Source organism: Mastigoproctus giganteus, chromosome 2 (genome assembly GCF_048544385.1).
Source record: "Mastigoproctus giganteus isolate SK-2022 chromosome 2, ASM4854438v1, whole genome shotgun sequence".
Classification (NCBI taxonomy): domain Eukaryota; kingdom Metazoa; phylum Arthropoda; class Arachnida; order Uropygi; family Thelyphonidae; genus Mastigoproctus; species Mastigoproctus giganteus.
The window spans coordinates 242,852,793-242,996,971 of record NC_143576.1 but is presented as its reverse complement, the minus strand read 5'-3'; the positions used below and the strand labels follow the sequence as shown (position 1 = coordinate 242,996,971).

The window sequence follows — 144,179 nt, the reverse complement described above, 5'->3', positions numbered from 1 at the left end:
GGAAGATTAGTAGACTTGCCAGGTCTAAACAGAATTCTTAAGGTGGCAGATCTCCACGAATTTGGGAAAACACAATTGTAGACATTTATTACACAAATTTAGAAGAACATTTCGACAGCAGGGGTGAAGTTTTAACAAGAACTTCCCATCGGTAAGATCGCCAGGACACTGATTACGTTTAATTCTGGCGGTGGCAGAAGATATTTCAGCAGGGGTAAAAGGAACGGCAACCGAGGAAGTAAAGTAATTAAGATTAAATGATCGAATATCTTTATGGCAGGGCAAATCTAAAAGGGGATCATCAGGTAAGAAGAGAGCATCCAGGGTTCAATTTACAGTATCTGTCCAAGAAAGAGATTCAGTGTTGCATGTATCTCCGCCAGAGATACATGCAACAAATATTACACTGCTGTCATCTCCGCGGAGATGACAGCAGTGTAATATTTGTGCTCCGTCTATTTGTCTATTTTTACTTAACAATTAGTCATTTACTAGATATGATTAATACCGATAGAAAGCATATGACTCCCTCCATCTGAATATTCCAACAGAAGAAGAAATTAATGCTCAGGTAAAGTTTTATTAATGATTTTCTGCATGTTTATCATTTGCTATTTCATCCTCGTTCACCTGCAAGTGTCCCTCAAGGTCACACACCCTGCTGCGCTAAAGAATTAGGCACTACCGCCTAGAGCTAAAGTCAGAAAGAGCTTTCCTACAACAGCCAACCCTTCCTGGAGGATTAAAGAATTCAGTTCGCTATTACAATTTACCCTTCAGCATGGAAAAACAACCAACGGATTCAACGGAACTGACGTGCAGCGTTTGTAAGACAGCAAATAAATACACGATCAAATGTTCACGGTGCAGCATCATAATTGGAAGTTGCTGTTCTCAAGTGGATATAGTGCGTTTAAATCAGAAACGACGCAAGAAGTTTCTTTGCACAAGTTGTAAGTCCACAAATGAAAATGATAGAACGGAACAACTGAAGCGCCACAAGGTATCATAGACACTAGTGACTCAGAAAATGAAGACCCCTCCTCACAGTCCGCTAGCAACCACACGGTAACGGAGCGGAACAGGAAACTAAATCACTCCTTAGCTCAAATCTTAGGCTGTGACACATGCCCAGAAGAATGTGAACACAAGAAAACAAGTAACGACCCCCCAGGATATTTGTAACATTTTAGACCACACTATAGAAGCGAGCTGTATTGCATTTCAGACAGAAGATAAAAACGAAGCGAAGCACAACCAATTAGCCAACGACATACGGAGGCAGGGAGACTTACTAGAAGAACTCCTTCTCCCCATTTTCAAAACTCTTCAGGACATCCAAAAGGAAAATCACGAACTAAGAGAACAAAACATTAAACTAATTGCCAGTCAGAAAGTAATGGATAAGAAACTAGACACCGTCCTAACATAGCTACAACATATTAACAGACGACATAATCAGACAGCTGAAAACTTACGAGCTGGCCCTGTTACCCATCCTAAAGAATCAAATAAAGAGCATGATACTCGTCTCAGGACTACCCTCCCAGCCGAAATAAAAACAGTATTGCACGAAGCTGTTCCCCGCAGAGAACAGATACGCCCTGAAATTGTAGAAAGTACTGAAAACTACTTCCCGAACAGAAGAAATCCAGACTGCAGAACGGAAAACAGAGCAGTGACAACAGTCGCTAGCACTGCGTTACCCGCAAGCCAACCCTGCATAGATAAGAATCGCTGTTCCAACTTAGAGCCATATGCACTGAAACAACCTATCTACGCACAGATGGTTACTCTCCCATCAAAATCGGCTGACCAAAGTTCTACTAAAAGAGAAAGCCACCTGCTACCTACCAATCAGCAACATGATGCAACGCGACCAAACGGAGATCCTATGCATAAAATCCCTGTTCCCTCGCCGAGGTTACCCACAGGATGTCGTCCTTGTCTTGCCGAAAGGTACAACATCACTTCGGTTCAAACGAGAGGGAAAATATTTGTGTCACGAATCAACCCCAATATCACTCCTGATGTCATCAGAGAAATGTGTGTTGAGGGAATTGGTATCGATGTTGAGGTACGCCAAGTACGAACCAGACACCCTGCCTACTCCTCCTTCACTATCTCTTGCCCCATTAATTGTGAAGCCCAACTACTGAACAGAAACATATGGCCCAGTGGCACCCTGGTTAAAAGATACAGAGAGCAATCGACAAGGCCCACAACTAGTGCAGTGAACACCCTGGCAAAACAATAGCAATTAACGAACACCTCGCCAGTCTTCAAAGAAGATACAAAAGTCTCCATTTTCCTACAAAATGTTCGCAGCATATCCAATAAACTCCATACCTTGCAGAGCCTTCTAATCAATTCAGAACACTCATTTATCTGTCTGACAGAAACGTGGCTCCATAATAATGAGCAGCTGAACGCTCTGGCAGACAATTTAGGCTACAAGTGCATCGGTAGAGGGAGAGAGATCAAAAGGGGCGGAGTACTGATGCTATATAAAACCGACTTCCAGATTGGGAAAGAACAAAGCTCTAATTCAGATAACTTTGAAGCTGTTATCGCCACATTCTCTGGTGAGAACAGCAAGGTACAGTTTTGTCTTATCTACATGCCACCAGAACATACGAGAGAGATCAGAAATGAGTTCTTTACGTGGCTGGTATCAAACTTAGACGTAAATATTGAGACAATCATCTTAGGAGATCTGAATATGCCGTTACCGAGGAATAAAGATGCAAAAGCAGAGCTAGACGCCACAGTAGAAGCACTCGGAATGAAACAACTAACAACACCTGCGACAAGAGGATTACAGTGCTTGGATTTAATTTATTACTACGCGCAAGATGTTAACTTAATAGACAACTCCTTACAGTTTTCCTCCGACCACTCTGCGCTTTCAATGGAGGTTGCTCTTCGAAGACAGATTGCCGATCAGAACTGCGACACACATCAGAGTAATGAATTAAATTTGATATTTTCCACAAAATATATCAAATGTGAGGTCATATTGCAATGCTTAGCGCAATATAACTTTCAAAGTCTACATAAGATGTCCACTGAAGAAGCCATAGATGAGATTTCGAGGTTACTCTTGCAGATCGCCCGTCTAGGAGCAGCAAAAGTATTAAAGATCTCCGACAGAGCGAACTCTTGGTTCACTCCACAAGTAAAAGTTATGTTTAAAAAGAAGCAAAAGCTCTACCGAAAGTGGAAAAGAACTGGGCACCCGACTGATCGGACTATGTACAAACGCGAAAGGGCACAGTTCATTCGACTGAAAAGACAAGCATACTTTGAGGTTATGAAGGAAAAATTAAAAAGGGAAAGAGAATAGTTAGCGAGAAAAACAACAAAAAAGAAATGACGGAACAGCTGTTTAGAGAGTGGACAGAAGTCACATTCGGAAAGCCTTTGAATGAAAAGCAGAAAAATTGTGAGGAAAACATCCGCGAGATGCAGAAAATGATTGAAAGACTGACGGATCCCACTGGCACTAACCAAACTAGAGCTAGAAACATATTACGTGAAATTAATATCAGCAGGGAAAACTTAAAGGAAGCTATTAACTCGCTCCCCAGTAAAGCAACGATCGCGCCGGACCAGTTCCCGCTATTCATGATAAAAATATGTAGCGCTTACATATTCGAACCGCTCCACCACCTCTTCCAGCGAATACTAAGTGAGGGGGGTTATCCCGGAAAAATGGAAGAGATATTACGTAAAACCATTTCCAAAAATAAGCGATCCTAAAACCAGTAAAGATTTCAGGCCCATCGCAATCGGATGCTCTCTGCAAAAAATATTTGAAAAAGCAATCCTGAGCACCATCAATCAGCACTGCTTTGGGGACAGGCCAGAATACTTACATTCTGTGCTTCCTCGAAGGTCGACTATTACTAATTTAATGGAGACTCTACTCCGAATACACTTAGCTTTAAATAATAAACAACAGTTGGACATCGTTTTTCTGGATGTTGCAGCAGCCTTCGACAACGTCTCAATCCCAGCTATAACAGTAATCCTCAAGGAGTATTTCCTCATTTCAGGAAGCACTTTAAGCATTCTCACTAACACCCTTCAAGAAAGACAAATTATCGCAATAAACGGGAAACAAACAGCATCTTACTGTATCTCCAGGGGAGTACCTCAAGGGGGCGTATTGTCCGCCACCTTCTTTGAAATAGCACTAGCCCCATTTTTAGCTCAAAACTGTGAACAATTTATTACATATGCTGACGATTTGAAATTTTTTGTAACATCTAAAGAACAAGAAACTGCACCCCATCTATCAGAGGAAGCAAACAAGGCAATCAAGAAGCTAGAAGAATATCTGCACTACATTGGCCTGAAACTTATTGAAAAGAAAACTGCCCAAATGACCTTCACCAACAAAAAGAAGAAAAATGAAATTACGATTTTTGCGAACAATACCAGAATCCAAAATTCCCCCGCACATGTTGACCTTGGCCTTAAGTGGGATGAAGGATTAAACTTCATACCTCACTTCGAACACCTTAGGAAAAAGACATACGCAGCACTGTGGAGCACTAGACAAGAACTCACCGGTCTCCGAAGCCCTCATCTTATAATTCAATACATCCTTAAATGCGTTACACCGATTCCGTTGTACGCATCGACTATCTGGTCATCAGCCCCTGAGAGCAACATCAAGGCCTTCTTAGGAGTAAAATACTGGCTCCTGAGGTGGCTAAACAAGATTGCCGGGAAACCGTTTACCATCTCAAGAGCGGTCTTGTCTGCCATTTTTGGACATCACACCCTGGAAGTATATAATCACAACCAGAAACATCTTAACTCTGGCAAAGCTACTAACGGAGAGAATAGATTCGCCGAAAGTGGGAAACGTGATCACTCGCCCCCGGATGATACGACCGAGAATAAAGAGGGAAGAACCAAGTCTCAAGTGCCAACTGACTCAATTGGACTCTCTGGGGAGATTTTTCCCAGCAAATACTGTGAATTATTTTAATAATTTAAATATAGATCCAAAGAAACTATGTAAAAACAAAATGTATAGGACAGAAATCTTTGGTAATGTGTATCGGCAAGTATAAATATAATAAGAAGACTAATTTAATAATTTATATAATAATATTTAGCATTTAACAACCATTTGCAATTAATTAAACCAACTTAACAGTTAATTCATTAACCACATAGTCTGTGTTTTTTTCATCTCCAAATTTTGTAAATAAGTTCATGTAAACATGCTTGTAAATACTATAATGTAACCACACCCTATAGCCACGTGCTGTCTATGGGTGTCTCGAAAGAGAAATAAACAGATAATAATAATAATAATAATGTAGCTTGTTTCTTGCAGTTTTGTAAACAATGTTCCAGGGAGTTTGATTACCGACATGTTGAACAAATTTCTTCCAGGTGTAAAATTTGGATATAGCAATGAGTTTTACATATTGATGTTTTTTCCTAAGATAGATTGCGCGGAGTTGGTTAACGTCAGCTGGCAGTTCCATGTAGGAAATTGAATGTTGCTACAAATATGACAATTTTACACAGACTCTCTTCTACATAAAGTTCACAATATACCTGATTTCGTAATGAGTGGCCAGCTTCACAAACCAAATGCAACGCGAATGTACACCCGACAAGTTACCTCACCGCAAACTACAAATAATAAAAGTGCTGAAACACAAGCTGTAGATTCGTAAAGGCTGCAATACGACCAGTCATTGCACTCTCTTTGCAAATATTACATTAAAGTTTGAAATCCAAGAATCTATACTTTCACTAATTTCACGAAACCTTAAGTGAAGTTAACTCCATTGCTCTCATTGTCTGTTGACAATAGCCTCCTCTCGTCTGGTCTTTTCAGCTGTTATTCTCTTCCTTCCAATAACCAAGCCAATGTATTCTCTTCCTAGAAATATAGTAATAATTCAGTTATTATTTTACTACAAAAGAGAGAAGTATACAGTATACTTAGTTACAGGTGTGTGTATGTGCGTGTGTTTACTGGCCGAATTATCTCACGGGAGTTGTAGTAGGGTTTTAGAAGCATCGGCGACTAAGGTCGTATTGCTCCGTGTAAACACTGTAAATTGCCTGTGTTCTGGGGTCGATTTTCTGTTTACTGAACGAAAAACCACGATATCCTCGTCTGAGACCGACTAACTCAGCCACGTTATGAAAAAGGCCCATAAAAATTCTCACGTCATCGACAGGAGTCGACCTCAGGTCTTTTGCACCCGGTGCGGGGAGGACGGCGATTCTACTAACTGTGCAAACCCACGAGGGATGTCTCGCTTGAGAACTTCCCTACAGTTATTTGTACTTTAAACTGGCATACTACAACATTCCAAAAAAAAACCATACTATTATTTTTAGGCCACCCGAATAATTACATTCATCTGCCGTGCTGTGTCATGTCTGTTAATTGCGTGTGTTCTATAGTCGATTTGTCTATTTTGCCGGACAAAAAACCCCAGTTTCTGGAAAAACAAAAAACCTTGGTATCTACGCCTGAGACCGACAAACTGAGCCACGGAGTGAAAAAAGCCCATTAAAGTTCCTTGTGTCATTGATGGAATTCGAACCCTGGCCTTTTTCACCCTGTGTGGGTAGCACATTGGTATCGACGGTGACGATACCAATGTGCTACCCGCGCAGACTTACTACAACATTCAGAGAAAAGGATAAAAGTAAAGTAAAGTAAAGTGCAGCTATTATCAACCCACTGCAGGATGGAAGCCTCCTCAACAATTCATGCTGAGGGAAAATGGACCATAATCTGCCACGCTGGTCCAGTGCGGGTTGGCAGATCGACCGTATTCAGCAGTCAGGGGCTCGAACCCCGGTCTACTCAAAGAGCGTGTGCTATTGCACTCCCGCTCCTGTCCACTCGGCTACGGAGAAAAGGATAGTATAATTTAACTTGAAGCTTCCGAAAATTTGCTTAACATTTTGATTTCATACCACAGAGCGACTCACACATGCCAATTAACCCCATTAACAGGCGATTTTGTTGATTGCAGGTTTCATTGATCACTTTTCTAAGTAAATCTGCATTGCAAATCAGTAACAGTGCGGGGACGAATTTTTTTCTTTTTTTGTTTATCTTATTATTTATGTTTTTTTTTTTTTTTTTGTATTATGTTAGAGAAATTTGATAACGAATTAATTCGCAAGGAAGATACACTCATGAGCAAAACATTATGACGAACTATCTAATGTAGTTTCGGGTCACCTTTCGCCGTGATAACCGCTTGCACCTATCATGGTATCCACTCCCCCAGACCGCGGAAGGTGTCAGGTATCCTGGGCTAGCGGAACAGAACGACGTCCAGGAGTTCGGCAATGGAGTGAGGTACTGGCGAATGCTACATTCCACCCCATCCCACAAATCTTCGGTGGATTTTATGTTGGGAGAAATTTGGTGGAAAGGGGAGCACACGAAATGCTTGGACATGATCCTCGAACCATTCCTGCTCAGTGCGGGCCTTGTGACACGGGGCATTGTCTTGTTGAAAGAGTCCTGTGCCATCTACATATACGGTCAGCATGTATGGCAAAACTTGGTCCGAAAAAATGCCAGGATAGGGTCTGGTAGAGAGGGTGTGTTCAATGGGGATGGGGGACCCAGTGATATCAATTTTTTTTTTATTTATTGTACTATGCAGTCCCAGTCAGCTTTCCCAGTAACCCCGCAACCTGTTTACAATGCTGTACCATTGAACAATGTTGGTGTACAATTATCAGATTCCCTCGTAGAGGATCAATTTATTCTCAATATAATGTCCATATTACAATGCAATACCATGAAGCTATCTGACACTATAAAGTCCGAACATAAGGTTGTAATGATCTCCAAATGATCCAATTAACACTTTTAGGTCCACCATGAAGATCCAAAATGAGCATAAATCCAATCCAGGAAGTAGAAGTCTTAACCAGGAATTGTGATCACAATGAAGTCAACTTTTCCTCAAACCAGTGATGTCCACGAAAAATTCCTCCAACACCATGATATTACCGCCACCGTCCAGTTTTCGAACAACCGTACAGTGTGGTTGTAACTTTTCACCTCGCTATCAAATACACATCCGTCCACATGGTGGAGGTGGAACTTTCATTCATTAGACCAGGCGACTCTCTCCCAGTCGTCTAATGTCCAGGCGCGGTGTTACAGTGCCCACTGCAGGTGGAGGTATCGATGACGGGTAAACGCTTACCTAAATTTCCTAAACTTTATCTGCAGATACATTAGGCTTACTTGTGCCCCTTTCTGGTGAAGCACACTGCCGGTTTCTTGAAACTGTTTTAACCATCGCCTCATTGATTGTTCTGTAGGTGTATGTTTCTGGAATTCCCGCTGAAAACGTCTCTTTACATTCACTGGAGTTTTGGTATCCCACAGCCACAGCGCCAACGGACACATTGCTTTCTCCTGCACTATCGGAATGCTTGCTTGGATCATAGCTATCAACCGCATGAGAAAAAGCTCATTGAGTTGCTTTGATAACTGCAGCAAACCATTTTAAGATATCTATTACAATAAAATTTTAATCTAGCTTCATAACCAGGTAAATAATTTATAGACACTGTATATTCAATGATTATTTGATAATGTATATAATTAAAAGATGGATTTGCATAAATCGATAAATCCTCCAATTACGTGTAACGGTTATGCGGAATAATTTTTGACTGCAGAAAATAACAGCAAAGAAACAATTCATGTGATTGATTTGGAATCTTTGTCAACCATTTAATTATCTTCAATGATTCGGCATGAAAAAATATGGGAAATTACCCATATGGAGACTACTGGTCCAATCAGGTGACCTGGTTAGCGTAAAGACGAACGAGGTAATCAGAGAAATTAAAAGTATGCCTGTGAAGGAAAACAAGAAAGCGCTTATGGGAAAAGATGGAAAGGTTAAGAAGTGATTCATACAACAGATTTATTGCAACAGTGATGCTAATGAATGTTCAATAATTGAGAGACCAAACAACCTACATCGAAAGAGGTCTGGGCCATTGCTAATGACCAGCATCTTGTTCAACGAATAGCAAAGAAAAAAAAGAAAACGAAAGAAAAAAACATAAAAATTCGATTAAATGATAACAAGGACGAGTCGGTGAGACTGAAAAATTGTTTGTGAACTTGGAATGCAGAGAGTAAACAAGGTGGGATAAACACAAAAGCTAATAAGGCTATAACGTTAGACCTTCATTCGATATGAAATGATTAAAAGGCGAAATGAAACCCATCATACACCCCGAATATGTACACATACTATGGGGAAATTAATGTGTTGTTGGTGTTGTGTGTTCTGTTACGCAAAGAAGAAACTTCGGTTTAATTAAAGGAATTATAATAATGTAAAAGTTCTGGTGGGATACATTTAGTACTTTCTGAGCGGGAAACGGTGGCATTTCGATTCCCTGAGCGCTCTGTTCTGATGACTAATAGTCTTTCTCTTTAATCGTAATACAGTACCTACGTTTTCAGTATTTTCCTTGTGGGGAAAAAAACAAACAGAAGGAAAATAACGTATTTAATTTTCCTTGTTTTCTTTTGTTTTGTTTTTTTCTTTCCTAGAACTTCTGTCATTTGACTGAAGTTCAGCGAATTCAAAATATGGGCAAGTGGTTCAGTGCCACCTTATAGGCGGCACTGAACCACAAAGGCACCTGGGGCGGATGGGATCTATCCAATTATATTAAAGGAGGCGGGAAAGGAAGTAAGCAAACCTTAGCCATAATTATGAGAGCATCCTTGGACTCAGGGGAGGTCCCCAGGGACTGCACTTGTGCAAATATATCCCCAATTCACAAAGGGGGATGACACGGGTTAGTTTAACAGACCAGTTTAGTTTAACTTCTATTCCGGGTAAAATAATGGCGTCACTGGTTAAAGATGCATTGCAGGATCATCTAGACAAGACTGCAGCAATAATTCAGACACAGCATGGGTTTGTTAAGGGAAAGTCTTGTCTGATAAATTTGATTGGTTATTATGATGTGGTTACAAAGGAACTCGATGCAAAAAATAATTTTGATATCATATACTTGGATTTCAGAAAGCTTTTGACACTGTTGCGCATGGAAGACTATTGAACAAATTGGAGCAGAATGGTATTAAGGGTAAGCTGCTACAATGGATAAAAGGATGGTTGAGTGGGAAAAGACAAAGAATGGTAATTAATGGGTCTGCTCTTCGTGGATTAATGTTATTAATGGAGTCCCACAGGGTTCCGTGTTGGATACACTGTCGTTTTGTATATTTATCAATGATATTGATGAAGGTGTATCAGGCTTAATGTCGAAGTTTGAAGATGATACAAAGGTTGGCAGGGTTGTTAATGACAGTAATGGCAGTATGCTACTGCAAGATGGTCTAGAAAATTTGGGCAGATGGGCTGAGAAGTGGCAACTGAAGTTTAATCTTGACAAATGCAAAGTACTGCATATGGGTAGAAGTAACTCCAGAGGAACGCGCACCAACTGTGTGGTACTACACTTAAGGTGGTAGAAAATGAAAAAGACCTGGGAGTAATTGTGCAGTCAGATATGAAGTTTTCTGAGCAATGCATACAGGCTGCCAGGGAAGGTCATGGGGTTTTGTCAATGATATATAGCAATTTTGCTAGCAGGGAAAGGAGGTGATTGTCCCTCTGTATAAGGCAATGGTAAGGCCACGCCTTGAGTACTGCGTACATGTCTGGAGGCCTCATTTTAGGAAGGATGTAGATTTACTTGAGCGTGTACAGAGAAGGGCAACAAGATTGATGAGGGGAATGAAGGGATCCTCTTACCAAGAGAGACATAAGTTCTTCAAATTGCAGCAGCTGTAGACTAGACACCTGCGAGGTGATCTGATTGAGGTGTATAAGGCCTTGAATGGGTTGAGCACGCTGAATTCTGATGGGATGCTTCCACTTGTTCTGATTACGAACCTAAGGCGGCATAAATTAAAATAAACGAAAGACTGAAGTAGAAAAGATGTGCGGAAATTTGCCTTTAGCCAGCGGGTGGTTAATTGCTGGAACAAACTTCCATCTGTCGTTGTGGAGGTTGGTAGGTTAAATAAATTTAAGGAGGAACTGGATAAACATTTAATGGGATTTCTTTTGTAAATTTTTTTTTTTTTTTTTTTTGGTTGATGCTGCATAAGCTCATACACTTGCTTTCTTGCATCACATGCCACTACTACTACATCGGAGGTTGTGTAGTTCATAAGAATAATAAAGAGAAGCGCAAGACAAAAGGAGATGAGAAAGTTGAATTGAAAAGAAGATGATTGCATATTTTTATATAAAGGAGTCTCAGAACGAAAACGAATTTCCAAACTAAACAGCTACCACAGCTGCATCAAAATTACTTTCAAGATAGGAACATACATGACACTTCAGTGTAATTACTGTAGGAAGAGCATTTTAAGTAATATACACCGATGAGCCAAAACATTAAGACCACCTATCTAATATGATGTTGGTCCTCTACGTGCAGCCAAAACAGCTCGTACCCGGCGAGGTATGGACATTAACAAGATTTCTAAATGTGTCTTGTGGTATCTGGTACCAACAAGTAACCAGCAGATCCTTTAACTCCTGTAAGGTCCGTGGTTGAGATTCCGCAAGATCGGAGTTGCTGTTCCAACAAAAACCACAGATGCTCGATGGGATTGATTTCTGAGGAATTTCGAGGCCAGGACAATACCTGGAAGTCTTCCTCATGTTCCGTGAACCAGTCTCGAACAATCCGAGCTGTGTGGCATGGCGCATTATCCTGCTGAAAGACGGCACCGCCAGAGGGGAAGACCGTTGCTATGAAAGGGTGTACCTGGTCAGCAATGATGTTCTTGAGTCAGGGTGGCACCGAGGCAAATGCCCATCTCCACCTTGATCACCTGCGACAGCGCAAAACCTCTGGGAAATGGCCTGAAAAAAAGTGTTGATGCATGTGTGTTAGGCGCCTCCGTAGCCAGGTGGGCAGGAGCAGTAGTGCGTAGCACACCCTTCTTGATTAGACTGGGGTTCGAGCCCGTGACCACCAAATACGGAGGATGCGGAAAGGTCAGGGAATGACCACCGCATATCCCCTGAGCAATATGGCCTTAGTTGCTAATGCTCCTAAAAACCAAATAACAAGAACAGCATGTGTGTTAGTATTTGAGTGTGTTGTGTGTCAGGCCTCTTCGTACTAGGGAGCAGCCAACACCTGGGCAGCTGCCACCTGATGCCCGTCCCACGCTCGAGGAGACAGGTCCGAGGTCCATTATTCACTGTCAGTGCTCACCGCACTAAATCCCGCACCCGCCGGATATAGTGCAGTACCGGCAGGTGCCAATGATGTTTAGGTGTGTGTGTGTGTGTGTGTGTGTGTGTGTGTGTGTGTGTGTGTGTGTGTGTGTGTGTGTGTGTGTGTGTGTGTGTGTGGGTTGCCTGAGTGGAGCCCGGAGTTTTCCCCCATTAGCCGCTTCATGTCTTCTTGTTTATAGGACTTCTTTCTTTTTTTTCCCTAACCGGCAACTTTGCGAGTGGGGGGGGGGGCAGAGATACGATGTCTTCCCTCCCTACTTCTGCCACAAGGAGGTGTGCCAGGTTCTACTGTCATCTGGCTGAGTGTCCCTGAAAGATTCAGAGGAATTCAATTTAGGGAGAAGTAAGGAAGAGTGATAGAAAGGGGAAAAATCCAAGAGTAGCACTGCCCTAAGAAGAAGTGATGAGAGTTTTAGTAAGGATAAAATATCTCTCACTCAGGGTGGTGAGAGAGAGATAGAGAGGAAAGTTTGTTGTCTTCAGTCAGGTTCAAGGTTGGTAGTTATTTGTCGAATCCGGTTGTCCTCTGAGTTTAGGTAAGGTGTAAGGTGTATTTAGTGTCAGACGGCACCAGGAGTTTCCCCCATCTCTACATAGTTTTCATTGTGGGTGTACCAGTTTTCTGGAAATGCCAAAGATTTAAAAGTGTCTGAGTTTAGGTAGGTGGTAGATGTGAGAGTGCCAGGCACACAGATAACTGGACCCAGGGTATCGCAGAAGAAAATCGCCCAAAACATGACATCGCTGCCACCGGCTTGTTTTCGTCACATGGTGCATCCAGTCGTCATCACTTCCCTAGGTAAATGTCGCACACGTACCCGGCCGTCCACATGGTGCAACAGGAAACGTGATCCATCGGACCTGACGACCTTCTTCCAATTACTCAAGGTCCGGTTTCGATACTCGCGTGCCCATCCTAGGTGCAGTCGCCGGTGAACCGTGGTTAGAATGGGCACTCAGAGCGTCCTGCGGCTACACAGCCCCATTTTCGCCCTTTTGTTGCCACGTACCATCCGGGAGAGAGCCTTCGTACACCTCGAGCCGTGGTCGTCCAACACCTCATGTGGCAGGAGTCGCATTCTCCTTGAGTGGATCGCATCTGTTGAAATGGGATAAATTCTTCCAAACTGTGTTACGATATTCAGTTCTGTTTCTCTCTATATTTTCCTATTTATTATAATTTCATTTTACATGTTTTAATTTTTGTGTAACTCATAATTTCCCATGTAACTGTTATTTTTACCAATTTAATCACATGTATCATTCCTTAATGTGAAACTTTTCCATAATGTAAAACTTCTGGCCATGTCGCCGTGATGAGAATTATTGTTTCTTAACTTGTACCGTACTTAGCAGCAATAAAATAAGTTTATTAATACGTGTGTATTCATCTAGTTGCAATAACGTGCAATAACATGTAATTGTTACTGGAACAGAAAACAGATCTTTCAGTTCTAAGGTTCCATTTCAAGTGCTTAATTACTGTCCATTACTGTAATAACTCTGTTATCTTTTTTATGATCTACGTTTTTCTAAACATATCTGCACAAATTTTCTCTAAAGGCTGTGCCCTCCGGTTAGCATATTCCATATCTATACTGAGTGAAAAATGCCTGGCCTTGAATCCTATCTCAACGGAAAGAACCTTTATCAGTCTTTTTTTCCCAACGTTCCCTAGTTATTCGGCTTCGGGTGAGTTTTGAATATGTTATCTCCCAGAAATTAGGGTATGTTTTCAGAAAAGCAGGTTAATATAGGCAACTACAGAATGGCAAATTGGGTCGCGGGAACACAGGGAAACTTTTCGGTGGGCTTCTCGGCCCGTGAGTCCGAAGAATCAGGACTATTCAATAATAAAATTTGTATAATCAAATTTTAAACTTTACATATTACATTAGTCTTAAATTTACAAAAAAAAAAAAAAAATACTGGTATACAGCTGCTGTATTATCATTATGTATAACCCGAAATAAATAAAAAGAAAGATAATCAGTTTTCAGTTACATAGCTCTTGGAGCTGATGTCTACCACACTGCACGAAACTCGTCCATCAACAAATTACATCTATCATCTCCCAGCGTGTCTGGCTTCGAATATGGTCCTTTTAGGATTATTGAAAGTTAAATACTTATCATTTACATAACCGGTCATTAATTTTGTTTATATTGTTTAAAACTTGCATTTCTATATTTTACAACTTGCCCGTAACGTTACTCCTCTCTACCGTTCAGGGTTTTGTCGATCTCGAGGGTTTGCCGATCCCTAACTACCGCGATCACTGAGGGGTATTTGAGATCCGATCTCAAGAGTCTAAGAATGTTGAGGGAGGAGGCCCAGTGTGAAGAACCGAAACGCAGTCACGGTTCTTCACGCGCATTGGTAACGCCAACAACCGACCATCTAATTGTCGAATTTTAATGCAATTTAAGATGGATAGCTTGACAAATCTTTTTAAGGGAGCTAAATATAAAATTTACTTAAAATCCGTCCATTGATATGTTACAAGCTGGCAGTCGGACGTATCAAAGACAGTAGACACATTATCCTTATATTTGCGAAATTGCCTAAAAATTTATTTCTTACTTACACACTTACATTCAAATTTTCAGCAATGTATCCAAAAATCACAATCAATTAAAAGAGTTATAATCCGTCAATCACAATAAAATATTTATAGCAGAAGTCCAGTACTTCTGCATACGTATGTAAAGCAAATGACATCATGTTGATGAGTTGCAGAATTCAAATCGTGTGGCTTCAAGAATTCAGATGGAAACAATAAGAAAGTTCACAGAATCAGTGCTATAGCGTATCAATGATTGTGCAGTGAAAATACCACGTTTGCACTTCAGTTTATGGTAGCACGCTGATGGTGGACGGAGAACTTTTGTAGTCTCTTCAGTTGGGGGTATAAGCATCCGATCTCAAGAGGAGTAGGGTTTCCCCACGAGTTATTCCAGGTTTTGAAGCCTGCACGACATGCTAATCGGCCTAGGAATACACACTTCTGCAGATATAATGGGGAAATATAGTTTGTCATTGATGCTTATGGCCTTAGTTGCTTTGGCACAGAAACAAGCAGCAACAATATGCAAGTACCTGTGAACATACGATTTCAATCATCTCAGGGCATTAACTTTCACGAAGAAAGGTTTGTAAGCAGCAGTTTGCCACGAAACTCTCACTGATGTGAATTCAATTCTTTACTTACACTGTTCAGAGTTACTACTCCTGTATTTTCCCATAGTTTCCGTGGTGGGGGAAGTCAGTAAGCGTGTAACCTTCGCGAAACCTCGCTCAAAAGCTCCATAAAAGCCCCTTCCCTGGAGATGGGATTCGAATCAGGCCTGTTCCGCAAGGTGCGAAAGGTATAATATATGTTTATTAGAAAACTTCTGAGCCTAAAGGCAAGAAACGCTCGTAGAGCTAACATTAGTATTAGCATTAGTGGAAGCATATGATGCCATCAAGCAAAGCTTATACAGCATCAGCCAAAAAATAAATAGAAAAATTCCCATTTCACCCATCCAATCGCTCCAAAAGTTTTTCCAGTTCTTCCTTGAATTTTTTATTAAGCTATCAACTTCCACAACAACAGATGAAAGTTTGCTCCAGCAATCAACCACCCGCTGGCTAAAGTGATTCTTGCACTGCGTCTATAAGAATGAGCAGCGCAGCAGCCTGGAAAGCAAAGTACTGGGAATTTCAAGGACTGCTGGGAGTCATCATGGAACAAGTAAATACATGGGTTGTGTTAGGGTAACTAAGAGCAAGAACAGGCGCATGTATGAGTTGATGACATGTACCCAGTAGTTTTTAGGGAGGCATTGAGGTTAATTATGAGGGCATCTTTGTACTCTGGTAATGGTTAGGACTCTGGAGATGTTCCTTTGAATTGAAAGAGTGCCAACGTATTGCCAATATATAGAGACAGTTCAAAGAGTGCAGTAGGTAACTACAGACCAGTTAGTCTGACTTCAATGGTAGAGAAAATCTTAGAGACAATGACCAAGAATGCAATCTAGGGACATTAACCTAGAAATGGCATTCTGAAAGATATACAACATGATTTTCTAAGCGGAAAATGAGGTTAAACTAACCTGGTATGTTTGACACGTTACTCATGAGCTTGATGTAGGGAATTGATTCAGCCCATCATTAGAGGTAACTGCATAAACTGGAACTTGTTGGGATTACTGTAAACATTCTAAGATGGATTGCAGGGTGTCTGCAGGATAGAAGTCACAGGGGGGTTGTGATGAATGGATATTCTTCAGATTGGTGTATCATCAGAAGTAGGGGCTCCGAAGGATCGATTCTTGGGCCACTGCTATTTCTGATTTTCTTAAACGTCCGACAAAGAGATAAAGGGCGAGATGTCAAAATTTTCAGTTGACGTTATGATTAAAAGAGTCGTTAACGATCCGTGCTATGCACCGCTCCATCAGGATGACTTGAACAGGTTTCAAGAACGGTCAGAAAAGTAGCAGCTGTAGCTTAATGCGCCCTCGTGAGTAGCACAGTTGGTAGAAGTAGAACCGCTGTCCACCCCACACCGGAAATGATGAGTTCCAGTCCCCGTCGATGGCGTGAGGAATTTTTATGGGCCTTTTACAGAATGTGCTTGAGTTCGTCGGTGTCAGGGGAGGCTAGCATGGTGTTTTCTCCGGGAAACTGGTTTTTTGTCCAGCAAACAGAAAATCGACCACAGAATTCATCACTAAATTTACAGACGGCATACAGGGAGCAATATGGCGTAGTCGTTGATGCTCCTAAAACTCTACTGCAATAACAATATTGTCTTAATGCAGCAAAATGAAAGGTCTTGCACTTGAGAAATAGCAAGCCCAAAATACGTTGGCTTGAATTCAAAACGGTAGAGAAATGAAGGAAGGGATCTGGGAGTTATGATACTTGCATATGTAAAATTTTCTGAGTGTGTAAAATAGGCGGCCAGGAAAGCTCACGGTGTTCTATCGATAACTTATCGAACAATATCCTGTACAGATAGAGAAGTCATGATTCCACTGTACAAAACAAATGTAAAACCATATTTTGAATACTATGTCCAAGTATAGAGACCTCATCTAAAAAAAAAAACACAATGAGCCTCTTGAAAGGGTCCAAGAAGGCCAATTCGCATGGTGAGATCGGCAAAAGACAACTGTACGAATAAAGACTTCGTTTATGTGTGATAGAGAGTTTTGGAACCAGGCACCTCAGAGGGGACTTGATTGAGGTTTATAAGACTCTGAGAGGGGTTAGTAAAATGAATGAAGGTAGAATTTTCACTGTTATGGAGAATTCCAGAACTAGTGGCATGAATTCAAATTGCAGGGGAAGAGGTTTAGGCTATATTGCTGGAAGTTCTTTACTAGCCAGCGATTTGTTGATTGATGGAACATATTGCCTCCGTGGGTAGTTGAGGTTAACAGTTTGAAAAAATTCAGCGCGGTCAACTGGGTAGTTACCTACATGAGGATGGAATCGCATAATTTGTATTTTCTGATATACTCATTTTTTTCCCTTTTTTTTTTTTTTTTTTTTTGCTACTGCAGCAAAACCTTGGCTTCCGTGCACTGAATGGCCACAACTAACTTTCAGCAGCTACATGAAGCCTTGGAATCTCAGAGAAACTGCATATATATACTGATGGCTCCGAAACAGACGCAGCAGTTTTATCACCTTCGGAGTAGTTTTATTTTTCCTCCCGAATGCAGTATCTACATCACCTCACAATTTTATGCAATGAACCTAGCGCTAGATAACATAAACAATCATAATTTCAAGCAAGCTCTGATATATGCAGACTCCTTAAGTACTGTTGTTGCAATTCAATATTCTTTTCTTCCACTCTCATCCCATTTTCAAACACATCCAATCCTCAAACACCTCCAAACACATCCATTCTGATTATGTCACTATCAAACATTCAAGGAGATGGTCACCTTCTGCTGGATCCCGGGTCGTGTTAGCATCACTTGATTGAGGTTTATAAGACTCTGAGAGGGGTTAGTAAAATGAATGAAGGCAGAATTTTCATTGTTATAGAGAATTCCAGAACTAGGGGTATGAAGTCATATGCAGGATCATGCATATGAATGTACGGATCATGATGCTAAACATCTCGACAGTGGACCTTCCTGTCACCCGAAATTTCCGAAATTAGGAATCGCTGATCTCAACTGTGGAAAAAATCAAATCTATAATAAATTCCTGCAGATAAAAAAAAAGAACCGCAACTGTGGCCTTCTAGATTTAGGGGAAGTAGGCGAGAATTTATTCTGGCAAAACTCCGCATCGGTCATTTCCGTCCAACTCATCTGTAATTGCTTATGGGAGAAACCCTCCTCAGTATTCTTTCTGCCAATCCCAGCTAACAATCACACATATCCTCATTAACTGTCCTCAACAATCAAGTATTTGGAAATCCAACTTTCGCTCTCTGTAAAACTTGCAGGAAACTTAACTTTATCATACATTCTTGGCAATGATGTTAACTTTGAAGAACCCTATTTGAAATGTATAAATTTATATGATCGTTTCTGAGCATCATAATAATGGAAGATTTAGTCATATGTAAATCATGGATAGGGACAATATGACCTAGGAGGCCTAGTGCCAAAAATCCTCATATACAACAACAACAACAACAACAGATATAATCTAATGCTGTATTTCCATCAATATGATGTGTGCTATATTCTATAGCCTGATAGTTCCTTGTGCTGTTGGAGTGTAGACTAGGACAGTGACTAGCGTTTACAGTATTTGAATGATATGCAGAAGATTATCTTGGAAGATCACAGTTCCAGTCAGTAATTTTGGAAGATTGCTAATTGGAACTTGAGCACGATGTCGTGCGATTCGCTTTACCATCATCTTATCGATAAAGGTACTGGATTGCATGGATTAATGTACCACTTATTTTATTTGAGTCGGAAATGATGGATTAAATGGACCATCATGCTGGCAGTTCAGTGAAACTGGAGAGATGTGGAGAAGCGACCAAGTTGACTTGATTGCCAGTATTCCTAGATTTGAATCTTTGAATTAGTCAATGGATAAGGATGCTGAGTGTAGGTGGCGTTTGCTGTGTGCCGGTGTCTTTTGCATGCTCCCGAATTTTTGTGTTTTCTGGATAATTAAAGCTGCAAGTATAATATTTTCTCGTCTCCAGACCATCATAAAGTGGTGTTCTACCTGCCTATGCTCGTGACTTCGATGGATTCATCTGCATAGATAAGTATTTTGTATTTTTAATTTTGATATGAACATCATGGCGGACACAAGCGTATTTGTTCGGAGTTAAAGACGTTTGCTGCCATTGGTCACTAATTGAATAAACTCACGCCTTCTGGAAGTGCTGGACTGAGCGCTGTTTTCTCGGAACCCATTGCCATCGGCTACGGGAGAGCGTAGTTCCCCTGATCTTTATTGTCTCACGGGACTCTGAATAATTACAGTTTGTGTGTAAACAGTTGAGTCACTACCAAACCTTACATTTAACAGTTTTCTTTCTTTTTTTTTTTAACTGCTGTTTTTAAAGAATAACATGATTAGTATTTATTATTATTAATATCATTTTATTTCCACATCAGTGGGCACCCCTGGAACAGCCTGGTTCGGCTAGTTCATGCAAATTCCAGTTGAATACATTCATTGGAATTGAAAGAGATCAAAACAGATTGCAAATACATAACAAGGTAAAAATCAATACATAAAATAATAAACAATAAAATAAATAAATAACAAACAATTAAAAACACAGTGGTGAATTCAGAAAAGCCTTTGCAGGGAATTCTTTTCACATTAGCGCTTATTGTTCGTGTTTATAGAGTTCTTTCACTATGTCCTGTCTATAGCGCTTCGAGCTGCTATAGACAGGACAAATACGTTCGGAATGTATAATTCCCAGGGAGTTATACATTCCGAACGTATTTGCCGAGAACACTGACCGGCAAATACGATGCTGTCCTCCATCAACTCCTCATCAACGGGCAAATATTTATTAAATATGATCACAGATTGGAGATGACCACCACGACCTCTGTCGGTTTTTTGTGAGGTCCGAGGGTTTGCCCAGATATCACGCGAATCCATTTGGCCCCCATAGAAGTGTATAGATTCTCTTTGACTATGGTTTCCCAGGGTTTCATGCCCAGGTTTGTATAGAGCACACTCCTAGAGATGATGAAAGGGTAGCCCATCTCCCTGTTTAGCCATCTCAGGAGCCAATATTCAACCCCCAGAAATCTCTTCAGTTGAGTAGAAGGAGCTCCTGACCAGAGTACCGAAGCTTAGAGCGGTACGGGTATTAAATTTCTTCGGACGTATTACAGGAGGAACTCTCGAGGCCTAAGGCCGACTAACTCTTGCCGGATTGCCCAGTAGGCCGCAAGCGTTTTTAGCCTGGCCATCTTGAGGTGGTCTTTGAAAGTAAGCCCATCATCCCACTTCAACCCCAAATCCGTATGAGAGTGAACCTTTTTAATGGCGGTCCCATTTATTGTGAGCGTAATTTCATTACAAGTCCTCCATTTTGTGAAAGTCATCTGAGCTGCTTTTTGAGGATTCAGTTTAAGTCCCAGACGTCCTAGATAATCCTGGAGCTTGGACAATACTATCTGATTTTCATAGGCGACTGCCTCAGCTTTTGCTGGATCATCAGATGTGACCAGCATCTTAAGATCATCAGCGTATGAAATGAAGTTTGGGTGCTTCGCAAGGAAGGGCTCTAGTGCTGCGGCAAAAACCGTGATGAGAGAACTCCCCCTTGTGGGATGCCGACAGAGGTCGTGGTGATCATCTCCAATCTGTGATCATATTTAATAAATATTTGCCTGTTGATGAGGAGTTGATGGAGGATAGCAAGAAGATTACCTTCGATTCTGAAATAATGCTTCAGAATTTTAACTAGCTCTGTTGTGCTGAGTGTGTTGAAAGCTGCTTGTATGTCTAGGAATAAGATTTCAAGTTGTTTCTTTGAGTTAAGGGTTTTTTGGATATTGCCCAGCTGGTCATTAATAGATTTGAAAGCGTAGACCTCCTAGGAATAACAGTGTGAAGATGCTGTGGACGCCCATTGAAGCAGTGATCGACTAAGGTGGACTGTATCGTTTTTTCAAACACTTTTAGCAATCCACAGGAAATAGATATTGCTTTGTAGTCTTTGGGATCTTTTGGTTTATTATTTTTTGGTACTGGTAAAGCATGGCATACATTCCATGTTGTCGGTGTGGTACCAGTCTCGAGGATGTGGTTGAAGAAGTGATGCAACAGGTCAATCACATAGAAATTGCATATTTTGAGAATAAAGAGGGGAAATCCGTCGGGACCAACAGTAGATTTATTGGAAAGGCTGTTTATTTCTGCTTTCATAATCATTTCCTTTGATACCTTAACATGCGCAAGCTCGATCCTTGCCTTATCTGTGATGGCCGCTACAGAGAGAGGCGGATGTTTTTCCTGGTCAGCGTGGAAGGTTGCCTGTGTCCACAGTTTTATCGTTTCTTCATCCATTTCCACCTGACGACCACGTGTGGAAAGGATAATATTTCTAATTGAGAATTATGAGATCTAACATGGAAGGGAAGACTAATTCATTAAGAAAACCTGTAACTGACTCAAATGGTAGAGTTAGCAGTTCTCCAAAGCGCGATGGGGAAAAATTATCACAGTTAACTCAAGAAAACCCTAATAGTGAAGGTTCCATTTCAACTCAAGAAGTTGGAACTTCTATAAGCTCTGGAGAAATTGATAAGACAGAAAATCTGGATAAATCACAGGATCCTTCTTTCATGCATGACAAGATATCCAATATGAGAAAAGATGTAATGAGCTTCCTCATGGGGGGAGACCAACAAAGTTCCTAAAAAGGCTAAAGATACAATTATGGAAAAATGATCAAATCTTGAGACTGTTATTACAGCTCTCTTAATTGAAAATGAGAGATTAAGAGCTATTCATAAAGAAATCGAAATCCGGGCCAATTTACTAGATAAAATTTTACAAACTTTTTCAATAGGGAATATTAAAACGGATCATATTCAGGAATCAGTTAATCAAACTGGTGAAACAAATACAGCAGTATATGAGGTAACACAATTTCAGGTTGCCTCCTGTGTGCGATCATATGTTGATGCTGCCCGTAGAGCACCTTCGGTGAAGGAAAAATCAGTAAGATCAAGTGAAAATGTCATAATATTACACTCTTCTGAAAATAGTAGTCGGAAAACAAGTGTCAACGTAAAAAAATTAGTATATAATACTTTAAAGTCAGAGTTCAAGAATGTAAAAATAAAATCCTTGAGATTAGCGCGTAACAAAGGCGTAGTGCTAGAAACTGCTTCCAAGTCTGACCTAGTTAGCATATCTATTTCAGATTCCCTGTCCTCTGCGGGCATATCTACAGGGGTTCTCAAGAAAGGCTATCCATCAGTCGTGATATACGACATACCCAAAGGTTTAAGTAAAGAAGACATCGTTGAGGATTTATACAATAAAAATCTTAGTGACAACGGATTCTCACTAGAGGAAGTCAGAAAGGTATTGGTATTTGTATTGGTGTTTAAGGGCACAAGGACAGCATAGGCCAAAATGTGCCAGGTCAGAAAGGAAACTACTTTCAGATTTACGATAAGATGGAGATCTTCATCGAATATTCACTGGGTAATCAGTTTTACCCCTCGACTTTATAAATGTATCTCAACTATGGACAGGATTTTCTTGGCCTGTAGCTCGCATAGACATCAGCCATTTATGATTGCTATCAAGTGTTTTTTATGCTTGGGATACGGACATACGGCTCAGTACTGTACCCACACATCTCCATCTTGTGGGCATTGTGCTGGAGTGGTCATGTCTACGCAGAATGCCCGAATAAAGAGGAATCCCCTTGTTGTATAAATTGTAAAAGGCGCAAAAGAAACTTCCAGCATTCTATTGAAGATCCCAATTGCTACGAAAATAAAAGAGCTTTAGAACTGGCACGACAAAGGATTTCTGATGAGTGAGGCTGAAGCTGCGAATACAGTGAAAACTGAATTTAAGTCGATTAAAGTTAAGTCATTAAGATTAGTTCGTAGCAAGGGAGTTTTATTAGAAACAGCATCAAAAGCCGATTTAATGAATAATTCAACGTCAGATTCTTTAGCTATAGCATGAATTGCCACGGTGGTTCCTAGAAAAGATAATCCGTCCATAATCATTTATGATGTTCCCAAAGACTTGAGCCAGGATGAGATACTAGAAGAAAAAAATAAATTTTGTTTTATACTCCGGCACGACAATCAAGTCAGTAGAGTTTACAATAAATCGTCAATACAAATATTTATCGTATTTAGTAGTCACGGGCTTGAACCCCAGTCCACACAAGGAACGCGTGCTATGCACTCTCATTCCTGACCACTGGGTTATATTGTAAAAATTTAGAAGAGTTTGGTATTACATGGGATGAAGTCAAGAGGGATATAACCTTCAGCTCCTCTACAACTAAGTACAGAAGCGCTATAACAGGGCATCGGACAGTTAGTATCTCTCCACAATTATATAAACTGATCTCTACATTGGATAGAATTTACTTGACTGTTACTTCCAGTGGGTATAGGTCGTTTACGATAGTCTCTAGGTGCTTCTTATTCCTTCTTATGTCGGTATGGACTTATGAAAAAATATTGCTCTCAAACCTCCCCATCTTGTGGCCATATCGCAAGAGACGGGAGGCACTGGCAGAGTGTCCCAATAGCTGGATATCATTATTCTTCTTTTTCTTGGTGATCTCTCTCTCTCTCTCTCTCTCTCTCTCTCTCTCTCTCTCTCTCTCTCTCTCTCTCTCTCTCTCTCTCTCTTAGGGTAACTCAATAGTTTTTTTTTTTTTTTTTTTTGGCTGGTGCAGCATAAGCCTCAGACTTCCTTGCACCATACAGCTAATAATAATAATAATAATAATAATAATAAGGACGAAGAAGAACCGTATTTTGTGAACTGTAAGCGTAGGAAACGTGAACTTCACCACTCGGTCAGGAATTCTCGTTATCCGGAATATTTAGGGGCTATGGAACTAGTACGAATAAGGACAGCCAATGAATAATCGAAATAATCAAAAATCGAATGGAGTTAATAAACTCACAAGAGGATCTACACATGATTCTGTGGTGGATAGAGTTCTTGGTTCTTCAGGAATGGTTTTGGCGCATATAGCCTTAGTTGCTAATGCGCCAATAAAACCCAACCAACCAATCTTCAGGAATTAAAACCATGCAGATAAACGGCCAACGTTCTAGGCTGGTGGCTGATGAAATTAGGAAGTCAATGGAGGAGAACTTGATTGATATAGTATCCGTACAAGAACCGTGTTGGGCCAGGGTTAAATCGGAGCAAGAAGAGTCCAAATCAGGAATCGTGGTAACCAATAATGATTTAAATGTTGTGGTGATACACGGGTTGTGTAATTAATGTGCCACATTCGTGATGATCGCAGCAACAACATTGAAATTTTATTTTATTTCATTATATTGTCCTCCATTAATGGATTTTAATAGCTTTTTTGGATTACCTGGAACATGCACTATTTATGTTAAAGCCTAATCACGTAATAATCACTACTGATACAAATGCTAAATCAAGTGTATGGCATAATTCTACAACAGATGGGAGAGGTCGTCTGCTTGAATAATTTATATTTAATCACAATTTATATGTGATGAATATATCCAATCAGCTGGCCACATTCTCTGGACCAATGGGCCGTCCAACATTGATATAATTATAGTAACTTCTGGCCTACGACACTACATTTATGATTGGCGGGTCATTTCTGACTGGACATCTAGTGACCATAGAGTTATCTCCTTTTATGTAAAAAATGTTACAATCTCAGCTAGTCAATATCGAGTGCCAGGGTTGGTTCAGTTCTCACTGAAAACAATTGATTGGTCTGCGTTCGATGCATAAATTCTTATGGACTTTGTGATAAGGCGACGTCAGTTAATAGAGTATTCGGCTGTACTCTCTTGCTGTATTTATACAGGATTCAATTATAAGAGCAGCGTACAAGGCTGGTAAGAAGAAAGTTGCTAGATTGAAATCCTGTCCTTGGTGGACTTCAGAGTTAACAGTATTAAGGCGAGTAGTAAACAGGGCTAGAAGACAATATCAACGCCACAGACATTGGTCCCCCTCCGAGGTTGCAAGGCTGCACGAGGACTATTTGTCCTTAAAAAACAATTATAGTAGGAAGTAGTTGATCAAAAACAGGCGACGTGGACACTTTTTTTGTGAGAGAATCGGGAAATTCTAACCCGTGGGGTTTACTATATAAACTGTCACGTGACAGGACTGGCAATCCTCAGGAACATACCGAATATCAAGTTGGTATACGTAGAGATAATCGGTTCTATGTAGCTAGAGAACATACTGCGGAGTTTACGATGGATGAACTTACAGTAGTTTTGAAGAAGCATAATCTCACAAAATGTCCTGGAATTGATTTAGTCGAGAATATATTTATAACAAGGTTCTATAAGTCGTTTTACCTAATCCTTTTATTAATATATAACAAATGTCTAACAGAAGGGCTGTTTCCAACGCAGTGGAAGATTGCATTATGAAGTTAGTTAGAAAACCTGGAAAGCCACAATCTGAACCTAAATCATATCGCCCGATCGCTCTTTTGGCAAAACTTGGTAAAATTCTTGAAAGGTTAATTTCATTACGGGTAACCGACCTGCTAGTGCAGCAGGATATGATATCGCCTCAGCAATATGGGTTCACTCCTGGGAAATCCTGCGAAGATTGTCTAGGGGCGTTTCGAACGCATATTGCAAATTCTACATCCAAATATGAATTAGCAATTTACGTTGATTTCGAAGGGGCATTTGATACAGTTTGGTGGGAGGCAGCAATGGCTCAGTTAAGAAATGCTGATTGTTCCAAGGAATTATATATGCTTTTCAACAGTTACTTTTCAAATAGATATGTGCTAGTAAAGTCCAAGCACTTTGAGCTACGAAAACTGGTTGTGAGAGGGCGTCCTCAAGGCGCCGTCTTGGGACCTCCTTATTTGGAAGAATTGGTTTTACAGAATTGGTTGGTTTGCACATTCCCTAATTGTAAGGTGCTGGCATTTGCAGATGAGCTGACGATTATAATTGCAGGATGATCTCGCTTACTCTTAGAACAGAGAGCTACTAGTGTGTTGACAGACTTAAGTTCTTGGGCTCAAAGCTATAAGCTTGCTATTAGTCCTTACAAAACTAAAATGATCTTATTTAAAACAGCTTTGGATATAAATCGACCTCCTCAGATAAAGTTGAATGGTGCACAGTTACACATGGTCCTTGATACCAAATATCTGGGAATTATTGTGGACAGTAAGTTATCATTTCACCAGAACTTATTATATTTAAGCAATAAAATCAGAAAATTTTCTGGTACTATCATTAGAATTTCAAAGTCTGACTGGGGCTTATCACATAAAACGCTGTTTCTGTATTACAAGGCAGTATTCCTTCCTATAACTACGTACGCTGCGGGAGCCTGGTTCCATAGAATTAAAATAACTAGGTTTCTTGGCTAAACTAAATTCTATACAGCACATCATGCTTATTGGTATTCTAAGAGTGTGCAGAATGGTGTCCACTACCGCGCTGCAGGTGTTGGCCGGAGCGCTACCGTTGGATCTACATTTGTTGTATCGTGGTTTTTGCTACCGTATTAAGAGGGAAATTCTTACAGAATTTTTTGGTATAGAGATCAATATTCGCTCTGACTGTAGAGGCAAAAAGAAAAGATGTATGAATGAAATAATCAATTTATGGCAGACAAGATGGGATACATACTTATTGGAAAAGTGACCAACTTGTTTATCCCGAACGTGACTTTTCTCAATGATAAAAAAGTTCGCAATTGGTTTACACCTAGTTTACAGTAGTCATTTTTGTTAACAGGGCACGGGTCAATGAATGAGAAATTATATGCATTAGAACTAACACGGACCTTTTTTTTGCGGGGCCTTGGAAGGCTGGCAGCACATACTATATGATTGTAGAATATATGACAATGCCAGGACAGCGATACGTGAAATTCTTGAGAGTATATCTCCAGGAGAAGAAGCTATATTTTTAAGAGACCGTAGTAAGTTTCAGGTGTTCCCGGTATTTTCTAAAGAAGTGTTTGAACTAAGGAAAAGTATGATTCCAGTGACACAAAGTTGATAAAATCCATCTGGCTGGAGGCATCGATATGTTTTGATGCTGCTGTTCTTAATGGTTGCACAACAGGAAGATCTACTCTTCTTTTCTTTATCTCTCTCTTTTTTTTTTTCTTCCTTTCGGTTTTTATTATTATTATTTTTTTATTTTTTCTTTCTCTTCCTTACTGTTTTTTTTTTTTTTTTTTTTTTTTTTTCCTCTGGAGTGGACCCCAGAGAAGAAATTTTTTATTTTTTTTAATTTTATTTATTTATTTTTTTGTCTCATACTCTGAGACCATAGGTGTCCCATCTACTGGAACTGGCCCACCTTCTCGTGGTGTGGACGAGTACCCAAAATCATCTGTCTAGGTGACTGATGCTTCTGGGTAACCAAGCGGCCAGAACATTACAACAGAACATACACATAATACACACAAACCTACGTCATTCATATATCTGGCCCATTTGTAGTGATACTGTTCTTCACAGAGATACTAGGCGGAGTTGAACTGACGTTCTAGGAGCCGCCCCTTACATAAACACATGTCCACATATATCTTTGAATTAAAGCAAAACTGAACGCACTCAGAATAATAGAAGAGTCCACATGCACCTGTGGAGAACCTGAAACCTGGCAGCATATTATGCACGACTGCAAATGCTACGAAGAACACAGAAGCAGACTTATAACTGAGATCCAATACTTGCCGAAAAATCAAGAGCACCATCTCCTGGATTCAGAAGATGAATACAAAGCCATCAGCCGCTTTGTACTTGACGTGTTCAACAGAAAACGAACAGAAATAGCCATCCACAACGAACAGATAAGCACAATAAATAATAAATTCAAACTGATAACGAACATAAACGCGGAGAAAATGACGGCAAAATACTACGGAAAAACGCACGAAGAGCAGACTCTTACGGAGTAATATGGAGCAGAATAAATGGAGCACCAATACTATTACTGAAACAGCATCGACCTAGGAACCAATGGGAGTGGCACCAGCCAGGACGTGATCGCTCCCAGGATGCACCCACACCAGATAGGACCCACACACCTAGAAGAGGACTAGGCCCTACCAACGAGTCAGTATCGGACTGCACTTGCTGTCTGGCACTGCAAATTGCCGCTATGGTAAACTGGGCGGGGTTGCCTTGCCCGGCCCACTTTCTTTCCCCTATCCCTAGAGGGGTGAGGGGACGGTCTGTCTGTCCCCTCTCCTCCCCTTTCTTTTCCCTCTGGTAGGGCATGGGCATGCTACACTGATGAACGCCTGGGGTCGCCTTCCCTATTGACTCTATATTTCTGTATTTTCTCCCCAGCCTTCCGTCTCTTTCCCCTACTCTACCTATATCGCCAGCGAAAAGCGATTGCCCCACACGACGAAAAATTTAAAATGCCAAACTCGACACTTTTAGATGTGTCGAGTTTCTAAAAGTCCAGAGTACTTTTAGATAAGTACTCTGGACCTGCCAGAGTATTTATCTAAAAATACTGGTGTACCTGGTCTGCCTCCACGGGACCAAGTGGGCAACGTTGGGTCTCAACAGGGGTCCAGCAGCTAAACGGCCAGATGAACAACAGAACATAACACTACACATATCCATTATTCACATTCTTTTAAATCTCTGGGCTTCCCAGCGAACTGGTACACCCACAATGAAAGCAACGTGGAGATGGGGGAACCCCTGGTATCGTTAGACACTAAATACATTTTACCTTTTTGTATCTTTGAACTCAACACACACTTAATTATCAACACGCAACAACTCTCTGCCATTTACAGGAGTACTGTATTCTTCACAGCGTACATATGGCGCAGATGTGGCAAACCACAGGTGGCACCTGACCCTAACACTATGCATGTATCTTTGAACTGAATGTATCCTTAACTCTGATTGTGTCTCCTAAAGGTATTTTTTTTTTAATCTGGCCCTCCGCTTGTCAGGACAGGCTGATTGGGATAACCCATGGCTTGTCGTTGGGCAAAACAGGCAAGGAGGTGGGCTAGATCAGTGTACAAGAAATTGGAAGGATTGTAGACCCTGCCCGACTCCACGTGCCAGGGATGGTAACCAAGTTATTGTAGCTCCTACAGTCACTTGAGATAAGTAGCCAGTCATGCAACACTATGAACATATAACAACAGTAAACTACAGAACATAAACGCCACTGCACTGATCGGTCTTTATTAGTATGTATGTATTTACTTTACATGCAGAGTTTCCATAGTTTGGCTGGGGCCGTGTACATAGAACAGATTAAAATATATATATATATATATATATATATATATCTTTCCTGACAATTCTCGCCTTTTTTGCCAAATTTACATATATTTACAACCCGAGTTAAATCAAATACGTGGTGAGCTACTATGGAGATCCGTGTGTTATTGTCATTTTAGTATTAACTACGTTTTGTACACGAATGTACAAAATTATTTCTGCTTATTTTAACTGTAACTTTTATTTATTATTTGCTAATAATCATTAAACAAAATATCAACCGGAGATATTAAAAGTACCCAGCGTACTTTTAATAGATTTTAATCACGTTGAAAATACTAATAATCAAGATCAGGTTGTTAGCAGACCGTTTTATAAATGAAAGATAAATTTTGGGGCGAATAATCTTCGACGTAGTAAAAATCATTTATTGTATCGAAGATTATCTGCCCGTTACTGAATGCCATCCTTCCTTTCGTGGAGATTTTCTATCGAGAAGAGCTGAGAATGTGTGCGAATTCCTAACATCTCTTTATCTCACAATCTTTGGAAGCCTTACATCCCTTAGATACTTTAGACATCCTGTGAGGGGCCAGTCAACTTCCGGCACTTTCTTCTGTACCGATCTGATAAAAGAAATCGAAGAAAGGAATTGTATGTCCGGGCATGCGCTCAGAATATGAAAGTAATATATTTTCCATTTATAATGTTGTCAATTATGTGATAGAGAATGCGACGTACAATAAAAACAACTTATTATGTACACTTATTCATTAATTGTTATTATTTTTTTTTTCATTTGTTCTAAGCATATATTGTCTTTTTAAATAACTTCAACCACTGGTCTGTGTAAATAGTAAGTATATCATTAAGAACCCTCTTCTTTTCTCAAAATATTTACAATAATTCATGGCCGCCTCAGATTGGTTTTGCTGGCTTTGTGCCTTACATATTCATCCACAGTGGCGCGTTATACCTTCATGGAGGACCAAGGCAAAATGGAATTTGGGAGCCCCATCTAAAGAAAAAGGGACTCCATCAGCATTAAAATCAAAAACTGCCGAATTATTTCACTACACTTCAGGTCTGCCTGGGCATTCACTGAAGACTGGTTGATAGATCGTGGCGACCTTCTACCTGGTACTGTACTTAAGCATAAGGCCCCCAGCGGCGCTAGTTATATACAAGGCGGTCTTTATTTTTTCAATTAACTCAACTATTTAAGGAAGAACTAAGTATAAATTTCATCAAAATCGGTAAAACATTTTTTAAAAAACCTAGTTTTCAAATTAATCTTCAAGTAAAGTTCATTGACCTTGATAGGTAGAAAGTTCAGTTTCTGATAAAAATCACTTAAAAATATTAGTAAAAGACAGCAAGTTTTTGAAACTGATTTTGGAGCCCTCTCTGATCAGGGCTCTAGGCAAGATGTCTTTTTTGTCTATAGGATAACGCGTCACTGTTCATCTACTCATGCTAAATTTGAGTTATCAAAGAGGCCTTTCAGTTGCATACTGGGCGAAAACCTGTCGAAGGTCTCAACAAACTTTATTTGCTACGTCATGAGTATCTATACATATAAGTATCAAAATTGAGTTACAGTTGAGTGAGTTACAGATGAATGTCTTAGGGTGTTTACCTTTTTAATTTTTTTTGCAATGCTTTATGAAAATATTTGTCCTTGCGGTTAGGATTTTAATCTTCTCTCAAAAGGAAGACATTTGTGGATTTTTTTTTTACACTGTAGCGTAGGTAGTTGATCTTAAGCAAGATTGCGTGCTCCGTAACAGTATAGTATGGTTCAGCACTTTTCACTCATTTATCGAAATCTAGCTACAAATTCCGTTGAAGACTTTAGCAGTTCTTCAAGGTCTTTTGAATGGAGGCCGTATAGAGCTGATTTCAGGTGAAGGAAGTATATGTGTGTGTGTGTCGTAGGTTAGGCGACACCAGCCGAGATTGTCCAACTCTGCGGTGTAAATCGCCTTCATACGGGACACTGTGAGTTAGTAGAGATTAAGAAGACAAAAAACTGAAACGCCTCCACACCCATCGCAATGGCGGCAAGGGAGACTCAGTTATCAACCCTGTCAGTTCTTAGATGAAGACAGATAATCCACACCCAGAGGCAGAGGCGGAAACCTAACCCAGGAATGCAGAGATCTCGTACTCAGAAAAAAAAAAAAAAAAATATATATATATATATATATATCCCCGTGAGTATCAGCATATCCTTCCTGCATGCAAAAAAAGCCAACAACAACAAAACATAGAGTGTGGTCTAAATTTAACTCAAACTGTGTTTAACCCAAACAACGTTAAGAAATCTAGGCAAACAATCCTAAGTCATTCAAAAATAATTAGGGGGGAGGGACAAAGAATATCAGATGGAAGCAGTAGGTGTTTGTCCAATAGATAGGCATATTTTAAAAGCAAGAGAAGTAAATTTCTGGAAGGTGGAGTAAATTTCTTTGTTTTCATACGTGATATTCCAATCCAGGGCGAAAGCCCCTAACACAGTTTTTGAAGGGAATTCGTAGTTCTTCATAAATGTCACAGTCAAATAAAACATACTACCAGTCTTTGCTTTGTTCTTGAGAACAAAGGGCAGTGTTATAAAGTCCGAATGTATATCATTTATCGTTTAGTGATCTATGCTCAGGATGAGATATGATGCATGCATGGATATAGAGAAACATTTCTTCTTCCTTTATCCATTAAGTGAGTAACTCAGGGAAAAACTTTCCAGTAACATGTCCGGTCAGCGACGTGTCCCATCGTGTTTGCCATACGTTAACAAGTTCGTTCGAGAAGCTTATATAGTCGCTTTTAATATTATTATTATTCAAGCTAATTTTAATATCTCTGGCAATGTTTATGAACTCTGTCTTGGCAGGTTAAAATTCCACCTGTATTTTAGTCTCTACATCAACTTTCTCGTTCTACTTACTTTCAGTATATTGTCCACCATCAGCAGATATTAATTTCTCACAAAGATATCAAGAACACGTGTTTGCTACTTTAAATCCCACTCAAAATCTTTCTTATGATTCAGCAGTGTCTTGGACAACAGAGGTAGGATTTTCGAGGAATTTTTATTCACCTACAATTTAAATCTGCACAACTTACCCAACCAACCGCACACCGTCTCAAACGTCCACGGAGAATCAAACATTGATTTAACCATTTCAACGTCCGCCATGTTCTCAGGATCTCTGATTGGACCATACATACTGACTACATAAACAGTGCCCACCGAGCAATCACTTTTAAGGTATCTCTCCTTCCAAATACTACAGGTCCCCCTCCTTCTCCTCCAAAAGATCTTAGAAGATTTTCTATCAAAACCATCAAATGGTCTTTATTTATGTCTTCACCAGGATTTTAACGTTGACACTCGCGGTCTTTGAACCAGTTCAATGCCTCAGAATATGCATTCTATGTACAGGCTGCCTTACTTCGTGCTACAGAACGCTCCGCTAAGAAGAAAATTATCAAGCATACTACAGTTCCATTGTGGACAGCTGAACTTTCTACCCTGCGCAAAAAAGTACTCAAAGCACGCAGAGACTTTCAACGGAGAACGGCCTGGCCTGAACCAGAAGTCATCAGACTAAAAAATATCTATAAAGGCCAGCAGAAAGAATACGTAAATACAATTGCAAAACAAAAACTTTCCTCCTGGCAACACTTGGTTCACTCCACAGGAAATTCTGATCCCTGGGGTCTATTATATAAAATTAGCAAAAACAAGTTTCACTCTCATGAAGTGTACAACACTGTAGTGAACAACAATACAGACACTACTAACTGGAATGACTCGGTTAACGCCATCCTGGATCTCTTGCTTCCCCTGGACGATCTCACAACAGAGACTCCAGAACAAATATCTATTAGGAATAGCAACTCAACCTACCACTCCTCATATGAAACCGATCTCCTCACTCTTCCCGAGCTAAAGTTGGCCGTAATAAAAATAAATATCCATAAATGTCCAGGTTTAGATCTTGTGGAAAATGCTGTAATTATCAAATTTGCCGAAATCTTTCCAGAAATACTTCTATGTACAACAAATGTCTTACTGAGAGGATATTTCCTAATCTCTGGAAGGTAGCTTTGATTAAAATTATTCACAAGCCGGACAAAAATAAATCTGATCCTAAAGCATACAGACCCATCTCTCTTTTGGCAAAGCTTGGCAAACTATTTGAAAGATTGTTAGCACCCAGAGTAGCAGATTTAATTGAAGGTCAAAACTTAATGTCTCCATCCCAATTTGGCTTCAAGAAGGGAAATTCCTGTGAAGACGCCTTGGTCTCTTTAGTTAACCACATATCAGCTTCGAGGGCTAAATATGAAATGGCCATATTCGTTGACTTCGAGGGAGCTTTCGATTACCTCTGGTGGGAGAGCACTCTCAATTGTCTTACCAAAGCCAAGTGCTCTCATCAACTATTCCAAGTTATTAGAAGCTACTTCCAAAATAGACTCATCCAAGTAATCTCGAAACAGCAGTCTCTCTCTCTCTCTCTCTCTCTCTCTCTCTCTCTCTCAAGGACCATCTCAAGAGGATGCTCCTAGGGACCAGTTCTGGGACCCCTCTTCTGGAACATAGTTTTGGACAGCTGGCTCATGCAAAAACCTGACAATACCTCTGCCTTTGCCTACGCCGATGATTTGGTTCTTCTAATTCCAGGTCGATCGTGTCTTCAAATAGAACAATCAGGCAATATAACCCTTTCTGAGCTAATCAAGTGGTCAAGTATACATAAACTGTGAATATCTGCCACAAAAACAAAACTGATGGTTTTTAAGGGCAAGTTAGATTACAGAAAACCTCCTAATATAAAGATAGACGGAAAGCAAATTCCTTTTGTTCCTGAATTAAAACATCTTGGCGTAATTTTAGATGATAGGTTAACCTTCTCCTCTCATATTAATCACCACGCCTCAAAGATTAAGAAGTTCACTGCAGCAATTATCCGCATTTTCAAATTGGACTGGAGACTAAATAAGAAGACTCTCTTACTATATTATACAGCAGTATTCGTACCAATAGCAACACATGCTTCGAGAATCTGGTTTCATAGAGCCGTTAATGTTAAACTCCGTTCCAAGCTCATCTCCATTCAACGGATTATGCTGCTTGTCATGCTCAGGGCCTGCAGGACAGTGTCCTCTGCTGCTCTGCAGGTCCTTGCTGGAGTCTTACCACTAGACCTGCATGTTTTTTTTTTATTTTATTTTATGAAAACCCCAAACACGAAAGGTATCAAAACCTATAGTACTTAGTACCGTGCATGGGTTGAAGGAGAAGTATGGGGGGGGGAGATGCCGGAAACTTTGCTCTAGAGACTAAACATGGGTTTCACCACTTCAAGCCTCCAATAAGCAAAGTGGTGGTCATCTTCAAAGGATTATGCTATCGTCTAAAGCACAGAGTTCCCGGCGAGATTTTCAGCATCTCATGCAACTTAACTGCTAACATCAAAGACGAGAAACGGAGAATCTGGAATGAACTTATCAGTGTGTGGCAATCACGATGGGATTCCAGTACTACTGGTCAAGTCACCCGCTCTTTTGTTCCAGCAGTTACCTTCCCTCTTAACAAGAACGTCCACCAATGGTTTTCTCCCAGCCTAGAAACATCGTATATACTTACTGGGCACGGCTCCATCAACTCCAAACTATTCCAATTTGGCTTGTCTGACACCAATCTCTACTTGTGTGGAAACCTGAACGCACATTCTGTATCGCTGCAACCTGTACCACGACGACAGATTTACACTACAAGCTGCTGTCAGCAACTTCTCTGAAGGAAATGAAGTGGCACTGACTGAAAATTCTCAATCGTTCTCAGCTCTACAACAATTCTGCTCTGCTGTTCTCACCAAAAGAAAGCAACTCTTCTCAAGTCTATCAAGATATCAACAACAAGGATCCAACCCAACACCTGCAATGCCTATCGATATCTCTTAAAACTGATATCACCTGCCATCTACTTTTTTTTTTTAGCTGGTACCCCAGTTTGGGCAGCTTTGGGTACGGGATTAGCTAGCACCTACTGGTATAGCACTACGTCCAGTGGGTGAGGTTTTTGTTCTTCCTAGGACAGAAAAAGACTGCTGTCTTGTGGTTCCTGTAATACTTCTGATTAGCTGGGTGATGTGATTTGCAGTGTAAACATGTTACATATGCATTACACTTATGACATTGTAATTAACATGATTCTATGTATATCATTGTATATAATATGTATGTATGTACATGGCGCATTTGCCAGTTTCTGTCTAGGGGTCATTTGTTGTTTTTGTAAATAAATAAAATAAATAAAAAATAATAATTTTAATATCTAAGAATTCAGTTGCAATTCCTTTCTTCAGTCTAGAACACAACCCTCTGTATGCTACATGAAGATGTAGTGGAATAGATCATGCTAGATTCTGAAGAGAAGGTGACGAGACTGTACGGCAGGCACATACTATGGCAAGGAATACGCTTCTTAGTGAATGAAAATTTTCCTTCTGTAACCTGTGAAGCCAGGTGACAGCGCAGAAGGTTATAATAGGATTGAATGCTCCAGAGTAATGGTAGTGGCAAATGATGCAAGAAAGGAAGCTTATATAGCATCAGTCAAAAAAAAAAGCACACGTCACTCATTCTTACCCTCCGCTGGCTGAAGGAAATATTCCACACATCTATGGGTTTCCCGAAACGGGGAACATTGTACAAAAAGGATAGGTGGAACAGGACCAGGGTTGATAACGTTGTAGAGCAGATATCATCTTTTAAAGGCACAAAGGATGATATTGTTGTACACATTGGCACTAATGATATTAAGAATAGGAGACCGGCGGAATTACCTAACAAGTACAGGTTAATGTTTAAAAAAATCCGTGAGTTAGTGCTGACTTTGAAAGTGTCTGCAATTCTCCCCACACGATAGGAGGGAGTATATGATGAGAGCCTTGTCAATCAATTCGGCCTTGGGAGAGATTGTGCAGGGCTCAAGGTGTAGAACATTTCCCATCCTGGTCTGTGCTTGTTAACAGGAAAGATTGCTTCTACAGGGACGGGAGACACTTCAATAGAAAGGGTGCAAGAATATTTGCTGATGCTATCGAGGAAGAGGTAGGTGGGTCGGAAAACTGCTAGTTTGGGGAATTCACAGCCTAGAAGGTTAACAGTGGCCACAGCCAGAGGGGGAAAGTGTTTCTTGCACTGGTTCTATTAGAATGAGCAGCAGCATGGAAAACAGGGCAATGAAGTTTTCCAGGACTGTTGGGAGTCATAGCTGAACAAATAAATACATGGGCTGTGTTAGGGTAACTAAGAGAAGAAACAGGTGCATATATACTTGCATGTACACCAATATATAGTTAATAAATTTGATGAGCTTGAAGTGCTAGTCAAGACATCAAAGGCAGATATTGTTGGGATATCAGAGACATGGTGTCACACAGACATAAGCAGTGCAGAATTGGAATTTGGGGAGTACAATGTGTACAGAAAGGATAGACAGGAAAAAAGGTAGAGGTTGCTGTTAGTTAAGAAAAACATAAAATCTAAGAAAGTGCATCCAATTGATGTTTGTGGACAATGAAATGTTGAGTCTGTTTGGTGTGACATAAGCACTGAGAAAGGAAAAATGAGAGTAGGTGCGTGCTAGAGGCTTAATGAATCTGATGAGTATAATGAGCAATTGTGCAGAGAAATAGAGTGGGCCAGTAAATTAGAGTGTCTTATAATGGGGGATTTTAATTTCCCAGTGATTGACTGGAATTTGTTGGTTGGTCACTCACATACTAGCAAGACTTTTGTGGGTTTATTAGATGATTGTTTTCTACAGCAGCATGTTCGGGAGGCAACTAGAGGGAATAATACTCTTGATCTGATTATTAGTAGTAATTCTTCATGCATTAAGAATCTGCAGATAAAGGAACCACTAGGTGGCAGTGATCACAGTGTGCTGAATTGGAATTTACTCAGAGGTAACTACCATCAGAGGTAAAGGGAAGGGTTTTTGCTTTCGTAAAGGTGACTACGGTGATCTGAGACAGTATTTAAATTCTATACTGTAGAACCAACTGATGTTGTTACCAACAACAAATTCAAAATGGGAAATGTTCAAAGAAATAATCTTGGAAACTACTAGACTTTTCATACCAACTAAAAAATATTGTTCAAGATTTAGGCCTAAATGCATGTCAGATGAACTAATTGGACATGTGGCAGAGAATAAATATGCATGGGATACATATAAATTAACAGGTGACACAGAGGCCTATGATAGATATAAGCTGGTCTGTAACCAAGTCACAAAGGAGGTTAGGCAGGCAAAGGCAGATTACGAGAAATCTTTCGCAAAGGATGTAAAGAAAAATACTAAAGAGTTCTTTGCTTATGTTAACGCTAGAAGGAAGGGGGTGAATCAGATTGGTCCACTTGATATCGATAGTTCAACTGTTGATGATCCTGCTTTGGTAGCTAACAAACTAAAGAATATTTTGCATCTACAATCACGCATGATGAGTTATTCAGGGAGGGGAATGCCAGAGGTGTATTAAACTCTGGCAGTAAACTAGATAATCTTGTAATAACTGAGAGTAAAGTGGAGGAGAAATTGTTGAAGATAAACATAAGAAAGGCACCTGGGGTGGATGGAATCTATTCAGTTATATTAAAGGAAGCAGCAAAGAAAGTAGGCAAACCCTTAGCCATAATTATGAGAGCTTCCTTGGACTCGGGGGAGGTACCCATGGACTAGAAATGTGCAAATGTGATCATAATCCACAAAAAAGGATCAAAGGGAGACACAAGTAATTACAGACCTGTTAGTTTAACTTCTGTTCCAGGGAAGTTAATGGAGGCACTGGTTAAAGAAGCATTGCAGGATCATCTAAACAAGGTTTCAGTTATAGCTCGGACACAGAATGGGTTTGTTAAGGGGCAGTCTTGTCTGACCAATTTGATTGGATACTAAGATGTAGTCCCAGTCCCAAAGGAACTGGATGCAAAGAATAATTTTGATATTAGAAAGGCTTTTGATACTATTGCACATGGAAGACTGCTGCACAAATTGGAGCAGTGTGGCATCGGAGGCCAATTGCTGGTATGGATAAAGGGATGGTTGAGAGGGAGAAGACAGAGAGTGGTAATCAATGGACACTGCTCTTCGTGAAATAATGTTATTAGTGGAGTCTCCCAGGGTTCAGTATTGGGTCCATTTTTGTTTTCTATATTCATTAATGATATTGATGAATTAACGATGGTATATTAGGCTTAATGTCCAAATTTGCAGATGATACGAAGGTCGGCAGGGTTGTTAATGACACTAATGACAGTATGCTGCTGCAACAGGAACTTGAAAAGTTGAGCAGATGGGCTGGGTGACAACTGATATTTAACATTGACAAATGTAAAGTACTGCATATGGGAAGCACTAAACCCAGAGTAACGTATCAACTGTGTGGTACTACACAGACAGTGGTAATGAAAAGGACTTGGGGGTAATTGTGCAGGCAAATATGAAGTTTTCTTAACAGTGCAGACGGTCTGCAAGATTAGCTCATTGTGTCTTGTCGATGATATACAGGAATTTTTCTTACAGGGATAAGGAGGTGATTATCCTCTTGTATAAGGCAGGCCACACCTTGAGTACTGTATACAGGTCTGGAGGCCTCATTTTAAGAAATATGTAGAGCTGTTGGAACGAGTACAGAGAAGGGAAACAAGATTAGTGAATTAACAAAAGATTTCTCTTACGAAGAAAGGCTTAAGTTTTGAAAATTACAGTGTCTGGAGACTAGGCATCTGCGGGGTGACTTGATTGAGTTGTATAGAGTCTTGAATGGGTTGAGCATGCTCAATGTTGATGGGCTCCTTCCTCTTACTCAGAATAATCACCTGAGTGGGCATAAATTCAAATTGAGGAAAGACAGTTGTAGGACAGGTGTGCGGAAGTTTTCCTTTAGCCAGCGGGTGGTTAATTGCTGGAATAAACTTCCATATGTCGTTGTAGAAGTTGATAGCTTAAACAGATTGGAGGCAGAACTAGACAAACATTTGGAGCGAGTGGATGGATGAAATGAGAAGGGGGTGTGTGCGTTTTATTTTATTTATTTATTTTTTTTTTTTGGCTGATGCTATATAAGCTTGCTTTCTTGCATCATGTGCCCTTGTTAATGCTAATGCTAATCTATCCTGCAACCATCCTTCCCTACTTAAATTTATGCCTCCTCGTGAGTTTTGAGTACACTCACGAGGAGGCATAAATGTACAGCTTACAGAATCGATTTAAGGCTTTAAATATTATACGGTAAACAGAAATACAAACACCTCAATCAGGTCAACCCTCAGGTGACTAGTCTCCACTCGCTGCAATTTGCAGTACTGAAGCCTTTCTAAGTAAGAGCACCATTTTGTTCCCTTCACCAATCTGGTTGCCCTTCTACCCGTTCCAGCAGATTTATATCCTTCTTAACGTGAGTCCTCGAGACCTGTGTACAATACTCTAGATGCCTTACACAAAGCCGTAATCACTTCCTTATCCTTGCTAGAAAGGTTTCTGTAGATTATCGGCAAACCTGATGAACTGTTCTGGCAGCATGTCTGCACCGCTCGGAGAATTTCATATCTGATTGCACAATTACCCCGAGGTTTTTTCATTTTCTGCTGTCCTGAATGTAGTTCCACAGTTTATAAGTTACCCTGAGATTACTGCTATCAATATGTAGTACCTTGCATTTGTCAATGATAAACTTTAACTGCCATTTCTCAACCCTTTTTTATGTAGTGAAAAGGCATGCCACATTACTGTCGTTAACCACCCAGCCAACCCTTGTATCATCTGCAAACTTTGACATTAACCCTGGGCGCTCACATCTGGTGAGTATGGGCTTGGCACACCCAGGGTCCTGAGCTGGATATCATCATATGGCTATTAATGATAATAATAATAATATATTAAAGCTTGATATAACTTCATTAATAAATATTGAAAACAACAATGGCCCCAGAAGAACCCTGGGGAATTCCACTGATAACATTAGTCCAAGAGGAGCAGTGCCCATTGATAATCTTCCTCCACTTAGCTATTCCTTTATCCATAGCAGTAACTTGCCCTTTAATGCCACATTTCTCCAGTTAGTACGGCAGTTTTTTATGTGAAACAGTATCAAAAGACTTCCTAAAAGCCAAGCATATGATATGGAAAATAATTTTTTGCATTCAGTTCCTTGGTCACCGCAACAAAGTACCTAACAAATTGGTTAGACAACACCGTCCCTGCTGATTTCAGTATAATTGCATTCCTTCTTGAACCAGCGACTCCATTATTTTAATATAAACATAGTAGACAGAAATAATGGGATACTTGGCTAGTAATGAATAGGCCCAGCTTTCGCTCGGTAAGGGCAGTCACACGGTGAGGCTTTCAGTCCACTAGTTTACGAAAGCATTCCACAGGTATTTCCATCCAGGCTTGCTGCACCGCTGTCCATAATTCCATCACGTTCCTGGGTAGAGGATTCAAAGCTCGAACGGACCTTTTTGACAGCATCCCAAAGATGCTCCACAGGTTTAATGTCTGGTGAACGGAGGCCATTCCATGGTGGTAAAATCTGAGGACTGTTCTTCAAACCATTTTCTAGCTACCATGGCTCTGTGGGGAGGCGCATTGTCCTGCTGAAAGATCCATTGCCCTGTGGGTGCACAGTGACCATGAATGGATGCAGATGGTCTGCAAGGATGGACACATAACCTGGACTGTTCAGAGCTGCATCTAGACATATCAGAGGTCCTAACGTGTGCTAGTCGAACATACTCAACCATTACGACCGTCCACCTGCCTGAACAGTTCTTTGTTGACATGACGGGTACATAGCTTTGTGCAGTTTATGCCAGATACATACCCTCCCATCTGCTCGAAATAACTGGAAATGGGACTGATCGCATCAGGAGAACCATCTCCAATCATCCACAGTCCAGTGCCAATGTTCTTTCACCCAGTTGAAGCGTAGAATCCTGTGTCATGGTGTTAGCAGTGGTACTCTGGTGGGTCAGTGGCTCCATAACCTATAACAATCACATGATGGTCTTGGCGGAGACATTTTGGGCACCTCCCTCATTGAAGTCGGTGGTGATTTGTGCCACTGTCGCTCTCTCGTTGGCTGAAAAAATGCGAGACACATCGACGGCCACATTCATCCACCCACAGCTCTGTCCATGAGATGTTATTCTGGTAATGGCGTAAAATTCCCGATATACTCTTTATACTGTTGAATGGGGATAGTGCAATTTCTGTACCACCTCTGTGACAGTGATTCATGCGTTGAGCACCCGCTATATCTCTTTCAAAATGGGCTGTAACTCACGTTTATCCATACTGACATCAAATTACCATCTACATGAATGTAGTGAACCTATATAGCTGCCAAGCAGTGGGTTAAACAACTGGCATGAGGAGTGACAGCATCGTGTTGCCCACAAACCAGCTATCCCATGAATTGTCCTTTCAGTGTAATTAAATCAGTATTTCTTTTCTGTCCACATGGTCCTGCATTACTTCTTTAACCAGTGACTCCATTATTTTTCCTGGAACAGATGTTAAGCTGAGAGGTCTGTAATTACTCATGTCACCTTTTGATCTTCCTTTCTGAATTGGGGATACGTTTGCACATCTCCAGTTCATGGGGATCTCCCCAAATCCAAGGATGCTCTTATAATTATGGCTAAGGGTTTGCTCACCTTTGCTGCTGCCCTTAATATGATTGAATAGATTCCGATCACCCCAGGCACCTTTCGTGTTCAGTTTCAACAATTTTTCTTCTACTTTCCTTTCATTTATCAGTCTTATAGTTTCCACTTAGAGTTTGATAAACTTCAGCCATTGCCTCCCGTAAAGTATTCATGTGTGAATGTAGATAAACAATATCTAATAAATTTTTCAGAAACCTGAGTAGGGTCAGCAGTTAACCCATTGACATCAAGTGGCCCAATATGATTCAATCCCTTCTTCTAATGTTAATATAAGTATAGAAGTCTTTGCTACTTTTCTCAGCATTCATCAGGATTCTCATAATCTGCCTTAGTTTCCTCACCTTTGTAACTTGATTACAGACTAATTTATATCTATCATCTTCTGTATCACCTATTAATTTATATACATCCCATTCACTGTTCTCTGCGTGTCTGAAGTCATTTAGGTCTAAGCCTTGAACAGTATTCATTTGTTGGTATGAAAAGCATAGTAGCTTATTTGATTAGTTCCCTGAATGCTTGCCATTTAGAATTTGCTGTTCATAACATTACCAATTGATCCGACTACATAGAATTTAAAAACTCTCTTGAGACACTGTAGCCACCCTCACGAAAGCAAAAGCCTTTTGCTTTACCCTTAACAGTAGCTATGTCTTTAATTAAATTGAACATTAGTACACTAATCGCTGCCACCCAGTGGGGCTTTTACTTGTAGATTCTTAATACATATAGAATCACTGCTAATAACCAAATCAAGAGTACAGCTTCTCATGTTTACTCTCTAACATGCTGCTCTAGAAAACATTCATCCAAGAAATCTAAAGTCTTGCATGTTTGGGTGAACAACCAATAAATTCCAGTCAACTGCTGGAAAGTTAAAATCCTCCATTATAAGACATTCTGATTTAACTGGCCCAGTCTGTTTCTCTGTATAGCTGTTTGGTATACTCATCAGGCCTATAACACGCTCCTACTCTATTTTGTATTCACAGTGCTCATATCACACCAGCCTGACTCAACATTGTACTGCCTTAGATTTAATATGCTTCTTAATTAGGAGCATAACACCTTTACTGTCTGTCCTTTCTGTACATTGTGCTCCCCATATTCAAATTCCGCATCCCTTATATCTCAGTGATACCATGTTTCGACAATCCCTGCATCTGCATTTGATGACATAATCAGTACTTCAAATTTATTTACAATGCTTCCAGCATTAGCATACATGCACATCTTCTTACTCTTAATTACCCTTACATAGCCCATATATTCACTGGTTCTGTGATGACTCACAGCGGGTCCTTAAATCCAGACCCCTTGCTTTCCTGGCTGTTGCATTTTCCAATAGTAGTGCAAGAATCACTTTCACCTCTGCCTGCAGTTATAATTAACATATTAGTCTGTGAATCTTCCAAATCTAGCAGTTTTCCAACACACCTATATCACTGCCTTGATAGTATCCACAAATATTCTTGCACCCTTTCTATTTACATGTGTCACATTCCTGTAAAAACAGTCTTTCCTGTTAACAAGCACAGTCCATGCTGTGCTTATAGACTTAATTTTCCCTCGAAAGTCAACAGTCCTGTCAAGTAACACACATAAGAGAGCAGTATAGAAAATGTAGATTCTAGCACAAATGTAGACTTTTACAAATGCAAAATATCTGCCCCTCTTCCCTTAAAATAGTTAATTTCTCTAAAATAATCTACAAAATCAAATTGTTTTTTAACAAAAAACCATTTAAGCAAAAAATGACTGAAGTCTCCCCTTTTAATCGACTTTTTCTTTTTTATATTTTCTGCTTTGAAATCAGTTATATGAGCTGTATTTTTTCCCATTTCTTTCATACCTTTATTAATCGGTTTCATTTTTATTTTATTGTAATCTTCAATATTTTGTGTGTTATTTCATGGTTGAATCTATCTGGTAAAAATAATTTAAATTCATATATGTGAACAATTACTTTATCTCCTTTTTCTCTTTTTATTATTTCAAATTCTTTAATTAGATAGCATACATTATGATCTGACTCTTGTAATTTTTTGAATGGAATAGATTGGAATTGCCCGATGTACTCATTTTATTAAATTTATTTATAGAAATATATATTTTTTCAAATATTTAAAAAATAATTTTTCAATTATTTATAAACGTGCTTTTTATCAATGGAAATAAAATTCTGGAAGAAATGTGAGCAAGAAAAAAATTAAAATTAATTTAACATATCTCTCACTCACATTTTAGGGATTGTAATAAAGCATATCAAAAAGAATATTATAAATTTATAACATCACTCTTTTGAGTGATGTTTTAAATTTATAGAATAACTTTTGTTTTTACAAAAGTTATTTTATGTGAATGTGAAAGAGAAATGGAAAAAAAAAAAAAAATTTGGAGAAACAGAAATTCATATTTATGTGTAAGAAAGTCTTATGCAAATTAAAGGGAAAAAGATATGCAAACTATGTCAAAAAGAAAAACTATTTCACAATTTACAAAATATTCAAGTGGTGAAAGATATCATACAGTACTAAAAAAAATTGCCTTTAGCTAGCGGTTAGTTGATTGCTGGAACAGACTTCCATCTGTTGTTGTGGAAGTTGACAGTTTAAATAAATTTAAGGCTGAACTAGACAAACATTTGGAGTGACCGGATGGGCAAAATGGGAAGGTTTTTCCTATATCAGATGTTTTTAATGCAAGGAATAGAAGATCTCTAAAAATTTCGTATAAGAGTAATTTAATATAAATAACCCTCAAGATAATGTTAATGAAGCTTATGTTGATTAAATGGCATTTAGTACACAAAATGCTGCATTATCTATTTCTAATAGGTCTTATGATGCAATGGGGAAAAGCATAATTAACATATCTGATCCTAAGTCTAATAAAAATGCAGTAAATCTATAATACTGGAAATACATTCTATCCCATTCTATGCATCTACCCATTCTGAATGTATTGTTTTACAAAAAGATTTCCAAGCAATTAACTTTGAAATGCATAGTGGTGTTTTATTAGATAAAGATATGAAGTTAACTGATGACATGGATTTAACAATTTATTTTCAGAGTGGAGAGGAATTCCCTTTCATTATATTTAAACTACTTATTGGAGAACAAAAATTTGAAATTAAATTAATAGAAGTAAGCAAGGAAAAGACTGTTTATAACAGCAAAGAAGAATGACATATTGAAAATTGAAGCTGCATATCTTTTAGTCTATCTTCAAATTACTAGAATTAACTGGAATTAAAACTGCCATTTTTTTAAAATTTTATAGATTTCACAATGTTAGACTTACACACACACACACACACACATATATACAGTGGAACTTCTCTATTACGAACTTCTATTTAACGAATTTCTCTATATTATAAATTTTTTCGCAAAACAGTGCACCTTGAAACGAAATTACATGTAAAATTAACCCCGTATAGTGAAGTGTTAGTCTCTATAACGAATTTTTTAAAAAATTAGTAAAAGCATTTTTGAAGATTTAAGCATTTACTGCTAAACCGCTCAAATGTATTGCTTCCTTCCTTCCGAAATTGCACATTAGCATTGCGCATTCCGAAATTGGGCAGACAAGAAGCTAATGAAGTTGTGTATATACGAAGATGTTGATAAAGCTGTTCTAAAATGGGTGCAAATGATATGTGAAAAGAATATACCAATATCGGGCCTAATAATTAAGCAACAAGCTCTGAAATTTGCAAAGTCCCTTGGAATGAAATTCTAAGGGACTGTGCAAATACAGAATTTAATGCGAGCACTGGGTAGCTAGATAAATTTAAGAAGCGCCACAGAATTGTGGAGAAAGTGTTAATGTAAGCGAAGAAGATTGCAACAGTTGGAGGAACAATACCTTAAAGAAGATTTTGGAAGAATATGAGCATAAGGATGTTTTTAATGCTGACGAAATGGGTTTATTCTTTAAATGTTTACCGAATAGAACACTTGCTTTTAAGGATGATAAAATGTTTTGGCAAAAAACAAAGCAAAGAAAGAATCACTGTGCTAGTTGGAGCAAATATGACAGGAAGTGAAAAATTAAGACTTTTAGTCATCGGAATATCAAAAAACCCAAGATGTTTTAGAGGCACAAAATCTTTGGAAGTTGACTACACCTAATAAAAAAGCATGGATGACAAGTGATATTTTTGAAGAATGGATATTAAAACTAGACAAGCTTATAACAAAAAAATTAAAAAGGAAAATCGTGTTGGTAACTGACAACTGTCCAGCACATCCTGCCAAACTTAAAAGTGCAAAGGTGTTGTTTTTACCACCAAATAATGGACCAAGGCATTATTAAAAATTTTAAATTTCATTATCGAAAGAGAATAATAATGAAGATTATCAATGCATTATCAGAAAATATAAACTTGGAGGTTATAATAACCTTAGAGATTGCATCTCTGAACTGGACAAAGTTTGGACAAACGATGTCACTGAATACACTATTCAAAATTGTTTTTCGAAAGCGGGATTTGCATTGAATACAGAAGTCAAACGACTGGACGAACAAGATGAACTGCCCCTTTCACAATTGAAAAACTTTTGGACATTAGAATCGTCCAGAAACATCGAAAATGAAATAACACTGGATAGTTATGTTTATGTAGATCACAGCAGAACATCCAAATGAAGATGAAATACTGTTGAACAGTGTTAGATGCGACCTTGATCACGAAGAAATTAACAAAGACGCATCAGAACACCCGCAGAAAAGCCAACTCGCGAAGAAGATTAACACTTTTAAAATGGTTCGTATGGGTCTACAGTTTTGTGAAAATGTTCCTGATAATGTTTTTAATGCTCTGAACAAATGAGGTTTTCTTTGAGAATCAGAACTTTTTAATTGTACTGTGCAAACAAAAATTACAGATTTTTTTAAATTTGTGATACTTACCAGCAAAAACTGTGTCAAGATGATTTAAATAAGTATGTTTTTGAAATAAAATACATTAAAAATAAATGTAGATTTGTTTTCATTTCTAATTAGATAATTTCTAATAAAAATTCTCTCCAGGGCCAAACTGATTGACAAGACTCTCATCATATTCTTCTTCCTATCGTGTCTGGGTAGGACTGTATAACGAAATTTCTCTATAACGAATTTTTTCGCTGGATTTATCGAATTCGTTATAGGGAAGTTCGACTGTATATATATAGCTCTCTACCTGTTACTCTGAACTACCAACTGATAAAATGCAGTCTAGTTGGTCTGTTTAATGAAAGGTCAACTCCAAAATAAGTGGGGTTTAACTAAAAACAGTCGAGGAAAGGATTTGGAAGTTACACTATGGTCAGGCATGGATTCTAAAGGATGAGCGCTTCTTGAAAGGGCCCAAAGACAGCAACATACTTAATGAGATCAGCAATTACTCCATTCTATTTTGCAACAACTTATAAGTTTATTAAGAATCCATGCCACTGGTTCTCCAGAAGACGAAGTCAGGATTATCATAAAATATAATATCATAAAGTTTCTTAACCATGACGATAGCAAGAAGGGTCTCTCAAGGCTAGGAAGGGGGGACAAAAAATTTGGAACCGTTGATCTTGATAAAAAAAAAAAAAAAAAATCTGGTATTCATTTATCACAAATTATTTATCAATTTCAACAAAACTAACAACTTATAATAATATAAATCATGTGGTATTAATCTCATTACAAGTGACCAGACAACAGTGAAGGAAATCAGATTTGCCAAGATTATGATATTTAATAGCAGTAGAAGTCAAGAGCAGATGAATGAAAGCTTCTGTTATGTAAATATGTTATTTGTAATTTCTGATGAAGTTATTTTGTTTCTCTGATGAGACAAAATGATATGTACAACAAGTGTGGTAATAATTTTAAAAATAAATATATCAACCTGAAATATAAAGCCTTTAATAACATTTTAAAATAAATTTTACAGTTATTTTATATCAAAATATACACTTTTTATTAACAAAGTACTAGTAAATAACTTGTATGCATTTCATTACATAAAAAAACTCAAAATATTTTGCACTTTATTATATAAAAAACTAGTTCCACAGACCATGGAACTATAAACAAGTTTTTTGCTTAAGTATTCTACCACAATGATTCAAGCACCTTGAATAGTCTTAAGTTTATGGATTAAAAATCTTACTTTTACTATTTTCTCTTACTGTTTTATTTTTTTCCAAATTTATAAGGAACTGGAAAAAGTATTAAGTTACCAATTTTGGGCAATGGCATACCTCAAACACTATATAACTCTTTTTTCTAAAGCATCAAAACTTCATTTTTAAAACATCATAATTCATCAAACAGAACAATATTCTCCAATCAGGTAAACAAAGCAAGCCCTCAAAATAAGGAAAATCTAATAAAATTTATATCATTCACATATATCGAAATTGATAGAGGATTATCCACTTAGAGGACATCCTCTTGTTCAATGTTGTGTACATGGTAACTACAGAATAAGAGTATGCAATCTCTTCAGATATGGCACAAGATATTTTTAAACAGGAGGTAGAAAGCAGCTTCACTGGGACAGTAATAAACGGGTTTTTCCCAAAAAGAATGAATATTTATTTTGGAACCTGACCTTCCATTTCAACCATTTTTCCAATGCCAAGCAACATTAGTACTAAATAGCTTTAATAAATACCTATTAACTTGGAAACACTGTGGAAAGAAAAAAAAAGTTCCCCATATTCAGTATGATTTGAACACTTGGTCTTCTGTACACACATGGAAGGATAGCAATTTACACCACTCTGCTAGATGCAAAAACAATGCCAAAGAAAAAAAATTACCATGTTGTATAGATTTTGACAAACATGCAACGTGAATTACAAATCTTAACCCTTTGTCAAGCCCAGCACAACATCCTAAAATTCACTTCCAGTCAAAATGTCACATTCAGTGTGGCCAGTCAGCATTTATGATTACAGAATTTGTTTTCCAGTTAATACTGGTGTAATTACTGTACTACTATTTGTACTACTATACTGTACTATCTATATACTACTACTAACAGCCTGAAAAGAAAAATCCATGTTTATTGATGTTTATATTCAATTATTAAGCGCATGTGGAGTTGTTTTTTCAGTTCTCTTTAAGGCAGTTGTGGTGCCTAGAATGTTGGTGTTTCCAACTGTGATCTATTAATACTTTATATAAAGAATCTGAAAAACTAATCTATGTTTATATTCATTGTTAAGAGCAGGAAATGGTTTTTTTCCAGTCTTGAAGTCCAAATGTCTCAACTGGCACAACTGTTGGTATTTCAAATTATGAATTTGTTTTTCCAGTGTACTGCCATTTATTTATACTTCATATAAACAATCTGAAAAACTAAATCAATGTTTATATTCAATAGTTAATGGCAATTTTTTTTTTTTTTTTTTTTACCATCCTTTTCAACTCCAATGTGTAAACCAGTGTGACTGTCAGCGTTTCTGATTATAAAATCGGTTTTCCCACTGTATCGCCATCAATTTATACTTCATATATATGATTGGAAAAATTAAGTGGATGTTTACTGATGTATATATTCAACTGTTAATGGCAAGAACCAGTTTTTCTTTTCTTTTTTAAAGTGTAGAAGTCATAAATTAACTTCTAGTTAGAGTGAAATATTTAGACATGCCATTAACATTTAGTAAAGGGCCTTTCTGAGGCAAAATTGAGAAATTGTTAGGCCTTCTTTTTTTTTTTTTTTTTTTTTTTTTTTTTATGTAGACCCCAAACACGAGAGGTATTAGTACTTAGTACCGTGCTTGGGTTGAAGGTTGAGAAGATGAAAGAAGTTATTTTTTGACATTGAACTTGAACTTCTGTAGAATGTAATTTTCAGGAAATAAGTATGAAGGAAAGGTTGTTCCAGAAAACGGCAGTGTAATGAATAAATGAGGTAGATGAAAAGTTGGTTCTATGAGTTTGAAGTTGGATAGTAAATGGATTTGGCTGGTGGCTGCATGTGTTCAGACTGTTTTGAAAGAGAGAGTGGGAATAATAGAAGCCAATTCAGAAGAACAGTGCCCATGGAAGTATCTGTAGAAGAGGCATGCAGCAGAAACAGTACGTCTATGAGACAGCGAGTGGAGAGACTCTGTTAGAGATGAATCATTAATTAACCTAACTGCCCTCTTCTGAATGGAATCAAGAAGCCTGAGAGAGGTTTTGTGGCACCACCCCAGATGTGGGAACAATATTCCATGGTAGGGAGGATTTGTGATTTATACAGAGTGAGCAACTGTTTGGAAGAAAAGTAACGCCGAGAACGAAAGAGAAAACCAAGTTTTTTAGATGCAAAGGAAGCAATATTTGTAATAAACTTGAAATAAACTAAGTTGTCTTTGCCACACTGGAGAATTACCTGAAGATTGGCATTTAAGGAATTTGTAGCAGATTTTCAAGAAGTTGAAGCTGATTGAGCAGGGCAAGGTTTCTCAAAATGGAAAGTGGAATGCAATGTGCTATCATCGGCAAAACTATGGATAGGATTTCCAGTCAATGGAAATCCTATCCCTTCCTTGAGATATTGAGGGGAGAAGGAAACTCTTACAAATAAGACAGTTTCTGACTGTTCCATATGATAGTTAAAAGGGTGTTTATTTTGCACCAAACTACTAAGGACATGCGATGCTTGTATATATAATGGCTGCAAATTGCATATATTATATTATTAGGGCTTTTAAACTATTTTGTCATGCAGTTTTATATATTTTATTATGTAAATATGAAAATAATTTTTGAATATCACATTTCAACTAGTCATTTGTTCAATTGATAGAGCTGGACTGCATGGAGAAGACTGAAAATAATGCTGGACTGCAAAGGGTTAAGTAGCAGTTTTAACATAAGATAAACTGCACTAAGTTAACATGCTTTTGAGAAACTGTTAAAAAAAATTGAGATTTTTTTTTAACAATGTGGGTTGTCCCATCATGGGCTGTCCATTGACATATCCTTGAGTTCAGATAATGTATGGGATCAAACACGAGATAAAGCAGCTAGGGTAGCATGCTTATTTAACGCTTGTTTTATAAAGGGATAAATGTTCAAGAAAAATCAATGATATCAATGCCTGAGACTGACTAACTCAGTCACAGAGTGAAAACAGCCCATAAAAGCTCCTTGCATCATTGATAGGATTCAAACCCAGATCTCTCTACCTGGTGTGGGGAGGATGGTGATTATAACCACTGAGCAACTCATGCAAATACAAATTAGCAACAAAGTAAAATGTGTGAGTAAGTAGAATATAGTTAATTTTATCTACAAAATTTTACCTAATTGACCAATAAACCATGATCTCCAGCCAACTGTGAATGCTTTCTGATAATGGATTTCATTTTCATGATGAATATATTTTGAAAATGTTACCTTTACAATTGACAGATAACAATGTCTCATAAGCAGAGCATTATCCTGAATTGTCCCCATGGTAATGCAAGCTACCATGAGTTGCCTCAGTATTGCACTCACTTTTGACATCTATTGGCACTTTACCATAGGGAAAGAAAATAGTCAGTAAGACTTGATACTCCAATGATGAGATATATCCACAATATGTGAGATGCCCAATGGATCAGCATATTTAAAACTCAAATAAATTTAGGCCAAAGACTTCAAGTACACATGAAAGCCAAAAAACACTAGTATATAGCTAAGGCAATGGTCTAAGTTTTGAATGTAGCAAAGAGTACGCTAATTTTTGCTTATAAATGCAGCAATCTTACATTGCATCGGAAAGTCACTGTGGATTAACTCAGTATTATAGTCACAAGTAGTTTCATGTGCCTGAAGCTAGTGGAGGAAATTAATTTCAAATTTGCTGCTCTGTTGGGCATTTTACATACTGTAGATCACATATCATTGGTTTGACCAGTCTTTCTCTGATTGAGCATACTTGCTCAACAATAAGATGCCACCGAGTGCTCAAAACCGGGCTTATGGGTAATGGAATACATTTTAAATAAATAAAAATATACACACCTCTACCATGGAGCAGTGCTTTTTATTTGAAATGCAAGTACAATAACAAAGCAATTCATGGCTCCTTTCTTTTACAATATGTAATCAATGCATTTTGTAGCAAACTTAGTTTGCTCATGAGTGCATACAAACTGAGACTATTGTCATACTTTTACAATAGTTTTAGCTCTTGAACACCTGAGGCATTTGTCCTAAATTTACTTAAGTTTTAGAATTACTGTTTTATGTAATTATATGCATTCATGTATAAATATTAGCACAAGCTTCACTCAAGTCTTAGTATTACTGTATATACACAACACAGCTACAAAGGAAATTAAAGGAATCTGGATATAACAAAAATTATGAAACATTTTTTTTTTCACATTAGTAGAACTCACTAAGCTGCATAAATGTTCAAAGAGCATTTCTACTCAATACCAGTTATTCACATGTAAAAAAAAAAAAAACTAATAACATGTTTACTCTTTGGAAAATAATGTGATTTGAGGAATCAACTGAAAGTCAATCACATTGTTCTCAACATTTTATGCTTTCAGTGTTACTAGTGATATGTCAAGATGCAGACTTTTCTTTATTAATTTATTATATTGATGATGGTATATCAGGTTTAATGTCCAAATTTGCATAATATTTTAATTCAAATAGCTACAAGCTTTTTTCTGCAGATATAATTTTTAAGGTTCAAAAAATATTGAATTTCAATAAAAGCATAATTGATACACAAGGCACTAAAGGTGTAAAATGAAACATTCCTAACTCTAATTTTGACATACAAAGTTTGATCAAAAAATTTGGTGAATAGTCATGATTTTTGGATGCATAATGTTACCTAAAACTTTCTGAGTGGGACTCACAATAACATCTTTCACACATGCACACACCAAGTTTTAACTTATGTCTCAGTCTACCAGAATGCTGCTTTGAGTGAACACTTGAAGTGGCAACTGAAGTTTAACATTGACAAATGCAAAGTACTGCATATGGGTAGAAGTAACTCCAGAGGAACACGTACCAACTGTGTAGTACTACACTTAGGGTGGAAGAAAATGAAAAAGACATGGGAGTAATTGTGCAGTCAGATATGAAGTTTTATGAGCAATGCAGACAGGCTGCCAGAGCAGGTCATGGGATTTTGTCAGTGATATACAGGAATTTTGCTAGCAGCAAAAAGGAGGTGATTATCCCTTTTGTATAAGGCAATGGAGGCCTTATTTTAGGAAGGATGTAGATTTGCTTGAGCTTGTACAGAGAAGGGCAACAAGATTGGTGAGGGGTCCTTTTACCAAGAGAGGCTTAAGTTCTGCAAATTGCAGTGGCTGAAGACTAGGCACCTGCAAGGTGATCTGATTGAGATTATAAGGCCTTGAATGGGTTGAGCACGCTGAATTCTGATGGGATTCTTCAGCTTGCTCAAATTAACCTAAGGGAGCATAAATTCAAATTCAGGAAAGAGCTGTAGAATAGATGTGAGAAAATTTGCCTCTAGCCAGTGGGCGGTTAATTTCCAGAACAAACTTCCATCTGTCGTTGTGGCAGTTGATAGCTTAAATAAATTCAAGGAGGAACTGGACAAACTTTTAGAGGGAATGGTTGTGTGAATTTTTTTTTTTTTTTTTTTTTTTTTTTGCTGATGCTACATAAGCACATACGCTTACTTTCTTGCATCACATGCCTCTATTACTATTATTTGTCATTCTCATTTGTTGTGTGGACTGAATGACAATTTGTCAGATCCTGCATTTTTAACAAAAATTGTAGGAAGTGGTCGACTTCTTTCATCTTTTAGCTCTCAACATACTTCAATTAAATCCACACCATTATTCAATCTAATTAATGATTGACCATTTGAGAAACTGCTGAGGAGACTTTTCTTTCATTTGGCTTGGTTCAGGGCATTTTGATTGATGATTTGGACATGAGGTGAGCGAGTGCTAAGTTTGTTCCATGCACTGTCACTTGAGATCACAGACAGTTTCATGTCCTCATTTCATCTGAGTTCGAGCAAAGCTGTGTTAGATCCTGCATTTTTAACAAAAATTGTAAGTGATGAATATGACATTAAACTGAAGAATATTAACAATGTAAATGCTGAATAAAATTTATTTTTTTGTAACATTCATCATATTTTTTGATCAAGCTTTGTAAATCTGTAGAACTGCTCAGAATAACAATTGTTAGATGCCAGGGAAGAGGGGGAGAACAAATAACCATGTAATGAACTTATTATAAATTCACTGCAAGTTTTTATCAACATCATGCTAAGTGTTCATATTTGTTAAAAAAATTCTTGTATTAGTCAAATCAAGGTATCAAAATCAAAGCTCATATTAGCTGGAGGGGTGCATTTATTATTAAACACAATACCTGTATAATTATCACATTAAAAAAAAATAAATAAATAATTGATTAAATTTCCTGTTTAGATGTGGCATTACATAGATATAAACATATGGTTTGTATCATAGCAGTAAGGAATCTGTACATGAATCCTTACTGCTATGCTATGATCCTTTCTGAACTGTAATTATCTAAATTTACTACAGACAAGCACCATGTTGTGAATTTACACAAAGCTGAATAAGGAAACTGCTTTTCGCTTCACCGGACAAAGCATGTCACCAGGAAAGCATTTTGTAAAAACTAAGGTTAAGAGTATTGTTAAAAATTTAACCTAACAATACATTTACAGTAATGGTGACAAAATGTCTTTTTCATTACAGTAATAACAGCCTACTTTAATCAATACTACCATGGTTATTTCATGATTATTCAATAATCAGTAAAATGTTTACATTTCTAGGCTTAATTTTGTATTTTCAAAAATATTATCAAAATACTTTGTAAATATTTCCTATAAATGCTACATATATCACTAAAAATATCTGACATATATACAAATCTGAAAATAACTATTTGATTTTTTCATTTAAAACCTAAAAAACTGCTGCCAAAATAACATCATTAAAATAAATACCTACAGAAATATGATACAAAAGTTAAAAAATTTCATGAACAGAAACTTGTGTGGCATCTCAGGTTATTTACATTTTTTCCCCTATCCATATATGTACAGTCATCTTGAAAAGACTAGAGGTTTGTAGATGTTTAATGAGTCCTGTTTGCCCTTGATCTTGCTAACAAACACGTTGATTCTCTGGCAACTAAACTAGCAAAAGCTGAAATACATAAATAAAAGGTATACAATAAAGTCAAATGATTTAATTTACTAGGTAACAAATGTGTGTGTGTGTTAGCTTCAAGTAACTTTTGAAGCTAACACAGACATTTGTTTTTAGTTATAAATGGGTAGATATAGAAATTGAAATATTAGTAATCAAGTTATAATAATGCTACTATGGTAACATTGTGTTCTCAAGAATTAGCATGCACCAAATATCTGTATACTAATTAGTTGTGGTCAATATAACTAATAAGGTTAGTTCTTATTTCCTTTGAAAAGAACATCGGCATTCAGGTAAACACAGTACAGAACTATATAATATATTATCCAAAGAAAATTTATTGTTCACTAGGGTGTGTTAAACACCAAAATAACTAATACTATGAATCATCAGTATATTGTGTCTGTAATTGAAAGCATTCTTAATTCGCTCAACTTGCCTGTTTAATCAATATAATGAAAATTTCACTTTAGTAAGAGGGGAAAGAAAAAAAAAAAAAAAAGAAAAGACACTATTACAGTATATTCATTTGGATTATCAATCTAATTTGATTAATTTGGATCAGACAACCAAAACAACATCATTAAAAAGTGCTAATGTTTTTGTTAATATGTTCAGATTGGTTGGCTGGCTGGCTGGGGAAATTTTAGTGCATTGACTACTTTGGTCATAGTCATGTATTATGCTCATGGATAGATTTGCATGTTATACAAGCTGAAAAAGCTTGTGGGGGGGGGGGGATTAGAACACCACATTACCTCCACCTGAGATTGGCTAATTACCCACTATTTCCATGATCTTAGTTACATTTAAAATACAGAACTTTCTGCAACACCTAACTGATGTTCTCCTGTGCCCATTCAAAAGAACTTTGTTTCCCTTTAATTTAATGCATTGAGAGTGGCAGCCATCGTCTGAAAGACAGTCAGCAGTCTCTTGATTCTTATGAACATTTTGTTTACCAAGCAAACTTTATAAGCAAAAAAAAAAAAGTGCCACAAATTTAAATTACAAATTCAAAACTTGTTCTTCACATATTTTTTAACTTTGACAATTCCATAAGACATCACCTTCTGAAAGTAAAAAATTAATAAGAACAAAAGAATTCACCCACTGACATTGAATGGAAGGGGAGAAAAAAGTCAGTGGTGTTTGATTAAATGGGTGACTGAGGCAGCCATGCATATGCCCATTCTTTTCTGCTACAATTCATTTTTATTTATTCAATTTTTTTTTACAAGGCTATTTCACTGAAAATAAGTAATGTTGAAAAACTGTGGTAGGATGAATTTTAATAAGAGGGGAAGGGGCAAAGCATAACATACAGAAATGCAGCACTGGCAGTATCCCATCTTGTTTGATGAAATGTTTGGCTTACATATAAGGTACCAGTTGTATACGAAAAGTCTTTCAATGTTTTGACATTATTAAATGTAAAAAAAAAAAAATTTAAAGCATGATGGCAATAGAAATGCAGTAGTTATTTTGCAGATCTGAGGATTAAGGAGCAACTCATGAAATTAATGTTAATAAATCCAAAAAGATAAATTTTTTTTACATACAATAACATGTCATTTTCTCTGAATGATTTAACTGTAGATTTAGATTTTATTTAGTGTGGTAAGGTGGTCTCTCAGTTCCATTAGATTAGAGAATTATAGGCTCAATCTATAACAGCAAGGATTGTAAAGATGACAGGGCTGTACAACACATCTCAGACTCCAACTACAGGGATCAGCCCCACCTCCAATATCACCCTCTTTCTCAGTATAAAATACAACCCAATGAAGTTCCTATGGATGGACTGGCACCCTGCAATCCTAGTCCTAACCCCAATGGAACTAGCATAATAGGGATGAAAGCTGTGGCCAACATTAATAGGTATAGCTCATTGCAGCCTTAGATTTCACTTCCAGTCAGCTGATTAGCATTGCCAGAATCAGCCAAGATCCTTCAGCCACACAATGACATGTTCTCAATCCAATCTAATTATCCAATAATATATACTACCACATAGTCAAAACAGTTCAATTCTTTCTTTCTTTGCATAGTAGAAGGACTCTCTGCTTTGTTGCAGACCTATATATACAGCAGCTTGTTCATGACTATACAAGTGTATTCAGCTCAGTTAATTTTGTTGTTTAACCTCCCGAAAAGATTTCTGTCAACTTTACACCTCTAATATTTATAATTATTTAATCTATGTAAACAAATTATATGAAATACTTATGACTTTTTTTTTTAAAATGCCAAATAAAATTGATTATTTTTTGCTCTGATTAAATGAACAAAACATACACAAAAAGATTAAACATGGAAGTAGTCTCAAGATAAGCTCACCCCTGTCACTTAATCCATTTCCAAAATTTTCACATGCTGTCTTAAGGTGCATCAGAACATAAATCCTCAATAAAACTGCAAGCACTCCTTGTGGGAAAAAAAAAATTATATTATAATATTAATAATAATACAAACATACATGTGTTGTAAAAGACACTTTAAAAGTTTCTGCATGATGCAAAGTAGGATACATTTCATAAGTTTAAAAAGGGCCAAATTACTATTAGCTATTTTATATAAGGTGCAGCTATTAAATAATGAGACTGTTGCAATAAAACAAATATAATGAAATATTTCGTACCTTACAAGTTATTCTCTTAAAAATAATTGCATTGGGCTTGCACACACTGTTCAACGTTTCTTCCAAGCATAGAAACATTTCTGAAGGTAATCTTCTGTAAGCCCTTTTAACACTTCAGTTGTTCTTTAGATGAATGTCTTCAATGGACTGAAAATGGGTTCCCTTAAGTACACTTTTCAGTTCAGGGAAGAGAAAAGTCACAGGTTTGGCAAGTAGGGTGCATGTTCACACACAGGGATTTGTTTTCTTGGCCAGAAATTGGTAAACAAAGAGTGCAGTGTGTGTGCTGGAGAATTGTCATGATGGAGTATCTAACCATTGTTCCACATTTCAGGTCTCTTCCTTGGAATTCTGTGTTCAAGTAGGGAGACCTCATCTGAAAAAAGACACAATAAGCTTCTTGAAAGGGTTCAAAGATGGGCAACTCGAATGATGAGATCAGAAGAAGGATAACTGTATGAGTAAAGACTCAGATTATTTAGGCTACAGAGCTTGGCAACAAGGCACCTCAGAAGTGACCTGATTGAGGTTTAAGGCTCTAAGAGGGATTAGCAAAATGAATGAAGGTGGAATTCTCATATAAAGAATTCTAGAACTAAGTTTTCTTTTAGCCAGCTGGAACAAGTTGCCCTTGTAGCTAGTTGACACCAACAGTTTGAATAAATTCAAAGGTCAACTGGACAGTTTATATAATTTGCATTTATTGTAAATTAGCATATGTAATTTGTATTTTCTTATCTACTTGTTTGTTTTTTTTTTTTTATTGGCTATATGGCAAATACTATTACTACTATTACTAAAACAAGAAGCATGGTTTTAATTCTGATTCTGACATTCTTGCCTTTTTTTTTTTGGTATGGGAGATTGTTTTGTCTTGCACTGCATTTGCTATTGTTTAGTTTCTGTGTCATAGTGGAACAGCCAGTACTCAGAAAGTCTGGATCTTCTTCAATTTTTTTCAAACATCTTCACAAACTTGGAGTCTTTTCATTCGTTGGCCTTCATTCAAAATTTTTCTAACTGTGCCTTTGTCCATATGGAATTCTGATACAACCATTCTAATGCTTAAACAATTATCATGTCTAATCAAAGTCCTTACCTGGTCCATATTTTCATCAGTTTTCATAGATACCAAATGACCTGGTCATTTATTGTCTTCTAAAAATCTCTCTTCCTTCTAAAAATCTTTCATGCTTCAAACATGCACACTCTTGCAATAGTATCTTCCCCATAAACTTAATGTAACAACTCAACTTTCAGTTGATGTTTTCTTTGGTTTGGTTGAAAATTGAGGTTGATTTGTTGTTCGATTCTTTGTTCTGTCATTTTTCTAGCAGACTGCAAAAATACAAGGTAATGAAACCTGTCTCACTGCAAAGCAAATGAGTGTGTTGGAACATGGCAGAGATCTAGGGAAAGGCTTAAAGTCAACTGATGTGCCTTTGTTTCAGAGGTGGTGCCTGGTGTGTAGTGGCTGCACTGAAGTTTTTTTTTTTTTTTTTTTAGTTGTTGGCGCATCAGCTTATGTGGCCATAATGCACCTCCCAATGTTTTTGCATTTTATACTCTGATCCAAACCCGCGACCTTTGGGTTACCAGACAGGCACTTTACCCACCCAGCTAGCCCGGTCGGCTACACTGAAGTCTTATTATTTAATAGCCCACACTTTCCTTATAAAGCTAAAATTAATCTTTACCTGATTATTATTAATAGTTACCTGTTGACTAATTCAGGATCTATTATGCATATAATTATAAAATGCTAGATATCAACAAGAAATGTGTAATTAAATTAACAACTATGTAAACGAAGTCACCATAATTTACTAGTTCTGCTATCTCTACAGTCACTACCACAAAACGTCTGAAAATAATTTGTAATTCTTTAAGAAATCAAAGGCAGATTACACTCTGTGCAGGTTGAAGTGCTCATTATTTCACCAATTTACATCACAAAGCATCCCATTTATTCAGCACCAATTTTAAACAAAAAAGATTGAAATTGGTAATAATTGAATCCATGAAATCAAACTAAGTTCACAATTTTTGAGGGTGCTCTAGTTACAGAAGAGAACAGTTGGTGGATTTTTGGCTGCTGTAAAGGGATAAGTATTTTTAATTTTTACTGTATTCTTCGTTAATTAACATACTACATTGTGTTTTACAGAGATATTAAATAGGTTTAGTAGCATTCGTTAGCTTCTTATTTTGAATTTAACTAGTGATTTTTGAAAGTTACTACTCCCGGTGTTGGCACCAATATTGTTGAACTAGTTGCCATATTGTAGTCGATAAGAAATAGCGTAACGTATATATATATATATCGTAAACTGATAACGTAATATATATACAGGCATACCTCGAATAACGAATAGGATGCGTTCTACGAAATTACTTCGTTAAGCGAAACTTCGTTTTCAGAGGTAAAAATACTATGGCCAGAATAGGGATACGTTCCTACGTAAAGAAAATGAAAAGCTTTTTTTCCGAACAAAGAAAAGTTTTATTAAATAAACAGTCAACTTACATACAAAGTGAAATTACATTTTAAAATACGAGTCTAAAGTTGTTGTTTATGCTCTTTTTCTTTCATTTAGCAATTGCCTATACGAAGTTATTGCATTTAACACTGATCGCTTAACAATAACACTTCTTCCTAAATCAGGATCATTTTCACTAAAAAAATTTAAAACGTTTTCAATGTCATTTAAGCACCTTTTTAAATCTTTGGTTGTTAACACTTTTTCGGCAGGAACTTCTTTAACTTCGTCTTCATTAACTTTGTCTTCGTTGCTAACAAGGTTTTCTAAATCTTCCACTAAAAAAACATCATGTTCTGCATTCAATAAATTTCTAACATCCTCTTCATCGACATTTTCGAAACCTATTGATTGAGCCATCTTGATAACTTAATTTCTAATTTCTTGGATGTTATTTTCTTCTTCTAGTACAACTTCTGGGCCAAACTTATTTTGCCATATTTTGCGCCAAACTCCATTTAAGCATTTCTTAGTGACTTCTTTCCAAGAACTATCAATGTTTTCAATTGCGTTTTTAATGGTGTAGTTTTTCCAAAAAACGTTTTAACTGTCATTTCCTCTTTATCCTCTAGTTCAGTTAAACTGCTTAATGTTCGACGCACATAATAAGCTTTAAATGATGCTATTACTCCCTGATCCAATGGTTGAATCAGGGAAGTTGTGTTTGCTGGAAGAAACACAACTTTGACAGGAATGCATGTGTCCAACGTGTTAAGATCAGTAGGATGTCCCGGAGCATTGTCTAACAACAAAAGAGCTTTTTCTTCAAAGTTGTTTTTTTTTGACAATACCGTTTTACTTCAGGACAAAAGTGGTTAACAAACCAATCAGTAAATAACTCCTTGGTAACCCACGCTTTTCTATTTGCTTTCCATATTACAGGTAAATTCATTTTTATGTTACCTTTTAACGCCCTCGGATTTTCTGAATGGTAAACTAATAACAATTTTAATTTATAATCGCCAGAGGCATTTGATCCAAAGAGTAACGTTAAACGGTCTTTGGCTGCTTTGAACCCAGCAGCTGATTTTTCTTCAATAGAAATGAAGGTTTTTGTTGGTAGCCGTTTCCAGAACAAACCGCTTTCGTCAACATTGAACACCAAATATGGAAAATTTTCACGTTCAATTATTTCCTTTAGTTTTCCTGGAAACTTATTTGCAGCTTCTCCTGTTAATTTTACACTATGAATCCTGGCCCGTTTTTTAAATTTCTCGAACCAACCACGAGAAGCCCCAAAGGTTTCCGTAATTTCTTCAGTTTGTTTAGATTTCAGGTGATTAAACTGGAATATTTTTTTTTATGTTAAATGGGGCTTGAAATTGCCGACTTCGTTATATCGAAGCTTCGTTATCAGAGGTAACGTTAACCGAGGTATGCCTGTATATATATATACAGGGTGATTCATTACCAGTGCAACAAACTTGCAGGTGTAGGGGGCACAAAGACGAATCGGAATCACATAGCATTGCAGGGTCCGAAATGCCTTCTTCATGCAGTTGTTGTTGTTATTTGGTTTTTAGGAGCATTAGCAACTAAGGTCATATTGCTCCGGGATATGCGGTGGTCATTCCCTGACCTTTCCACATCCGGTGGTGACGGGCTCGAACCCTGGTGTAATCAAGAAGCGTGTGCTACGCACCGCTGCTCCTTCTCACCTGGCTACGGAGGTGCCTTCGTCATGCGGTAGAGGATGTTGAATGGGAGGTCACGTGAAAATTGATCCCGCTGGTAGTCAGCATTTGCGAACCGGTTCCCGAGGCAGTAGGATGGACGAGCATTCAAACGTTGAACTGGCCGACATGCACCTCGCATATGGAGCTGCGGACTGTAATGGGCGCGCCGCTCTGCGCTTGTACCAGGAACGTTTTCAGCACAGGCATGCTCCTCATCATACGATTTTCGCACGTGTGCACAGAAGGTTACGTGAGACTGGTTGTTTCACGAGAGGTACCATGAATCGAGAGCGAACAACAAGGATGCCAGACAATGAGGAGAATGTCCTATGTCTTGCAGAAGGCAATCCAAGTAGGAGTATTTGAGCGATAGGCCAACGATTGGGTATTTCCCAATCCACTGTATGGAGGATACTGTCAACAAACCAAATGAGTTCATACAATCTGCAACGCGTCCACCCGTGGATTATTCACTCCGGAGGACTTTTGCTACTTGGTTTCTTCAACAGAAACGGTTCACAAATGCTGACTTCCAGCGGGATCGCTGTTCACGTGACTTCCCGTTCAACGTCCTCTACCGCATGACAAAGGCATTTCGGACCCTGCAATGATATGTGATTCCGATTCGTCTTTGTACCCCCTACACCTCCTGCAAGTTTGTCGCACTGGTAGTGAATCACCCTGTATATATATATATATATATAGATATATCGTGGGCTGATAGCATAAGGTATAAAGTAAAACTAAATAGCGTAATACGAAGGAATCTGTTAGCCAATAGTGAAATTATAGTAACCTTAGAATCTGTTAGCTTATTATAGTATTATCAATTAATCAAAAATATTATTAATCTTATTAAATTTCATTGTTAATTAAATTTTATTTAAATGGAAATCATGACCCAGACTAGAGCTGTGAAGTAAAGATCACAGACTAGCGAGAGTGCTGTGACTCGAAAAGTTGATAACGTTGTAGAACAGATATCATCTTTAAAGGGCACAAAAGGTGATATTGTTGTACACATTGGAACTAATGACATTAAGAAAGAGTATGAGATCTGCAGATTTACTCAACAAGTGTCAATGTTGAAATAAAAGTTACGAGTTAGGGCTGAATGTGAAAGTGTCTGCAATTCTGCCCAGACACGATAGGAGGGAGTATATGAGAGCCTTGTCGATCAATTCGGCCATGGAGAGATTGGGCAAGGTTCAAGGGGCAGAATTTTTTTCAGCCTGGTTTGTGCTTGTTGACAGGAGAGACTGCTTCTACAGGAATGGGGTACACTTAAATAGAAAGGGTGCAAGAATATTTGCTGATGCTATCGAGGCAGTGTTAGGTGGGTTGGAAAACTGCTAGCTTGGGGGGATACACAAACTAAAAGGTTAACAGTGGCCACGGGGAGGGGCAAAAGTGATTCTTACACAGCTTCTATTAGAATGAACAGCAGCCTGGAAAGCAAGGTAATGGAGATTTCCAGGACTGCTGGGTGTCACAGTGGAACAAATAAATACACGGGCTGTGTTAGGGTAACTAAGAATAGAAACAGGTGCATGTATACTTGCATGTACACCAATGCCAGGAGTACAGTTAATAAATTTGATGAGATTGAAGTGCTAGCCAAGACATCAAAAGGAAATATTGTTGGGATATCAGAGATGTGGTGTCACTGTTAGTTAAGAAACATAAAATCTAAGGAAGTGATCCAGTTTATGTGGTGGACAATACAATGTTGAGTCTGTTTGGTGTGACATAAGCACTGGGAAAGGAAAAATGAGAGTAGGTGTGTGTTGTAGGCTTAATGAATCCGATGAGTATAATGAGCAATTCTGCAGAGAAATAGAGTGGGCCAGTAAATCAGAATGTCTTATAATGGGGGATCTTAACTTTCCAGATATCGACTGGAACTTGTGGGTTGGTCACTCACACACACTAACAAGACTTTTGTTGATTTATTGCATGACTATTTTCTACAGCAACATGTTCGAGAGGCAACCAGAGGGAGTAATACTCTTGATCTGATTATCAGCAGTGATTATTCATGCATTAAGAATTTGCAGATAAAGGAACCACTGGGTGACAGTGATCATAATGTACTGATGGGGAGTTACTTAAAGATGTAACTACCATCAAGGCTAAAGGGAAGGGCTATTGCTTTCTGATGATGTTACCAATGTTGAATTCTAAATGGGAAGCCTCCAGGGACTTAATTTTGGAGGCTATTGGGCTTTTCATTTCAACTAAGAAATACTGTTCAAAGTTTAGAACTAAATGGATGTCAGATGAACTAATGAGGCTTGTGGCAGAGAAGAAAAATGTATGGGGTGCATATAAAGTATCAGGTGATACAGAAGCCTATGGCAGATATAAACTAGTCTGTAATCAAGTCAAAAAGGAGGGTAGGCAGGCAAACACAGATTACAAGAAATCCTTGGCAAAGAATGCAAAGAAAAACAGCAAAGAGTTTTTTTCTTATGTAAACTCTAGAAGGAAAGGAATGAATCAGATTGGACCACTTAACATAGATGGGTTGACTATTAGCATTAGCATAGGCATATGATGCAAGAAAGCAAGCTTATGCAGCATCAGCCAAAAAAAAAAAAACCTCCCATTTCACCCCTCCGTTCATTTGAAATACCTGTCCAGCTGAGCCTTAAATTTATTTAGGCTATCAACTTCCACAACAAGGGATGGAAGTCTGTTCCACCAACCAACTACCTGCTGGCTAAAGGCAAATTTCCGCACATCTATCCTACATTTGTCTTTCCTCAATTTGAATTTATGTCCTCTCGGGTGATTATTCTGAGCAAGAATAAAAATCCCATCAGCATTGAGCATACTCAAACCATTCAAGGCTTTATACACCTCTATCAGATCACCTTGCCGGTGCCTAGTCTCCAGACACTGTAATTTGCAAAACTTAAGCCTTTCTTTGTAAGAGCAACCCTTTGTTCCATTCACTAATCTCATTGCCCTTCTCTGTACTCGTTCCAGCAGCTCTACATCCTTCTTGAAATGAGGCCTCCAGATCTGTATACAGTACTCAAAGTGTGGCCTGACCATTGCCTTATACAAGGGAATAATCACCTCCTTATCCCTGCTAGAAAAATTCCTGTATATCATTGACAAGACACCATGAGTTACTCTTGCAGCCCATCTGCACTGCTCAGAAAACTTCATATCTGCCTGCACAATTACCCCCAGGTCCCTTTCATTCTCTACCACTGTCAGTGTAGCACCAGAGTTGATAGGTTGCTCTGGGATTACAGTTTCCCATATGTAGTACTTTACATTTGTCAATGTTAAATGATGATCATGCTCAGGTAGCAGATAAATTGAATGAGTATTTTGCATCTACATTCACACATGAGGAGTTATTCAATGAGGGGAGTGCCAGAAGTTTATCAAACTCTAACAGGGAGCTAAGTGATTTTGTAATAACTGAGAGCAAAGTGGAGGAGAAATTGTTGAAGTTAAACATAAAAAAGGCACCTGGGGTGGATGGGATCTATCCAGTTCCAGTTATATTAAAAGAGGCAGCAAAGGAAGTAAGCAAATCCTTAGCCATAATTATGAGAACTTCCTTAGACTCAAGGGTGGTTCCTATGGACTGGAGGTGTGCAAATGTATCACTAATTCACAAAGGGGGTTCAAAATGTGACACAAGTAACTATAGACCTATTAGTTTAACTTGTGTTCCAGGGAAAATAATGGAATCACTGATTAAAGAAGAATTGCAGGATCATCTAGACAAGACTGCAGTAATAGTTAAGACACAGTATGGGTTTTTTAAAGGTAGGTCTTGTCTGACCAATTTGACTGGATACTATGATGTGGTCACTAAGGAATTGAATGCCAAAAATAATTTTGATATCATACACTTGGATTTCAGAAAAGCTTTTGATACTGTTGCACATGCAAGACTGCTGTACAAATTGGAGAGGTATGGCATTAAGGGTAGGTTGCTACAATGGATAAAGGGATGGTTGAGTGGGAGATGACAGAGAGTGGTAATCAATTGACACTGGTCTTCATGGACAAATGTTATTAGTGGAATTCCCCAGGGTTTGGTGTTGGGCTCATTGTTGTTTTATATATTTATTAATGCTATTGATGAAGGTAAATCAAGTTTAATGTCCAAGTTTGCAAATGATACATAGGTTGGCAAGTTTGTTAATGACAGTAAAGACAGTATGCTACTCCAACGGGCTGAGAAGTGGCAACTGAAGTTTAACATTGACAAATGTAAAGTAATGCATATGGGTAGCAATAACCGAAGAGAAAAGTACCAACTGTGTGGTACTACACTCAGGGAAGTGCAAAGTGAAAAATACCTGGGGGTAATTGTGCAGTCGAATATGAAGTTCACTGAGCAGTGCAGACGGGCTGCCAGGGCAGGTCATGGAGTCTTGTCAATGATATATAGGAATTTTGCTAGCAGGGACAGGGAGGCAATTATCCCATTATACAAGAAAAATGCTCACATTCAGTTACATAAGCTTCAAAAACATTCAAATGGAAAATACCTTCTGCAACCATTTGTGTTATGAAAGTAGTTTGAGTTTTTCATGCTGTTACTTTCCAATGGTCAGGCCACACCTAGAGTACTGTGTACAAGTCTGGAGGCCTTATTTTAGCAAGGATGTAGAGTTGCTAGAATGAGTACAAAGAAGGGCAACAAGATTGGTAAGGAGAATAAAGGGGTGCTCTTACAAAGAAAGGCTTAATTTCTGCAAATTGCAGCACCTGGAGAGTAGGCACCTGCATGATGATCTGAATGAGGTCTGTAAGGCCTTGAATGGGTTGAGCAAGCTGAATGCTGATGGGATTCTTCCTCTTGCTCAGATTAAGAACCTGAGGGGCCACAGATTCAAATTGAGGAAACACAGTTGTAGAACAGATGTGCGGAAATTTGCCTTTAGCCAGCGGGTAGTTGATTGGTGGAACAGACTTCCATCTTTTGTTGTGGAAGTTGATAGCTTAAATAAATTTAAGGCTAAGCTGGACAGGCATTTGGAACAAATGGAGGGGTGAAATGGGCGGATTTTTTTTTTTTTTTTAGCTGATGGTGCATAAGCTTGCTTTCTTGCATCATATGTCTCTACTAATGCTAGGAGGCATAACTTTCATATTAAACCTTCAAAATTCTTCAATAAAGTGGCTGTTGGTGAATGAACTAGTGAAATTCCATGCAAACAAAATTTTTTTTTGTCCATTTCTTATCTAATTGTACCCATCAAACCTGTTTTTCTTTTCAATCACACTTGACGCTCCATCTGTTGTCACGCCTTTTAGTTTTGTCCAGGACAGCTCAATAGTTCCTTCATGATTTATTCACACACACTAACAAAAACAAATCTTCCCCTACTGTTGTATCATGTACTTTTAAGACTACGTCATTCTTTGAACACTTCAACAGATTCTGTTGTCTTCAATAATGATTAACTGAGCAGTATCACCTGAGTCATTCCTCTCATCCAGTGGTAAACAAAAGCTTAAGTTCTTTTGCTTTATTTCTGAATTGATTAAACAAATTCTTACTGATATTTTCAGCCCTTTATACCATTATAAATGGTATGAAACTAAAATTCCTAATCAGAAAAAGGTTTGCTTTCCTTAGCTAACAGGTGGGTAACGCAATAACCTGCCCACAATGCAGAGGAACAATCACTTGAATTAGAAGCACCATCCACTTCGAATTTTGGTATTTGCAGTCTGATCCAAGTAATACATGGATCTAGATGGGGATTGTTTTGTTTGAAAAATTCTAGTGAGAAAACTATCAGTTTTTCACTAGAATTTCAATCTACTTAGTTAATTTTGGTCTACTTAGTCAATTCTACTAGATCAGTCAGTCTACTCAGTTAATTTTGGAAACAGAACATCACTGGCAAGAAGATAAAAATAACAGAAAAATGTTCACATTCAGTTACATAAGCTTCAAAAACATTCAAATGGAAAATACCTTCTGCAACCATTTGTGTTATGAAAGTAGTTCGAATTTTTCATGTTGTTACTTTCCAATAACTACTGTATTTTGTTTTTACACTCTTAAAAGTAATATCAATTAGAATACTGAATTTCAATCAGGAACCACCGGGCACCTCCGTAGCCAGGTCGGCAGGAGCAGCAGTGCGTAGCACACGCTTCTCGATTAGACCGGGGTTCGAGCCCGTGACAACCAAATATGGAGGATGCGGAAAGGTCAGGGAATGACCACCACATATCCCCGGAGCAATATGGCCTTAGTTGCTAATGCTCTTAAAAAAAAAACCAAAACCAAAATCAGGAACCACCAGTGCAAGCCATGGCATAAGAACTTAAATTTGGTGTGAAAATTTGCCCTTGTTTACTTCAGCTACAAAAGATTTTTTTTTATAACTATTATCAGTTACAGATTGGATATTTTATTTATTTCCCCCAGGTGCAAAGAAACAAAATGAAATATTCATAAGCCACTACACTATAAGCTATTAAATAATGAGGCAATAAATATCCCATCCAATGATTTATGTTACGAACTCAGCTTTTAACTAACATAACTATATATTTTTATTTGTTTTATTTATTTATATAAATATTTTTGTAACTACTATGTCTATGACTGATATTTTAATTCCAAGCCATATAACACTATTTATTAGAGAACCAAACTAAAACGTATACTGGAAACTGTTTCATAAGCACCTAAAGTTTGGGTGGGAAAATTAGTCTCTGTGATGATGCAGTTCAGAATTTAATTAATAGCTACCAGGTTTAGGAACACTAAAAATTTTATATTTGTGGTAAGCATAGACAAAATAATCAGAAATAAATAATTTACAAAAAATTATTTATAAGCAGTTACACTATAAATGTTTGAATTTTGGGGCCATTTGTCTCCGCATAGGTCGGTATTTGTAGTTTGCATTTTTTTTCATAATAATTTCTGTGTTATGAATACAATTCATATTCAAAACACAGTAGTTATGAATATAATTTATTTTTACAATTCACATGGTATAACTGGCCATAACATGAAATATCAATCAGAAATCTCTGTCGGAAACTATGATAGACATGCGGAAATTTGCCTTTAGCCAGCGGGTGGTTGGTTGGTGGAACAGACTTCCATCCCTTGTGGTGGAGGTTGATAGCCTAAATAAGTTTAAGGCTCAGCTGGACAGGTATTTTGAACGAACAGAGGGGTGAAGTGGAAGTGGGTTTTTTTTTTTTTGGCTGATGCTGCATAAGCTTGCTTTCTTGCATCAAATGCCTCTACTAATGCTAATGCTAACAAGCATATATATCATTTTGTAATAAGAGCTATTATCTGCTCAATATTAGCATTAGCATTAGTAGAGGCATTTGATGCAAGAAAGCAAGCTTATGCAGCATCAGCCAAAAAAAAAAAAAAAAAAATCCACTTCACCCCTCTGTTCGTTCAAAATACCTGTCCAGCTGAGCCTTAAACTTATTTAGGCTATCAACCTCCACCACAAGGGATGGAAGTCTGTTCCACCAACCAACCACCCGCTGGCTAAAGGCAAATTTCCGCACGTCTATCCTACATCTGTCTTTCCTCAGTTTGAATTTATGCCCTCTCAGGTGATTTTTCTGAGCTAGAGGAAGAATCCCATCAGCATTGAGCATCTCTTATATCTCTTATATTCTTTGTTACTTTTAGTAAATAATACAGGAATTACCTTGATTTCTTTATAGGAAGGCTTCTTATCCAACTCTCCATCACATAAATTAATTAAAATACAATGAATTTAATAAACTACATTTTAATGTGTTCCATAACGATAGCTACGACACCGACTTAATAACCCAGAATCACCGTTGAGGCCCCAACCCAACTCCAAAACTATCAAGTTTATATGATATATATAATAATAATAATAATCATCAAGAATAATACAATAGAGAAGTAAGATTAGATAAGACAGAGTTACAATAACGTGAATTATGGATCAGGGTCACTGCTATTGCAAAAGTACTGTAAGGACCCATCCTTACAATAATAATTAATAAGTTTTGTTAAATATTAGGAGAATTAATTGCAGAGTAAACAGTAAGTTTCAGCTCAAATATCATGTGTTAGGAAACACTGGAATTTGGAAGTTTATTCCAGACACTCCCAGCTTAAGTTATATCCCTCGTTTGTAAAGGATTCCTTAGTGAGTAGTAATTATAATGGACCGAAACAAATCCCACTTAAGACAGGAGCATACACTCAAGAGAAAAGGGCACTGAGTACGGAAGTACCCTCTTAAAAATTTCACGGTGCGACCAATAGCAGGTGTGGGCGACGTAGTAATGGATGTGAGTATGAGGTCACAAGGAAGGCCTGGAACTTTCCTAGCTGACCGGAACTTACGTTTAGCTTTCTGGAAAGTACCAGAAATTGCTGGACAGACGGAAGTTCTCACACAAAGGATGGAAAACACGCCACGGAAGAGCCAAGGAGACGAATGAGAATACAAGGGAAATTGATATGGAGATCTGCTATAAGTCAGTGAGAAAGGGGGGGAATTTTGAAGAGAACGAAGAGAGAAGTTTTGTGAGAGCATTCGAGGAAGAGTCGTGGTCTAGTATGGGTGGTGGCTGCAGTCCTGGGAGAGATGAAAGATGTAGAGGGAGAATTTGTGATAAGAACTTTGTGTAAGTTAGAGTAGGAAGGAAAGCTCACGTGTAGAAGCTAATACAGTATGGAGGAAGAAAGGAGAAACGCAAACAGAGAATCCTGGAGGCAAGTTTAATCAAATGAGATGTCGAGCGACTGTCTGACTCGGAAAATACTTCAGTCCACGGACGCAATGCAGACTGAGAAAGAATATAGGATCCTGATTTAAATCCAGCAGTGCAGTACCCGGTAGGGAAACATCTGATAGATTATTATGTTCCCCGGAAGGGCAACCCTTGCATTCCAGTCCACGCCTAGGGCAGATAGGAAAGGAGACTGAGCAGGGAGAAATGCCCAGTAAATTACGTAAGTGTTAGATAAATTATTGACAATAATGGAACCTAATGTAATATTGGAAAGGACTATAGGAGAACAATATAAAATTTAGGAGGGAATGTCTAAGTAATAAATATATATAGATAAATGTACCATTGTAATACATAGAGAAAGATAAACAAACTAGTGGAGGGAATAAGGGTAATGTAGTTAAGGTATAAGTTAGTCTGTAATTATAAGTGAAGTTCTGTATTAATATTTGATTGAAAGAAATGACCTAATGAGTAACTAAGAATTGTTAACAACTGTGTAAGGGAATTACTAACCTGTGTGGAGTTTGAAGTTGAAATTTGAATTATTGTGAATATTGTTTTATAATGAGTATACTTTATTGGAGTGGAGATTGATTAAACAGGTAGATCATTAAGGGATTGTTGATTGGCTGATAAGGAAGGTAACTAATAAATTTAGTTGATTATTGTTGATTGTTGACCCGGCTACAAGGAAAGGTGATTGAATATATGTATTTTCCTAACAATCTTGGGAACGAACACTTAGTGAATTTTATAGCCTGTTCATTAGATGGTAGTTGATTATTCATTTATACGGACTGTTTAGGAGTAAAGAGAGACGGATTGTGTGTAGTGAATACCATGACCTACTGAAATCTATGTATAACACGAAGAGACACAAATATATATATATATATATATATGTATTAGATTTGGGTAGTTGTTGATGATATACTGTGATTTTGATTACACGATATATACACATTTAAACGTTGGTAGGATAACAAGTTCTCACTAAATATGGTATTCAGTTTGATGTTGTTACAAGTTTTCTTATGTATGATATGCCAATAAACATTGTATTATTCTACACTTATGTGTTTGTCTGTCATTCCGAACCTCAGCCAGTCCAGTGGAAGAATACCTATTATATTTAGGGTCCCCGTGAGTCTGGGATTTTCTGAAATCAATCAAGTCAGGTGTAAAAGTGGGAGGGGTTTATAAGGGGATATATAAATATTTATATATAATAAATAAATAAAAATAAATTAAAAAAAAAAAGAAAATACATAAAATAACACTTTTACCACCCCCCACAGTACCCTACAGCCATAATGTATATATAAAATATTACTGGCATAAAATACATTAAGTAGGTGCTTTTGTATGAAAAAGAACTATTGAAATACGGTGTACCCTGGTAGCGATATGTGTTGCGAACGAAGGTGGGAAGCAAGGAACCGGAAAAATAATTGTAACGATAGAAAAGCAAAAAATAATATTTTTGAAGAGACGACCTAGGTGGAGATAGCATTGCAGAGTCTTTCATAATTTTTTTTTTATAATTTTTTTTATAATTTTTTTTTTTTTTTTCATAATTTTTGGGTCTTATGAAAGACTCTGCAATGCTATCTCCACCTAGGTCGTCTCTTCAAAAATATTCTTTTTTGCTTTTCTATCGTTACAATTATTTTTCCGGTTCCTTGCTTCCCACCTTCGTTCGCAACACATATCGCTACCAGAGTACACCGTATTTCAATAGTTCTTTTTCATACAAAAGCACCTACTTAATGTATTTTATACCAGTAATATTTTATATAATAATAATATCTATATCATATAAGCATAAGGTTTGGATGTGCAATTGGCCACTGTGCTCTTGGAATTAAGAATTTCAATGACCACGACTTAAGAATACATTTGAATGGAGGAAAATATATACAACAGCCACACTACATATTTTTGAACCAGGGGATCATTTTTGACCCCATGCAACCTTAAGTGTGATTTGACCAGTGTGATATTAACCCTGTAGTATTCACTGTGTGTATTCCAAATGCCACACCGTACACAAAAGAAACTTAAATTTGAAAATAAGAATTCTATTAAAGTAAGGGCAATGTGAATTTTAGTTATTCCTTCATTATTGGTTTGACTTTCAATCTGTATCATTAATTCTTTTATTCTTTTGTTAAAGAAGAAATCTGACCATGAAAAAAAATAAAAGTAAAGTTTTTTTTTTATAATAATAAAAGCCACACTTGCACAATCTTAGATCTGAAGCAAACAAACAAAAGTGCTCACTAATGTCATGTATTGTTTGTCTGCAGCAAGTTTCACTGTGAAATCCAGTCAGTGAGGCATTTAAAACCATTTCTTTCAAGTTTTACTTGCTGACAGTGAAGTTAATGCCCAATGGCAAGGGGTGTTTTAAAGAAATAATTAAACATATACATTTCCAATATAAAAAAATGGATTTTTCACAGTTGTTGTGCTCAAAAGAGATTTAAAATTATGATGGCACCAAAAAAAGTGATCAATTCTGAAACAGTTCTTGCAGTTTTTTAACCCACAAAGTGAGTAGTATATGAAAGGCACTACACCTATTGATTTTATAAATTTGGTGTGCTAATCAGAGTATTAAATATAAAGCTTATTATGTGGTATGCATGGGCAATGGCCATTGCACACCATATAATAAGCTTGTGGGCATCAGATACTTCTAACAGTTAATGTCTATATTTTCATAGTAAAGCTATCAATACCAATACAGCATGTCAATACAAGTACACATAATAAGTTACTTAAAAATATTTACCTATGACTAAACAAGTATAAGCAACCACATCATAAGGTGAATCAAGATCAACACAAGAAGAACTGAAGTAAATCTAAACAAAAACAAAACAAACAAATTGTAATAATGGAAGAATAAAAATATCCCAAAGTTTATTTTTATTAGGATCTATTATTATTATTCTGGGATGGTTTATTCAGTTGCTAGTAAAGTGTAACACTTTTCTTAAATATATAGTTTTTAGTTTTATACACGTATCTATTTTAATAAGAAAGTTAATTAAGATTTCTATATTAGGATTATCATGCTCATCAATATACAGTTGATTCTGGTTATTTGGGACACATCGGGACTAGTACATTTTGGTCCGATTAAGCGGCTGCCCCAATTATCCAAAGTTTCATATAAATAGTTAAAAATACAATGGACCCCCACTTTACTATTGGTTCACTGTACAATCAAATCACGTTACAATGGACCCACCATAGTAAAGTACTGTTCACTATACGACGTGTAGTAAGTGCCGGTCATTGTGATCACATTTGTGAAGTGAATTTTAATTCTATTAAACAGTGATTCAAATTAGTGAAAATAGGAGGAATATTATCCACAGGCTATAAAAGTAAAGTATATTAAGCACAAAATTACCCCTTTTTACCTCCAATTAACAAATTAAATGATATGTGATAATCAGAATAATTAATATGTACATACTAACTAGTTGACATTTCTGTTCACTGACATTTGTGGATGGGGGTTAAAATTTAAAACAGTAAAAAGATAAGCAATCACTAACAAAGAACATGGCACACACAAATTGCAAGTAACACGATACGTGCAAGTGAAAATGGAGTAACAAGTTACGAAGCTTTAAAAATAGCAATGAAGAGAAGATTCTGAAAATTAATTTTTTTATATGACTGAAGATTTCATGGAAGTGTAAAAACATTTCACTATAATAACCCACAGAATTGCAGCTGTCGGTATTATTGCAAATTTAATAAGATCGAGTTTACTATCAGTTTATGATAGATTGCACTAACAGAAAAGCCCAATAAACAGGTGACTGCTAATTGTTTTTATTGTTCTATGGTTGTGACCTCCAGAAATCCAACCGAACCACGTGGTACGGTCAGAGACAATCATAGGGTAATCTCCAGTGCTGCAGTCTCTTGCCCCGATTAAACGGCATGTTGTCCCAATTAAGCGGCGTAAACCCCGGCTATTTTCTCGATTGGGTTCTGTTTTTTTAAGATTTGCCCCAAATAAACAGCTGCCCCGATTAACCAGTGGCCCAAATAACCAAAATCCACTGTACTAAATAGCAACTTTGGTTTCTAGCAAGAATTAATCACATGGCTGAATTCATAACTAGAAAGAAAGATCACAGGTTCAGAACAGTATTCCTATGTTAATATCAAATTTGTTAACTCAGAATAAGAACGTTTTCAAAAATGTTACCTTGTATTTAAAGAGCTCAAGAGAAAGATAACAACTATCAACAAATTACCTCCAACTAGAATACCTAATAACTCCAACTGCTTATGTTAATGCCCTTGATCATTTCTTTGTCAAAAATTCTTTAAAGTATCATATCTACTTAGATATAAGCTGTACCCCCAAAATTATATACTCTTAAAGTGAAAAAGAAAATTTTAAGCACTTACCTAGTTGTGCTTCTATGTAGTAAAATACCATAGTGCTGGTAGGAAATGAATCTGAAGATATTTGTTGGCAACATTTGTGCTAATTTTTTTCATTGAAGTGCAAGGCTACTTCACAACATAAAACATCTTCTCCACCAGCTGATACTCTGGATTTGCAGCAAGGTAAACCCAAATGGTTGGCAACTAGGATGCTTTTAACTGAATAATTTCCTGACTGATAAGCATACCACCATTTCTTTTTCTTGCACAAAAGAAAGCATGTGTTTATCAACCTCTGAACATGTGTTTAGACCCTCTGAAAGCCTTGCATGTGGAAAGCTACAGTATCTTTTATAAGCAGCCAATGGTGCACATTTGATTCATAAAATTCAAACTTCCCAGCAGCTTCTCTGTTACTGGCCATTTCCACACAACAAACTATTTTGAATTAGGCATTGTAGGCAAGTCTAAGTCATTTAGTTTTTAAACCTCTTTTCAGTGTGGTCACACACGTCTATGCACAATATGTACCACAGCACTAATGTATGTTTTCTTTACAGGCATATTAGAAACACATTACGGAGTCTAACCACAGTAGTAGTATAATAATAACAACACACACACATGCCACATCCTGCTTTTACTTCTATGATGAACACCGTGAAATATGTAAATGTAGAATATATAGAACACTTGAATATACAGAATACTTGAAAAATAAATTAGTTCATGTGCTGATTAAGTAATACCAGCTCTCGGAATGTCAAAATACGAAATCTCTCATTATCCAGTATTGCCAAAATCATTGCATTAGAATACTATATTCATTAAATTAAACGTGCAACAATCAAAATAACCCAGAATAAGCAAGAACCATATTGCTCCGTATAATTACATGTATTACTTAAAAGAAAGTTATGATACACTTCCATTAGGATTCTACTAGATGGCAAAACTGATTCAAATCCTTGCATGGATGTAAGCTCTGAATCAATCAAAGAAGCTAAAGCATCACTGCTTGGTCATAACAGTGAACTATACCAGAGATAAGACAGTCCAATGACGATTTTTTTTTTTTTTTTTTTTTTTTTAACTGGTTATAAAGCCACACAGACTTAAAATTTTGGGGAAAAGAGCACAACTTATATATGAGCAAATATGGTACACACCAGCTGTTAATTCCAATTCCATATCACAACTTAGAATTGATCTTTTCTCCCACAGTGCTCCTTTCTTAGCCATTGTCATTTTGAAATCACAAATCTCATCCCCAAATAACAGTTACAATGCCTCCATTTCTTGGTTGAAGTACTGTTTTAAATTCCGGGCTTTGATTACATATTGAAATTATTCTCTGGAACAAAACCATTATTTCCTGGTTCATTTTAAAGACATATCTGTTATCTAAGGCTCTCTACTATAAATGGCTCTGACAGAAGAGGCTATTACATCAGGATGCTAATATATGTATGACCAGCAATTTCTTTATGATAACTATTGAAGAAAGAATTCACAAAACCTTTTAAGTAAAACATGGATTCTGAATTAACATCGAGTTCACGTTATACAATTTTATGGTTTAATATTATTAGACAGGAAGATTAAATTTCATAATATAAATTTTTAGTAGTTTACACCAACCTTGCATTGAAATAATAAAACAAAAAACAAAATTAATAGTTTAATAACTGGTATTACTAATTTACAATAAGTATATAAAAAGAAAAAGAATACCATAAAATACAATAAAATATACAGAATTAAAAGCACTAAAATCTGAAGCTTTCGAAAGCTCTGCCTTCTTTCTCAACAGTACGCTTTGTTTTTGCAGTGCAATCTTAAATACCTGCAGGTTCACGGCACATGTCACGTGATTCAATAACACGTGCATTGTTCTCATGCGTAACGAAACCGGAAGTGGCTCAGGAGCGCGTCAGGTGAAATCGTTCATCCCCTCCAAGAATCACTGTCTCAAAGAGGGGATGAATCCGCATATCCCTATCTCTATTAATGTTGCTTCCAATAGAACTAATCCACAAGCTCTCGAGCCACTTGCGGTCCCAAAACCTATGTGCCTGGTTGATGATAGTAGCTTCGTCCGGAGAGATTTGATGTTGCTTCTCCCAATAATGCTCCACCACGGCTGATTTCACATAATCTGCATTCCTTATCATTTTCGCATGCTCCCCCAAACAATCCTTTAAACGCCGTTTTGTTTCCCCCACATAAAGGCGATAAAGAATGCAGATTCCTTATCGAAGGCACATGAAGGCGATAAGGAATGCAGATTACACGCAGCCGTAGCGGAGCATTATTGGGAGAAGCAACATCAAATCTCCCCGGACGAAGCTACAGTATCTGGGTAATTGAAAACGCTTTAAATAAATAGCAACATACATCTCCACAAGATCAGTGATTACAGTAGTGCAATACCAAGGTAATTTGTGAAGGCGTCCATAATATGAGATAAAAACACCAAAGTAGCAAGCCTAGTTTGCTCACTGCTACATATAAAATGAGGTTAAGCTATACTTGTATAACAAGAATAAGGATTAATTAAGACAAAATAAGCCACAAATAATAAAGTATAAGATAAATATATAAATGAAATAATAAAAAAATAAAGGGAAAGAATAACTTAAATTAAAATAAAGTTAAATTTAAAAAAATTATTAAAGCGACTTTGCAACTGTCACAGTTTTTATATGAACTTTGCAGGGAATGTGAATGAGTGATAATAATAAAAAGTGTGCACTGCTTTCTGCAATGTCATGTCATTTTTAAATGTTAAAAAAAATAATAATAAATAAATAAATAAAATAATAATAAAAAAAAAAATAATAATAAAAAAATAAATAAAAATACATAGATACATACAAGGGGGTATTAAAAAGTTTGGGCTTTCATTCCCACAGGTGGGAATGAAAGCCCAAATGGGAACCCAGAATCTGAGGCAGGACGCTACGGTTGACAAAGTGGAGTATTGAGCAGTGATCAAGTTCCTGCATTTGCAGGGCAAGAAAGCTCAGGAAACTGATGAAGAAATGAAAGCTGTGTATGGGCAGAACTATCCCTCCTATGACACTTTAAAAAAAATGGAAACAGGAGTTCCAGTGTGGTCATACAAGTGTCTTTGAAGAGCCATCAACAACCACAGACAGTGAGACAGCTGCAAAGGTTGAGCAGCTGGTGTTGAGTGACAGATATGTGGAAATTCATTTCATTGCAAATGCAGTGGGAATTAGTTATGGATCTGCCCACAGCATTTTACACGCCCATCTGCACATGTCTAAGGTCTTCACACAATGGGTTCCAAGATTGCTGATGCCTTTGCAGACGCCACTGCCACCACCAACTTTGTTGTCCAGTGCAGCTTCAAACTACTGCAGCACCCACCCTATTCTCCTGACCTAGCACCATCAGACTTCTTTTTTCAAGAAAGGAAGAAACCATTGTGTGGATGCTGCTTTGATTCATCTCAGGAAGTCACCAATGAAGTAAAATCGTGGTTTCGGGAAAAAGTGCAAACTTTTATGATCAAGGCATTAAACAACTGATCCATATATGAGAGAAATGTGTTACTATACATGGAGAGTACGTAGAAAAGGATTAAAGTTCCTGTGAAGTTTCACCTTTCTAGGGCTATTATCTAGGTAAGGGTACGAACCTTTTGATACCCCCTCGCATACTCTGAGGTGGCTTTGCATTAGCAAAACCAACCTTGTATGGGAATGGACTCATATGGGATGCTAGTGAAAGCTAAAAGTCAGGAACAGCTGTTGTAAGATTGTAATTCACTCCTGTGGCAGTCAGTTTTTGAGTTTCTGCACTTCAAACTTGGAATGATTGTGAAGCAAGATGTGCATGACGCCAGTATCTTGACAACAGCCAACATGGTTAAGTGTTCCTGTTCTGTGGTATCATTATCAATTTTGCATGACTGGCTCAATAGTGGTTAAACAACTAGCAAAAGGTCACACATGAGACAGCTACAAGTTCTCAATGCCCATGGTGAGTGTCATGAGTCTCATCTCATAACACAACAGTGACATAGCAAAGCAGCTCAGCTAACCACTCATACAACATAAGAATAGCAAGACCAACATCCACATGGACCACGTCAGACATTAGCTTGTATAGACTATGGCAGTCAATGGCCATCAGAGGTATCCATGCTCACTCTGAAACACAAGAAACCGTGTCATGCATGGACACATCAGCACCTACACTAGACCACCAACATGTATAAATCTGTTGCCTGGTCTGATGAATTCCATTTCCAACTATCATTCTGATGGGCATAACTGCATTTGGAGAAAGAAACAAGAGGCCATGGAACCTGGATGCACTGTTGGTGTTCAGCAGGTTGGAGGTGGTGGTGTTATAACACCACCACCTCCAGCATGTTACCAACCAAGTATACAGTGTATGCACACTAGTGTCTATCAACAAGACAACACACCATGCCACAAGATTCAGCAAGTTGCTAATTAGTTTCAGGAACATAACAAAGAATTCTTCATCCTCCCATGGCCACTCAACTCAGCTGATTTCAATCCAATTAAGAATGTTTTGGAAAAGGACATTCGATACTAAGAAGATCCACCCAACAATGTACAGGCATTACTGCACACATTGTGTAATACGTGGGTGGCACTACCACAAGACACCCTACAACACCTTGTACAGCCCATGCCAAGATGAGTACAGGCTGCATTATGGACAAACGGTGGCCACAAGAGGAATTAGCTAAAATTGCTAATGCAAATCAAACTCAGTATATATATAAATTTAAAAAAAAAAAGGGCATTTAGGATGTAATCAAAATTTATATGCTATACTGAATTCAATCAGGGGATCTTTCTGCTCTCACAGAAGACTGGTAGTGAGTAATTTTAGAGACAAATACCATGTATCAGCAGTCCTACTTCATAAATCATCGAAGAAGATGAAAATTACAATCCAACTTAAATCCAACACATTTGAAGTATGAGATGCCACTACCTGTGATGTTTTAATGAACTTTACTGAAATGATTTTCTCAGTATAAATCCAACAGAAAGTAATGCACCCTAAGTAAGCCAAATAGCAAACTGGGCTTAATTTATTTTGGATGGAATTAAGATTGAGGGAAGAAAGTTCATCAGCAGTTATCAAACTTAGATGCTACCTCTTGTCAGCTATTTTAAATTATTAGATCCAGTAAGTGACATTAACATTACTTATATACTGTATATCAAGGGTGACCAACTGAATTTGTGATAGGATCTACTTTTTTTCTCCAAAATGTGCCGCAATCTACCATCTCAAGAATTTCATTGCAGTGGTTAAAAAAGTTAATCAACACATATTGAAAAATGTTGTTTATAAATTTTAAAAATAAATACAATTCAGAATTCTTATTTTAAATTTATATGTATTTAGATTTTTAATTTATGCGAAGTTTGTGCCTTCATGTCATTTGCCAAGCTTTCAAAATCGGGGATATACTGTGATAAGACCAAAAGTAAAGAATCTTCTGTATGCAAGTGCATAAGAGTAGAGCGAGTCTTTGTCTTTGTTTGTTTAAAATACGAAAAGGCCAATTCAATAGATACATGGAACCAAAACAGGAATTTAAAAGTTCACTGCATTTTTTTACATCTGGATACTTTTCTCGGCAAACATATTTCCAAAAGTCTTCTTCTGATGATCTGGCTTTTAGGAAGATATCGTTTCGCAATGTAATAATTTCATTTTCAAGTGATATTTTCTCCATTTGAAAAATCTCTGATTTTTTCTGCAGTTTGTTTCGTATCTAAGTCGACATTAAATGGATAAGAAATATATTGAACAATGTAGCTGCTGATAATGATCTTGCATATTTACAAAATGATCGAATTCTTTTTCTTTGAGATCCTTAGCCATTGCCAAAAATTGATATTTATATGCAGAAATACTAATCATGTCATTAAATTTTTATATTTTCCTTGTAATTCCAAATTCAGATCTCTTAATTTACTTGTAAAAACTGCCAAAACAGCCAAGATCACTTAACCACTCTGCACCCTGTAGCTGCTGATAATCATCTCCCCTTTGATCAACAATTTTTTAATTTCATTCAGCAAATTTCAAAATCTCTGTAGAAACTTAATCTGATTCAGCCACCTCACATCTGTGTGTAATATCAGATCTGGTTCATTTATATCGAGTTGCATTTTGAAGAGATTGTCCTCTGATGGAATTCATGATTTTGAAAGCTATGTCCATAGCACTTTTAGTATTTAATCTTTTGCTGGCTAACACTTATTGGTGGATGATATAGTGGTAAGTAAAAATTTTTTGGGAATTCATCATCCTTCTAGCACAATGCGATGAATCTGTTAAGATGCCCTGTCATTGCTTTAGTTCCATCTTTTGTATTGATTTTTTTTTTTTTTTGTATTGATATGAGCATAAATAGTGGTAATTTAATTTTTTCAATAAAATTATTAAATGCGTTAAATATATCAAGACCTCTAGTTCTTTCTTTTAACGAAACCATACCCAGCAGTACTTTTCTAGTGGCAGAATCATCGAGCAATTGAGCTGTATCACTGATGCCTGTAGATTCATTCAGTTGTAAAGAAGAAAAGTTGAGCACAAAATTATTCGCTCATCACATTTTTTTGATGCGTTGCATCACAGTATTTCGACATAATTGCAGATCTTAAAGAGCACTTTTAATTTCATTTTTGTTCTTAACATTTTCGAAAAGAGAATCTGTTATTCCTAAAAATGAGTCTTTGATGAATTGACCATCAGAAAATGGTTTGCATTTTTTTTCAAGAAGATGACTAATTTTAAATGATGTTACATTTACTGATTTAGATTGTAAATTAGGTGTCATGATGAAAATTTGTTTGAATAATCTGGATTTAAGTTCTTTTAATTTATTTTTTCTAAGGTCATTATTAGGCAGAAAATCCGATTGGTATTTACCATGGAGTGTTGAAGTACCTTTCTAAATTTCCTATTTTGGGTATAGTCACAGAAGCATTGCAAATGAAACAATAACATTTTTCTTTTATCATCACAAAAAAGTATTCTAGCTCCCACTCTTGGATGAAAATGATATGCTTTACTCTTTTTCGTAGTATTCATTTTACATCAAAGGGCATTAAATTAACGTATAAGTACTGCCCAGTTATTAATATTAAGTTAGCTAAATAAGAATTCAACATCACTATGCTCGCCACAATGTAACTGCACAAATTTTCACAAGAGAAGCCTAGCAGCTGTGCAGCAACAAGAGTAGTCACGTGGTTCAATGGATTTGTAATAAGCATATGCAGTGGGGCGGATAATAATAATAAATTTAGATTTTGGCTAATCTAATTTTTATATATATTTAAAATTCGTTGTGATCAACCGAAATTAAAGCCATGATTGACTGGTTGGCCACCCCTGCTGTATATTATTGCAATTACTTCAAAATTTAACTTACTACATAGGATGCCCAAAGAACAAGGAATACAGTCATCAGCAATACAACAACACATAGATTCTTACTTTCTTTGTACACCTAAGAAAAGCATAAGAAAATTATTATGTTAAAAATTTTCATATAAATTTTGCTTATAATTATATGCTGCAGGTATTTGGGTTTATATGGGTTTTTTTTCACTGCACACACTTACATATTATATTTAATGTGTGTGTAAATTTTCACATTATATTTACATACATTAAAACAAATTTTTATTATGTTCAATGTTATTTGTGCAGTATATTGCATAATTAATTATATTGTATTATCTAGCAGAAATAATCTGGTATTTTCCTGTTTCCAGACTAGAAGCATTTTTCCAAATCATATTCAATTTTTGCAGTTTGGGAAATAGTAATATGCTTGTTCTCTTCGTTTTTATAAAACAATCCAAAAGTTTGGCTACTTGAAATGCTTAACTAATAGAAGTTTCAGTTCTACACCTTCATCTCCATCCTGCTTACCCATTTGATCCTTCACTTCATCATCTGTTAAAATTTGCATTGTGATTATGTCATCAGCCATAAGCATCTAAATCAGGCCCAGGCAAATTATGGCCCACGTGCCGCATGCGGCCCGCGAGGTTTAATTGTATTTTCAAAAAAAGTTTACTTATTTTATGCCTTTTGCGATGCCTTTTTGAAAAATAAATTTGATTATGTAATACATTATAGAATTTGTCGACTTGTAAATTGTTTTATCATCTCTGTATTGTTCAAATTGAGATAGAATTTGAAATTGTGCGCGAACTGGAGCGAGTCAACAGGCGATTTTATAAGGTATAATTTGCGATTATAAACTAACCGCGCGAAACTACAGTAACAGACAACCAGTGATGGCGACAACGGCTTTGCTGCGGTGGCGGAGTAATAGGATAGTACTGCTGACTGGCCGCAGTTCCAATTGGTTTTCTCTGACAGTCATCGTTAGTTTGTTATGTTTGTTATTTGGTTTTTAGGAGCATTAGCAACTAAGGCCATATTGCTCCCGGAATATGCGGTGGTCATTCCCTGACCTTTCCGCATACTCCGTATTTGGTGGTGACGGGCTCGAACCCCGGTCTAATCAAGAAGCGTGTGTTACGCACTGCTGCTCCTTCCCACCTGGCTACGGAGGCGCCTGACAGTCATCCCGCAGTTAGTTATCTTTGGTTATCATCTTGGTGCCAGTAGCGATAAAAATAATATTTACGCCCTTTATTTTTTTGCTAACATAAATAACGAGACTATCTGTCTCATCTGCCGGGAGAGTGTCTCAGTGTTGAAAGAGTACAATATTAAAAGACATTTCACTACTAAACATTCCGAATATGGCCAATTTAACTCTGGAAGCGAGAAATAAAACTGCTGATGGATTGATTCAAAATTTATCTACACAACAAAATGTGTTTTTAACTAAGGAAAAAGAAGCTATTGTAGAGGCAAGTTTTGTTATTTCTCATATAATTGCAAAAAAGCAACGAGACTTTTTGTGATGGAGACTATATTAAAGAATGTATGACTGAAGCTTGTGGAATTATATGTCCTGACATTAAACACAAATTTGAGAATATAAGTTTATCTAGGCGAACCGTAGTAAGAATTGAATATATCGATACAAATTTGAATGAGCAATTATTATCAGTATTAGAATCCATAACATGGTGCTCGATAGCTCTCGACGAAAGTAATGACCAAAAGAATACTGTGCAGTTATTAATTTTCATACGTGGATGTACCTCTAATTTTGAAATTACTGAAGGGCTTCTTTCAATGGAATCCCTTAAAGACCAAACAACGGGAGCTGATATATTTGAAAAAGTTGAAATATGCTTAACAAGATATAATTTACAATGGAACAAAATGGTAAGCGTAACAACTGACGGAGCACCAAGTTTGATAGGTAAAAATGTTGGAGCGTTAAAGAAAATTCAGGATAAAATTTGTGAAAATTATCCTGATTATAATTTAATTACAATTCATTTGTATTATACCTCAACAAGTATTATGTAAAAATGTGTTAAAAGTTGAACATGTCACATCTTGTATTATTAAACTAGTAAATTTAATATGATCGAGGTGGCCTGAAACACAGACAATTCGTTAATTTTCTTCAAGATATTGAATCCGAGTACACAGATATTCCTTATATAGCCAAATTCGATGGCCTAGCTTAGGAAAAGTTCTTCGGCAAGTATGGGAACTTAAAGATGACATCGTTCTATTTTTAAAATTGAAAAATATTATGGACTTTCCCGAATTAACTGGATTTGTGATTTTGCGTTTACCCTGGACATTGTGACACACTTAAATACTTTCAACACCGTGTTATGAGGGGAAAATTTATACGCCCACAATATGGTAAAAAGTTTGAATGGATTTCAATTAAAACTCCAGTTGTTCCTTCGACATTTATTGATTAACAAGGTAACTACTTTCCAACCATGAAGTTGCTGAAGATTCCAGAAAATAAATTTGAAAAATATTGTGAAATTATAAACGCACTGAATGACAACTTTTCACAAAGATTTGGTGACTTCCGAAAAATTGAGACAAGTTTGACAATAGTGCACGACCCATTTCCAATAGAAATTGATAGCGCACCGAGCGAACTACAACTTCAGGTTATAAATCTGCAGTGTGATAACGATTTAAGGGAACTGCACCGTCGTGAGGAAATCTGTAAATTTTACAATACTCTTAATTTGGACAAATTCGACGAACTTAAAGATTTTGCCCGAAAAATGTTGGTTATTTTTGGATCAACCTACATATGTGAACAAACATTTTCCATCATGAATCTAAATAAAAAATTCTTTACGATCAAGCATCACCAATGAACATTTACAAGCACTTTTAAGAATCTCAACTACAAAATTAACACCCAAAATTAAAAAATGTTAAAAGATGTAAAACAGTTCCATTCATCTCATTAAATTCTTGGTTGTTAGAGAATAATTTTTTTATGTTATATTTCTTCTTCATGATAACAAATAACATATATCTAAAAATAGTATTTTACGTGCAGCCCACCTTATTTTTGAATTCATATTGTGGCCCTTCTGCCCAAAAGTTTGCCCAGGCCTGATCTAAATCATACTGATTTAAATTAGTATGATTTAGATACAATATGGATGTGATTTGTTTTGCAAATTCCTGCATGATGAAAGCATTGCAGGTAGTCTACACGGATAGCTTATTCCATCCCTTTTGTACATTTTCCAGTGCATTCAGTAACATTACTGTGCAGCTTTTCTCTCTTTCAAGACAACCAATCATTTTAAGCAAAATTAATTTCCAAAAATCAGATTTTAAACTTTATATAACACTTTGACCCATGGATTGCTAGACACTTGTTGTCTAGCAACCCTTGTCTGCTGAAATAAATACAAAATTTCAAGTTTCTATTCTTTTGTGTGGCACACAATTAGTAGTAATGACAAATGATGCAAGAAAGTAAGCTCGTATAGCATCAGCCAACGAGGAAAAAAAAAAAAAAACCTACACAGTTCACCCAGCTAACCCTCCAAGAATTTGTCTAGTTACTCCTTAAATTTATTCAACCCATCTACTTCCACAGCATAAGCTGTTCCAAAAATCAAACATGCTGGCTGAAAGCAAACTTCTGCACATTCCAAATAATTTGGCAAATTGTTTGGCTTTAATTATTAAGAGTGGAGCATTCACTGGGATATTTTCATCACCTTTGCTGTTTAAACCACTTTAAAAGAATTTTAACATTTGCTGCAACCAGTCAACATCCATTTATTGTCTGATTTCACACTCACAGAACCAACTTTTCTTCTTCCTCATTTATCCTTTCAATTATTTTTTTTTTGGAACAACCTTCCTTTCATATGTAATTCTTGAAAATTACAATCTACAGAAATTCAAACAGTATCATCTGTGCTCTCAAAACAAAAGATACTTTCACAGCAATAAGTACTCAACCTACACATGGTACTAAGTACTAAAGTTTCTAATAACCTTTCTGTGTTTGAGGTTTTCATTAAAAAAAGACCCTCATTGATATCAGAATGTTCTAGTTTACGTGTGTTTCATTTTGCTACAGTTTCTTTCAAATGGTTCAATAATGTTTTGTTTTGAGTTCCAAATTGTGTGCACTGTTGATTTAGATAGACAAGTTAAATTCAAGACCAATAACACATTTCTTCTTCCAATTTTATATTTCTCTAATAGCTTCCATTTATCCTCCACACTTAAAACATTTCACTTGTCTTCCATTTTAAAACTACTGTACCGTACTGTGTAAAAACTACATCTTAATCTTTGCAAGCAGAATAACAAAAACTGACTGGAATTCAAATCAAAAAGAATGTTTTAGCAGAGGGCAACTACCCAACATGCAGATGATACTAAATGCTCAGGAGTTTATTTTTACAGTTCTCAAAAGGTAAACCCTAAGATTGTCAGTTTCTTTAAGGTAAACACTTCCATAATGAGGCACTGTTTAGAAGGAAACAATTAGAAAACAATTTGCAGTACAGTACTAAACAGAACACAGTTAAAGGCTCATTACACAATCAAAGGCCTTCCATGCACACATATAGCATCAATAAGAGTGACAACACATCACTTATGCCTGCAGGTTTTGTTGTCATTACCTTTCACATAAGGAAGCTCATATGCTCCCACTTTCTTCAGAGTTCATTGTGCAGTGTAATAAAATACAATAATACAAACCTTTAACAGAGACAGCAAAAATAATTGAATTAAAAATTAGACAGTGAACCAATGCATATTTTACTGTAATACCCCATTATGCAAAAGATGGCTATAAAAAGAGGGTCAACTTATATGTCAAAAAAAAATATATGTACACATTGCTAGTGAGTTCACAGGAAAGTTTGACACTTATAGCCAAGGTATGCAATTTAAAATGATGTTGTAACCAAAGTAAAATGGCATAATTCATATGGAGATTTATCTTAACTGATAATTGTGATGTAATAGCCAGGTTATCATTATTTCCAACGTCACTTTAACCAAGTTTGACTGTATTGTACTTAAATTATTTATAACAACTGTCTGTAACTAGGCTCTGAATAGAATTCTAAGTTCTGGAAGCATATATGATATTCCAAAAATAAATCTAACCATGAAACAATACTGACTAATCGTAAATATCCTACCATGAAGGAATTATAGATATATATATTCTTTAAAAAGTGTGCAATTAAAACTGTTTTAATCACAAAATTACTGTTATATATCATGAGGTGTTTGTTACCCAAAAAGTTTCTGAATTCCCACTGTTATAATAATATGGATGATGGTATGGAGTTCTGCTGCAAGATAATGTTAACACACCTTTCTAAGAAGTTTGTTATTAATTTGCTCATCTTTGCTGTGGTGTTACAATGATGCTCAAAAAAATTGCATGACTTCATTTTAAGGTTGTCTTTATACTGGTGGCTAATATTTCAGAAATAGCTGAAATAACATAAATAAGTAATAACAATACACATATGAAATTATTAATTGCAGAAAAATTTACTTTTACGCTGCATGGCTAAATATACAATGAAATAAGTACTTTTATTCAAAATAACAGCATGTTACTTATGGTTCTTATAATAATAAAAATTCTAAAAAAGTGGTGATTTTTTTTCATTACTTTGCTCATACTAGGATGACAGGCAACTATATAATCAAACACACAACAAAATGCACATTAATATTTCATTGGACCATCCCTTGCTTTGATGACTGCTGCACATTGTTGTGGCATTGACTAGATAGGGTTCTGAATGCATTCCTGGGAAATCTCATGGTACCAAACACAGGCTAATGTCTCCTGCAGCTCTCTAATTGTTTTTGGTTTCTTTTGCATTACTGAAACACCCATTTTGTTCCAACAATTTTCAACTGGATTGAGGTCTGGATTGTTCTCAGGCAATGTTATTGTGCAAATTGATTTCTCCTTCAATCACTTTTGCACCTGTGGACAGTAAAATAAATTACCTTTATTTAAGCAGGAGTGCAAAGTTTTAAATTTACAAATTTTGTAAATTTAAAACTTTTGCTAATTTTATGAAGCAGTACTTCAGTTTTGGCTTTATGGCATGGGGCAGAATCATCCTGAAAAATGTAATTGGCAACAACAGTGATCTCTAATTGTGAGGAGTAATTTTGTCTCAAGAATGACCTGGCATACTTCAGAATTCGTTGTACGTACCCTTCACAAATTGAAGATGACCAACACCTCTGTGAAATACATTCCCATATTTGAGATGCAGAATGTTTCACTGTGGGGATGATAGTCAGGATGAAATTATTCTCCTCTTCTTCGTCTAACAGTCTGCTGGCCATCCTAACCATGCAAATTGAATTTTAATTCAACAGATAAAATTATGTTTCCATTGATCCTCTGACCAACTAGTATGCTCTTTTGCCCACTTCAGATGCTGGTCTTTTATTTTTTGTGTCAAAAGGCTTTCCCCCCCCCCCTTCTTGCGTGACATGCTACTCATCCCAATAAGAGAAGGCAGTACTTACATTTACTCCTCTATCCTCCTTCCATGCTGTTTTGAGATCTTTCAATGAGGATCTTCTGTTATGGACACATAGATGGATCAGAAATCTGCCGTGCATTGCAGAAGATATTTGTGGACATTCTTCATTTTCTTTGTTTAGACTGCCAGTCTGATAATTTTTTTAATAAATGTGCCACTGTTGACTAATTACAGTGTATCCTTTTAGCTATTTCATGCACAGAATGTCCATCTGCATTCAACACAGCAGCAGCAACACGTTTCCTATGTGATGTTAATTGTGAAAACTTAACCATCACAATACCACAGAATATGGGCTTGTGACATATACACAAACATCATAGCACTGCATGATAACCAATCAATGTGTACAGCCACTCCCTGAGTTACATAATACTCGACTTACAGAAATTCTACTTCACGCAAGTTTTTGCCAGCTGGTGCAAACTTAAAAAAAAATCGTGGAAACGTATTTTGCATCCCGTAGGAATAAATGGAGGTATCGTGAAAATATCATAATGTGAACCCAATAACACATTGTTTTTATTTGGTAATCGTTCCAAGATCTCGGAAGTTGAAATTTTTGCGATATAACTATTTGTCTCCTTAAAAGGTCATTTTTATAACGGAAATTGCACTACACTTTCACTGTTATCATATGTCCCATTATAAGAATCAATTTTGAATGCCTTTGTGATATTTTTATAAAACACATTTCTGGAGGTCACTACCATAAAACAATAAAAACAATTTGTACTTTCCGGTTTATTGGACTTTTCTGTAAGCACAATCTATTATAAACAGGTAGTAAACTCGATCTTATTGCATTTGCGATAATACCAATAACTGGAATTCTGTGGTTTTTATGTTACGGTATTATGATGAAATGAGTTCCCCTTCACTGAAATCTTCAATCATATAAAAATATAAATAAAAATTTCAGGATCTTCTCTTAGTTCCTATTTACTTATTACAATGATGAAGGGAAAGTGAGCATCGAAAAGTGCAAGTGGTGGTAGTGCCAGGAAATGAAACAAAATTGATTTAGAAATGAAGATGAAAATGATTAAGAAGTACGAAGCAGGACAAAGTTTATCATCTATTGCAAGGGAATTAGGTCTCGCTGCTTCAATAGTGAATACTATTTTAAAGGACAGTGCACGTATAAAAGAACATTGTCAAAGGAGCAACACACTTAAGATCAACAGTGATCACAAAACAGCGTTCAGGTGCTATACTGAAGATGGAACAGCTGTTAATAATATGGATGGAAAATCAGATTCAGAAGCAAATGCCTCTGAGTCTAATGACCATTCAAGCAAAAGCAACAAGTATTTATAAAGATATTAAAGATAAGTACGGCAAACCCCAAGCCAAGTTCGTGGCAAGCAGTGGGCAGTTTAATAGGTTCAAGCATCGCACTGGTTTCCAAAACGTATGCGGTGAAGTCGCCAGTGCTGATTCTGCAGCTGCAGAGAAAGTTAGTGATGTGTTGGAAAAAACCCCTTCTAAATCTCCACAGCCCTCAACTTCCGCAGTGGCGTGCTTATCAGCTGGAGAGTTAATTCTGGCAACGATGCTCGAAAGGTAAAACTTGCTGACGTTATGCCTGTCTCCTCTCTCGTTATGATGTAATTTTATAATTTTTAAATTTTTGTAATTTTTCCTGTGCATGAGATAAAAAAAATTGATAAAATAATTCTATTTACATGTTTGTCAAACATTTCTTTTTTTTTGCTTCAATCAAATTTGCAAGTGCTGCATAAACATTTAGGAAAATTCCGACTTACGTAGAGTTATGCAGAACACAACCCTTACGCAAGTTGGGAAGTGGCTGCATTATGATCTTCCTTTAAAAGGTCAAAATAGGAGATGAGAAAAGGGCTTACAGATATGATCCAGAAACAAAGTACAGTAAACCCCTGCTATTTGCGGGGGTTACGTTCCTGAGAAATGCCGCGAATACTGAGTTATTGCTCCCATAGTAATAAAGGGGATTCCATTCCAAAGTATGAAATATATAAGAAAAACTAGTCTAAAATTTTGTCTATGTATGTATTATATGTACCTTCATAATATGACTATGTACATAGTGAATTGCAAGCATATGGCATCGAAATGAAAATAAGAAACAATTTAATATTAAATGTAATATTTATTAGAAATTTCAAACAAATCTTTCAAACCAGCGCCTTTGCTAGCTAAAAAACTTATCCTGCCAGTGCTATCACCAGTTTTGCTAAAGTGTTGATAAAGGAGTTTTGCCTTTTCACGAATGATGAGTGAACTTAACGGAATTTTATTTTGAGTTCAGTCTTCTATCCACAGATTTAAAGCTTTTTCCATTTTTTTAAATTTAACATCACGAGTTACAGAGCAAATTTTTGAAGCAATTAGTGCGTTTTCACGGACACTACGGCAGATTTTTCCTTCCAATTTTTTGATTGATCGTACCGTTGACTCATTGATTTTATAATGTTTTGCCACTGAGGAGACACTTTCACCATTAGAAATTTTGTCTAATAATTCAATTTTATTCGCTAATGTCATCACCTTCTTTGATATTTTCACATTTCCCTTGTTATTCGTAGCCATATTTTTGTACGGGTTAGAAAGAACTTGTCCACAATAAAGTCACTTTCTTCCGTTAACACACTCGAAAAAGTCTGTTTTACACTGAAAAAGTAGATTTATCGCTTTTGTAAGCAGATCAATTTATAAATTGATAAATTTATTCAATTTATAAGCATATAAATTAAAAGCAAAGGACAAAACCTTCCATGACAAGCGCATAACACACTGAACAAGGATTAGCGAGAAACATCCAAGCTCGCGATTTTGTCACCCCTCTCCCCCCACCCACTGAGCGCTGTTTTGACCGGAAAAGATGATTTTAGCCACGCCTATGTTTTTTTATGGCGGAAAATGTTCATGGCGCTTTAAAATTCACATTTTTTTAGGTTTCATTTTATATTAAATCAGTGACCGCGAATACAGATACCGCAAATAGCGGGGGTTTACTGTAGTGTTTTTCTCAAAGGAAAAGTCCATCTCCACACCTAAAAGAAAAAAAGTTTGTTGAAAGATCAAAAGCATGTTGACCATGTTTTTTTGATATACTATCAATATGGGATTGCGCATCATTAATTCATTCCACAGAGCCATAATTTTAATCAGAACTTTTATAAAGGGATCCTTGGTGTCTTCAGAAGGCTGTCAGATCAAATGATCAATAAAGTATGACAGTTTACCTAATTTTGAGATAAAGTTATGCATAACTTTTACTACTATTACTTTCCTTCTGGTCAAGTGGCAACTGATTGGAAAGAGAGAGAATTTTGATAAAATATTTAAAAAGAGTGAAGAAAATCTAATTCTGCTATAATACAAAAAGAAATAAACAGAATACTTACTGCATATAATGCTAATATTAAAAATAATGAAGAATACACAGCTGATATGCTAAAAAATATATAAGCATCTCCATCAAGTGGTCTTCCATCATTACTGAATATTGCTAAAAGAACCTATAAAAAATATATAAGAATAATATAGAATTATTAAAATACTGACAAAAGAACCATTTTATATTGCTGTTTTATAGCAAATAAAATGAGTCATTTTATTAATTAAACTGATATCTGGTTGAATATAACAAATAATAGGTCTACATTAACTAAATGGTTAATGCAAGGGTGGGAAAATACTAGGCACAAAGTTATCTAAAAAGTTTTGCCTAACACCTAGTGGAATAGTAGGTATCAGGTGAATTCGGATGCTTCACAGCTCATCTACAAAGTGGGAGATTGGCAACCACATGTCTACTTGCATGTATACTTGTACATACACTAATGATGGGGGGTATAGTATATAAATTTGATGGAATTGAAGTACTGGTTAATTCACAAAATGCAGAGATTGTAGGGATGTTGTAAAATGGTGTCACTCAGGCATAAATGGATGCAGAATTTGAATACAGTAAGTACAATTTATACAGCAAGGATAGACAGGCCAGAAAGGAAGGGTGATGCTCTTTGTTTAAAAGCACACAGAATCCAAGGCAATGCACTAGGCTGACATGAGTGGCCTGTGTAATGTTAAATCAGTTTCATCTGACATATGCACTGAGGTACAAAGACTAAAAGATTAACAACAGCTGTAGGGAGAGTGAAAGTGATTCTTGCACTGCTTCTATTGAAATATGCAGCAGCCTGGAAAGTAAGGTGTCAGTGATTTCAAGGCCTGCTGAGAATCCTCATGGAACATGCAAATACATGAGCTGTGCTAGGATAACTAAGAGTAAGAACAAGTGCATGTATATTTGCATGTCCACTAAAGTTAGGAGCATAGTAAATAAATTTGAAGTACTAGTTAAGTCATCAGATGTGGACATTGTACAGATATTAGACATGCTATCACTCAGATATAATGGATGAAGAATTTATTTGAATATGCAAGTACAATGTCTACAGGAAGAACAGACAGGACAGGAAGTGGGGTTATGCTCTTAGTTAATAACTGTATTAAATCTAAAGCAATTCATCTAGTTCATATGAGTGACAAGTGCAATGTAGGGTCAGTTTGGTGTAAAATAAGCACTGGGAAAATGAGAGTAGGAGTGTTATAAGCCTTATAACTCATATGAGTATAATGAACAACTATACAGAAATATAAAGTGGACAAGTACATGAGAATGTCTTATAATGAGGGATTTTAACTTTCCAGATATTGACTGAAACTTGTGGGTTGGTCACTCACACACTAGCAAGAATTTTGTGGATTTATTAGATGATTGTTTTCTACAGTAGCATGTTAGAAAGAGCAATACATTTTATCTGATTATCAACAGTGATTCTTCATGCATTAAAAATCTGCAGACAAAAGAATCACTACGTGGCAGTAACTGATGTGAGATTTACTTAAGTAAATTATTTAAGTTTTACACTTGTTAGAGAAGTAATGTAGGACCATCTAGGGAGGAGTGCAGTTACTCAACCACCATCACAAGTAAATGAAAGAGCTTTTGCTTTCAAACCAACTGATGATACCAAGAGCAAATTCTAAATGGGAAGCATTCAGGGAAATAATCACAAAAGATACTAGGCTGTTTATACCAACTAAGAAATACTGTTCAAGGCTTAGACCTAAATGGATGCCAGAAGAACTTATGAGACTCATGGAAAAGAAGAAAAATGCATGGAATACATATAAATTATCAGGTGATACAGAAGGCTACAATAGATATAAACTAGTCTGTAATGACGTCACAAAGGAGACCAGGCAAAATAAGGCAGATTACAAGATGTTCTGGCAAAGAATGCAAATAAAGGCAGCAGACTTCTTTTACTTCTGCGAACAATAAAAGGAAGGGGCTGAATCATATTGGCCCACTTGATATTAATGGCTTAAAGGTTGATGATCCTGCTCAGGTTGTTGACAAACTGAATAGGTAGTTTGCATCTACAATCATGTATGAGGAATCCTTTAGGGAATGGAATGTCAAAAGTTTTTCAAATTCTAACAGGGAAATAAATGATACTGTGATAACTGAGAAGAAAGTGGAAGAGAAATTGTTGAAGCGAAATATAAAAAAGACACGTGGGATGGATGGTATATATCCAGTTGTACTAACAGAGGCAGCAAAGGGGGTAAGAAAACCCTTGGTGATAATTATGACAGTGTCTTTGGATTCAGGAGTGATAACTATGGACTGGAAATGTGTGAATGTGTCAACAAATTCATAAAAGTATTAAAGAGTGACAGGAGTAATTACAGATGAATTAGCTTAACTTCTGTTCCAGGAAAAATAATGGAGTCAATTGTTAAAGAAGTAATGCAGGACCATCTAAAGAGGAGTGCAGTTATACTTCAGTTACAGCATGGGGTTGTCAAGGGGCGATCTTGTCTGACCAATTTGATTGGATACTATAATGCAGTAACAAAGGAACTGGATGCAAAAAAAAAAAAAGTTTAATATCATATACTTGGATTTAAGGAAAGGTTTTGATAATGCTGCACACAAAGGACTGCTGTACAAATGGAGCACTGTGGCATTAAGGGCAAATTGCTGTTATGGATAAATGGATGATTGAGTGGGAGAAGACAGTGATTATCAATGGATACTACCTCTTCGGCGATTAATGTTATTAGTGGAGTCCCCCAGGTTTTGGTGTTAGGCCCATTGTTGTTTTCTATATTTATCAATGAAACTGATGTCCAAGTTTGCAGATGATACAAAGGTTGGCAGGGTGGATAATGACAGGAATGATGACATGCTATTGCAACAGGATCTAGAAAAGCTGCAGTGTCCTGAGAAATGTATACTGAAGTTTAACATTGACAAATGCAAAATACTGCATACAGGTAGCAGTAACCCCAGAATAGTGGAAAACGAAAAAGACCTGAAGGTAAGTGTGCAGTCAGATATGAAGTTTTCTGAGGAATGCAGACAGGCTGCCAGGAGTGTTCATGTGGTTTTGTCAATTTTATACAGGAATTTTGGTAACAGGGATAAGGTGATTATCCCACTGTAAAAGGCAATGGTCAGGCCACATCTTGAATGCTGCACACAGGTGCAGCATTCAAGATGTTCCCATAATCCTCATTATGGGAACAAGGAGGTGCTCTTACCAAGAAAGACTTAAGTTCTGCAAATTGTAGCATCTGGAGACTACTGGAACAAATGGACAGGTGATTTTTTTTTTTTTTTTTTTTTTTGCTGATGCTGTATAAGCTTGCTTTCTTACATCATTTGCCAGTAATACTAATAATTGTAACATTTACTGTGAATGTTTCAAGAAGCTAATATGTGGCTAGCAGCCTCAAGCAAAATGCTACCCTTCAGTGTGACAATGCAAAACAGCTCCAGATAGGTACATATTTGCCATGTTTAAAGTCTTTATATATCATATTTATTCCCCATAAAAACTATTATTTATTTATTTTTGTTTTCACTCTTAAAATTTTACAACTGAAAATTCGTCTTTGTTTATCGGTTGCGTTCTGGGGTTAAGAAAAGATTACACAAATTATTAGAGAAAATGGAGAAATTGATGTGAGCAGGGTTTTTTTTTTTTTTTTTTTTTGTGGCTGATGCTGTATAAGTTTGCTTCCTTGCCTCAACTGCCACTAAACTAATTACAACAGATGTATCATTGTCTACTGTGAATGTGTCAATACCATGTCCATATTCAGTACTGGAATATAGTGGCGGACACTGCATTATTGCTGTGAATTTGTTATTAACTGATATTGATTGGCTTACTGATATTATTTAGAGCAAGGGTTCCCAACCTTTTTTTGCTTGTGGACCCCCTGAGTCCTAACTTTACGTATGTGAACCCCCATATACACATATGTAATATTCCTAAATGAAATATTTATTTGTAGGTTAGTAAAAGCTAATAATTAAACAATTCCAATATAATATAAAAAATGTAAATTACAAATTTTGAAAATTTTAATTGATAAAACAAACATATTTTTACTTGTAATGACAGAATTAGAAAAAAAAATTTTTTTTAAATACTATTTCAAACAACATAGAGGATCGCATTAAATAGGCCCTACTAATGAGATCCTTGTGGCTGATGTTTTGATATTAGCATTTTAATATCTGACTCCAATTTTGTGAGAGTCGAATGAAGATCACCTCTTTTTACTATATCAAATCGATTACAATTTTTTGTTAACAACTGTGTTACACGACTAAAGCCAGATTCCACAAGATAAGATGATGGGAAAACAATGACATACATTTTAGCTTTCTCCCATAAAAGTGGATATTTACATGCAATGTCACTATTCTTCCATACATCATGCTTTCCTTTTTTGAATAGACTTCGGACTGTCTCATCAGACCACAATTCAACAAGTTCCTCTTGTAAATAAATTTCAACATCAGCAACACTTACCTCAATGGAATCAGCACCCAATCTGGGATGTTCAGTTCTAGTAGGTCCTTGAACCAAACTTGCATGTCTTCATAAATTTTTTTTTAAATGATCAACATACACAACACAATCATCACTGCTAACTGAAGCAAGGTTTGGAAACTGGTCAAATGCACGGCGTGAGATATTAAGACTGTACAATTTGAGTTTTCCTAGGAATGCATTAATGGCTTCTTTGCTAGATATTAAGTCACAATTATGTCCTTGCTGCAGCTTATTAAGATAATTCAGTTTTTAAACACATCTGAGAGGTAAAATATGTCTGTTTTCAAGGCAATCAACTGTTTTCCAATCTCCTTTTAGTTTAGAAATGATACAATACTGTCCCAAAGAACGACGAAGCAACGAAGACAATTGCCTTTAGATAACCATCGCACCTCTGTATGCAGTACAAGACGGTCAAATCCTTCTTCATTTTCATCACAAAATTTGCGAAAGAGATGAAGCCTAAACAAGAGTTTAGGCTTCATGAAGACGTCCACTCAAATCTCTTCACCACCAGATGTTGGCAGTGAATCACGCAGTGTATGCAAAATACTTTTGGCAATGCATTTTTTAAATGAGTGTTAAACCCTCTGTACCTACTGACCATGGAAGGAGCGCCATCAGTAGCACAAGCCATTAAATTTTCGAGTGGAATATTTTTTTCTCTAAAATAAGACTGGACTGTTTTGAGGAGTATTTCCTCTCTGAGTTGATTATCATCCATACATCTTACATATGCCAATAAAAGTGCTTCATTGCCCATCAAAGTTGATTCATCGAGTTGCATTGCAAACTGTTTCACTTGTAATTGAGAAATAAGTTGATTTTCTACATCTTCAGACATTTCATCAATGTGTCTGGATATTGTGTTATTGTTCAAAGGAAGGTTATCGGTAATTTCACATGCATTTTTGTTTTACATTGTTGAAATTACAACTGATATCAAAGGCAAGATGACAGTTTCACCAATGCTATGTGGCTTTCCAGATTTTGCTATTATTTTGCTGATTTCATATGATGCTAATAAACCGCTACCTTTATTGCTTGCTTGTTTACTAAAAATCTGATCCAATTTGTTTCTTCCTTGAAAATTGTCTCGTAGTCTTCAGAAATACTCCACTGATTTATTTTTCTTTTCACTATGCCTTGTCTCCAAATCGTGACGAAGCTTACTTGGCTTCATGCTATCATTAGACAGCACAGTCATACATATAAGACACATTGGTTTTGTGATATTCTCTGGTGATTCAATAAAACCATACGACAGATATTCAGTCAAATAGTGTCTTGTTTTCTTCTTTGCATGAGCCATGGGTAATCTGAAAACAATAATAATATTATTAACCTCAAATATTTAATGTTGGAAATGCTTGTAGTGCCTAATGGAAATATAGTTCACTAGAACAATAACGTTCAATAACACACATAGATTTCACCACGATGATGCCGATTAGTTACTATAGAATGAAATGACTGCCTCTGACTGACTGACTCTTTCTAGATTAGTCGGTGCTTAAATAATGTTTTCTTCTTCGAGAATTTTCTATGGAAAGAAATTTTTTTTGCGTAAACTGAAGAAGGTTCCAGAAAATACGAGTAGCTTCTAACTGCGAATTTCTGGACTTTTCTATGACATTAGTTTATTTTATTATTTATTTTTATTTAACAAATTATTTTATTTATAATATTTTTTCATGAACCCCTTAGCTCATATTATGGACCCCTGAAATACCATTTTTTTCTTGTGGACCCCTCAAAGCTTCTATGGACCCCTGGGGGTCCTTGTGGACCCCGGTTGGGAAACGCTGATTTAGAGTATCCAATGATTCCAGTGATATTTATTTCCAGATAAAGTTAAAATTCCATACTACAGAAATCACATATTCCTCTGCAATCAATAATTCATACCCCATAACTAATTTTTAAGATTCAATTTTTTTTGTGTATCTAAAATTATGGCTATTAATACAGTATTTTCTTATTAACTTAGAGGAAATGAGAATGCTAGGTTAACATCACTATAATTTAAATAATAGTGTAGCTATTACTTAATACTTTCAATAATAATGATATTAGTACAGGTTTTAAAAATCACAACTACATTCTAAACCAATCCATAAAAGGTGTTTATAGGCAGGATAAGAACAGAATAATTATGCAGGAATCAATGTAGTTGTGTCGGGATGTTGGAAAACCATGACCAATTCATCAGTGAAAAGATTCACTTAGATCCTAGATTCACCTAGCTAGCACAAAATGGCAAAAAGTTTCCAGTGGCAAAATGCACACCCTGTGATAATTAATCACATTACCTGACAAAGAACAGCACAGCTTTACCTTTAAATCCTCATTCAAATCGTTACTATAGTGTGGAGCACGAATATGAGATTTAAGAGTATAGTGACTTCTCAGCTACTCAATATACTGAAGCAGCTTTCTTTTTTTTAGTCATATCTAATAAATTTCAAAAAATTAAAACAACTTACTGTTACTTGAAAATCCAACTTTAACAGAGCAAAATAATAACGACGTTGTCTATACATTTCTGAAACAGAAAAGAGACAGTTTCACCACTGGAAGATAACAAAAGAGATTATTATTATATGTTAAATTCAATATACAGTAGACTCTCGATTTTCCAGGATAGAGGGTAAAAAAATATTCCCGGATAATCCAAAAATATAGTAAGTCCCCGACATACACAAGAGATACACTCCAGTACTTCTTACGCAAGTCGAGTTTCACGTAACTCGGGAATGACTAATAAAATATTGCTACTATATCCGAGATCTGCCACATTTACAAAAACCACATAATATCTTCAGAAGAATGAAGAAAAATAGTTATATATTTTTAATTAGTTCAATTAAAAACTTTATCTGGGGACAGCGGTGGAGTAGCCAGAGGGGCACATAAGAAGAGAAAACATAAAAGGAAGAAAAAAACACGTTATTCAACTTTTCTGTGTTTCTCCTTTTGTGTTCACCACAGCCACTGACAAATCTGAATTCCGTGCGATACACGTTATTAATGTTTGACCATTTTCCTACTTTCTTATTATTTTAATTTTCTGATTCAACTCAATCACTTTTCTTTTCTTGGTTATTTAGTTAGTTAGTTATTTGGTTTTTAAGAGCATTAGCAACTAAGGCCATATTGCTCCAGGATATGCGGTGGTCATTCCCTGACCTTTCCACATCCTCCGTATTTGGTGGTCACGGGCTTGAACCCCAGTATAATCAAGAAGCGTGTGCTACGCACTGCTGCTCCTTCCCACCTGGCTACGGAGGCACCTCCTTTTCTTGGTAGATTTACTAGTAGCGCTTTCACTTATTCTCTTAGTCAGCACTGTGATAACAGTCAAAATAAAATTTTCTGTAAAGAACTTCACAGGGTTAAGGCAAAAACTCACTATTATCACTCCACGCGAGCTCACATTTTACTAAAGCACATTTCTGGAGGTCACTGCCATAAAACAAAAACAATTTGCACTTTCTGATTTATTGGGCTTTTCTATTAGTGCAATTAATTATAAACGGATAGTAAACTCGATCTTATTGCATTTGCAATAATACCGATAGCTGGAATTCTGCGGGTTTTTACATTATTATAATGAAATGTGTGTCCCCTTCACTGAAATCTTCAGTCATATAAAAAAATATATAAATAACATAATGTAAGTCCAAAGCTATATGAAGTCGGGGACTTACTGTATCGAAAAATGTTCAGCAACCTCGTAAAAAGCATGACAATAGGTAAAAAAAACGAAAAAAACTTACCATGCACTACCCGCATGTCCAATAAGATGCTGCCCTTTATTTTTTAAAATGTCAATTTTAAATCTAATAGCTTCCCTTTATTTTTTATAATGTCGTGTATGGTTTGGTCACCAACATTATAATGGTTCCTTAGCAATTTAACAGATGCACCATTTTCAAACTTTTGAATCATTTCAAGAGTTTGTATAATTGAAAGCACAATTCTTGTGTTTGCCCATCATTTTCACAAATTCTAAAAGAAAAAGAAAAAAAAATTCCGACATCCCTGACATGCACACCCAGGGTCCTGAGTTGGATATCATCATTCTTCTTCTTGGTGATTCCCTTGCACTTCTGACTCTCTTTCTGTCTCTCTCTCAGGGTAATTCAGAAATTTTTTTGGCTGGTGCAGCATAAGCCTCAGGCTTCCTTGTACCATATAGCTAACAATAATAATAATAATAAAGAAACAAAACTTGTCCTTTTTCAGTGTGATGGAACACAACAATTAACGCGATGCACTAAAACAAACTAAACATTTGGTCTCTTTTTTTTTTGAGCGGCGGATGTGAAGACAGCAGGAGTTGCAAGATAATAGGTACACTAATCTCCCAATGGGGATTTATAACGCCGCTTCTTGTCGTTTATTTACTTACGACTTGCATTTTATGATTTTTTTTTTTTTTTTTTTAAATTTGGGATTGCGAAGTGTCCCGGTTAATCAACTTCCCAGTTAATCAGACCCAGGTAAATCAGAGTCTGCTGTAATTAGTGAAATTTTAAAGTATGTAAAGGGTAAGGAAAGAATGAAAGAGTTATGTCCCTGCTGGGCAGAGCTTTACCATAAAAAGAGAGGCTGAGTCTATTCCCTTCCACACATTTTTTTTTTGAATACTTCATCAGAACACCGATATAGCTATCTCTAGTCTATAATGAAGTACTGAATATTCCAATGAACACTGGATACTCAGTAATTTAACAACCAAGATTTACCAACCAAGTATAGCTTTCTTTAGATATGTCATTACTCAATAATACTGCCTGGAGGTATTCACAAATCAATTTGGTATGTGCATAAGATTGTGTCACCACCCTGCACATTTCATAGTTTTTTTGGATAGAAATAGTCATAATTTATGGATAGCATTAGCATTAGTAGAGGCATTTGATGCAAGAAAGTAAGCTTATGCAGCATCAGCCAAAAAAAAAAAAAAAAAACCCACTTCCACTTCACCCCGCTGTTCGTTCAAAATACCTGTCCAACTGAGCCTTAAACTTATTTAGGCTATCAACCTCCACCACAAGGGATGGAAGTCTGTTCCACCAACCAACCACCCGCTGGCTAAAGGCAAATTTCCGCACGTCTATCCTACATCTCTCTTTCCTCAATTTGAATTTATGCCCTCTCAGGTGATTTTTCTGAGCTAGAGGAAGAATCCCATCAGCATTGAGCATGCTTAAACCATTCAAGGCTTTATACACCTCTATCAGATCACCTCGCTGGTGCCTAGTCTCCAGACACTGTAATTTGCAAAACTTAAGCCTTTCTTCGTAAGAGCACCCCTTTGTTCCATTCACTAATCTTGTTGCCCTTCTCTGTACTTGTTCCAGCAGCTCTACATCCTTCTTGAAATGAGGCCTCCAGACCTGTATACAGTACTCTAGGTGTGGCCTGACCATCGCCTTATACAATGGAATAATCACCTCCTTATCCCTGCTGGAAAAATTCCTGTATATCATTGACTCCATGAGCTACTCTTGCAGCCCGTCTGCACTGCTCAGAGAACTTCATATCTGCCTGCACAACTACCCCCAAGTCCCTTTCATTCTCTACCACTGTCAGTGTAGTACCACAGAGTTGATACGTTGCTCTGGGGTTGCTGTTTCCCATGTGTAGTACTTTACATTTGTCAATGTTAAACTTCATTTGCCACCTCTCAGCCCATCTGCTCAACCTTTCCAGATCCTGTTGCAGCAGCATAGTGTCAGTAGTGTCCTTGACAACCCTGCCAACCTTTGTATCATCTGCAAACTTCGACATTAAGCCCGATATACCATCATCAATATCATTTATAAATACAGAAAACAATAATGGACCCAACACTGAGCCCTGAGGGACTCCACTAATAACATCAGTCCACGATGAGCAGTGTCCATTGATTACCACTCTCTGTCTTCTCCCCCTCAACCACCCCTTTATCCATAGCAGCAATTTGCTTCCAATGTCACACTGCTCCAATTTGTGTAGCAGTCTTCCATGTGCAACAGTATCAAAAGCCTTTCTAAGATCCAAGTATATAATATCAAAGTTATTCCCTGCATCCAGTTCTTTTGTGACTGCATCATAGTATCCAATCAAGTTGGTCAGGCAAGACTTCCCCTTAACAAAACCATGCTGTGTCTGAGCTATAACTGAAGTCTTGTCTAAATGATCCTGCAGTGCTTCTTTAACCAGTGCCTCCATTAATTTTCCTGGAACAGAAGTTAAGCTCACAGGTCTATAATTACTTGTGTCAGCCTTTGATCCTCCTTTGTGAATTGGGGTCACATTTGCACATTTCCAGTCTATGGGTACCTCCCCCGAGTCCAAGGAAGCTCTCATAATTATGGCTAAGGGTTTGCTTACTTCCTTTGCTGCCTCCTTTAATATAACTGGATAGATCCCATCCACCCCGGGTGCCTTTCTTGTGTTTATCTTCAACAGTTTCTCCTCCACTTTACTCCCAGTTATTTCAAGATTCTGTAGCTTACTGCTAGAGTTGAATACACCTCTGGCATTCCCCTCGCTGAATAACTCCTCATGTGTGAATGTCGATGCAAAATATTCATTTAGTTTGTTAGCTACCTGAGCAGGATCATCAACAGTTGAACCATCGATATCAAGTGGACCGATTTGATTCATCCCCTTCCTTCTAGAGTTTACATAAGTAAAGAACTCTTTGCTGTTTTTCTTTGCATCCCTTGCCAAGGATTTCTCGTAATCTGCCTTCGCCTGCCTAACCTCCTTTGTAACTTGGTTGCATATCAACTTGTATCTATCATAGGCTTCTGTGTCATGTGTTAATTTGTATGTATCCCATGCACTTTTCTTCTCTGCATTATGCCTCATTAGTTCATCTGACATATATCAATATACTTAAAAAAAAAACTTTTGGTAACAGTATATTTTTAACTGCTGTCACAATTAAAAAAAACATGATATAAAAAGACTGCATTTGGTTAGTTCTACCAGTTTTCATAAAATGCCATTTTATAACTTTTGCAGTTAATATGCAAGTATTCACACAAAAAAAAAAAAAAAAAAAAAAATGAAGCTATGCCAGAAAGCAGTCATCTTTTCAGAGAGCAGATAAGGACCAGGAGCCTTACATTTTCCATAATGCACATCCACCACATGGTGTTCGAAGACCAATATTTATAAAAACTTTAATCTTCACCTCTTGACTTCACACAGACAATGAACACATACTTAAAATATACGAAATACTGTTTTTTTATTTTTTGTTTATATCAACTGAAACACATTAATGCAATGATTTTCCCAAAAGTTAAAAAAAATGTATATATTTTGTAGCTATTATCATGAAACATTATACTTGTGATAAGCAGTTGGGGAATTTTATCTGAAAAAATAAATGAAAAAAAAAAAAAAAAAAAACTAAAAAGTTCCTATAATGAAGGTCAATTGTAGTCAATTAAACTACAATGAAGGTCAATTTAGTCTTGACTTGTAAATTGGATATGGTAGAACAGTTTCTTTAGGTTTTGTTTAATCTCATACCATAAATCTTCAGAAAGACCAAAACTGGTGAATTTCTTTCAGGCCAACTGTGATATGCTTTGTGCCACAAGCAATCTTAGCGTACCATCGCATCTTTGCAACACCTTTGTGGATTGGAAGGATGAAAGCATTTCTCCAGTCCAGGGAGACTATCCTGGGGTCTAATAATGGTCTCGTTAAGATTCCAATGCCGACCGGGCTAGCCAGGTGGATAAAGTGCCTGCCTGGCAAACCAAAGGTCGCGGGTTCGAATCCCGCCTCGGGCTTGGATCAAAGAGTACTGCAAAAACCTTGGGAGGTCCACTATGGCCAAAGAAGCCGATGCGCCAACAACTACCGAAAAAAAAAAAAAAAAGATTCCAATGGGATGATGTGTTCACATGCAGCCTTTTTATCATAGCAGGATGTACCCTCTCCCATCCTGGAGCCTCACCTTCATTAAACTATAGTAGTTTTTCCCGCAGACTTTTCCAAAATAACTATATCACTTAATCACAGCAATCTTAACTCCTCGTCACTGTTTCCTCATGGTTCAAATGGCCTTACAATGGTAAAGATCGTATCTAAGTATCTATTCAACTCATCTTCCATATTGTACTAGCAATCCATAATTTCCAATCTACAAAAGGCAGGGTAAAGTCTCCCTTGCACTGGCCTGCCCATTTGCATTGCCTAAAGAGATTTCTGTTATACTCCTCAGAATAATTTGGTCTGTAACACAGCCCAACTATCCTCTATTTGTTCCAGTTTTGGGTTATTTACTGAACAATACAAATTTTCTTTTTCTCTCTCGACTTTCACAACTTTTGTGTTTGTAAAATTAATTTTTCAAATTCCCTACCGCCTTTATGTAATCTTTATGTAATTTGTTTAGAGATTCTTGAAGGCCTTTCATGCTGATAGTGAACAGTTTGCTATCATCTGCACGCAATAATGATCCAATTTTCACATCTCCCACATTAAACTTTGTAACTTCATTCTTTCATTAAACAGCCAATGAAAATTATAGAATGAAATGAAAAAAGGTGCAGTCCTGCTTCATTCCAAGTTTAACCTTAAGTATTTTCTGGTGCTTCCTTCAAATCGTCACTGCAGATTTGCCAATTTTATATAAACTTTTATTCACCTTAAATATTATCCTTAATACTATATTTTTACAAAATTTTAAAGAGCAGATTTCTATGTACTTTAACATATACTTCTTCAAAATAAAGAAGTCCTAAATATAGGTTCTTGTTATGTTTCAATAACCTTTCTATAATTTATTTCAGTTTTGGCTGAGAAACTGACTGTTCTTCCCCATGGTTACCATCAATATAATACCCTTCTTTTCTAAGATACTTACACAGATTTCACCTGGTACACTAAGGAAAGAACTGCAAAAGTGAAAAGAGGTGTTTATGACTGTCTACATGCTACAGTGAGATTTTTGAAGAAAAAAAGAAACTAACTGCTCAATTTTCTATAAAAACATATTTCAAAAAAGTTAAAAACCCAGCTGTTTCTTCATTATCAGATGCCCTTCCATCTACCTCATCTACACCTAGTGTCACTTATGTGGAAAATATTGGAACTCTGATGAAGATATTGACAAGTAAAAGTTGAATAAATATGTATGTACAGTACATATATTATGTTAGTACTGTACTCATTTTCTTTATTTATATTTTGTAACTATGTTTTTAATTAAAATTAACAAGTACGATATCTTGTTTTTTTTTTTTTATTCTTTTCTTATTTTATTTTAAGTTACGTATCGTATACGATAAGCCATAACGCATACATACATTATAATAAAACATATTGTATAGACCATTTGATGTTTAGTACATGATTTTAATGATTTAAAATGACTGCTAATGCTATAGCATTCAAGGAATTAATCGTGGACGCTACTAAAAGTTTCATACCTATTAAAAAATATTGTTCAAGGTTTAGGCCTAAATGGTTATCAAATGAACTAACGAGACTCGTAACAGAGAAGAAAAATGCATGGGATGCATATAAATTATCAAGCGACTCAGAAGCCGATGGAAGATATAAGCTAGTTTGTAATCAGGTCACAAAGGAGGTTAGGCAGGCGAAGGCAGATTACGAGAAATCCTTGGCAAAAGATGCTAAGAAAAATAGCAAGGATTTCTTTACTTATATAAACTCTAAAAGGAAGGGGATGAATCTGATTGGTCCATTTGACATCAATGGTTCGACCGTTGATGATCCTGCTCAGATAGCAAACAAACTGAATCAGTATTTTGCATCTACATTCACACATGAGGAATTATTAAGGTTTAAAAATGGCAGAAGGTTATCAAATTGTAGCAGGATACTTAATGATTTTGTAATAACTGAGAGCAAAGTGGAGGAGAAATTGTTGAAGTTAAACATAAGAAAAGCACCTGGGGTGGATGGGATCTATCCAGTTATATTAAAGGAGGTGGCAAAGCAACTAAGCAAACCCTTAGCCATAATTATGACAGCATCCTTGGACTCAGGGGAGTTTCCCACGGACTGAAGATGTGCAAATGTATCCCCAATTCACAAAGGGGGATCGAAGGGTGACACGAGTGATTACAGACCAGTTAGTTTAACTTCTGTTCCGGGTAAAATAATGGAGTCACTGGTTAAAGATGCATTGCAAGATCATCTAGACAAGACTGCAGCAATAATTCATTGTTGTTATTTGGTTTTTAGGAGCATTAGCAACTAAGGCCATATTGCTCCGGGATATGTGGTGGTCATTTCCTGACCTTTCCACGTCCTCCGTATTTGGTGGTGACGGGCTCGAACCCCGGTCTAATCAAGAAGCATGTGCTACGCACTGCTGCTCCTTCCCACCTGGCTACTGAGGCACCCACAATAATTCAGACACAGCATGGGTTTGTTAAGGGAAAGTTGATAGGATATTATGATGTGGTTACAAAAGAACTAGATGCAAAAAATAATTTTGATATCATATACTTGGATTTCAGGAAAGCTTTTGACACTGTTGCGCATGGAAGACTATTGTACAAATTGGAACAGAATGGTATTAAGGGTAAGTTGCTACAATGGATAAAAGGATGGTTAAGTGGGAGAAGACAGAGGGTGGTAATCAATGGGTGCTGCTCTTCGTGGACTAATGTTATTAGTGGAGTCTCACAGGGTTTAGTGTTGGGTTCACTGTTGTTTTATATCAATGATATTGATGAAGGTATATCAGGCTTAATGTCGAAGTTTGCAGATGATACAAAGGTTGGCAGGGTTGTTAATGACAGCAATGGCAGTGTGCTACTGCAACAGGATCTAGATAATTTGGGCAGATGGGCTAAGAAGTGGCAACTGAAGTTTAACCTTGACAAATGCAAAGTACTGCATATGGGTAGAAGTAACCCCAGAGAAACGTACCAACTGTGTGGTACTACACTTAAGGTGGTAGAAAATGAAAAGAACTTGGGAGTAATTGTGCAGTCAGATGTGAAGTTTTCTGAGCAATGCAGACAGGCTGCCAGGGCAGGTCATGGGGTTTTGTCAATGATATATAGGAATTTTGCTAGCAGGGAAAAGGAGGTGACTGTCCCTCTGTATAAGGCAATGGTCAGGCCACGCCTTGAGTACTGCGTACAGGTCTGGAGGCCTCATTTTAGGAAGGATGTAGATTTGCTTGAGTGTGTACAGAGAAAGGCAACAAGATTGGTGAGGGGAATGAAGGGATCCTCTTACCAAGAGAGGCTTAAGTTCTGCAAATTGCGGTGGCTGGAGACTAGGCACCTGTGCAGTGATCTGATTGAGGTGTATAAAACCTTGAATTGGTTGAGCACGCTCAATTCTGATGGGAACCTTCCACTTGTTCAGATTACGAACCTAAGGGGGCATAAATTCAAATTAAGAATGGACAGATATAGAATAGATGTGCGGAAATTTGCCTTTAGCCAGCGGGTGGTTAATTGCTGGAACAAACTTCCATCTGTCGTTGTGGAAGTTGATAGGTTGAATAAATTTAAGGAGGAACTGGACAGCCATTTGGAGAGAATGGTGTGATTTTTTTTGGCTGATGCTGCATAAGCTCATACACTTGCTTTCTTGCATCACATGCCACTACTACTACTATACAATACATATCGTAAAAGCTCAGGAATGCAAGATACACATAACGAACAATGTCTTGGAACGGAACTCATTTGTAAACCGAGAGTTGCCTATACATAATATCTATGCAGAAAACATAGTACATGTAGTATATGTCGCTTTTATTTATTAATGCATGCAGAATAATCAACAGTCTGCCAGCTACCTTGCCCTCTAATGGCTGACCAAGCCTGGTGGAATGAAACTAGTGCCAATGAGCTAATTCCATTACACAGTACAGAAAATATTGGATTTCTATACTGATAGTTGTTCTCTATTAATTAGAAATATATGGTGTGTTAATCTAAAAATACAGAGGAAGACATTTAGGAAAGAACAGAAACGAAACTTGGAAAAATTAAAAACCTGTAAACTCGATATATTTAATACAAGTCTTATATATGAAATCTATGGGCTGGCCTTGATCCAGTTATTAGCATATATAGCCACAAGTAACAATAGCATTGCAGGTTCAAGCCTGTATTCTGCCACAAAAACTGCAAGGTCCATTATTAACTGTAGCACTGAAAGCCTAGTTGCTCTTAATAATTCAATATGTTGACAGTCACAAAGAATTTGTAGCATTAGCATTAGTAGAGGCATATGATGCAAGAAAGCAAGCTTATGCAGCATCAGCAAAAAAAAAAAAAAAAAAAAAAAACACTCTTCTGGCATCAGCCATCTAGAAAATAAAGGAAAATTCATTTATTATAAAATCTGTGTTTAATTAATACACATTACCAATGAGTGGATCAGAGACTCCTATAATCCAGAATTCATCCCAATCAGGAACAGTAGTAGCCTTAATTGCAGCAGCTGCACTTAGAATGCTTAAAAAAGTTGCTACACTTATAATAATCTGAAAGAACAAGAAATAATTTTATTCTTGAAAAATTAGAAATATCTGTAATATTAAATCAAATAGCATTAATAATGCAAATATTTACAGTTGCCTCTTTCATTTAAAATTTTGCCCAACCAACTCTACTAGTAATATCAGTAGAGTTATGTGGGTAAGATAGCTTTTTCAAATGTTTTGGCCGTATCTAAAATAAATTGATTAAGTTACTGCTCTGTGTTAAATCTACATTTTCTTATGTTTTATTAGATTTCTCAAGCTTATGATTCAGCACATGCTAAATTTTTGGACTGTTTAATACCAGTTACTCAATTATTATTTATTTTTAAATCAAATATTAGTTATCAGGTTAGGTATTCATAACACTATCAATAAAGGAAGAACAAGAACTACCAAGCAAAGGGCACTGTTTATTTCATTACATTTATGTATACAACATTCTTCCCTACTGCCATGACATTTGACACAAAAGATATTCCTTGGGTTATATTTCTATAAAAATGTATAATGAATAGAAACCAAATTTCTCATAGGGAAAAAAACAAAAAACAGATACAAACACAAATAGCATATGTAATCAGTTTCTTATCATTTCCAAATACATTCTGAGCAAAAATTTCAGGCATACAAGAGTTATAAAATATGGCTCTCTTATGCCTTTCTCCCATTGAACATGGGCTGGTAAAAGACTCAGTTTTTGTATTGTGGCAAAAGGGCAAACCAATTTTGCCACAAAATGCAATTTTACACTGAGAAAAGTCACCACAACTTGCTTCTTTAAATGCATACATATATGCACATGTGCATATATGTATGCATTTAAAATGCATGCCATTACTCATACAGCTATTTCAGAGCTTGTCAGCAGTTCATTACTAGTGAATGGGTACAGCCAGTACACCACACAATCCAGTGATAAAATTTCTACTACAGGAGGGTTGCTGAATTGTGCTAAAAGCTTAAAACTGAAGTAACTTTAGAACAAAGTCTTTAAGCATAGGAGAGTTATAAACTATTACTGTACACAAGTTGGCAATGGCATTAGTTATGTACACAGCATATTGCAAACCAGGTTCACCACAAATTGGGATATCAAGTCTTTCACTAACTGTGCCTAGTTTCCCAATAAACAGGAGTATACTTCTTATGGAGGAGTATTTTTTTTTATTTTAAATGCAAGTACAAATATTGAGGCAACTTGTGGTGACTTGCTTTACAATATGAGGTAAATGCATTTTGTAGCAAACGTAGTTCACTCTTTGCTACATGCCCAACTAAGGCTTTTTTCATCCTATGTGCTGCTACCAATAATATATAAAAATTTTCATATATATAAAATTTTATTTGTTTATTTTTGTCTGTACTGATACTATACTTGCATTGTTTGTCAAAACATATATTAAAAAAAAAAAAAAAAAATATGTCAGACTGCTATAAGTGGTGCATGTCAAGATGGCCATAAATGATAAATGGATAGCCACATTCTAGTCAGGTAAGTTGAGGACTGCCTATATTTAAAACCAATTTAATAATAAAATTATTATGAACTATATATATATATATATATTATTCTTTTGTATTATCATTCTATTGTGGTTTAATTCGTCTTTGTTCATCATTAATGTCATTGTTTTACGCCATGATGGCTAATTAAACATTATCCGTGCCGGTGTTTTTTACCTATAGGTATTATAGTTAATACATTACTAGTCTTTAAGCTAGCCTATTCTCGGTTATCTTAATTTCCCGTGGCCTATACATTTAGGATTTTGCAACTTGTTGCGTATTGCTAAAGAAATTGTCAAAACAATTATTGATGAAAAACTGTAGCAATAGGCAAATTATCAATACTATTTTATAACTATATAATATTATTTATACATTTTTATACATTTTTGTATTACATCACATGGACGTCAATCCCCTACTTCATCGGGGGCTTTGAGTGGATTGACGGCCCATTCGATGTAATGCATTTTTTACTTACCCGTTTCTGTTTGCATCTATCACAGATTTGCTATTTTATTTAATTCTAAATTCTAAGGTTCTTTTTGAAATTTTTTTTTTTTTTGGACTTATGTTTATCTTATTCTTCTTAATTGCTGTTAGTTAAATTAGTATTATTTATTATGAATTAAATTAATTCTTTATAATCTCTACAGCAACTGTGATAGAATACACAAAGCCCTACGGGTAAGTTTTTTATATTGCAATACTATTACTTACTTGATGTGTTCCAGTGTAGGTCGTAGAGTCGAAAAGGGAAAGTTTCCTGCCCTTAACTTGTTTTAAGAATGGCTATTTTTATGGCACAGTCGCATTAACGTTTCACTGTGTGCCGATGGTGTATTGGCCGAAGTCCCCGATTTTCAAGCCAATGTCTATTATGGTGGTTTTGTTGTTGGTTCGATGAATTTATTTATTTGTGTATTTACATTATTTTTACATTTGTTTTATGCCTTACCTTATATATATATATATATATAAGGTAAGGCATAAAACATATATATAACATACATACATAAAACATACATACATATATATATATATATGCCTTATATATATATATATATATATATATATATATATATATATATATATATATATATATATATATACACTGTTGAACTCCTCCATAATTAAGCACTTAAATTATCTACAGAGGGTGCCTGTAAAAATGATTATAAATTAGAAGCACTCTAAATAGAGTGTACCATTCACTGTTTCTCAAATGAAATTATTAAATCTCTCTTTTTTAATTGTGAATAATATCCAATAATATACTATTTTTAATTTCAAACATATCAGGACTGGAAATTGTAATTTAAAAAGCAAAATGGCAGATGGAACTTTCAATGTAAAGTATGCTATCTATGTGTAGGCACAACTAAAACACATAACACCAGCAAGAATGAAAAACATATGAAAGTGGGAAAGCTGGGTAGGCCTATAATAGAGCACACAGACAACAACACATTGCTGTAAATTTCATTTATCATTTCTTCACTTTTAATCCAGGTTAAAAAAAAAAATCCTGAAAGAATACTAAAATTGTATACAGACTTTTTTTTTTTTTTTTGCTTTGTTTCTGCTGTTCTAACTATTTCTATTTGGAGTTCTATTTTCTAACTCTGCTATTCTAACCATTTCTATTTTCATAATTTGGAGCTCTCCTAAACCTACTCTCTTAGAACATTCAATTTCATTTCTAATTTAAAACTCTTCACACAACTTTTAACCATTGTTCACTTGCAGCACAATGGATACTGAGAAGATTTTAAATTAAAATGGTACTGCATCTGTACATATGCTACTGTAATAAAACAATCACCACAACACAATACACATAAGCAACAAGCCACAATCTTGGCACAACAGCTGAGTGGTTATTTGTAAATACAGTAAATTCTCGCAGGTAACTTTGGCAGTCCCAAAGTATAAAGCTTAGTGGAGAAATGCTACCAGGTCAGTAGTTCACCCTGATGACTGTTGTTAAAAGGTCTTGATGACATTTCTACACTCAACTATAGTTGACAGTATTACATTAAGAAATCAATGGTGCACATGCAATCCATTTTGTACTGCAGCATATTTTTTTTATGATATTATTGTGCAGACACAGAATAATGATAAAACATGTTCACACCATACATACCAGATTGCGGAGATGGGAAAAAACCCTGGTGCCATTAGACCCTAAACACACCTATACATACCAGATTGTGGAGTTGAGGGAACCCCCCCCCCAGGAGCCACATTACAAATAACACTATACATACCAGAACACACAAAATATTAAAAAGTTTAAAAATATATCAACATATATCTATATATATATATATATATATATATATATATATATATATTTATTATTATTTTTTTTTTTTTTTCTTTCTCTCTCTCTCTCTCTCTCTCTCTCTCTGGGCAATACAACAGAAAACTGTTCCATTTTCAAACTGTTTCAATATTTGTTTAAGCAATGAAAAGTCTACTCCAGCAGATTTGCTAGGAATTGTAGTCCTGTCTGACAGTATGAATTGATTGAAACAATATTCTGATTGTTTTGGAAGGTGTTTCATTCTCACTTTCTTAACTCAAATCATTAGTATTATGCTTTTAAGAAAAAGTTTTAATTAACAGGGTAGAAAAAGTTTTTCATATGAGGTTAAGGAAAACTTGCTTTTCTTAAAAATATAAAAGATTTGCAAAGAAAAAAAGTGGTTTCAATACTATTGTATTTTAAAAAGGAAACTTCAATAACCAATATTAATGTAGTAATTAAGGTCATACTTGACAAGGCATGAATTTTCTGCCTGTGAATAAAATTACCTTAATTAAATTTTAAAAAAATTTAATCATCTTAGTGGTACCTCAGATGACAACTAGGTTTCTTTTCCAATGGACCTTCTGTCCTACAACCATTCTCAACCTTGTGTCATTTGGTATATGAGTGCAAAATGGGATGATATGCGTGATCAAATTAAATGCATACACTTTACTGTATTCAGTTTTATTTCTGGAGAGATCTTTGCTTCCACTGAAGACCAAGAGCTAAGAATTTAACTTTAAAGCTGAGTTTGTCAAACTTAGAGATAAATACCATTATCCACAGTTCTGAATAAGTTACTATTACCTTTTTAAAAATTGTATAGCATCACCAGAAAAGACACTATGTATTTAAAAATCTGAGACACTGCAGGGAAGCTGCTTCGAATCTAATGATTTCTCATCAAGTGGCCTCGATTACCCAATGTGCATGAACTGTGAATAATTTATATTGTCTAAGTGAACAGCCAAGCAGAGTACAGACATAAAACTTCTATTTTAATGTATAACTGTTACATATACCCTTAACACTGCAATCCTATAGTATGATATGCATAATTTCTATTCCACTTTTCCTTGGTCGGCCTACTGTTTTAGAATATACTGATTCTAACATTTTCTGAGATCACACCAGTGAAATTATTCTTGCAGAGATAATCCTTTATTCCTCATTCTGTCCAAAACTCTTATCATTTATTTAAACCATCAATTGCCAATATATGTACTAAAGCTATTAAAAATAAGAATACAGCATATCACAATTAGCACTTATCCAAATTTCCACCTTAATTTTCTAGCACACTGAAGCTGACAACAGCTGAAGCAAGTTATTAATCAATCCAAACTAGATTTTGAACAGGCTTATATCTGAAAGCTAGCTTAATGTCCAAATGGTAATCAAGGTTTCTGTTCTCTTGCTGGTTCTGTTGAATTCTCATCTAAAGATAAAGCTGACTTATTTGCATCATATTTTTCAAAACTCTCAAATATTCTTTAGCAGCATGGTGCACAGGTATATCAAGAACTGGAAACTGGTGAAATAATGAGCACTTAAATCTGTGTGGAGTGTAACCTGTCTTTAATTTCTTAAAGAATTGCAGATTATTCTTAGATGTTTTGTGGTTGCTGTTATTTGGTTTTTAGGAGCATTAGCAACTAAGGCCATATTGCTCAGGGGATATGCGGTGGTGACCTTTCCGCATCCTCCGTATTTGGTGGTCACGGGCTTGAACCCCGGTCTAATCAAGAATCTTGTGCTACGCACTGCTGCTCCTGCCCACCTGGCTATGGAGGCGCCATGTTTTGTCGTACTTACTGTACCACTTATTCAGTGACTGTAAAGACAGCAGAACTGGTATATTATGGTGATAAGATTTACATATAAAGTTGTTAATTTTGATTACACATTATTAACCATTAATTTGATTATACATTATGGCACATTAGCATTAGTTGAGGCATATGATTCAAAAAAGCAAGCTTATACAGCATCAGACAAAAAAAAAAAAAAAACCTTCCATTTCACCCATCCAATCACTCCAAATAATTGTCTAGTTCAGCCTTAAATTTATTTACACTATCAACTTTCACAACAACAGATGGAAGTCTGTTCCAGCAATCAACTACCCACTGGCTAAAGGCAAACTTCAGCACATCTATTCTACAACTGTCTTTCCTCAATTTGAATCTATGCCCCTTAGGTTCTTAATCTGAGCAAACGGAAGAATCCCATCAGCATTGAGCCTGCTCCAACCATTCAAGGCCTTATACACCTCAATCAGATCACCTCGCAGGTGCCTAGTCTCCAAACACTGCAATTTGCAGAACTTAAGCCTTTCTTCATAAGAGTACCCCTTTGTTCCTCTCACCAATCTTGTTGCCCTTCTCTGCACTCGTTCTAGCAACTCTACATTCTTCCTAAAATTAGGCCTCTAGACTTGTGTGCAGTACTCAAGTATGGCCTGACCACAGCCTTATACAAAGGGATAATCACCTCCTTATCCATGCTAGCAAAATTCCTATATATCATTGACAAGACTCCATGACCTCCTCTGGCAGCCTGTCTGCACAGCTCAAAGAACTTCATATCTGACTGCACAATTACCCCCAGGTCTTTTTCATTCTCCACTTCCCTGAGCTTAGTACCACACAGTTGCTATGTTTCTCTTGGGTTACTGCTACCCATATGCAGTACTTTACATTTGTCAATGTTAAACTTCAGTTGCCACTTCTCAGCCCATCTGCCTAACTTTTCTAGATCCTGTTGCAGTAGCATACTGTCTTTACTGTCATTAACCCTGCCAACGTTTGTATCACTTTGTATCACGTGTGTAATTTGGAAATTAGTGATTTCCAAATTACACACGACTGTTTTTCAGAAAAACTTTTGAACCTAAAGGCAAGTAAGGCTCCTGGAGGTGATTGCTATTACTAGGTACTATACCTAGTAATTTTGAGGGCTAAGAGTTGTAGTTAATGAGGACATCTTTGGACTCAGGAAATATTCCTCTGAATTGGAGAAGTGCCAATATATCGCCAATACATAAAGGTGGTTCTAAGAGTGAAGTCTGTAACTACTGACTGGTTAGGATGACTTCACTGGTAGGGAAAATTAAACAGGCAATGATTAAAAGGAACATTTAGATAGATATAGCAATCTGAATAACACAGAACATGGCAGTTTGAGAACACATTTTGTTAATGGAAAATAATGTTTAGCTAACTTAGTAGGCTACTCACAAATTGGATGTAGGGAACAATTTTGACATAGTTTATTTGGATTTTAGCAAGGTATTTGACTCAGTCCCTCTATAGGAGGTTACTGTATAAGCTGGAACATGTTGGGATTAATGTTGGGAAAAATTCTAAGATGGATTGCTGGGTAGCTGCAGGGCAAAAGACAGAGGGTTGTGATTAATGGATATTCTTCAGATTGGTATAAAGCCAGAAGTGGTGTCCTCCAAGGATCAATTCTTGGACCATTGTTGTTTCTGATTTTCATAAACAACATTGATGAGATAGAAGGCTTGATGTCAAAATTTGCAGATGATGCAAAGATTGGTAAGAGTAGTTAATGCTCAGTACCAAGCAGAACTCCTTCAGGATGACTTGAACAGGCTGCAAGAATGGTCAGAAAAGTGGCAATTATATTTGAATGCAGCAAAATGCAAGGTCTCACACTTGGGAACAGCAACCCCAAAATAAATTACACTTGCAGGGATTGAAATAAAAACAGTAGAGGAAGAAAGGGATCTGGGAGCTATAATACAGGCAGATATGAAGTTTTCTGAGCAGTGTGAAGAGGCAGCCAAGAAAGCCCATGGTGTCCTATCAGTGATTTATAAAACATTATCCTGTAGAGATATAGAGGTTATAGTGTCACTCTATAAGGCAGTGTGAAATCACATTTGGAATACCGTTTGCAATTATGGAGACCTCATCTGAAAAAAGAGAGGGTTTTTGTGAAAGGATCCAAAGACAGGCAACTCGCATGGTGAGATCAGCAAAAGGGCAACCATACAAGGGAAGGCTGTGATTATGTGAGCTACAGAGCTTGATAACCAGGCACCTCAGAGGGGACTTGAATGAGGTTTATAAGGCTGTGAGAGGGGTTAGTAAAATGAATGAAGGTGGAATTTTGAGGGTCGATAAATTTAAATTACAGGGAAAGAGGTTTATACAACTGTAGGAAGGTTTCTTTCAGCCAGTGAGTCACTAATTATTTGAACAAGTTGCCTCCACAGGTAGTTGCAGCTGACAGTGTGAAGAAATACAAAGGCCAACTGGATAGTTGGCCTTTGTACTTTTTGTGCATAATTTTTCATTTAAGGTTCATAATTTATTATTTTGCTTCTTTTTTTTTTTTTTGCCTGTGCATCAGAAGCCTGTAGCTTCATTGCACTATTTGGCTAATACTATTACTTCATTATTAAATACTATTAAATGCTAATTTACTTATTAATCTTATTAACACCATTAATAATTAATGTAAAATTATTTAAAACTTAATTCTTTATCTGATGTTTGCTAACAGCTATTTGTTAACTAATTCAAGTATAATCAAATTAATGGGTAATAATGTGTAATCAAAATTAACTTTATGTAAATCATGTTAATTTACCAGTACTGCTGTCTTTACAGTAACCAAAGACAGTGGTACAGGAAGTACCACTATAAGTCTGATAATAATAATCTGTAATTCTTTAAGAAATTAAAGGCATATTACACTCCATGCCTTCCTATGTATTTTCTTAAGCTAGCTAGAAAGCCATGGCAGGGAGCAATATTGTACAACAAAACTTCAAATTTAGCATTCTAAACTCCAGAATTATCAAAATTCTGGCACTTTTTCACTAGTTCTCAAAGGGTAGTAGGCCATACAAGGGCACAGGAAAAACTATCTAGACTTATGCATTGTGTTCCATTATGCATTATGAGATTTATGCACTGTGTTCCATTAATAATTTCCAAACACCAATTTCTTTGGTATATTTCCTAGACTGTATGTCATTGTTACTATGCATTTCCAACATATGAAATCCTTCATTTTAGAGACACATTCAATTCTAGTTCATAATATAGTATAGTATAGTACTTATTAGCACAGTACTATGTATTTAGTTTAAGCCAAGCTAGCTGCTGAAATCATATTACACTATTTATACCTCATTAAAAAAAATACTGGACAGTTGCAACAGTCCCATACTGGAGGTGCATTTGAACCTGCAACCTTTAATTCTTAAGCAAGTATGCCAGCCCGTAGTGGGTCAATCCAGCAGTATGAGTTAACATTTTGGCCTAATGCTGGAAATTATTGTTCTGTAAAGGTTACAAGGATCAGAGCTACTGTATTATCTAAAATAAAAAATAACAAATACTGCTGAATACTTAGCTATATATATTATAACTTCAAAATAATTGCAATTTTCAAAAATTTGTGATATGCCAGGTCCCAAGATACTGGATTTATGAGTCTATTGTATTAGTCATTAAAGGGGAAAAAATAAAAATATAAATATGTAAAAATGTATAAAATTACATTTAAATATAAGAGAAAAAAAAAACAAGCTGACACGTTGCCGGTTAGAATCTGACTGAGTGTATATGGCTCAGTCAGATGGTTAAAAGCAGCAAAACCTGTACAGTCCAATAGAATATGTTTCACAGATAAAACAGTGTCACACTGCTCGCACATAGGAGGGTCATCAGCCCTCAACAGAACGTGTCAGATGATTGTGTCCTTTGTAGAGTGGAGCAAGAATAACTTCCTCTTTCCAATCCCCATTTTTGGCAAAGTTGGTAATCTTACTACTGATTATCTGAAATGTAAGCTATGCTGTTATCAGATTACCTTGTAGCCTGATTTTTCTATTTTAAAAAACAAGTTTTTTTATGTAAAGTAGTAAAAATTGACTGATGTCCGACATAATTAATGTTACTTTATCTCCATTAGGGGGATTAAATTACTTCAACTCTTGGGATAAAACATACCACATACAATAAATACATAATACAAAAATAGTTATATCCCAAGCCTACAAATCTATTGTGTGTTAGTTTTATTCCTTGCCACATGCTGCAAACATCTGTACCTGCACATTTCATATATGATCAATGTACAATAGAACATGCTGCTCTTGCTGAATTATACTTAACATCTGCATTTGGCATCATATTTGAAAATACAGAAGCTAAATCTACACCCCCCCCCAAAAATTAGGGATTAAATGTGCTTCAATTTCTAGCTTAATATCAATTATAAAGGCATTCATATAGTTATAAAGAATATAAAACAAATCAACATATGAAAAGCAGAAGTAAACTGTATCATGGCTTACCACTTTGTATTTATAGCTACCAACAAAAGATGAATTATCTCCTATACATGTTAAACTGCAACAAATCACAGCCATTAAAACTGATATTACATGGAGGTAAATATCATACTTCTTTTCCCAGAAAACACCATAACATGTATGTATCATGGCCATAACTGAAAGAAAAAGTAAATATAATCAAATAAGCAAGAGCTTATATTTGTTTAGTTATTAATTTGTTAATTATTTTTATAATTAATGCTCCTGATTTCTCAACATACTCGCCACACTCATCATTTTTAAGATATTTTGTTTAGTTAAAAGCACAGAACTAAACTAACTTTTCTACCCAAGTGGGGGAAAACTTTCAAAATTCATGTTGCCTATTTCTCCAAGTTACAATTAAGTTCATGCTGATGTAATTTAGTATTTTAAATTTAGTTGAGTCAACCATGCATCAGTGTTTTTTTTCAAGGGCATATGCAAAATGGGTAAATGCATCTATGCAACAAATTGATATAAATGCAGAATAATCACCATACTTCATAACTTAATCTGAGATCACGTGCATCCCTAAAAAAAACCCTACACATTTCATTCATACACATGCTCCAAAAATTTGTCTAGTTCTTCCTTGAATTTACTCAACCCATTCACTTTTTTTTAATGAAAATCCCAAACATGAGAGGTATTAGAACCAATAGTATTTAGTACCATGCATGAGTTGAAGGTTGAGAAGATGAAAGGAGATATTTGTTGACATTAACTTGTTTGACTTAAACTTCTTAGATTGTAATTTTACAGAAATACATATGAAGGAAGGTTGTTATAGAGAACAAAAATTAAATGAATAAATGAGGAAGAAGAAAAGTTGATTCTGGGAGTTTGAAGTTGGCGAGTAAAAGGATGTTGACTGGTAGCAGCATGTTTGGACTGCTTTGGAAGAGAGAGTGGGGAATTATAGAAGCCAATTCAGAAGAATAGTGCCCATGGAAATATCTACAGAAAAGAAATACAGCAGAAACAGAAAGTCTATGAGACAGAGTGGAGAGACTCTATTAGAGATGAATCATTGATTAACCTAACTGCCTTCTTTTGAATGGAATGTAGAAGCCCGAAAGAGTTGTTGTTATTTGGTTTTTAGGAGCATTAGCAACTAAGGCCATATTGATCCAGGGGATATGCGGTGGTCATTTCCTGACCTTTCCGAATCCCCCTTATTTGGTGGTCACGGGCTCAAACCCCAGTCCAGAAAGAGATTTTGGAGGCACCGCCCAGATTTGGGAACATTCAATGATAGGGTAGATTTGCGGTTTGTACAGAGTAAACAGTCGTTTGGAAGAAAAGTAAAGCCGAGAGCAAAAGGGAAATCCCAGTTTTTTAGATGCTTCCACAACAACAGATGAAAGCCTGTTCCAACAATCAACCACCCATACACTAGCTGAAGGCAAACTTTTGCACATCTATCCTGCAGCCATCCTTCCTCAACTTGAATTTATAAACCCCTAATGTGTGTGGTCTCAGCAAGTGGAAGAATGCCATTAACATACTCAATCTATTTAAGGTTTTAAACACCTCAATAAGATCTCCACACAGGTGTATAGTCTCGAGATGCTGCAATTTGCAGAACTGAAGCCTTTCTAGGAAAGCACACCCTTTTGTTTCCTTCACCACTCTGGTTGTCCTTTGCACGAGCAGACCTACATCCTTCCTAAAATGAGGCTTCCAGACCTGTATGTAACACTCTACATGTGGCCTAACCATGGCCTTATACAAAGATATAATCACCTCCTTATTCCTGATCACAAAGTGTCTGTAAATCACTGACAAAACCCTGTGAGCAGGCCTGGCAGCATGTCTGCACTGCTCAGAGAATTTCATGTATGACTGCCCAATTACCACCAGGTCTTTTTCATTCTCCACTACTGTGAGTATAGTACCATAGAGCTGATAAGCTATGGGGTTACTGCTACCCATACCTTGCATTTGTCAATGTTAAACTTCAACTGCCATTTTTCAGCCCATCGACCAAATTTTCTTAGCTCTTGTTGCAGTAGCTCACCCTGATTACTGTTGTTAATCACACTGCCAACCTTTGTATCTGAAAAGTTAGAAATTAAGCCTGATATACCTTCATCAATATCATTGATAAATATTGAAAACAACAATGGGCCCAGCACTGAACCCTGAGGAACTGTACTAATAACATTAATCAACGAAGGGCAGTGCCCAGTGATAACCACTGTCTTCTTCCACTTAACCATCCCTTTATCCACAGCAGTAACCTGACCTTAATGCCATATTACCCCAGTTTGTACAGCAGTCTTTTATGTGCAACAGTATCAAAAGCCTTCCTGAAATCTAAGTATATGATATCAAAATTATTTTTTGCATACAGTTCCTTGGTCACTGCATCACAGTAATTTATCAGATTGGTTAGACAAACCCCCTTTACAAATCCATGATGTGATCACAGTATAATTGCATGCCTGTCCAAATGGTCCTGTATTACTTCTTCAATCATATATACATAAAGATTACTGTGTGGCAATATGAAAAAAACTGAGGGTGCCATGGAATCACAATTGGTCCTAAAAGTATTTCAGGGACCAAAAATACATTTTCTTACAGCTTTTATGTTGATTCAACTTCTCCTTCAAGTAACATACTGATCTGAAAACCTTCTGTTGTCAATCTAACTTTTCATTATAAAGTTCATCTCAAACATCTAAAACATACTTTCATTTACATAGAAATTTAAATTTTATAGAAAAAAAAATTACAAATTCCTGGTATGATTACAACAAGATGTGGGCCAGCTCAACAAAGCTTTCTAAAATATCCAAATACAAAATTTCATGAAAGCCATCCACTGAGAGTACAGTTATTCAATGCAGATGGATGGACTGGTGAGGACAACAGGTACTTTATGTAAATATATGAAAGTTCAGAAGCTAAATGCCCAACATTTCTTCTGTGTAATCAGTAATGTGAGAGAAAAAAAAAAAAAAAAGTAAAAAGAGAATTAATTATGAAAATGTCACTTTTTTTTTCTTCATTATAATAGAGCTACAGGGTTCTGATATGTATTAAAACACTGAGACGAGAGAGAGTGAGTGAGTGAGTGAGTGAGAGAGAGAGAGAGAGAGAGAGAGAGAGAGAGAGAGAGAGAGAGAGAGAGAGAGAGAGCGAGTGAGTGTGCACAAACCACTCACCGAATATAAGAGAGAAAGTATATAAGAGAGAAAGTAAAGACCCAAATATAAAAGTTCACGTAAATAAGAATAGTTATTACATATGGATGGACATGTTCCATCCACATGTATATTGGGGAATCCAAAATGTAAGTAACCCTAAAAAATATTTATCTATCTATTTGATGAAACGACTGCAGGTAAGTGTTACATGCAATAAACATATTTTAATCAGCCTTCATATTATTTAAGAAATTTTTAAAAAGCCTTATTATAAATACATTTCTTAAACTTATTTTGTAGTTCTGTTTTCCTAATACAACATCAATGCACTTTCACTTAATACACTTTCAAAAACTTAAAAATGTACACTTTTAAGCACTTTGTGGACCAGTGGGTTATCTAAAAAATAATAATAAAATAGTGCACGCACACACACTTTTATAATAGTAGAAGATAAAGAAAAGATCTTGTAGGTAAGTTGATTCCAAGTATCTTACTTTACAGTTAAGAGGAAAGCTGCTCAACAGTAACCTTTGTATTTTTAGGTCAGTGTTTTCAATGATTACTTTCCTTTCAATATGTCATTAACCACAGCTATATACAACTACGACTTACCAATTATTTATCTCAAGGTTACCAGAGTACAGCTGCACCAAAATGTAAGCTACCCTAAAAAATATTTACTTATCTGATGACATGTCTGGAGGTATGAGTTGGATCCAATAAACATGTTTCCCTTTGCTTCCATGTTATTTTCAAGGACATTTAACAACACATGCAAAAAAAAGTCTTATCATAAAACATATTTAAACAATTTGGAACTGGAAACAAACTAGCTGTTGTCTTATTTTTAATTACATGAATTATCAATTAAACAAGAATTAAAAGTTGGAAGGTTTGGAAAAGATAGAAATAGATAAAAGAGCAAACAAACCTAATTAAAAAACTACTAGGGATAAATAGCAGTGGTGAAATTCCATGGAAGAGTTTACAGAGACAGAAACCAGAAGGAAAGTGAAGTAAGGATGTTCCTTGTCACTACCACTGTTATTTAATATTTATACAATCACTTATAAAAGAAGTAAAGGAGGGAAGGAAAAATAGAATGTATGTAGGAGAGATGATTAAAGTAATAAAATTTTCAGGATGACCAAGTTTTACTGGCAAATAAAGAAAGCACACCTAAAGAGAGCATTAAACATCCTGATTTTAAATATATAATGAAAATCAAAACCAAAAATAAAAAATTCAATGTTTTTTACCAGGTGGTCAAGAAAAGGAATTAAAACTATGTCAAAAGGAATTACATCAAGCCCAGAGCCATATATCTGTGAAGCATGATGACAAAAAATGCAAAGAGCTTGGAGGAATGAATAACAAAGATTATCATAGGAAGAGAGACTTTTTGAATAACAGTTGATAAGAAGAAATTTCTTCAAGAAAGAAGTAAAAAAAAATCATAAAGGCAGTGATATGGAGTGTGATCCTGCATGGCACAGAAACATGGATGAAACAAAGAATGAGACCACTGAAGGCATCTGTAATGTGGATATGGAGGACAAAGAAAATAATATGGTTAAACAGATTAGTATTAGCAATGGCCACATGGTGCAAGGAAGCCTATGGCTTATGCTGCACCAGTCAAAAAAAATAAAATAAAATAACAATAAGAAGAAAGTTTTAAAAAGTAAATAATTAATGATAGAAAAGGAAATAGACAACCTATGCATTTTCCTCCTCCCATAGATTATCCAGCTAACTTTTGAATTTCCCCAAACTGTCAACTTCTACTACCCACATAGGTGACTTATTCCAGTAATTTATAACTTGCTGGCTAAAATAAAACTTCCTGCAATCAAGTCTAAACATGTTCCCCGTAACTTGAAATTATGGCCCCTAGTTCTAGAATCATTTATAACAGTGAAAATTTTGTTCTCATTCATTTTACTTATACTTCTCAGAGCATTAAACACCTCAACCAAGTCTCTTCTAAGGTACCTAGCTTAGAAGAGACTAAGATTGTATCCAATAAAAGATTGTGTAATCGAACTCCAGTCTAAACTCGACCAACATCCCGATAAGTGGCGACTTATACACCAGTCTAACAGGATAATAAATTCTAAACTCACATCTCTCCCTAACATAAAAAAACAACAACTCTCGGATTTACAAAGACTAGGCAAAACCCCAGATATCATCATCCAAAAAGCTGACAAAGGAGAGACAATCGTTATCCTGGACAAGGACACCTACACAGAAAAAATGGAATTAATTTTAGCCGACCAAGATACATATACAAATGACAGCAACCACAACATTACAAAACTTAAAAATAAACTTGACACAATTCTCAGAAAACTCAGACAGAACAAAGAAATCAACCTCTTTACTTTACAACAGATAGGTATTCACAACAACATTCTGCCCCACATGTTTGGAATAACCAAGCTACACAAACCTGGACACCCACTAAGACCTATTGTTTCTTTTAGTAGATCAGCTTTTGCTAATTTATCCACCTTCCTTGTTAAAATTATATCCCCACTCACTCGATTCTCTACATTCAAAATTAATAATACAAACCAAGCGTTCCAAAAAATCAGCAACACCACCATATCCGACGAAGACATATTAGCTTCTTTTGACGTCATATCCCTATACACTAACGTGCATATTCCTTTCACCCTACAAGCATTACGGTACTTCTAACAGCTGATGACACTTTAACGAAACGTATCTCTCTTTCAGTTGACCACATCCTTGAACTTACTACTCTTTTATTAGACGCTAGATATTTTAGATTTAATAATAAAATTTATCGACAAACATTCGGTTTACCAATGGGTTTAGGCATTTCTGCTCCCCTTTCTGAAATTTATCTCGCCACTATTGAAAACCAAATTTTACAACCTTTCCCTTCTGAAATTAAATTATACATCCGCTACGCCGATGATGTCTTAATAATAGGCAACAGAACAACCATAGACAATCTTTTTTTAAAATTCAATACAATACATGACAGGCTAACCAAATTAATTTTCTTAATCTCACTATTTATACAACAGACACAAATTTAAATACCAAGATTTTCAGAAAAAGCATGCATACTGGTAAATATCTACATTTCAATTCACATCATCCCCTTAGTACCAAAAAAGCCATCCTATACAACCAAATCTACAATGCTATCAAATTCAGCTCTTCACAAAACGATCTAACTTCAATACCTTACTGATAAATTCATAGCCAGGAGCTATCCCCCTCAACTCATCCAACACACAATATCCACCGTTAAAAACAACATTAATAACCCCATCAGACACAGTAACAAGACAAATACTCGCATAGTTCTCCCTTACCATAGTGAACTCGCAGCACAATTCCGACGTACATTCAAAGATACCGACATCTCCCTCACTTTCTCTACTTATAATAAACTAGGTTCTCTATTTAATTCTTATAAAGAAACATACAAGTATCCCATCAATGATTTCAATAATATAATATATCTTATAAAATGCCACCCAAACTGCGACACCTGTTACATCGGCAGCACTACCACCAAATTCGGTTCCTCCACAACTTCCAACACCCGCGCATACTACCACTTCAACAGTTTCAGGACAAGTCAATCCTGCACTGAGTTAACAACCCATGCTCAAAACCACAACCACACCCGCCTTATTGACTCTGCCATCACTATTATTAAACTTAGATCGAGCTACAGAATTCTTCAATATGAAGCCCTCACCATCGAATGGTACCGACACCATTCCGATCTCAATATTATTAGCGCAAAACTTCCCTTCAACCTCTCACCGGCTTGGAACCTCTCGCAGCTAAAGTTCCCACGTGTCAAAAAGAGCATCACGAGAGTATAGACCAACTTTAAATACAACACGCGCTCACTTCTCTTCCATTTGCCAACTGATGACGGTTCATTTAACGAAAGTCTCTCGCAACGACTATTGGCACCACCGGTCTTCTCTTTTATTTCATTCTTTCATTCGCATCCTTCAATCTTTTTATGACAACCAAGGATTGGAGATCTGCACTTCTACTTCCTTGCACTCATTTTAAAATTTGTTTAAAAATATTTTTACCCCATTCTCTGCCTTAGTTCTTTTTAATGCTTCTTCCAAACTAAATTCAGCCGCCATTTACCAATAAATTTATTGCAGATTTATACAAGGTGAGTATCGTTTTTCAGGCATTTGCCATTCAATTTTTTTAGTCAGTTTGTCACGGTATTATAAGACTACTATAATTTCACTATAATAAACATATATAATAAACATATGATAAAATATATAATAAACATATAATAAAATAACACGTATATAAATGTAGAGGATATTACTGTAAAGAAAAAAAAATATATAAGTAATGACAATTTTTTTTAACAAATTTTAAATATTATTTTGATTTTTCACTTTAAAAAATTTAATTATTTTAAAATAAATTTTGATTTTATTTTTGACAGTAATCCCATGTTTGGCTATAGAATCAAACAGAAAAAAAAATTAATATTGAAAAGTATTTATGTATACAATTTTTCAATTTTTACAATAATTATTACAATTTAAACAATAATTTACAATATTAGCATTAACAATTAAAAATAAACTTCCAAATTCCTCAATATAAATTCATTCCAGTTGGCAGCATACTTACCCACTTGATAAAGTGGCTAAATATGTATTACAAAGAAATAAATTAATAGAATAATTTCTTATCAAATAAGTAACCATAAAGTATAAAATCATGGTGTGGGGGAGGGACTAGGAAGAACAAGGAAGGCAGAATGGGAGTGGAACAGGTAGAACAATGGCCTTGATTGCCTAAAATTGTTACATCCTACTATAATATCAACTGCTTAACCTTACTGTTAATCAGTATATCTACATTTTCATTCACATTAAAAACTATACAATTGAATATTAGCATTAACAATTAAAATTCGAAATCACACCTACTCCATGCTTTTCTTGTTCATATTATACAACACAAAGCCTGTCAGTCCCAATAATATTCACTGGTCAGCATTAGCCATGCAGTACAAGAGAGCCAGAGGCTTTTCCTGCACCTGCAAAAAAACAACACACACCTCACTTTTTTCCCCTCGTTTTTCTTTAGTGCCTATCCAGCAGGCTTTTAAATTTTTTCTTTAGAAGGCAACTAATAATTCAGTGGCTAAAAGAAAATTTTCTACAATCCAATCTATGATTCTTTTCTCTTAGTTTCAATTTATGCCTCCTGATTCTAGGGTTGCTTAAACTGTGAAAATTTTACCTCCATTCATTTTGCTACATCCACCAGAGCCATACAAACTTCAATCAGATTCCCTCTAAAGGATCTTGAAGGTTCTGATTGCAGCTGCCAAGTTCTGCAGTTTGCATATCCAAAGTCTAACCACACATGGGAGCCTTTTTGCATCAGGTAAGTTCTCTCTCTTCGAGCCATTTGAGAAGCCCAATGTTTTTATAATTCAACATGGTTTCCATACCTGGACACAGCATTCCAAATGAATTCTTACAATTGCCTTATACTTTGGATTATAATTTCCCTATAAAAGCAACTGTTCAATATAATATGGAACACAGGGGCTGGATTTCAATTTTAATGCTGCAAAAGCAACTAAGGTTATGGTGTGCCTTGAACACAGGACACTCCTTGACAAATGCCCATAATGTAACCTCAAAATTCCTTTCTTCTTCTACCATTTATAATCAAACTCCTTCAAGTGTACAAGTTAATTTGGGATTGTTATTTCCTAAGTATAAAACTTTATATTCTGCAGCATTAAAATGTCTTCACACCACTTACAAATTGACATCATGCCCTCCATCTCCTTTTCCACAAAGAAAATCAAAAACAGAAATGGTCTAAGCATTGATCCCTGAGAAACACTACATCTAACTGTAGCCAATTCTAAAAATAAACTATTTCATTGCCCATCTGAGTATCTTAACCATAATCCAACTGTTCTAATACTGCATACAGGTCAGGAGGCCTCATTTTAGAAAGGATGTTGAGATGCTGGAATGAGTACAGAGAACAGCAACAAGGTTAGTAAGTCGAACAAAGGAATTCTCTTAACAAGAAAGGCTTCAGTTCTGCAAATTGCAGCATCTGGAGACTAGGCACCTGTGAGGTGTTTAAGGTTTGAATGGATTGAGCAGGCTCGATGCTGATGGGATTTTTTCTCTTGCTCATACTATGCACATTAGGGGGCACAAATTCAAATTGAGGAAGGGCAGTTGCAGAATAGCTGTGCATTAGTTTACCTTTAGCCAGTGGGTGATTGATTGCTGGAAAAAACTTCCATCTGTTGATGTGGAAGTTGACAACTTAAATTCAAGGAAGAACTAGACAAACTAGGGTTTCCCAAATTTTTGCAAGCATTAACTGGTGTTTACAGATTTTTTTTTCCCCCGGCCCACCTATAATAAAACTATAATATAATGTGTTTTCAATAATTACACTTGGTTCAGGAAATAATGACACTACCATTAGGACATTTAACATACCAGTTATAATGCAATTAGATATTCATTAACATAAATAAACGATAGGTAATTCATTTCTTTGTTTATTATCAAAAGTTTACATAAAACTGACATATTTTAGGAAAGGAGGAAATAAGGAAAATTTCTTATAGTTTTATGTAGGTATATTTCAAATAAGTGTTTGCAGACCGGTATTTTCTTTTTTGCGGACCGATATTGGGCCATGGATCACACTTTGGGAAATCGTGAGACACTATTGGAGGGAATGAATGAATGAATGAAGTGGTTTTTTTTTGGTTTTTTTTTGGCTGATTCTGTATAAGCTTGCTTTTTTGTATCATTTGTCACTACTAATGCTAATATCTCTCTCTCGAAACTGTAGCAGAGTTAGTATCACTAAGTTTGTCTTGCAGGAAGCACTTACCAACTTTTGGATCATGATCAGGATACAAGAAATTGACTTTGTTCAAACTGTATGACACAAAGATCTGGAGACACTTCATAAATTGATCTGTCAGTCCTCCATAAATCCATCACACAGCTGTTATGTTGTTGTTATGTGGTTTTTAGGAGCATTAGCAACTAAGGCCATATTGCTCTGGGATATGCGGTGGTCATTCCCTGACCTTTCCACATGGTCCGTATTTGGTGGTGACAGGCTCGAACCCTGGTCTAATCAAGAAGCGTGTGCTATGCAATGTTGCTCCTTCGCAACTGGCTACGGAGATGCCCCGTCATCACACAGCATCGACTTGAATATGCTAAATGAGAGATCAATGAAAGCAGCTGCAAGCCTCAACCCTAGACACTCCAGTTTTAGCCCAATGGGCCAGATTTGGTAGTACCTCAAGCACTTAAAAAAGATACTTCTTGGTATGTAATTTCTTCCCAGAACTGGGGAATACTTCTAGCATTTTAAATAATGAAAGCAGCTGCAATAGCTTTTAATAAAAAATACTTTACCTTGCATGTGTACAGGCAGTAATTAAGAAATAATAAAAAGTAAAAAGTAAGCTGTGATATATGGCCATTTAAGACAAAAGACAATAATTCTCAATGAAGAGGAATAATATATGAAATTTTGTTAGGTATTAATAACTCTTTCAGCCAGACAGAATACTCCTTGTTCCAAGGAGTAAGGTCCAAGAGGTAAAGAGAAAGCTTGCAAGCAGGAGCAATGAAGTTTTAAAATAGACTTCTGAATTATAATGAATGACTGCAATATTAAAGGGGCAACTAAAAATACACATAACATACAATCATGGTGCTAATAACAATGCAAGAAACTGGTTTAACTTACCAGAGAGAAATATTACAGCCAGTTCAAAGGAAAAGAGAGGATTCTGTAAAAGTGGTTGTGCTGCTTCTAATGCTGTAATTTCTGCTGGTGGTATCACTGTTACCAAGGTTATATTTGTTCCAGATGGTGGTGGAAGTGGCAGTAATGGTAGTGGTGTGAATAAAAATAATGCTGCCAAAACTATTAGAATTATAATATTTGGAACTGAAATTGCAAGAAATATCCATTCCCAGATGTTGTGACCTTTAATTAAGAATGCCTGAAAAAGATAATTGTCTTAGAGTTATATTAAAAATAAAATAAATGAAAATTTATTTAATTTTATAGTTTTTACACATTTTGATTTCATTATCAGTGGCGATTCATCTTCAAGTAAAGGAACCACTAAGCATGTAGTAGTAATCATAGTTTATATCTAATAAAGCCTATATAGTGTACATATAGGATTTATTAAAAGAAATAAATGAAGGTAAAGAAAAGGGATTTTGCTCTTGCAGGGGTAATTACAATGGTCTTTGAATTTATTTTGAATTCTTTTCAGTTGATTGAGGCAAATGATGCTTTACAAAAATACAGATGGGTAGTGTTTCAGGAAGGCAATCTAAGAATCTACTAAGCTTTTTACATCAAAAAAGATATACTGACTAAGATGCATTAAGGGCTTATGCCTCAGGCTGCAAGAGAATTAACTACATACAAGTTTACACAAATACAGATGGGTAGTGTACTAACTTGTACGTAGTCTAATCTCTCAGCCTGAGGCATAAGTCCTTAATGCAGCTTAGTCTTAATTCATCTTATACACCATCAGGCATCTCTCATATTGTGGAGTTATACTTCATAACTGTTTTGCCATCATTACATCACTAGGGTAGCTACCCACCCACCAAAGAAGGGCCAAATAGCCCTGAAATGGTGCCGTCTGTGTGGTGGTATCTGCTGAGAATAAGTAACAACAGTCTTCTCCTTTGGTGAAGTGTTACTTATTTGAAGTAGTGTAATATCGTGGCAACTCGTTTTGAAGATATTCACAATATGAGATATAACTTAAATGAAGCCACTTTGCAAAAATTTGCTAATTCAGAGTTTAGCTGTGTACTAATATGATGCATTTGCACTAACTTGTACAAAGATATATGTTGAAGGTTTAGATCAAAATGGATTTCAGATGAAATGATGAGCTCAATGGCAGAGAAATAAAATACACAAGTTCATTATAAATTGTGCAGGGATGCAGACTCCTAAAGGAAGTAGGAATTTATCTTTAATTAAATTACTCAGAGGGTTAAGCATGCTTAGTTAAACAATGGGAAGCCCTTGTCTAAGAGTACATGGAAAACTAGCAAATAGGGTTCTTGCATCACTTTCTTGAATAGACCAGTACCACTACAATAAGAAGTCATAAAACACAGAATTCACAAAAACTGGTATTTAAATATAACTGTATATTTAAAATAAAAATTACATAAAAGTGAAAAAACAAATAGGTTAAAATACAATAAAACAATCTAAAAATATAACAGAAATTCAAAAGCCAAGGCTTTCCTCATTATGCATTCTGGTTGTAACATGTATTATCTGCCTAAGTACATAATACAGCTGCTGCACTGGCAACACGTGACTTGTCATAATCCTGCCATGGCACTGAAAGTGTCTCTTCTTTTGAACAGCCACCAGCCTAAGAACTACAAATTCAATGGCAGTATGCATACACCATCTCTGATCACAGTTCATAACCATCATTGCTATATGAAGGTGCTTGACCCCTTCTGGTCATAAAATCAATGTGCAATGTCAGCAATTACCATATCCTCCGGTGGCCTGTGGATGCAGTAATTTTGCATATAGGCTAAACAATACATCCTTTTCTTTCGTTTATATTATTTTGTCAGAACTGTTCAGTAAAAATGCATTATACTAGTAAATGGTGCAGAATAAAACAAACAGACTGCCATTATTGTCGCTATTTGGCTTGTACACAGATAGCATATATCTTGAGAAATTTGATTAATGGCCTGTAAACTGCAAAACAAACAAAATATAAATAAATAAAAAATCAGTCATAAAATAAAATTATAATATTTGTAAAAGAATAAGAGAAGTTTACCTCAATATGATACGTAGAACACTTCCATATGATACTCTCCAGAAATTAAAATGAATATTGTTGATATTTGTTTTAATTTTTGAAGAGTATCATATGGAAGTGTTCTACATATCATATTGAGGTATAGTAAAAAAATATAAGCACTGCAGCCTGTGTAGCTGGCTACAGAGCATTCTCAGATGTTTCGTGCTACTTTCTCTACCACTTCTTCAATGACTGAACTGCTGTTCTTATTACAATATCCGATTCACAAACATTAGTGGATGAAGCTCGAAGATAACCAAACTGATGTCAAAAACAAGGACCTGTGTTTAGATTTTGTTCCCCACAGAACTTCTTAGCATTAACAGTGGTAAATGATGAAAGAAAGCAAGCTTATACAGCATTAATCAAATAAATAAAAAAAAATGGCACTTCCCATTTCACAATTCATTCCCTCCAATAGTTTGTCTAGTTATTCCATGAATTTATTTAAGCTATCAACTTCCATAACAGATGCAATTTTGTTCCAGCAATCAACCACCCGCTGACTAAAGGCAAACCTTTGCACATTATTCTGTAACTGTCCTACAACTTCATTTGTGCCCTCTCATGTGTGTAGTCTGAGAAAGAGGAAGAATCCCATCAGCAATGAGCTTCCTCAATCCATTCAAAGCTTTAAACACCTCAATCAGATAGCTTCACAGATGCCTAGTCTTCAGACACTGCAATCTGCAGAACTAAAGCCCTTCACGGTAAGAAGATCCCTTTGGTCCCCTCACCAATCTCATTGTCATAAAATCAGGTATGCAGTACTCAAGATGTGACCTTACCACTGATTTATATAACAGGAAGACTGCTGCACAAATTGGAGCAGTGAGGCATTGGAGGCAAATTGCTGCTATGGATAAAGGGATGGTTGAGGGGGAGAAGACAGAGAGTGGTAATCAATGGACACTGCTCATCGTGGACTAACGTTATTAGTGCAATCTTTCAGGGTTCGGTGTTGGGTACATTGTTGTTTTCTGTATTTATAAATGATATTGATGATGATATATAAAGCTTAATGTCCAAGTTTGCAGATGATACAAAGGTTAGCAGGTTTGTTAAGGACACTACTGACAGCATGCTGCTGCAAAAGGATCTGGAAAGGTTGAGCAGATGGGCTAAGAGGTAGCAAATGAAGTTTAACATTTTGACAAATGTAAAGTACTACATATGGGAAACAGTAACCCCAGAACAATGTATCGACTCTGTGGTACTACACTGACAATAGTAGAGAATAAAAAGGAGCTGGGGGTAATTGTGCAGGCAGATATGAGGTTTTCTGAGCAGTGCAGACGGGCTGCAAGAGTAGCTCATGGTGTCTTGTCAATGATATACAGAAATTTTTCTAGCAGAGATAGGGAGCTGATTATTCCCTTGTATAAGGCAATGGTCAGGCCACACCTTGAGTACTGTATACAGGTCTGGAGGCCTCATTTCAAGAAGGATGTAGAGCTGCTGGAACGAGTAAAGAGAATGGCAACAAGATTAGTGAATGGAACAAAGGGTTGCTCTTACGAAGAAAGGCTTAAGTTTTCCAAATTACAGTGTCTGGAGACTAAGCACCAGTGAGGTGATCTGATAGAGGTGTATAAAGCCTTGAATGGTTTGCTCAATACTGATGTGATTCTTCCTCTTGCCCAGAATAATAACCTGAGAGGACATAAATTCAAATTTAGGAAAGACCGATGTAGGATAGATGTGTGGAAATTGATAGCCTAAATAAATTTAAGGCTCAGCTGGACAGGTATTTCGAATGAACAGAGGGGTGAAATGGGAATGGTTTTTATTTTTTTTTATTTATTATTTTTTTTTTTTGGCTGATGCTGCATAAGCTTGCTTTCTTGCATCATATGCCTCTACCAATGCTAATGGATACTCACTTCCTTATCCCTGATAGCAAAATTCTTGTACATCATTGACAAAATCCCATGAGCTCTCCTGGCAGCTTTGTCTACATTGCTCAGAGAACTTCATATCTGACTGCACAATACCCTCAAGACTTATTCATTTAACACTACCCTGAGTATAGTACCACTCAGTCGTTACTACACTCTGAGGTTACTGCTACCACCATGCAGTACTTTGTATTTATCACATTTAAACTTCAACTAACATTTCTCAGCCCATCTGCCTAACTTTTCTAGATCTTGTTGCAGTAGCAAAATGTCATTAACCACAGTGCCAATTTTTGTATCATAATATTAGATGTAGTAGAGGCATTTGATGCAAGAAAGCAAGCTTATGCAGCATCAGCCAAAAAAAATAATAATAATAAAATAATAATAAATAAATAAATAAAAAATAACCACTTCACCCCTCTGTTCGTTCGAAATACCTGTCCAGCTGAGCCAAACTTATTTAGGCTATCAACTTCCACGACAAGGGATGGAAGTCTATTCCACCAACCAACCACCCGCTGGCTAAAGGCAAATTTCCTCACGTCTATCCTACATCTGTCTTCTCAATTTGAATTTATGCCCTCTCAGGTGATTATTCTGAGCAAGAGGAAGAATCCCATCAGCATTGAGCATGCTCAAACCATTCAAGACTTTATACACCTCTATCAGATCACCTAGCTGGTGCCTAGTCCCCAGACACTGTAATTTGCAAAACTTAAGCCTTTCTTTGTAAGACCACCCCTTTGTTCCATTCACTAATCTTGTTGCCCTTCTCTGTACTCGTTCCAGCAGCTCTACATCCCTCTTGAAATGAGGCCTCCAGACCTGTATACAGCACTCTAGGTGTGGCCTGACCATTGCCTAATACAAGGGAATAATCACCTGCTTATCCCTGCTAGAAAAATTCCTATATATCATCGACAATACACCATGCGCTACTCTTGCAGCCCGTCTGCACTGCTCAGAAAACTTCATATCTGCCTGCACCCCCAGGTCCCTTTCACTTTCTACCACTGTCAGTGTAGCACCACAGAGTTGATAGGTTGCTCTGGGGTTGCTGTTTCCCATATGCAGTACTTTACATTTGTCAATGTTAAACTTCATTTGCCATCTCTCAGCCCATCTGCTCAACCTTTCCAGATCCTGTTGCAGTAGCATAGTGTCAGTAGTGTCCTTGACAACCCTGTCAACCTTCGTATCGTCTGCAAACTTGGACATTAAGCTTGATATACCATCATCAATATCATTTATAAATACGGAAAACAATAATGGACCCAATACTGAACCCTGAGGGACTCCACTAATAACATTAATCCACGATGGGCAGTGTCCATTGATTACCACTCTCTGTCTTCTCCCCCTCAACCACACCTTTATGCATAGCAGCAATTTGCCTCCAATGCCACACTGCTCCAATTTGTGCAGCAGTCTTCCATGTGCAACAGTATCAAAAGCCTTTCTAAGATCCAAGTATATAAAATCAAAGTTATTCCCTGCATCCAGTTCTTTTGTGACTGCATCATAGTATCCAATCAAATTGGTCAGGCAAGACTTCCCCTTAACAAAACCATGCTGTGTCTGAGCTATAACTGAAGTCTTGTCTAGATGATCCTGCAGTGTTTCTTTAACCAGTGCCTCCATTAATTTTCCAGAACAGAAGTTAAACTAACAGGTCTATAATTACTTGTGTCACCCTTTGATCCTCATTTGTGAATTGGGGTCACATTTGAACAACTCCAGTCCATGGGTACCTCCCCTGAGTCCAAGGAAGCTCTCATAATTATGGCTAAGGGTTTGCTTACTTCCTTTGCTGCCTCCTTTAATATAACTGGATAGATCCCATCCACCCCAGGTGCCTTTCTTGTATTTATCTTCAACAATTTCTCCTCCACTTTACTCCCAGTTATTACAAGATTCTCTAGCTTACTGCCAGAGTTGAATACACCTCTGGCATTCCCCTCGCTGAATAACTCCTCATGTGTGAATGTTGATGCAAAATATTCATTCAGTTTGTTAGCTACCTGAGCAGGATCATCAACAGTTCACCCATCGATATCAAGTGGACCAATCTGATTCATCCCCTTCCTTCTAGAGTTTACATAAGTAAAGAACTCTTTGCTGTTTTTCTTTGCATCCCTTGCCAAAGATTTCTCGTAATCTGCCTTCGCCTGCCTAACCTCCTTTGTAACCAAGTTACAGATCAACTTGTATCTATCATAGGCTTCTGTGTCACGTGTTAATTTTTATGTATCCCATGCATTTTTCTTCTCTGCCATATGCCTCATTAGTTCATCTGACATCCATTTTGGCCTAAACCTTGAACAATATTTCTTAGTTGGTATGTAAAGCCTAGTAGCTTCCAAGATAAGTTCTTTGAATGCTTCCCATTTTGAATTTGCTGTTGGTAACATCATCAGTTGGTCCCACTGTATAGAATTTAAATACTGTCTCAGTCCATCGTAGTCGTCTTTACGAAAGCAATAACCCTTCCCTTTACCCCTAATGGTAGTTACCTCTGAGTAAATCCCACTTCAGCACACTGTGATCACTGCCACCTAGTGGTTCATTTACCTGCAGATTCTTAATGCATGAAGAATCACTACTGATAATCAAATCAAGAGTATTACTCCCTGTAGTTGCCTCCCGAACATGCTGATGTAGAAAACAATCATCCAATAAATCCACAAAAGCCTTGCTAGTGTGTGAGTGACCAGCCCCAAATTCCAGTCAATATCTGGGAAATTAAAATCCCCCATTATAAGACTCTCTGATTTACTGGCCCACTCTATTTCCCTGTACAGTTTCTTATTATACTCATCAGAGTCATTAGGCCTATAGCACACTCCTTCTCTCAATTTTGATCTCCCAAAGCTTATGTCACACCAAACTGACTTGACACTGCACTGTCCAGCAATGTCGACTGGCTTCACTTACTTGGATTTTATGTATTTCTTAACTAATAGCATAACCCCTCCTCCCTTCCTATCCTGTCTATCCTTTCTGTAAACATTGTACTCTCCAAATTCCAGTTCTGCATTCCTGATATCTGTGTGACACCACGTCTCTGAAATTCCCACAATATCTGCCTTTGATATTTTGAGCAATACCTCAAATTCATCATTTATTTACTAAACTCCTAGCATTGGTGTACACGCAAGTATACATGCACCTGTTCTTTTCCTTAGCTACCCTAACACAACCTATGTGTTTATTTGTACCCCAATGATTCCCAGCAGTCTCTGAAATATCCTGCATCTTATTTTCCAGGCTGCGGCTCATTCCAATAGAAGCAGTGCAAGAATCACTTTCACCTCTGCCAGTGGCTACTGTTAATCTATTAGTCCTTGTATCCCCCAATCTAGCAGTTTTCCGGCCCACCTAACACTGCCTCGATAGCATCAGCAAACGTTCTTGCACCCTTTCTATTTAAGTGTATCCCATCCCTGTAGAAGCAGTCTCTCCTGTTAACAAGTACAGACCAGGCTGAAAAAAATTCTACCCCTTCAGCCTTGCACAATCTTTCCAGGGCTGAATTGATCAACAGGGCTCTCATCATATACTCCCTCCTATCGTGTCTGGGCAGAATCATCTGCAAACTTGGACATGAAGCCTGATATGCCTTCATCAATATCACTGATAAATATTCAAAACAACAATGGGCCAAAAACCAAAATGGGAACTCAGCTAATAACATCAGTCCATGAAGAGCAATGTCAACAGATCACCACTATTTTTCTTCTCCCACTCAACCATCCCTTTATCCATAGCAGCAACTTGCCCTTAATGCCACACTGCTCCAATTTGTACAGCAGTTTTTTTAAATAAATAAATAAATTCTTTATTGCTAATAAGTACAGGACATGTACTAGAGACAATAATACTCAACACGGCGACATGGCCAGGAGTTTTACATTATAAATGAAATTATAAATGAAATTAATTGGCAAAAAGGAAAAAAAAATGTGCAACAGTATCAAAAGCTTTTCTGAAATCCAAGTATATGATATCAAAATTTTTCTGCAACCCATTCCTATGCGACCACATCACACTATTCTATCAAACTGGTCAAACAACAAACCCATCATCATCATCAGCCATTTTCAATCCACTACAGGATGAAGGCCTCTCCAGCAACTTTCCAGTTCCTTCTGTTTTGAGCACTAGCCATCCATTTACTACCCACAAACTCATAAATTTCATCTATCCATCTCCACCTTTGTCTTCCAGGATTTCTTCTAGCTCCTCTAGGGTACTATTCTGTTATTTTCTTAGTCCATCTGTCATCATGTCTTCGAGCTATGTGTCCTGTCCAAGTCCATTTTAGTTTTTTAGCTTTGATAAGAATGTCCTTTACTTGAGTTTGCTGCCTAATCCGTGTGTTTCTCTTCTTATCTAACAGTCTGATTCCCAAAATAATTCATTCCATTCTTCGCTGTGTAGTTCTCAGCTTCTCTTCCATTCTTTTGGTGAGTGCCCAAGTTTCACTTCCATAAGTCATGGTGGGGAGTATACATTGGTTCATTATTTTACGTTTCAGACAAACTGGGATATTGCTCTTTAGTATGTGACTATATTTCCTGAATGCTATCCATCAAAAATTTATTCTTCTCTTGACTTCCAGCCATTTATCATTATTACAGTTAATAACTTGTCCCAGATAAGTATATGACTCCACCTTTTCAATTACTGCTCCTTCAATCATTATTTCCCTTTCTGTGGCATACTTGTTCATCATTACTTTTGCTTTAGCCATATTCATCTGTAGTCCAAAATCCTTACTAACTGTGCATAACTGATTAAGATTTTCCTCTAATTCTTTGGGATCGTGGCTTATGACCACAATGTCATCTGCGAATCGTAAATGGTTTAGGTACTCTCCGTTCACATTGACTCCTTTCTGCGACCAGTCTAATCTTCTGAAAGCTTCCTCAAGGGCAGCAGTAAACAGCTTCGGAGATATTGTATCTCCTTGTCGAACTCCTTTCTCGATTTTAAATTTCCTACTGTCTTTGTCTAGTCTAATAAAGGAGGTAGCATTCTCATATAATTTCTTCAAAATCATAATATGTGGGGTATCTATGCCTTGTCTTTCCAGTGCCCGAAACATTGCCTTATGCTGTATGGAGTCATATGCCTTTTCATAATCCACAAATGCCAGGCATAATGGTGTTTTATATTCATTTGCTTTCTCAATTAGCTGTGATATTACGTGAAGGTGATCCATAGTTGAGAATCCTGTCCTAAAGCCAGCTTGCTCTTTCGGTTGATTCTCATCAAGTATTCTTTCTAATCTGTTAGTAATGACCCTTGTGAACAACTTGTAGATATGGGATAACAAGCTAATTGGTCTATAATTTCCAATTTCTGATTTATCTCCTTTCTTATGCAGCAAAACTATGATTGCATTATTCCACTGCTTAGGCATCACACCTTTTCTAATGCACTTTGTGAAAAGCCTTGCCAGTTTTTGTGTTATGTCTCTTCCTCCCAATTTTAACAACTCTACAGTAACTTCATCTTCCCCCGGGGCTTTCTGATTCTTCATTTTCTTCAATGCATGTTCTACCTCATCAGGAAGAATATCGGGTATGTCGTATGTGTTGCTAATTTGCAATCCATCTTCCCCACTGCTGGCATCATTCCCTCGCTCCTTGTATAATTCTCTATAGTAGTCTTCTGCTATTTGAATTATGCCTTCTCTGCTGTTTATAAGTACACCATCACTATTCTTCAGTTTCAGTATCATTTGTCTTTTGGTATTACTGCTCATGGCTACTGATTTAAATCCTTTGTTTTCCCTTAATGCTTGTTCTACTTTTCTTGTGTTAAATCTTCTTATGTCCTCTCTGAGTCTCTTTCTAATGGCTCTGCATAACTCAGTACACTCAATTTTTTCCTTGTCAGTGTTTATCTTGCTCTTCATTTTTCGCCTTTGGTTCATCATAAGTGTTTCTTGACTAATTTTTTCTTCTTTGGATTTTTTTTCCCCTTTAGGTTTCTTGGGCTTTATCACTTTCAGAAAGTTGTAATATTCCTCGTCGATATCTTGGTCCTGAGCAGTCTGCAGAAGCTCAAACTTGTTCTTAAGTTCCAGTACATACTGCTTTTTCTCCTCTTCTGTTATCTCAAAGACCTTTGTATTATTTACTCAAGTCAGTTTTTTCCTTTACTACATCTATATCAAGTGTACATCTTACCATTCTGTGATCACTTCCAACATTTATCTTATTCAGGACGGTAACATCATTCACAATATATCTTCTGCTAGTGAGGATGAAGTCGTTTTCATTAGTTGTTAATGCATTTGGACTCTTCCGTGTCCACTTTCTGTTCACCCTTTTCTTGAACAAAGTGTTCATTACTGACAATCCTTGAGATTCTGCAAATTCCACAAGTCTTTCGACTCTTTCATTTCTTTCACCACTTCCAAAATTTCCTATAGTTCCCCTTTCTGTGCTGTTTTGTCTTTTTCCAACCTTAGCATTGTAGTCCCCCATAATAATAGTGTAGTGGGTTTTCTACTCATCTAGAAGACTCAATTTTGGTGTACATTTCTTCAACCTCTTCATCATCATGGCTCGATATTGGTGCATAAATCATTATAACCTTTAGCTTGTACCTCTTAGAAATCTTGAGTATTAGTCTTGACATCCTTGGTGATTACTTTTGAATTCCAAAATGTTGTTTTTTAAATCTTTATGGCCCAGAAAGCCAACTCCACCTTCACTGCTTTCACTGTTTCCATTGGTGTACAGCAGATTTCCACTTGATAAACTTATAAGTGATTCATTTCTTCTTCTTGTTTCAGCCAAACTGATGATATTCCAATTCACATTTTCTAATTCCTTTTCCAGCTCTAATATCCTGTCTTCACCGATGAATGATCTTACGTTGTAACAGGCCAAGTTCAGTTTCCCTGCATGGCAGACTGGTTGTACCCAGAGATTCTTAGCACCCTCTGCTTCCACTCTGATCCCCTTGCTGCCGTAAGAGGGGGAGTGAAAGCCGCTGGGGACTGAGGGCCATTTGTTTTGTCGTGCTGTCATATGCTGGAGGGTTTGGTCTTTTCCTCTTCACGCTGACCAGGTGTCTTGAAGAGAACCACTCTACACGTTCGTTGCCACCTAGGTGACATAACAGGGCTTACCATTGAGAAGGTGTGCACGAGTGGATTTTAGGGAAGCAGGCCAACCAGACTTCTCCTAAATCTTCTGTAATAGAAAGATATTGGATCCATCAGTGTTTTAGACTGAGTGTCTGATAACACACAACAAACCCATGACACTTAAACCCTTTAACAAACCCATGCTCGGTCTTAAGTATAATTGCAGCCTTGTCTAGATGATCCTGCATTATTTCTTTTACCAGTAACTCCATTATTTTCCCTGGAATAAAAGTTAAACTAACAGGTTTGTAATTACTCGTCACCCTTTGTTACCTCTTTGTAAGTTGGGAATACATTCGCATATCTCCAGTAGGTGGGGGCCTCCCCTAAATCCAAGGATGCTCTCATGATTAAAGCTAAGGGTTTTCTTCCTTCGCTGCCTCTTAATATAACTGAATAGATCCCAGGTGTCTTTCTTACATTTAACTTAAACAATTTCTCTTCCACTTTCCTCTCAGTTATTACAAAATCATTTAGCTCACTGTCAGAGTTTGATAAACCTCCCACTTCCCTAAAGAATTCCTCATGTGTGAACGTAGATGCAAAATACTCATTCAGTTTGTCAACAACTGAAATAAAGGAAGCGATGGTCTTTCAATTCAGGATTGATTCGACGTTAATCGGTGACAGCCTGTATTGATAAAACTCCAATTATATATTTGAACAATCACTTATTTCAGTATGTTTTATTTTTGACTCCGATGAGAAAAAAAAAAAAAAAAAGAAAACTGGGACAGATGTCAAATCACATACACACCGTATAGTTTTTACATTTACAACAATATCTAAAAATAAAAATAACACACAACACATAGCATAAAATAACTATTTACCGAGGAATAATTATTACTGCTGCGGAAAACCCAAGTGTGGCTTTCTGCTTGATTTCTAGACTGCATTTTCAGTGACTTTTCAACTACGACAACATTTAGAAGACTACAGTAGCACCGGAATGGAACAACAAACAGAACATGAACAGGCACTCTAAATAATCACAATACGATATATGAAAGGATACAAACATCGAACTCTGATACACTTAAGCCATCAAAATATGACCTAGTTTTTGTTGAATCACGTGTTGATGGCGCTCCTGCGTGTTCTTTACAACTTAAATTAAAATAAAAAAATATAACAGAATTTACTCGAAAAGGGAAAAAAAATTTCTGCGTACACTTGGATCTAGAGGTCTAAGAGAGAACCCTTGGATTCAGGGGAGGTCCCTATGGATTGGACACAGAGTAGTATCTTACTTCTCTGTGGGACTGTAGAAGCACAAATGTACCCCCAATTCACAAAGCGAATCAAAGGTTGAGACAAATAATTACAGAAATGTTAGTTTAACTTCTGTTCCGGGGAAAGTAATGGAGTCGCTGTTTAAGAAGCAATGCAGGATCATCTAGACAAGACTGCAGTTATAGCTAAGACACAGAATGGGTTTGTTAAGGAGAAATTTTGCCTGACCAGTTTGACTGGATACTACGATTTGGTTACAAAGGAATTGGATGCAAATTATTATTTTGTTATCATATACTTAGCGATTTCAGGAAAGTTTTTGATAACATTGCACAAAAGAGACTCATGTACAAACGGAGCAGTGTGGCATTAAGGGCAAGTTTTTGCTATGATAAAAGGATGGTTGAGTGCTGAAGAATGGGAGACGACAGAGAGTGGTAA

The 144,179-nt window shown here is 36.6% G+C and overlaps 2 protein-coding genes across 2 annotated transcripts; both read right to left on the bottom strand.

Annotated features, from left to right (window-relative positions):
* Positions 1-21,278: 21,278 nt before the first annotated feature.
* Positions 21,279-21,842, bottom strand: LOC150090327 (uncharacterized). The gene has a single exon (XM_090390270.1). It carries the CDS (start codon positions 21,840-21,842, stop codon positions 21,279-21,281), a length of 564 nt encoding a protein of 187 aa, XP_090246396.1.
* Positions 21,843-55,481: 33,639 nt separating this feature from the next.
* Positions 55,482-143,510, bottom strand: LOC150090326 (uncharacterized). The gene is made up of 10 exons (XM_090390269.1): positions 143,336-143,510; positions 131,306-131,564; positions 120,321-120,475; positions 110,040-110,157; positions 100,142-100,200; positions 93,132-93,245; positions 83,184-83,261; positions 74,094-74,166; positions 58,026-58,112; positions 55,482-55,679 (listed from the first exon to the last, which is right to left on the bottom strand). The coding sequence occupies exons 1-10, from the start codon at positions 143,399-143,401 to the stop codon at positions 55,609-55,611; spliced, it is 1,080 nt and encodes a 359-aa protein (XP_090246395.1). The 5' UTR covers positions 143,402-143,510; the 3' UTR covers positions 55,482-55,608.
* Between the last annotated feature and the right edge of the window lie 669 nt (positions 143,511-144,179).

Excerpts from the sequence above, each read along its gene's own strand:
- LOC150090327 (XM_090390270.1), bottom strand. The coding sequence starts at position 21,842 with ATGGATGAAGAAACGATAAAACTGTGGACACAGGCAACCTTCCACGCT.
- LOC150090326 (XM_090390269.1), bottom strand. The coding sequence starts at position 143,401 with ATGCAGTCTAGAAATCAAGCAGAAAGCCACACTTGGGTTTTCCGCAGC. Across the intron at positions 120,476-131,305 it reads GGCTGTAATATTTCTCTCTG|TTATGGCCATGATACATACA; the intron begins GTAAGTTAAACC and ends TTTTTCTTTCAG. Across the intron at positions 93,246-100,141 it reads AGTTGGATTTTCAAGTAACA|GTTCTTTTAGCAATATTCAG; the intron begins GTAAGTTGTTTT and ends TATTTTTTATAG.